The sequence below is a fragment of the Lycorma delicatula genome, chromosome 1, assembly GCF_047948215.1.
Source record: "Lycorma delicatula isolate Av1 chromosome 1, ASM4794821v1, whole genome shotgun sequence".
NCBI classification, from domain to species: Eukaryota; Metazoa; Arthropoda; class Insecta; order Hemiptera; family Fulgoridae; genus Lycorma; species Lycorma delicatula.
In genome coordinates this window covers 361367818-361511996 of record NC_134455.1, presented here as the reverse complement: position 1 = coordinate 361511996, position 144179 = coordinate 361367818, and the positions used below count along the sequence as shown (strand labels likewise).

At 31.4% G+C, this 144179-nt stretch overlaps 1 pseudogene; it reads left to right on the top strand.

Moving 5' to 3' along the window:
• The first annotated feature begins 71321 nt into the window (after positions 1-71321).
• On the top strand, positions 71322-143494 carry LOC142317934 (uncharacterized; annotated as a pseudogene).
• Positions 143495-144179: the final 685 nt, after the last annotated feature.

Sequence of the window (144179 nt, the reverse complement as noted above, 5' to 3'; positions counted from 1 at the left end):
GTTGTAACTAATTCTTTTCCATGATTAATTTGACCATACAATAACATGGCCAAGTTATTTATTTTTTCCTGTTTTTAGCCTCTGGTAATTTACCTTTCAGATAATACTTCAGAGGATGATATTGTATGAGTGTAAATGAATGAAGTACTGTAGTCTTGTAGTTTCTCAGTTCCACCGTTCCTGAGATGTATGGTTAATTGAAAAACTCAACCACCAAAGAACACCGGTATCCACGATTTACTACTCAAATCCGTGTAAAAATAACTGACTTTACTAGGACTCGAACGCTAGAACTCTCGACTTCCAGATCGCCTGATTTAGGAAGACGCGTTCACCACTAGACCAACCCGATGGGTACGGCCCGGTAGGTTACCCGCCTAGTTATATCACTCTTAGTAGAGTTTGTAAATATTTATTGATTTACTTTTCTGACGATTCTGGTTAAAAGTAAAGCAGAATTATATTTATAACTTTTTTTAATAAATTATCAGTAGTTAATTTAATTTCATTTGTAATTAATAATATTCTTGTTATTCAGTTACTGTAATAATTATAAATTAAAAAGAAAAAAAGTAACAAATGATATAGTTAATTAGCTAACAAGTGTATACATAGCAGAAATCGATCCCCATACTCGGTCGGAACGTAGAACCAATTATTTAGGTATGAGGTGTTAATTACAGTGGGTTATAATAGCAAGAAATTCAACAGCAACGCACTTGGTTTTGATAGGTCCAGTACCTCATTAGTCAAGTTTAGTTGGAGCTGGAAATAAATAACATAAAAAATACTATTGAAATATCTCCCTCTATAACAAAGGAAATGAAATGTTAAATTAAAATTTATTTTGCTCAGATGTTTATCTGTGAATAAAGTCTTTCGTTGTGAACACAGGTAAAAAAGTGTTTTATTAGTATATTTTTATCCAAAACCAACCAATCAAGTAGCCACAATAAAACCCACTTAATGTAAAATAAATTTGATACACGTTTACAGTACCTAATGTTTTTAAAAGAAGCTTTTTTTTTTTGCTAAACAACTAAAAAACTTTTCACGTGCGATCACCGTGGCGGAGTAGTAGCGTCTCACCGTTCATCCGGTAGTCCTGGGATCGAATCCCGGATCTTTGGCATGGTTTTTTCATACGCTAAACAATCTCCACTTTCATAGGGAAAAATGACCGACCACTATTTACAAGTTAGATTTTTATTTATTCTTTTTAATTATGTTTTTTTTTTCATTTTTTTTTAATAGAAAATTAATATTTTTTTTTTTTTTTATCATATATAAATAATTAAAAAACTATAATAACAAAATATAATAATAATAATCAAAAACTATAGTAACAAGTTACAATCTATGTTATATTATTGTTTAACACTATTATGATTAATCTTCGATGTTATATATTTCAAAAAATATTTTTAAGGATTGGAACTTCCTATTTTTTCCAGTAAAAATATATATGTTTTTAAAAGGAATTTTTAAAAAATATAGTATAGATTAAAAAACAGGAGTTATATAAATTTTTGGGTGCGTACTATGGGGTTCCTAGTTCTTTGAAAAAAGCTAGGAGCTGAAATAAAACAAAAATTATGTATAATTTATACTTAATTTGTTTTTTACTTCCTTGTACGAAGTAACGAAAGTATTGTGATCGCGAAAAATTTCGGTTTTCAGATTTCAACGAAAAAATCCATTTTTACTATCCCTGAATCCATTTTGACTAGTTTCGGCGTGACGTCTCTACGTAGGTACGTCCGAGGTCTGTAAATAAAGTAATGAGAATAGGTTTCTTTTGGCAGTCAAAGTGGTACGCTGTAGTTACTAGTAAACATATGGTTTGGTCATATGGTATGAACAGCTGATTTATATTAGGTATTAATATTTTTCGTCTATTGTTACCACGTGAGACGTAAACAAACTTTTCGTGAAACGTGTTTTTGTTGTACGTTACAAAAAATGAGTGATACTAATTATGACCAACGTTGTGCAATCAAGTTTTGTGTTAAACTCGGTGAGAATGCTACTGAAACTTTTTAAAAATTGAAACGAGCGTATAGATATGATGCTTTATCACGAGCCCAAGTTTTTGGATGGTATTATCAGACAGCCGGGAATCAGCTGCGGACGATCCGCGCTCTGGAAGACCATTAACTTCAAAAAGTGACGACAATGTTGAGCGAATTAAGCTTTATACAGTAGGACAGGCGATTAACTTTCAGAATGATTGTATAAAAATTGAATTTAAACCATACCACAGTCCATCAAATTTTGACAAACAAATTGGCCATGAAAAAAGTTTGTGCAAAATTGGTTTCAAAAAACCTCAATGTTGAACAGAAAAACAACAAAGTGTAAGTATGCCGCGATCTTCTAGGGCGAATTGATACTGATTTTCTAAAAAATGTTATTACTGGTGATGAATCTTGGTTACTTGAGACCCAGAAACCCAGAAACCCAGAAACAAAACACCAGATCAAGGAATGACACACTTCAAACTCATCACGTCCCAGAAAAGCAAAAATGAGCAAATCAAAAATCAAAACCATGCTAATTTGTTTCTTCGATAGTAATGGCATTGTCCATAAGGAGTTTTTGCTTACAGGATAGACTATAAATCAATATTTTTACCGAGAAATTCTTGAAAGAGTGCGGAAAAGAGTTGCCCGCGTGAGACCAGCCATCAAACACAACTGGATGTTGCACCATCACAATGCACCTTGTCACACTGCACTCTCAATTAATGAATTTTTGAAAAAGAAAAACATTCCTATAGTTCCTCAACCACCTTACTCACTTGACGTGAATCGCTGTGACATTTTCCTGTTCCCGACTTTAAAACCACAACAAAGGACATAATTTTGGAACAGTAGAAAACATTTAAAAAATGCAACCGAAGGATATTCTGGTTTCTGAGTTCCAACACTGCTATGAAGAGCGGTAAATCCGTTTAAAGCCTGGTGTGGCTTCCCAAGGGAACTATTTCAAAGGTGATAGAATCCATTTATAATTGGATTGTAAATAAAAAGATGTTCTCAATGGTGCGAGTGGTAGCGTCTTGGCCTTTCATCTGAAGGTCTCGGGTTCGAATCCCACTCAAGCATGTCATTTCACACATGCTACAAAATCATTTATCTTATCCTTTGAAATAATTACTAACGAAAAGGAGGTTTAACAAGAAAAAAGTAAGAAATTTGAAGTTTAATGAAAACAAACCGTATAAAAATGTGTCAGATTTTAACTACGTTTTAAATAAAACAAAATTTTTAATATTACTCAACAGAAGAATTAAATATTTTAGAAAAATTACAAACACATACAATTAAATAAATTGCAGAAAATATCCTGCGCCACATTGGATTCTGCAGTCTGCCCAACGAACGATGTTTTTCGTGGCTTTCCGTATTTCAACGGGGTTGTTTTGTACTATTTGTACTGAACTAAGAATTCTAATAATTAACTCTTCTCTTGTATTACACTTTTGTTTATATACTATATTTCAAGTGTCCCCGTAGATAGCAGTCTAGAGGGGTTAAGTCAGGCGACCATGGAGGCCGGCTTATAGCGCCATCACGTTCGATCCACTTGTTTAAATAAGTCACATTTAACTGTTATCTACCTGCGAAAGAAAATTACGGAGTTGCCCCATCGTGCTTGAAAATTATCTGCCTTCTTGTTCTCACAGGAATATTTTCCAATAGATCTGGCAAATTATTCAACAAAAAATTTAAATATGAAATACCCAAAACGTTCTCGTTCAAAATAAATGGTGCTAATATTTTTTTGCCTATAACACCGCACCAAACCTTTACTTGGTAGTGTGTTTGTATCCAGTTTCGACGGTAACATATTGATTTTCATGACTCCATATGTGACTGGTTTTTTAATTAAAAATTCCACTTTTAATAAATGTGGCTATATCGGTAAACAAAAGAGAATCCATGTTATTGAAAGATTTACGGTTTTGGAAGTATTCGTCATACCGCTACTTTGTGTTAAACCAGTGAAGTAATTCTTCTTGTACCGGTTAGTATTGCCAGCTTGTAAAATAATTTATTTCAAATTTTCATAAAATTAATTTTTAATTAGCTTTAAGATGTGTAAAATTGTTTTATTTAATTTTTCTTTTCAATTTTGATTCTAAAACATTTAATTCTTTTGTTTTACAATACTCTAAATTTGTAATGTTTAATAGCTAATTAAAATTTGTTAGATTTTGATATGTTTTGTTTTGATAAAATCCGAAATTTTTACGTTGGCATCTAGTTTTTGTAGATTTTATTCATATCATTTTACACTCAAGATCAAATTCTCTCTAACTTTAGTTAAAAACCCACTTAATAAAGTAATTTTAGGCCAAACATCAGATAAGTTGGGGGTTTTCGACCAACTACTAAAATTTAGTTCTGGAACGTATTTTTCTTAAATTTATCAGATCAGATTTCATATAAAACCACTAAATTTACCACTTAATTTGTGTTCCAAGAGTTATAAACTGGCTTAAATTTACCGAAGGCGTAGAAAACAGAGCAATATATTTCACCAGTCGACACTCGCTAATGAAGTGTTTACAAGCCTATGTTTATATATAAATTTTCATTTTTATTTTGCCTTGTTCAATTTAGTAACATTCTTCATGAATTATTCTATATAACAAATAGAATAGATAAGTTATCTCGTACTCGTATCCGATCCTTTCTCTAATTACAAATTAAAATAAAACTATACTAATAAAAAAATAGCTGACAACACAGTTATAGCATTCTCGTCACGCGGTTTTTTTTCTGATACAAGGCTTACACTCACCAATTAATTTAAAATATATATCATTATATTTAAATATAATATTTTTTGTTTATTTACTTCAATGATTCCAACTAAAGCCCGCGCACATACCGCATTTTATTCGCGCGAGTGCTGCGGTACTAGCGGTCACTTTAAATACTTTTTTCCACTTTAAATATTATTCATTTAATAAATTTTACCGCTCACCTGTGACGTTACAACATAGCAGACGACTACAGCAGGTGTTCTTTGGTGGTTGGGTTTCAATTAACCACACATGTCAGGTCGAAATGAACTTGTACAAGACTACACTTCATTCATACATGTCATCCTGTGAAGTAATACGTTAAGGTGGTTCCGGAGGCTTAACACAAAAGAAAGAAAGAACGAAAAAGACGACTACAAAGCCGTACGTCAGTGCTACGCTAGCGCTCCTTGTGGTAAGAGGGGGTACTAATGACGCACAATACCCACTTAGCCACTAGTTTATTTATAGTAGTTTTTGGGGTGCGGGTTCGATTTTGCAAAACTCTTTTTGGAAATATTATAATTTTTTTTATTTTTACCCGTAACAAATGTGCCTAAGAAACATAAGACCTTAATTAGACGAAATCTCGAGATACACAGATCCCGTTGACCTTTTTAAGTTAAAAATTTAATGATATCAATGCACCATATATAGAAATAATATGGTCAAAATCGGTGCAGCAGTTCTGGAAATATAAGATGTAAAACACCAAATTCACACATGCACATGCGAACATTTCCATCCGGTTTTTGTGTTTTTTTGGGGTTAGTTAGGTGTCAAAATGTCAAGATCCGGTGAAAACCGCATATGCCCAAATTGGATCGATTACAATACTTTCGTTTCTACAGCTATAGCTCTGCTATAGCGGTAGGTGGGAAAGTAATACTAATGTTTAAGATTTTATATATAAAAAAAAAAATATATATATATATATATATATATATAAACTTGTCATTGTAAAATATTTGATCGGAAAGGAGGTGTCCTATTGCCTGATATTATTGCCGATCTCTTGTTAAAATCAACGAAGTTATTTAAATGATGATTGGGGCATATAATAACTGACCGGACAAAAGCCCAGACACTGGAGAACTAGTGAAAATACGAGTATTAAAAATGAAAATATTGTATTTGAAATTAAGAATTATTGTATTTTAAATTAAATTTAAATTGCTTTAATAGTTGTAGGGAAGAAATAAATTTACTAAATTTATAGAAAAATATCTTTTTGGATAATAAAAATTCTAACGGTGGGCCTCAATAAAGGATAATAATACTAAATTAGAGAATTTAAGACTTATCAAAGATTCAGAAATCTGAACTTTGGGCTTGTGACTGACGCCTTCAGTGATGACCTAAATTTTGATATGAAACTAAAATTTCCCAAAATTTGAAAAAAATTGAAATTGAAATTGAAATGACGAGTATGATCCAGTATTTATTGAGATATTAAGGTTACAAAATCTGAAAAATTTTGATTAAAATTAAACAAACACAAATTTTAATTAATAGCATTTTGAGGGGGTAAGCTATTAATAAAATAATGCGTATAAATGTATTTAAGCGTAGGAGGATAGAGATCAAATTAATCACTCTCTCTTTCTTCCTTCAGTGCAAAAAATAAAAAACTGACACTAAAAACCGAATTTTTTTTTTGTCTTCAGTCTGGTTTGATGCAGCTCTCCATGATTCCCTATCTAGTGCTAGTCGTTTCATTTCAGTATACCCTCTACATCCTACATCCCTAACAATTTGTTTTACATATTCCAAACGTAGCCTGCCTACACAATTTTTTCCTTCCACCTGTCCTTCCAATATTAAAACGACTATTCCAGGATGCCTTAGTATGTGGCCTATAAGACTGTCTCTTCTTTTAACTATATTTTTCCAAATGCTTCTTTCTTCATCTATTTGCCGCAATACCTCTTCATTTGTCACTTTATCCACCCATCTGATTTTTAACATTCTCCTATAGCACCACAATTCAAAAGCTTCTGATCTTTTCTTCTCAGATACTTCGATCGTCCAAGTTTCACTTCCATATAAAGCGACACTCCAAACTATACTTTCAAAAATCTTTTCCTGACATTTAAATTAATTTTTGATTTAAACAAATTGTATTTCTTACTGAAGGCTCGTTTCGCTTGTGCTATTGGACATTTTATATCGCTCATGCTTCGTCCATCTTTAGTAATTCTACTTCCCAAATAACAAAATTCTTCTACCTCCATAATCTTTTATCCTCTTATTTTCACATTCAGTGGTCCATATTTGTTATTTCTACTACATTTCATTAAAAACCGAAAAAAATGACCAATTCAAAGTAGACCATTCTTAGCATTTTGCACTGCTGTAGTGAAATTATCTCTTTTTGACCAGCTTTTAACTAAGTAATCTAGATCAGTATTAAGTCATAAACACAACAAAAAAAAAAGTTGTATTTTGTAACAACATTCCGTACTCAAGAAGAAGCTTAATAATTTTCAATTATATCATCATTATTATAAGTGTTTATCATACTTACTAACTTTCAGAATAACTGACATACATGTTTCTTTTATTGCATTACCTGCAAAAAAAAAACGTTTATTTGATCTATATAATAATACTGCCTTAAAGTTTTATTATTTTAAATCTGTAAATAAACGCCAATCAAAAACGGCATATGTAGTTACCGGTCAAATATCAGCTCGTTAACATCTCAACAAAGATAAATTAAGTTTTGATAACTTGTATACGTGACGTGATAGAGTATTTTTGAATAAATACATTGATTTAGTATGAAAAATCCTGTATGAAATTTCTATTTTTTTTTTTTTCAGTTCAAAACATTGTGTTGACCAGTGTATTTATTGATTCATGATTTTAATTACGATTTTTCATCTGTAAAAAAAATACCCTGTATTAACCGGTCACCAAATCAGAAATTGAGGTCATTTTTTTAACAAAAATTCGACGTTGCACTTATATTTCTGAATATTTATATATTTTACTGAATTTTAGTTAGAATTACAGATATTTTTTTCATCAGAGGAAGGGAAACATTTTATAGACACCATGTAGTCTCATACCCAATAGTATTGTGGGAATCTCACTACCAGCTACAACCCCTCCCCTACTAAAACATGGAATGTTGGGCCCACCTTACGATATTATCACACCATCCCATCTGTCTCTTCTCCATCTTCGCCACCATTGTTAGCCGCTAGTAGTCTACTCTCATACTACTCTCTAGAGAGTAGTATCTACTCTCTAGTAGTCACTAATGCACGCTAGTTGTTGCTAGTAAATTTTAGTTACACACAGCCTCTAGTAGTCGCTACTAGTAGACCCACTGGGTTGGTCTAGTGGTGAACGCGTCTTCCCAAATCAGCTGATTTGGAAGTCGAGAGTTCCAGCCTTCAAGTCCTAGTAAAGCCAGTTATTTTTACATGGACTTGAATACTAGATCGTGGATACCGGTGATCTTTGGTGGTTGGGTTTCAATTAACCACACATCTCAGGATTGGTCGAACTGAGAATGTACAAGACTACACTTCATTTGCACTCATACAATATCATCTTCATTCATCCTCTGAAGTATTATCTGGACGGTAGTTACCGGAGGCTAAACAGGAAAAGAATGTCCTTACTGGTATCTTTTGACGCTAGCAGACGCTATTCGATTATAGACGCTGTAGTAGCTAGTGGTCGCTAGTTAATGCTTGTAGTCGCTCGTAATCGTAGCAGAATATAAAAGTCACAATTTGCCATTAGTAGTAGTGACAAGGCGTTAGCAGTCGCTTAGAGTAGCGTAGATTCTAATAGTCAATCTTTAGTTGTCGATTGTAGTGGCTAGTAATCGCTGGAAGTTGCTACTGGTCCGCATTAGTCGCGTGTGGTCGATAGTAATCTTTAGTAGTCGCTAGTATTGGCTATACACTATTAGTCGCTTGTAGTCGCTAGAGGATTATAGAAACTGAAATTTTCTAATTTGCTTGCAGTCGCCAGTTCCTGGTAGTCGCAGGTAGAAATAGCTAGACGCTACTAGTCGCAAGTAGTTGCTTGTATTTGCAAATAGACTACAGTCGCTAGTCGCTTGTAGTCATTAGTCAACAGTAGTCACTGGTATTGGTTAGTAGCTAGAAGTCGCAAGGTAGCCGCTTGTAGTCGTTAGTATTCGCTAGCAGAGGCTAGACGCTATTGTTTCAAGTATGCCTTGTAGTCCCTAGTATACTCTATAGTAATCACTAGTTGTCACTAGTATATATAGTCGTAATCGATACTAGCCACTAGTCACTGGTAGTCGCTGGTAAACGACTGTAGGCCATAGTAGTCGGGAGTAGTTTTTAATAGTTAATAATAGTGAATAATCTCTAATAGTGGCTTGAAGTCGCTACACGCCGCGTTTAGTAGCTATTAGACGCTTAGAGAAGGTAGTAAACGTATGAAGTTGGCAGTATTCAGTAGTTGTCGGGAGTAGTCGCTAGTAGAATTTAGTCGCTAGTTGCTTATAGTCACTAGTCAATAGTAGTCGGCATGCAGCTAGTAGTCGCTAGGAAGTCGCATGTAGTCATTAGTATTTACTAGTAATGGCTAGACGTTACGGTTGAAGTCGGTACTAGACGTTAGTAGTCGCAGGTAAACGCATGAATTTTCGGTAGTTGTCGGGAATATTCGCTATTAGCGACTGGTCTGTAATAGTCACGCTAATCGTCAGTAGTAGCTGCGCGTAGTCTCTAGTTGTTTCTTGTAGACAAAAAACAATTCATTGTTTAAGATGCAAGTCTCCAGGAGATTTGAATCATATAATCACTAGTACACTAGCAGTTGCGACGTAATCGCTAGTCGCTACGTATTCACATGTAGTTGTTAGTATTCTCTAGTAGTGGCTAGAGGCTATTACTTGTTAACAGTACCATGTTGTCGTTAGTATACGCTAGTACTCACTCGTTTACTAGTCGCTAGTAAACGATTGTACTCGCTAGTAGTCGGGATTGCTTGAAGTCGATAGTAGCCGCGTCTATTCTTTAGTAAACGCTTGTAGTCGCCAATAATCGACTCTAGCAGTCCCTAAATGTTGCTTATAGTCGCTAGTAGTACTGTAGTCCCTCATAGTCTCTCTCATTGTCGCTTGTTTTCTCTAGTAATCGCTAGTTATCGTATAATCTCCAATTGTCTCTAATTGTCGTTTGTAGTCTCTAGGAAACTACTAGTCACTAGTTATGGCTTGTAATAATTACTAGTTGCTAATAGTCGCTAGTAAAATCTTGAAGTTGCTAGTGGTCGCACCTAGTGTCAAATCTTGACGGATAGCTTCTAGTAGGCAAGGCTACTGGCTTGTAATCGCTAGAATTCGCCTATTGGCAAGATTCCATTAGTCGCTTGTAGTCGCTAGTGAATTGTAGAAGCTGAAAATCGCTAGCAAGTAGTCACATTGATCGCTAGTAATGGATAAACCCTATTAGCCACGTGTATTCGTAAGAGACTACAGTCACTATTAGTCGCTAGTCGCTTGTAATCACTAGTCGATACTAGTAGGCGTTTGGTCAATAGCTATTAGACGATAGGCAGTTGCTTGTTATCATTACTATTTGTAATTATTTATAATGACTAGACACTATTAGTTGTTAGTAGATCTTTCCCTGGGGCCCTTCTGATAATATTATTCCGCTTAATAATTATCGAACTAAATCATGTAAAGAATTGTAACATATTTAAAGCGGTGTATCCGTGCAAATGTAGGAATATAATTATCAATATATAATCTAGATTTTACGGACATACTGCATGCACGTGTTCAGATACCACACCGCATCCTCATTGAATGCCAACTTTCATTATAAGTGTAATTATTCTCAGATACGTTTAACCGTATGATTAAAACACAAATTTTTTTTTTTATAAATCTGATTGAATGAAGATAACAAATTTAATTTTTGCTAAATTGTCTCCAACATACGGGTTTGGACATTTTTATCGTAAAGATATACTAATATAAAAATATAATAAATTGTTCATTTAAAACATCAAAAAAAATTTTAAAACAGAATTACAGAAGAAAAGTTATTTTTAATAGATCTGGCTTTGCTTGGAATTTAACACTTACAAAGTATAATTTCAAAGGGGGAAAACTTATTAAATAAATTATCTCAATTATTTTTATTAACCCGTAAAATAGTTTCACATATTAATTTAATTCATTTTTTTTTTTTAATTGTAAAATTATCCAGTTTAATCGAATAAAATTATTACCTTAAATAATAAACTGCCCTAGAAAAAAAATTATTTTACACCGAGTTAATATAATGTTTTTAGAGTAATAAACTAAGAAGAGATCAAGACTCTTTTCATGCTACGCCGTGAATTAAACAGGAGAAAAGCGTTTTAATTAAAATTTTCCGACCATATAGGAGACTATTTCAAAGTAATATACTTCATAAATTAAGTATTCAATTGATGTCACATAAAACTAAAAGGAAATTTTCAATTAGATTCGTTAAAATAAATTTTATTTAGTTAATATGTTATAATAATAATAATAATTGTTTTAATTAGCGTATTTAAATATTTAATCTATGAATACATTAGAAAAGGTGCTGTTTCGTATACTTTTATAATTATATATTATAAGTTATGATTCTATGTATAAATATATATACGAGTATATAATTTATGTAATGAATATTTGAATAACATCATATAAAAAACCCGCATTTTCGTTGATCATATAGAAATAGCTGAATAGCCTTTACATTAACTCATGACATCCAGTGGTATCGACTTTTACGTTACAGCAGAAAAGTGACTTTGTGGCCATTCTGTATTTATAAAACGTTACGTTATAATTATTAAATAGAGAAATTCCTTTAGCAAAACGATAAAAGTATAAAAATATTAAAATGTTAACTTCAGTTAGGAATGCTATCCGGTTTCATGTGAACAAAACGGATGAAATTTTATAATCCACATTACATCTATTCATTCGATGTTACATATATCCTATTCCAAACTACTAGCGTCATTTATTTTCTCTTACACCATTTATGAGCAAAATCAACAACCAAGATTTGAGTACAAATCAGTAAGAGAGAGATAGTAAGTGCGCATATTAATGAGAGAATATTCGTATTTCAAAACTTTCTCTCTCTTTTAATCAATTAACATGCCTGCGATTCAGTTTCAACTATGAAATCTACATTGTTACAAGTATTAAGTATGGACATATGCAAAATAGATGAATGAAATATTGCATAACATTATTACGCTAATTTTGTTCCAAGATTTCTTCTCTTACATGTATTCAAATTTAATTCATTGACTTATACGATTTAAAATGGTACTGTTACACTAATGAATGTGAAACGAATTAGAATTCTAATCCAAGTATAAAACAGAATTATAATCATATTTTTTCTTACAATTAAGTATAGTTCTTTACTTTTTCTATTTCGTATAGAAATAGAAAGCGCGGTGATGGTAACCCACCCTAAAACTTATTTCCTAAAGAGGAAGGGTGTAACTGACGATGGCAAACCCATTGGTCCTTTTCAGGGCCGGTATTTTAAATGTAATAAAAGAGTTGCCTCTACATTTTTTGTCTGTATGTTAATAAATTTCTTTGTGTTTTTGTTTGTCTGAGTTTTTATATCTATAAATAAATTTTAATTATACTATATAACATCATTTTGTAACTTATCCTTTATCCTTATTTTTCCTTTTTTTTTCTCTGAGCCCCTTCCAAAAAAAAAAAATTCATACTCCAGCGCCTATGCCTAAACCGATCTAAACCAAATTTAATTGGGGAAGATACGCTGATATTTTTTTCGCTTTTCCTTAATCAATTTTCATAATTTAAAAAAATTATTTTGTACAAGAGGTAATCAATTTTGGACACTTAATGATACCATTCCGAGACGCCGCCCGCCTGGAAGACCTAGCTGCGGACGGCTTGCCTACGGCATGCCGAGAGAAACTAGTAATATTTAATGTTTAAAAAAGTATTTAAAGTGGCTACTAGTACCCACACACCCGCTTGAATGAAATACTGTATGCGCACCCGCTTTAGTTATAATTATTGAATTAAATAAACAAAAAATATTACATTAAAATAAATGGTAAATATTTTTAATTTAATTGTGTATGTAAGCCGTGCATCAGAAAAAAAGCCGCGTGACGGAAGGGCTTTTCCGTCACGCGGCTTTTTTAAATCTACTTATAAATTGACTACACTTTTTTACTTTTCCGTCTAGCGCTCTTGCAGTAAAAGGGAAAGTACTGTAATCGGTCCAGTTTGGGCATATGCGGTTTTCACCGGATCTTAACATTTTGACACCTAAGGAACCCAAAAAACCGGATGAAAATTTTCCGGATATTTATATGTACATGTATGTCTCGATTTTGACTAAACTTCGTAGGATTATTTCTATATATGAGGCGTTGATTCAATTAAATTTTCAAGATAAAGGGCAAGGGGTGAGGCTCTGGAGCCTCAGTATCTCGATATTTCCTAATTAAGGTCTTATTTTTTTAAACACATTTGTTAACAAATAAAAATTAATATTTGCAAAAAAAAATATTTTTGCAAAATCGTCTCCCCATCCCCAAAAAAATGCTCTAAATTAATGGTGAAGTGGTTATGGATGCGTCAATAGTACTGGATAAGTGGGTGTACTGCATCAATAGCACCCCTTGTCACCACAAGGAACGCTAGTGTAACACTGACGTGCTAAATTAAGTCGTGGTTGTATGGGTGTGTAAACGCCTTGACAGGAAAATCCTACGACTGTGTTGTCAGCTTTTTTTTTTTTTTTTGCTGTAATAAGTCTTATTTAAATTTACGTATTGTATTTAAGTGTTACTTAACAAGCTATTTCATCTTACAAGAATGAGTTTTATTATTTGTCCGTTACCGTTTTTAATAAATTACCAATCTTTTTAAGTTAAATTAAAATATTTTTTTTCAGATACAGTCGATAAATCAATCGACAGATAAATCTGTCGATAAATTTTTAAGTAATACAAATTTAAAAAAATTCAAAACCTCTGAATTCTATGAATACTTTTCAACTTGTATATAAATACATGTTGAAATAATTGTCATTAACGCATTCAGAACTGTGAAATTATTTTTTTATATTTAGTATTTTTGTGTTTTCTTAACATTATTTCATGTATTGTCATTTTAAATATGAAGATTAATCAGTAATTAAAAAGACAAATGACTGTAGAAAAATTATTACTTTTTCAATGACAATGGAACTAACGCTCCTTTTCTAAATTTAACCCGTATACAACTAATCACTTGTTCTATCTTTTTGTGAGCTTTCTTTATCGAGTAGAAAAAAATTGTTCACCAAGTTTTTTAAACTATTCTTGTATTGCTCATGGTTCCATCCTTGTCTTGCTCATTACTGCTGAATTCAGTGCCACATAAAAACTCTTTATAAGAGCAAAAAAAAAAAACAATTTCATAAAATTCAGAATTTATAATTCCAAAACAACATAAGCACCCCTTTACCGCCTGAAGCATAGTTTTTTTAATTTTCATTCCTACTCAAAATTATGAATCCAAGTTTTTTATTACAAGTTATGAGATCTGAAAAGCGATTATCTTTTGATAAAAACCGTATTTTGAGCTCCATACAATTGTGAATTAAGGTGTCTTTGTGACTGACCGTCTAAAGCATTTGTTCTCAAAGTTGGCGATAACGCCCCCTTGTGTGCGCTGGAGGCCTTCGAGGAGGGGCGGTAGAAGACCCACAGAAAATTTGAAGCGTTCAGGTGGTCTAGGAAGGCGATGGCTGATTAAAAAAAGGCAACAATTATGTTTTCCTGATATTTCAAACTAAAATGAAATACCTACTACACTAGTAAGAAATTAAAGGGAGACCTATATTTTTTTATAAAAAATTATTGTATTCAAACTACTTTAACTTTGCAACCAAAAGGCTTAGATAAATTTTAAAAAAAATTAAGCTTGAATACTCTACTTTTTGACAGTATACTTTAGATTTCAGAGATCATCAAATTAAAAAATAACAGCGAGAAGAAAAGTTTTAAAAATGTGAAAGTTTTTCTTCATGTTTGATTAAGCGCATGGGGAAACGAGATATTTTCAGTAAACTTCATTAAAATTATTTAAAAGCTTAAGACTTTAGCTTTAATTACATTCTTTGTATGTCTCTCTACGATTTTTCCGAACCAAAATATTCCACTTTAAAGAGAAAAGGCCACTTTTGTCTTTAATGCACTATATCTCCCGATCTAAGCAACGTATCGATGCAAATAAATATAGAAATTAAAGGGCTTTTTAAACGCAGTTTTTAAGATTGCACCTAAAAAATAGCGTGTGCAATTATTACATTTAACAGATTGTAAGTTTAAAAATTTTGGGAGGCACTAGAAAATTTTTGATTCTCAATGTGGGAGATGGGCAAAACGGTTTGAGAATCAGTGGTCTAGAGGAACCTATCTTGAAATACTAATTATCATGTATAATAGAATAGACTGGGCCAATTGTCTCACTGAAAATTTCAGATATTTAGCAAATTTTTATTCGTCTGTTCTTGCAAATAAAATTATTAATGTGAATTTCCTAATTGTCAGTCGAAATTTCCACCGTCGTCAGCTACGGTGAACGCTTTTTCTACCCGATTTAAACTGCTTGATCCTCTTTTCACGATAATACACTAAGTTTTCACAATTTTTCACGATTAATATACTTTAACATCCACGTTAATACACGATTCTGTTTTAATATCCACCAATGAATTTCGACCAGTTTTACATATTCAGAGAATAAAAATTTTATCACAGCACTTTGTTCATTCACGGTATACCTTAATAGCGGAGCCAAAATTTTTAAATAAATAAAAAAGGTTATAAAATGGAAAACTTTTTCAAATAACTGATTTTTCAATGTCGTGGTGCCAACTTTAACGTCAAGACAATTTCAGTTTATTTTATTAAATAATTTTTACGCGTTATAATTAGTCTGTTTAATTAATGAATGATTCCTGGTAATTAAAATTAATTTTAGTTACAGTTATATTTAATTTTATAATTATTTGTGTAATCTGTTTTTCCTTTGAGGAAGGTTTTACAATGTTTTCCCTTGATCCATCCAGGCAAATGCTGAGGTAGTTCCTTTTTCTATCAGTGGAGTACCATATCTCCTCATTCCTTATGTGATCTACAGAACGTATTAATAGATACGTTAAAAATAATAAAATTTAATCTATTTGTTTTGAATATAGAACTCAATTACTTCAATATAGAAGTATAAGAACATAAAGTGCAACAAAGGTGATAGATACTAAGCAATTATTTGAAGTTACGATTAAAATAAATACTGTCTTATTAAAGTTGAAGGTTTACTTAGTTATTTACTTTGCTTTGTTTTTCACAAATTAGCCTACTTGTATATATAAAAGGGATTTCAATTTATCCAGACAAAAAGTAAACTCTAAATTACGGCGCCCAACCTTACCTTCAGAAAATTTGATTTACCTAATATTCTTTTAATATTAAATAAAGTGAATTTAACTAATGAAACATTTTCATCGAGTTTATTTATTATTTTAATTAATCTGCATCATTTTCTATAATTTAATTTTACTAATTATACTATTTCATTTAAAATACAATCCTTAATTATAAAAACAAAATTGCCTTCGGTTATAGAGCACGAACTGCAATCATTTTTTATTTTTAATTTATTTTTTATAAACTACTAAATTTTCTGATATTTTCGAATTTAACCCAGTTTAAAAAAGTCACCAATATTCATATGATACTGTATTTTTCAAATTTTTAATTATTTTGGGTTCCCAGTGTGTGTATATATATATATATATATATATATATATATATATATATATTTATACAGTGGGATATATATGTATCCCAGTGGTCCCCATATCTGTATATATATATATATATATACAGAGTGGTCCATTTAAGCTGAAACACATCTTTATCTCAAAAATTACACATTTTAGGAAAAATGTTTCCTATAAAGTATTTTCCATTTCAAGGGGGAAATATGTTCACAACCTACGTTGTCCTTGATAAGGTTAAATAAAGGTAATTCAAAGTCAACTTAATTTTTTTAAATAGGAGCCTATATTTTTTGTCGCTGAATCGAATTCTTTGCTAATGAAACATAGTTTCATTTCAGACTTTTTTTCTAAAATTGATAGTTTTTTAGTTATTCATCTCCAAAAATATAGGCCTATAAATTGGTGTTTTTAGTTTCATTAAATCTGACCCAGCTGACGAGTTACATCCAGCTGATGTTAAATTTTAAATAAAAGGAAATTCAATTTTAAATAAAAAATAATCAATTAAAGGATTACCCCAAATAAAATCCATTTTTGTTTTAATGGATTTTTTAATCAAATAGTATATACCGGCATGGTACGTAACCTACTTGTACTGCACGCGTTGGTCAGTTAAGTTATGTCGGCTTTATGAAAATATTTGGTTTAATGAATTATTGACATTTTATTATTATTTTTTTTTTTAATGCTCTTTATTTAAAATAATTACAAAAACTTACTCTAAATAAATTAGAGCAACAAATGTTCGAAGTAGTGTCCTTCTACTTCTATGCAATTTTTGATAAGATTTAAGAACGACCCATGAACATTTAATAAAGCTTCTCTCTTGATGACAGGCTTTTGTTAAACATACTTCTAGGTAAACCTTTCTTTAAGGTAACCCCATAAAAAAATGTCTACTGGAGTAATGTCGGTGGAACGAGCAGGCCAATGAACTGGACAAGCTCGACCAACCCAACGATCATTGTATTCGCAGTCCAAAATTATTCTGGTGATAATTAATAATGTGCAGGAAAGCCGTCATGATAAAACCACATCTTTCTTCTCTTCTCCAAGGTTAGTTCATCCAGCATCCCAACTCCGTGGGGGATACCAACTCCTTCCTTATGGTGATTCCGGTCGCCACACCACCCCCTCCGTTCCGAGTCCTGAAAGGCTTTACCGAAGGTCGTCTTTAGACTCTCTCTAACTGATTACATCTCACATTCGTCAGCCAGGGCTCAGTCGTGATGCCACCGATGCAAATGCCTCGGCAGACATTTAGTTCAATAAAAATTATTATCTCAGCCAATGCCTTCATTCTAGGCTTCTTTCGTACATCTTCACTTGTCTTTTCCTACGATACCACCCTCTGAACTAGCTAACCTAGTCCGCAGAAGCGCGAACCTCGCGCCTAGTTCAATTTTAATACCAACGCTTGTAACTGTAAATGTCTTAACCATCGACTAAGTAATGAGTCAATAGAATGCTAAATTCATACCGTTTAAATTCAGACCTACATCCCATTGTCCACTAAAAATATCATACCTGAAGACGACCATCGGCAAGATAGTGCCACATCTCACAGCTACATGGACAACCATGCCCTCGGTAGCGCAGTCACCCCCCCCCCCCCTAACAACAACTTCACCAAACGAATTAAACAACTATTGCTCTAAATTAAACCTTTACGTCATTTGCTCCATCACATTCGAAGACTGGCCTCGGCAAGACAGTGCCAACACCTCACGGGTGCATGGACAACCATGCCCTAGGTAGCGCAGTCACCCTCCCGCCCGCTGACAGCCGCTTCACCACTCGACTTCAATAATCACTGCTTTTGAATTAACCGAGGTTCGTTACCGAAATTCCTACCCCTGGCCAATCAATCTGGTGTCTCGGCCGAAACCCTAGCCACCCGGGATCCTACTCCGTTTAAATACCTTCAGCCGATCTACGTAATGCAAGGAAACGAAGAAAGCTAACCACTATCGACCATTCCCTACGAACCTTCCAATTAACTCGGAGATAAGAAAGGAATTCACTCGCTCCAGTTCTCTAACTACTCTGGTACGTTCAGCCTCGTACCGGGGACATGTACCGTACCGGTACGAAAATTAATTGAAGACACTGAAAATACGTTCACTTAGACGAATGTAACTTGAACTTCTCTTTTAGACTATTTTAAAAACTTCGCTAGAGTTTACATGCTCAATTTGTTTTCCTACTTTTTCATTGTTGTTAGCATTAATAGTTTTTTTATTTAAAATGTAATTACCTTCTATTTAAAATTGAACATCAACTGGATGTAACTTGTCAGCTGGGCCGGACTTAATGAAACTAAAAATACCAATTTATAGGCCTAAGCATTTTTGAAGATAAATAACCAAAAGCTATCAATTTTAGGGGAAAAAGGTCTAAAATGAACTTTCTTTTCAAAGAATTCTTCAGTAAAAAATATAGGTTCTTATTTAAAAAAATTAAGTTTACCTTGAAATGATCTTTATTTGACCTTATCAAGGACAATATAGTTTGTAACGTAATTTCCCTTTGAAATGAAAAAACTTTAATAGGAAAGGTTTTTCCTATAATGTGTAGTTTTTGAGATAAAGATGTGTCTCAATTTAAATTGACCACCCGGTATATATATGTAGGTGCCCCACAAAGAAACAGAGAAACTTTCAGGACATGTTTTAGGAATGAAAATAATAAAAATTTCATATATACATTGGTCTGGAAACACTTTGGTTTCGAGTTACGGCTAACGAAAGATTTTGCCAGGGTTTCAGCCCCTCTAATAAAAAGAAGTCCTACTGTAATTTTAGGGACACTAATTAAAAAGTAAAGTTGGTGGTTTCTTATGTAATTTGAGCTGGGAAATAGGATAATACAGATTCAAGAACTATAACTTTAGTAGTGTTTAAGATATTCGACGTAAAACACAAAATTCGGTGTTCCATACAAAACTGATTTTTAAAATTTTTTATTTACTTTTAATTGGCTGTATTTATATTAATTTTCTCTGAATTAAATTCTCTACAAGTTTTGTTACTAAATATTCTACAATTAGCGATTTAATAAAGCTACTGTACTAGAAACCTAAAAATAAAACTTGTTTTTCAAAGACTGCTCTGTGCTAATATGTCAAAAACTGCAATAAATAAATCAAAATACATAAACAGCTATTGCCCTCAAAATGTCATATATATTATATATTCCATCCTCTGTTAGAAATCATTTAAAATATTTTTTCATATACATAAGTTATCCCTAAAATAATACATAGAATTTCGCAAAAATAATAGTTAAAAAATATTATCATACCAAAACTGTGGATGATGGAAAACTTCTGATTACATTTTTTAATTCGTCATAAAAAAGGATACATAAAAAGTCGTCATAAAAGGTTACATTAGGAAAATAACAAAAATGTCACGTGCAAAAACTGTGTTTATAGATGTAAGATTGTGAGAGATCATAGGAAGGAGACGGTAAGTTTCGATGTAGTATCCACCGTAGCCGACTGCACGTTGCATAAAAATTTACTAAAACATGAAAGAAATTATTTTGAACAATACGGAATAATAAACTGTATTTAATAGAATATATTAACTCACTCCGTCAAGTAAATAGCTTACTAACAAAACTAATAAATAACTCGCTAAAACAAATTACTACGTAAATCATTATCATAAAATAAGTACTGAATTATCAAAGAATGTTTGTATTATCAGAAATCCTGACCTCCTAAATTGAAGATGTTTTTTGACGATTCCAGTTTCCCCACTACCCCCTCTATTCATAGCTCTAATGGACTTTGCTGACCTTCAAGCATATCATATCTCTGTCAGGATGCTACCGATTTATATAATCAACAACGTTAACCTCGCCTAGTAACTGGATACGCACTCTTTCGTCTGGTGAGAAAAGAGCAGACTGGTTGGACTGTACCGTGTAGAGGAGATGGTGTACTGTGTACTATATCACGTTGTAATATAACTGACTGCGGTTAGTGTGGTTAATGCAGCTGTGTTGAGGAAGCAACTCTTGGTATAAAATAACGGCATCTTATTCTTACATTAAGCAGTATTTTTCAGTACTATATTTTTAACAGTATTTTTCAATACTACGTTTTAGAAGAAATTTAACAAGCTGTCGGTAGTATATTGGAAGAAATGCTATGATCACTCATTGCAATTCGAAAACAATTACTTCGAGGCTGACAAAGTAGAGGATATGCAGGTGGAGAAAGTAATAATAATAGTAATAACGGGTGATGACAGTGGCAATTACGACGAGGATGTAGGGTGTACAACGAGAACGGCGACACACCTGAAGATGCAAACAATAACATGGATGGAATTCAGCCGTTAAAATAGTTATAAATTTCAAATTCTTACAGTTGTAAATAAATGTTTTATAAGTATATTAATGTAAAGGTTCGTAATGTAAATCATAAAAATTAATATTAACTTATGACTAACCCCAAATAAAAAAAATCCTTTTTTCACCTTTTTTATCTGCTACCTAGCAGATAATAAAGACTTTCACCGTAAAGTTAAGAAAAACTTCAAATTTACTCAATATAAAAATTGTTGCATGTGAAAGAAATTTTCACATGTTAGCATATGATAAGCCCCATCTTCTTACAATTCTAGTAACATTTTGGTCATCCCTTGCCGTAAGAATTGCTCGTATCAAAAATTGTTTCCAATAAAGGTTTTAGGTAATGTTTAGAAAACTAACGACCGCTTTATCCGATTCGATACTGTGCATATTAAGGGAGGTATGATTTTTTTGTCTTCGAAACCCAAATTTTTTCATCCTCTGAACCAATGATTTGTGATATAAAACAAAATTTACTTAGATAAGTGTTAGGTCCTTATCCAAAGAGTAGTAGGAACGAATTGGATATGTTACTGTTACTTAATAAGAAAGTTATAGCGATATTTTGTTTTTTTTAAAAACCCCCCATTTCTAGCCCCATGGTCCGATTTTGCCCATTAACGAACTCGACTGAGATTTTGGGTCGTAATATTTTGTATATCAATTTGAAAGTGATTGCGCAAATTACAGCAGTTATCGTGTCCACAAAAAAGTGAAATATATAGCTAAATATATAAAATTTTGAGCTGACGGTGGGGTTAGGGGTCAGGAGGATGTGAAACGCAAAGATATGTAGAAATTTTCCCGAAGTCGAATCATGGTACTCATTACAATAAGTACCTTTCTTATGAAATCCACCAAAAAATATAAATTATTTCCAATAAATAAATTCAAAATAAACAGAATTTTAAACAAGTTGTCACACATCGGTGATGCCTACTTGTACTTCCTTTCTTTTTCTGTTTAGCCTCCGGAACCACCGTAAGAATTACTACGAGGATGATTGTAGTCTTGCACAGACTCAGGTTGCCCGTTCCTAAGATGTGTGGTTAATTGAAATTCAACCATCAAAGAACACCGGTATCCACGATCTAGTATTCAAATCTGCATAAAAGTTTCCTATTTAGCGTCCGGGAATTACCGTTCAGATATTACTAAATAGGATGAATGAGTGTAAATGAAGTGTAGTTTTGTACCGTCTCAGTTCGACCATTCCTGAGATAAGGGAATGTATTGTGAGATAAGGGAATGTGAGATAAGGGTAGGTTGTGTTTAATTGAAACCCACCACCAAAGAACACTGGTATCCACGATCTACCATTCAAATCCGTACAAAAGAAATTGCCTTTACTAGAACATTAACGCTGTAACTCTCGATTTCCAAATCAGCTGATTTGCGAAGACGCGAAGACTCAGGTTGCCCGTTCCTAAGATGTGTGGTTAATTGAAATTCAACCATCAAAGAACACCGGCATCCACGATCTAGTATTCAAATCTCCATAAAAGTTTCCTATTTAGCGTCCGGGAATTACCGTTCAGATATTACTAAATAGGATGAATGAGTGTAAATGAAGTGTAGTTTTGTACCGTCTCAGTTCGACCATTCCTGAGATAAGGGAATGTATTGTGAGATAAGGGAATGTGAGATAAGGGTAGGTTGTGTTTAATTGAAACCCACCACCAAAGAACACTGGTATCCACGATCTACCATTCAAATCCGTACAAAAGAAATTGCCTTTACTAGAACATTAACGCTGTAACTCTCGATTTCTAAATCAGCTGATTTGCGAAGACGCGTTCACCACTAGACCAACCCGTTGGGCTATAGCTACTTGTATTACAAATGCGTTCGTTCACGTCAGTCAAGGTTACTCAGTATCAGCCGGGCATTTTCAACAGTCAAGCAGCTTCTACAGCGTAGTGGGTAATCCCCCCCCCCCCCACCTGATGCGCAGTAACCAAGCGAGATTAATTTTGTTGGCAAATACCTCGGCAGACCTTTGCACTCACCCACCGGGTTGGTCTAGTGGTGAACGCGTCTTCCCAAATCAGCTGATTTGGAAGCGAGAGTTCCAGCGTTCAAGTCCTAGTAAAGCCAGCTATTTTTACACGGACTTGAATACTAGATCGTGGATACCGGTGTTCTTTGGTGGTTGGGTTTCAATTAACCACACATCTCAGGTATGGTCGAACTGAGAATGTACAAGACTACACTTCATTCACACTCATACATATCATCCTCATACATCCTCTGAAGTATTATCTAAACGGTAGTTACCGGAGGCTAAACAGGAAAAAGAAAGAAAGAAAGTAAGATCTTTGCACTAATAATTTTTACACAGCTTTTTCCTACGTTTTTTCCCTTCTTCGGATATCTTTTTTCTTCTGCTTCGTACACCGTACCTCATTCTAAGTTACTGAAGATGACTACATTATAGAAAAAAAGAAAATAATTGTAAAAATTAATCCCTTAATCGAAGTCAAATTAATATAATGAAATTATAAAGAGCATAAAGGCGGCCAAAGTAACATTCTATCGACATATATAGGTTGTTATCTAAAGTGAACTCTTTCTTACATTAATGAACAAGATCCAGATCTATAATAAAAGTGTCAATTGAAATTTCGGTTAATTTGAAATCAAAATTAAATTTTAGTAATTAAATAGGTTATATTGACTCAATAATATAATATTTAAGTAATGTTACAATTAAAAATGTATGGTATTTAGATATTTTCGATCATATCAAGCAATAAGTAATAAATTTTGTAAAAATCATAAATTATCCTTACCGACTTCATACTCGTTTACTATAACATGTGTTTGTTTATGTATATGGGAGAGTACTTTTTATATTTAAGTAAAATATGATATATATATTTTATTTATTTATATAAATAGTCATATCACAGAGATATGATAGTTCTAGGTTAGTACTTTCCCTTAGTTTACTCTCAATTTACGAGCTTGCATTTCTCCTCTCTTTTCTGATACTTTTTCTCTCCCTTCCGCTCGTTCTTTTTCTTTCCGTCTTGAATTTAATCTACAGAACAAACTCATTCATTATATTACCGACTGAAGGAGTGAAGATAAATTGCTACCACGGCATAGCTAGCACATGTATAGGCATTCGCTCTCACGCAAGGGATTTTTATATTCTTTCTCTGTGGTAACAAGTTATCCCTTCAGAGAGATCCATCTTCCATTTTTCTCATTTTTTTTTTTTTAACTACCAAATTACAATTCGTCTGTATTAAAAGTAAGCTTGCATTATCGAATTCTGCATTATAAAACAAATACCGTTTCACTCAACTGTTTTTTTTTTTTTTTACACGATTAACGTTAATAATACATACAAAGAAGAGTAATGTAGTTTTGTAGAAATAATACCTTATAGCTTATAGTTTCTATTGGAATTTACGGTTTTATATATATATATACATAAACAAATATATAAATTAAACTAACAGCTGCGAAATCGAAGAAAGTTCCTGAGGAAAGGTTCACTTAAATTAATAAATAACGAGTGCTTCAAAACGGACGCAACCCCTTTGTTTGACGACGTGAATTTATTACAAAAATATTAATGTTAATGAAATTTATACAACAATATTCAAATTACCTTTAATAACTTTACAATAGATGTTCAAAATGATTTCCTGCGATCCCGATGCAGGTTCATACACGTTTCATAACATTTGCAGACACTTTTCGTAATGATTGCTTAGTAGTCCTCGAAATCTCACTTTAAATGTCAGCCTTCAATTTGTGAGGAAATGTCAGCCTTCAAGTGTTTGAGGATTGTATTAAAAACTTTTTTTTTTGTCTTCAGTCATTTGACTGGTTTGATGCAGCTCTCCAAGATTCCCTATCTAGTGCTAGTCGTTTAATTTCAGTATACCCTCTACATCCTACATCCCCAACAATTTGTTTTACATACTCCAAACGTGGCCTGCCTACACAATTTTTCCCTTCTACCTGTCCTTCCAATATTAAAGCGACTATTCCAGGATGCCTTAGTATGTGGCCTATAAGTCTGTCTCTTCTATTAACTATATTTTTCCAAATGCTTCTTTCTTCATCTATTTGCCGCAATACCTGTTCATTTGTCACTTTATCCACCCATCTGATTTTTAACATTCTCCTATAGCACCACATTTCAAAAGCTTCTAATCTTTTCTTCTCAGATACTCCGATTGTCCAAGTTTCACTTCCATATAAAGCGACACTCCAAACATACACTTTCAAAAATCTTTTCCTGATATTTAAATTAATAACTAAAAACTACACTTTTTAAATATCCCTAAAGAAAAACGTCTGCTGGTGTAAGATCTGAAGATCTTGGTGGCCACACCCTTATGATATCAAAAGATGGACAAAACACTCCCGTAACATATCCAGTGTTTCATTAGCAGTAAGACACATTTCGTTATCCTGCTAGAACCGACATTCTCGTTTATTGTAAATCTAATATGGCAGTAAACCGTATAAACAACACTGTTTACAGATTTGTAAAAAAAATATTCTACTACACGGCGCCGGGAGATCGCACGCTAAACAACAATTTTACGTGCGTTGTAATGGTCGTTCATGAAACGCCTGAGAATTTTCAGCGCTCCATAATCGGCAGTTTTGGCTGTTAATGTAGCCACTCAAGTGAAACAGTGCCTCGTCGCTGAAAGAAATACGATTCAAAACCGTTGCCATCAACAAGAGAACGAAACCGACGACAATATTGTAAATCTTTTCCGCTGTCTACTCCTTTCAATTCTTGAACGATACCGATGCGATAAGCAAGCAAGTGTAATTTTTTAGCAGCCCTAAAAGCTGAAGTTAGTGAAAGTCCAGCCTGTCAAGACAACTTTCTAAGCGATTTTCCTGGTGAATGAGTCAAACGTTCTTTCAAATCCACCAGAACTTCTACTGTTAACAGTGACGGTTGACCTGTGCTTTTCCGTTAATATACACTCCCGGTCTCACGAAATTTATTAATCAAACGAGTTATTGTCGAATTATTAGGAAATAAAGAATTAGAAAATTTTATCTCAAACTCGTCTTTCACGCGTTCATAAGATTTATACGCGCGATAAGTCTCAATAATAAACACATTTTCGTCCTTGAAAAACGACATAGTTAACGCAATAGAGAGGAATTTATTCTGGTATAGTCTTAGTGCATAAGAAGGACATTTTAACTGTTACAAGCTGCTAATCTTAAACAGAGTGTTCCATCTGACATATAGGAAGAATTAAGATTTACCTATGCGTGACTTCTACCTTCTTAATCTTAGGTTTGCGTCCTTTTTAAACACATAGATAAAAGGATTTAAATGGAAAAAACCATTCAAATTTAGTATACAAAACAAATAATTTATAGGATGGTTATAGAAATAGAATATAACTTCACTATAATTGAAATTAGAAAATTTTAATTTAAGAATATTTTTTTTTGTTTTTCTCGTGTTTCTATGCAGTGTGTTAATGAAGTATGGAACAACTTAAATAATATTTTAATCGTTTAATATAGAAATATGAAATTTTACACATGTTGCTATCTCGAGAAGATATATCTTTCGGCATGAGACCACACACATACACACATACACACACACACACACACACACATACACACCAACCTTCAGGGAGACAATTCAAAAGTTATAAAAAGAATGGAAAGGATTATCACCAATCATTTTAAAGGGTATTGATTGAAAGTGTTAAGACTAGCGGTCATGCTAATGTCTTTTATCAATAGGACTGAACTCTAGTTTTCAATAATTATGTTCCTGTAAATAAATCCTGACGATTACTTTAATCTCTGTTTTGTATGTAACCACTGTTTATTATTATTACTGACATTTATTATTATTGTTGCGGTTGTGATTACTATGATTATTATTTGTTTATTATTGGCATTTATTTTTATTATTGTGAGTTGTTTATTATTGTCTTTCTTTATTCTTTTTGTCATTGTTATTATTGATTTTTCCTATTTTACTTATTTTCTTTAAGTAATAAATTGTCGGTTATTATTAAGAGTATTACTTTGTTTCAGTCGCTTACGATATAATTGACGCGATATCAACATTTAATTTCAATAATGGTATATTGAAAATATATTGAATATGTCGAATATTAAAAATAATGTAGAAAATATTATATAATAATAATTATATATATAATATTAATAATATACTGAATGTATATTGGTTGGTATATTTGGTGTTTTATGGTGTTTACTTCAGCTGACCGTTACCTTTATTTTTCCTATTTAGCCTCCGGGAATCACTGTCAGGTATTATTTCAGAGCATGATATGTATGAGCGTAAGTGAAGTTTAGTCTTGTACAGCCTCAGGTCGACCTTTCCTGAGATGTGTGTTAATTGAAACCCAACCACCAAAGAACACCGATCTCCAAGATCTAGTACTCAAATCCATGTAAAAGTAACAAACTACCTTTACTAGGATTTGAATGTTCAAAATCTCGACTTCGAAATCAGCTGATTTGCGAAGACGCGTTCACCACTAGACCAACCCGGTGGGTTAATTGGCCGTTACCTTAGTTGCTCATACATTTTCTTCTATTAATTATTTCTTCTACGTGATAAATTACTTGACCTCCTTAATAATTTTCGGATCAAGCCGACCACTAATTTCAGCTCAAGATGAAATTGTATAAATCGCTGTAGTAGATTTCTTTCGAGAGTTTTATAAATATAATAAAATATAAAATAAATTGCAGAAATGTTCCAGTTATTAAAACATATTATCATAAAAACTAAATTTTTTTTTATTTCTGGTATAAAAAAAAAATTATGCAAATAATTTTCTTTTGAAATTATTATATTATATTATATAGTTATCTATTGAAAAGATAAGGACTTATAAAAGGATAAAATTTCTTTATCATTATTTCATATTCTGTAGAATATTTCTGTTATTTATTTTTGTAAAAAATATTTAATACGGCTATAATTATTGAATACAAATTTTTTAAACATTTAATTAAACTCCAGATCAAATTTAAATCTGACAAAACTTTTATTTATACTAAAATATTTTTCATTATTGTTTCGTTCATCTTCGATAGCAATATTTCCACTAATAAAGTAGTGAAAATTATACTACGAGTATATTCTTTCTCTTTAATCTAAAATAACCATAAAATTAATCTCTAATCTAAAAGGTATATCGAAGTAACTGAAATAAAACAACCAATTTTTAAAATAAAAGTCTAATTCCATTACACTTTTTTTCGATTTTTACTCCTGCACTCATTCTTATTTATTTGTTATTTAAGCATAAATCCACATAATGGAAGATGTTTTATTATATTATAATTATATTAATGTTTATATTATATAAGTTTGGTCAAATTTATTCGATTTGTTTTTGAGATAAATTTGGGGCTAATTTATGTAAAATCATTTTAATAAACGATGATGAATTCGTACTGCTTATTGTTTGTTCCCTCATTTTTCTATTTTTAGCACTTTCATAGAGATTTCTGCTTCGTCAGAACTCTGTTATAAAACGATTTTTAATTAAAAACACACTAAAAAAATAAAATTCGAGAGTTATTTTTACCATTTCAGTCATTTTTACTTCCTTGTACGAAGTAAAGGAAGTATTGTGATCGCGTAAAATTTCGATTTCTAGATTTCAACGGAAATATACATTTTAACCATCCCTGAATCAATTTTGAATAGTTTCGGCGTGATGTGTTTACGTACGTATGTATCTCGCATAACTGAAAAATGATTAGCAGTAGGATGTTGAAATTTTGGATTTAGAATTGTTGTAACATCTAGTTGTCACCACCTCTTTTGATTGCAATCGACTGAACCAAAAGTATCCAAAAAAGCCCAAAATCCAACCAAAAAAAAATAAATTTTTGATTGTTTCTTAAATGAAGTAATAATCCTTCATTGAGAGCTTTTTAACGATTTAGTGGTATTTGTTTTGATTGGTTTCAGAGTTGTAGCCAAATAAAACGTTAATTAATGAAATATTTAGATCTTACGGGAAGGCATATCGGTTCGAATCAGACTTCATCTCTTTTTTTAACTATTTTTTAATTTAAATATATTGATTTATTAAAAATTACTAACCTCTCATAAAAAAATGTACGATGAATAATAATAAAAAAAATAAAAAATAAAAAATATATATATTTTATTACAAGTTTTTAATGAAATAAAAATTTATATATTATTCATTTTAAAAAAAATGTGTAAATGTAATTTGATAGGCGTACAAGGAAGTCATGTGTTGTCCACATCAGATTTTTTAATTCATAATTTATATATGTTCTCTCGTTATGACGAAGCAATCATCTGTACAAAAGCACTTGACATAGAGTAAATGAATGAGAATTTATTTTTTAAATAATTATATTCATCTCCTAGGCTGCAATTTTCTACCCTGTACGTATTTATGATGAAAAATTTTTATTCGTTTGTATAATGTGTGCATTAATAAAACCTGATTAACCCTTTATGACCCTATATATATTAATAAATATGAAGAGCCCTTTATGACTGCAGATTACGTGATCCAGTACAATCCTTCATAATCGTATAAAATGTAGTAGTGCAAATTTTGATGTAAAACGCGTAAATAGATATAAAAAAAAAATTATAATAATTTGTTTCGTATATTTATAGTCTCTTAAATTTTGTAACAATTCAACGGTTTTTCTTTTTTCGGTGTCATGTCATTAATATGTCCTTATATGGAGATACCCTAGTAACATTACGTTTACAGTATGTTAAAAAAAGAGGAGTTGATAATTGTGCGAAAGATGTAACACACACTTTTTCAAAAATATGAAATACATAAGAGACAGCATTATGTAAGAATATTAGTGGGAGAGTTGATTAAGCTCTTTCCACCGATCTTGTAAATGATAAATTATATTCAAAATAGTAGGAGGTATCCAGAGTATTTCAAATCCCGACGGGCAGACACGTAACTCGTGACTATGAGCCCCCGGGAAGGGGTAAAATTGCAAAATTCAATTTTTTCCACATATCACAAGAAGTATACGTCGGATGGACAAAAGGTTTAAAACAAATTAGATTTGGCTTTTCAAGCTCTGCAATATTTTCCTTTAAGACTTTTTTGTGAAATCAATAGTTTTTGTACAAAATTAGAAAAACTCATAAAACATGGTAGATTTTTGCCTTTAATTTCCAAAAAAAAATGCATTTGTTTTCAAAATATTTTCACTGTAAATGTCTGCTAATTTGTGTGAAAGTCGTATTGTGGTTTCCTGATTCCAAATCCTGAAAGGCAAACAAGTAGGTGGAGACCAAAGGCCCCCGGGCAATTGTAAGTTGGTAAAAATCGGTTTTTTCCGTATATCTCGAGAAATCAACCCCATGGACCACAGGTCTGACCGAAAACACACGACAACAAATCCGAAATTACCATTAGTCTGCAAACCATAAAGCTTATGGTATCCAAAAATACCTAGTCCAACAATAAATAAACAATTTCATCATTTTTATAAAACAAAAAAATATTCTCTAATTAAAAAATTTCTCTAAAACAGACGTTAATTAGATTTTAAAATGAAATATGAAATTTAAAAATAATCCCGATCGGATCTGATAATCCTTCATAAGGGCGCTTCATCAGATTACGAAATGAGTAATGCTCGTCAGTTACGGTCGGTACAAGGGAATAAATAACATACCCAACCAGACCAAAACTGGAATTATTGGTTTTTAATTAGGAGTCGGCTCCCCAAAGTCCAGGAGATGAAAACGTCTATATAAAAAAAAGTCTGTCCAGATTACTATTTGCTGACTGTGCTACATTTTTTTGCACAAAATAAACAATAGTCTTGGAATAAATCGGCTCTTAATATATATCGCAGAATGAAAAATAACAAGCATAAGATTTTCTGATGATTTGGTAATTCTAGCCGATGGCATACACTTGATTCAAAAATTGTTAACAGACCTGGAATAAGGAATGAAAATAAATATAGGAGAGAATAAATTAATGGAAGTAAATAAAAAGAATTTAAGTGAAGAAAAAATAGAAAAGTAATTACTTTATTATTAAATTACGTTACTTAGTCGAGAGTTCTAGCGTTCAAGTCCTAGTAAAGGCAGTTACTTTAAAATGGATTTGAATACTGGATCGTGAATACCGGTGTTCTTAGGTAGTTGGGTTTCAATTAAGCACACATCTTAGGAACGGTCGAACTGAGAATGTACAAGACTACACATCATTTACACTCATACATATCATCCTCATTCATCCAAAGGGAAGAATTATCTAAACGATAGTTACCGGAGGCTAAACAGGAAAAAGAAAAGAGATTAAGTGGATTACAATAGCAAAGGTAGCCTTTTTTAGAAAGAACAATGTACTCTGCAGAAACATTGAACTGAATCTGATGAAGAGATTGGTGAAATGCAATGATCAGAGCATATTTTTTTATGGCAGTGAAATACGGAGAAAAGAAAAAGATAAGATCAAAGTTTTTATGAAGTGGATCTGAAGAAAGATGGGGAAGAAAAAATGGGTGGACAGGGTAAATACTGTACAGTTATTAAAAAGAATGGTCGAACTGAGACTGTACAAGACTGCACTTCATTTACCCTCAAACATATCATCGTCATTCATCCGCCGAAGTAATACCTTAACGGTAATTCTTGGAGGCTAATCAGGGAAAATAAAAAAAATATTTCGTTACTTAAATTATTTTATACTTACTTTTTTCGGATAAAAAATTTAATATCAATTTCTCCTGTAGATGAAATACTTTTTTTCATTTCTTATAAAAGTTATTGATATCATAATCAAATAGAAAAAGAAACAAAATTTGTTGTAAACGTTTTTTCATCCAAGGCGACACATATTTCTCGAGATTTACGGAGAAATCGGATTTTTTGAAAATTTGTCTCTGCCTAGGTGGTTCTTGTTTTCCATTTATGTATCTGCCTGTCGGGTTTGAGATACTCTCCGTATCCCCCTCACCATTTTCAATATAATTTATACATTTACATGACTGGTGGGAAAATGGTACCCGACTCTTAGTCTAAATGTTATAATAAATAAATGTAGTAAATATTTACTAGCCGAATTAACAGATCAGTAATAATTCAGATGAACTTATAAAAGAGATCCAGGAATATAGTAAATCGAATCAGAAATACCCTAGTCCAATTTACAGCATGAATAATTTACGGCATCCCTGTTAAATCCTAGAGTAAAACTTGAAGGAATCAATATTCACCGCCGATCCATGAGGCTAAATTCTCCGGGATTACAACTTTAATAGAATCAATAGGCGGACTGAAGTGTCTATCACGAATAGATTTTCTCATAATTAGATACGCCAATACTTAGTTCACCGGTATACTGATGATATGTATTGATCTCCGAATTCGATTTACTCTAATTGTTCTTATTAGAATATTCATTATATGATATAAAAACTTCATCGTTTTAATTCATTGCTTTTTGCCTTCAAAAAATTCCAATTTCAAAAAAAAAAATTTTTTTGAATATTTTCTCTGTAAATATATTCTAATTTGTGTGAAAGTCGTATTGTGGTTCACATGGTTTTCGGTCGTTTAAGGTCAAAAAAAAGGATTTAGTACTTTTTTTGTAACTACACTCTCCTATGTTTCATGGCGCAGGGGTTACTAACCTTTTGGTTCCGATTTTATAATTATAACAAAATTAATATAATTTAATTAATATAATTTCGTTTTATATACAGATTTAAGTCACTCACCTCCATCTTTCCCACAAAAAAGGAAGGAGCGCGTGGATTTGTTTGTTGTGTGTGCTCACATTATACGAATTTGAATACAAGATCGTGGGTACCGGTGTTCTTAGGTAGTTGGGTTTCAATTAACCACACATCTCAGAAATGGTCGACCTGAGACTACAAGACTACAATTCATTTACATTTATACATATCATCCTCATTCATCCTCAGAAGTAATACCTTACGGTAGTTCCGGAAGCTAAACAGAAAAAGAAAAAGAAAGAATGTATATGTGCTTACATTTTTATTTTAGCTACTATGGGCGCAGAGCTGACTAATCGTGCGTAGGGTGGTTGACCCGGCGTGAATGAATTCCTGCAGCGTACGAATGATTCATTCGTTCGAACAATTTATATACTTCTTGACACGAACAATTTATCTAAAATTGCATTTGTGTTTTGGGGATAAAAAAGGAGAACATTGGAGTTAGAGATGTGTTAAAAAATCACAATTCAAGAAACAGCTAAAACTTTTCAGCATTTTGAAGCTTTCATTGTAAAATTTTTTGTTACTAGTACGCTAAATTCATGAACGTTATTTAGATACAATTGACAAAAACATTTAACAAATGTATAATAAAATATAAACCACGTAACAATTTCCCGGCGGGCCGGAGGCCCGCCTTTTTCTAGTATAATATTAAAATATATTTTTATGGTTATATTTCATTTTGTTAAAAAAAAAATTACATCGATGCATGCCCTGTATGAGTTTAAAACCCGTGCAATCTCATTGGTGGCATCCTTACTGAGACCAGACTACAGGATGTCTTGAGACTTGTTGAAGACGACCTCCGGTGAATTCCCTAAGGCCTAGGTACGGAGGGGGTGGTGTGGCGACTGATCCGTCACATGGCGGGGGTATCTTCCCTTTCGAGGTCAAGATGCTCAGAAACTTTAGAATTTTCAAGTCTGCTGTAAATATTTCTGTGAAGTACTGGTTATTTAAATACGTAATATATTTTACACTAAAATATCGTACCATATTAAGCGCCATGTAACTTGACGGATGAGTTTGTTGTGTTACTGTATCATCAAAATAAATTTAGAAAAAAATTAATTACACCATTAGTTTTGCCAATTTTTTCTACGTAAAATATATAAACACTTAAAGTAGCCTGTATTTTGTTTATTATTGACGTCCAAATAGGTTTTCTAGAAACGGTTTTCTAGAAATTTTTTGGAACATTAAAATTTAGACATAAAGATAAAAGAATAATGAACGGCTATAAAAATTTGATTTGTTAACATGTTTTTCATCTAACCTTTATTTATTGCTCTTCCAAGTACCAGTATGATTAGCTGAATTTTAAAACACTCATGACGTTTTCTGAACAACAACGGATGACTTGCTTTTTACGTTAAATTTGATATTGTCGCGTGTTCGCGGTTCGATAAGGATATTAAGAGACAGCTCAAAGTAAAATTCAAATTAAATACAACATGAATTTATTAACAATTAAATTATAAACACCAAAATACAATTCCCATTTTCTAAAAATTATATAATAACTAATAAAAACAAATATTTAATTAACAGTAAGATAATAATAGATATATTTAAAGTTCATACAATTCACTTTATCCAATATTATTAACTAAATAACTACCCTACATGTTTTGCATGAATAGAAATGCTATCACATTCACTCCTAGTTCCAAACAACTCGGGTCGAACAGCTTCTTTTTTTCAATCACTGTCCAAAATGGAAAACTCGTGAAGCACTCTACACTCGTTTGATACCAAACATTTACTCTGATCGGATTACCGCACACTCAACTGAACTCAATCTTGTAACTTTCTCCGCCGGTCCCCGGCAATATTTATATCTCTTGACCTGCAGTACTAGTACCCGACCCGTCCTTTTGATTGTTAAAGCGTAATAATATTCACTGTCTTCCCTTCTATTATTTATTCCCCTAGAATAAGGAATGAAAGTGTACGAAATGAAAATAATTATAGGAGAAACTAAACTAATGGAAGTAAATAAGAAAGATGATTTACGTGAAGGTAGAACTGAAAAGTAAAAAATTAAAGATATTTGGGAACTATGGTGACAAGGACTGGAAGAGGGTAAAGGGAATAAGAGGAAGGTTAGCGATGGCAAAGGAAGATTTCACCAAGAAGAGGGAATTACTGCGTAGTAAAAGTTTTGTTGTATGGAAGTGAAGCATGGATGATGAGGAATAGGGAGAGGGAGTGGATCGAGGCTTTTGAGATTTAGATATGGAAAAGAATGAAGAGAGTAAGATGGACAGATAAAATGAGGAAATGAAGTAAAGAACTGGATTAAATAAGAAAGAATACTTATATGGGAAGTACACAAAAGAAAAGAGAACTGATTAGGAATGTGGTTAGATGAGGTGGAATCTTGATAACTGCATCAGAAGAGTCAACAGAAGGAGAAAGCAAACGAGGAAGAAGGATGAGGAGGAGGGACTGATGAAGATTAGAAACTACAAGGGGACGAATGAAAATTTTTAGACAGGGCTGGATGAGAGATCAGTGGCTTAAGAACCAACCTGCCTGGAGTGCCTAGAGTCCTGCCTGGAGTGTCAGGCAGCACTTCTGATGATGATAATAATTTATCTCAAAACCGGTGTGAAAATGTACACTATGATTTCAAGGACGATTTGAGGGGATGAACATCACGAGGAGGAGAGCAAAGACATTTCAAGGGGATTATATTAAATGCAAATAAAGAACTACGATAAAAACGGTTGTTGAAACAAATTGGAAAAGAAGATTACGTTTCAAAAATTCTTTGAAGAAATGTTAACTGAAATCTAAAATTGGTTGCCCATTTTTATTGTTAAGCAATCATCATCAATGAACACTAACGGAAAAGTATGTATTAAAAAATATGTAAAATAAGGAATCAAAACCAAAAAATTATGAAAAATATTAACTGACAAATAAACGTAATAATTAACCAATGAATAAACTATAAAACAAGTATTTTAGTTTTTATATTAGAATAGGGACCAAGGGAAGCAATTTTAGGCCTCAGATTAATAGTAGAAGGAAGATTAAAGAAATACAAACCGACATACTTGGCGTTTATAGACCTAGAAAAGGCATTCGATAACGTAGACTGGAATAAAATGGAAGAACATAAGAAAGAAGCCGTAATAAGAAAGGTGGTCCGACAAGGATCCCTATCTCCGTTACTTTTTAATCTTTACATGGAACTAGCAGTTAATGATGTTAAAGGACAATTTAGATTCGGAGTAATAGTACAAGGTGAAAAGATAAAGATGCTACGATTTGCTGATGATATAGTAATTCTAGCCGAAAGTAAAAAGGATTTAGAAGAAACAATGAACGGCATAGATGAAGTCCTACGCAAGAACTATCGCATGAAAATAAACAAGAACAAAACAAAAGTAATAAAATTTAGTAGAAATAACAAAGATGGACCACTGAATGTGAAAGTAGGAGGAGAAAAGATTATAGAGGTAGAAGAATTTTTTATTTGGGAAGTAGAATTACTAAAGATGGACGAAGCAGGAGCGATATAAAATGCCGAATAGCACAAGCGAAACGAGCCTTCAGTAAGAAATATAATTTGTTTACATCAAAAATTAATTTAAATATCAGGAAAAGATTTTTGAAAGTGTATGTTTGGAGTGTCGCTTTATATGGAAGTGAAACTTGGGACGATCGGAGTATCTGAGAAGAAAAGATTAGAAGCTTTTGAAATGCGGTGCTATAGGAGAATGTTACAAATCATATGAGTGGATAAAGTGACAAATAAAGAGGTATTGCGGCAAATAGATGAAGAAAGAAGCATTTAGAAAAATATAGTTAAAAGAAGAGACAGACTTATAGGCCACATACTAAGGCATCCTGAAATAGTCGCTTTAATATTGGAAGGACAGGTAGAAGGAAAAAAATTGTATAGGCAGGCCACGTTTGGAATATGTAAAACAAATTGTTAGGGATGTAGGATGTAGAGGGTATACTGAAATGAAACGACTAGCACTAGATAGGGAATCTTGGAGAGCTGCATCAAACCAGTCAAATGACTGAAGATAAAAAAAATATTAAAAAAATAAAGATAAATGAAAAAGCAAAAATAAAAATTACAAAAAAATAACTGTTATCAATATATGTAATCTCATTAGAAAGCAAAAATTTAGATTAAAAATATTTAAACATTTTAATTTCCTATTTAATCTTCCCACCACAAGTTAGTGGACGCTGCTTTTATAGGTAGGGTAGAAAAAATTTATCTCAAGAAAGTAAAGTACAATAGGAATCTTAAACTGATAAAGAAATATTTTCTCCTCATAAAAAAAAAAATGATTTTCATCTTAATTTCAAATAAGCTAGTGGATATCGGTTCCATGTCCTATATCATTGTTCAACGATGATGTTTTTGCTTCAGTGTCAATGAAATAAATTTCCCTTCTATTTATTGGTTTCATTTTTGTAAAATCATCTATCCTAATAAATTAATTTTGTTACCGGTTATCAGAGAAAGCTGGCCTGTAACCGATTTCTCCGGTCTTCTATAATTATTTATAATGAGCTAAATGCTGTTGTTTTTTTCCGTTGCTGCCAGCTTCGGATCAGTAAGTATAACTATTCATTTTTTCTGTATTTTTTTTTCTTTTCTCTAATGTTGTCTTATTTAAACTAAGAAGGTCTTTTTTTCTTTCTTCTGACCTTTTGTTTTCTTTGGATGTTCTTTGTGATTTTTCTTCGTTGAAACCTTTAATTTTTTAATTTTCTTGTCAAATAATAAATCTTGTTTAATATCTATTTTTTTCTAGATCTTTTCTAATTTGTCCTTCCCAATTTTTATCTAGGCAGTTTTCTTATTTTTAAAAACGCTGTGTATTTTTTAGTTAATATTTCTTCGTCCATTCTCTGAAGGTGGTCATAAAAATTAATTCTTTTCCTCATTTCATCCGCTTTGAATAAAAGTAGTAAAGTTCACAGATTGATCCTTACTCCATATTTTCGCTCTTCTTTAATGACTGGACGTATTTTTCTTAGAATTCTTCATTTTTTTCTAAATCTTTTGCTGCACCTTTACATCAAATTAAAAGTAATGTTTCTCGGTCTCAAATACCTTCTGGTTTTACTACTGCGTTATAGTGTCTTATTCAAGCGGTTTTAGATAAATATTTTTTGTTATATAAACATATTTAACTTACTAGTAAATTACTCAACAGCAAATAAAAGTTTTGCGAATAATACATATAATTAAATAACACGAGAACTTGTTAATTGCTTTAAAAGTAAAGTAGAGCTTTAAAAAAATCCAGTATGTCATACTGAATAGGAAGTAAATTTATTTTATGTAACATATTTAATACATTATTTGTATTTAGTTAATTTGAAATTTTAGAATAATATCAGATTTTTAATCGAAGGCCTTATTTAGATTAATAAATGAATAGATATTTTATTCTGACTGGTTTATAATACATTATTTAAATCACGTAAAAAATGAGTAGATTGCTACACGCTGGATAAAAGTATCTGATAAACACGTACATGTAGGACTTTCCATGAAAGTCCTACCACTGTGTGTTGTTTCAGATGTCCAGCTTACACATACATACACGTACACAGCTTAATTTAAAATATTTATAATTTCATTTAAATACAGTATTCTTAGTTTATTTAATTCAATGATTCTAACTAAAGCACGCACACATATTGTATTTAATTCGCATTAGTGTTGCGGTACTAGCGGCAACGGACGGCGCTAACTAAACTAATGTAATTTCACTAGTTACATAGAACAAATTTCGCTTGTACGGTTGTCAGACTTGTAAAGCCCCAAGGCTTAAGGCACCAGGTATCAAGTCAACCGAGCGATCGAGTTCAAAACCCGGCCAGACCGAGTTATTTTTTTTACAATCTTTTTTCTTTAGTTATTTAATTCTACCACTCATCTGTGACGTCACAAATAGCAGCATTTAAAAATCTCGAAATACTTAGGGTGACTTTACTCTACAGTCTCACCCCATTGACCTTACCAATGCCCCATATATTAAAGTAAACTGACCGAGTTTGGTCAAAATCGGTCCGGTAATTCTAGAGATATAAGGTGATTTAGAGGCCTTTCAAGATCCTATGAAAACCGATATGCCCAAATTGTACCTATCACAATACTTCCTTTATTATTATTTTAATTTAAATTTAATTATTAGTATTTTAATTATTTAAGTATTATTTTAATTATTAGTATTTTAATTTAATTTAGAGGTATAGTTCTGCTATAACGCTAGCTAGACGGGAAAGCAAAAAGGAACTGTCCCAGCATTCAGCTGTATAGATCAAATGAAATCGTGGTAAAACCTATTTCAGAGCAACATTAAAAAATTAATTATAAAATAAAACACAATTAATAAATACGCACAATTAATTATAAAATAAAAAATGTGATAAAAATCCATGCTAATTACTTAAAATATAAAAACTTATTAAGTAATACTATGGTATATAAACAAAGATAATAAATATCAAAAATAATTCACATTTAAAAGGCTATAATTGATATATAATATATATACATAGTAATAGTATATATCAGTCAACTACCCGTTGGCATAAATTGATTATAAAATCTCTTCGGTAGCAAATACCTGCATCAGTAAAATAATATTAATATTACCAAAAGGCAAATCTAAAAAGAAGGATTATCTCCTGTCACAAAGCTAAATCCATTCCCTTTAACCATTCATGCCCTGCCTATATAAATACTGTTCAAACCAGACAGTCCCTCCAGAAAGGTACACAAAGAGCAATCATTAACTAACAATATGTTCCATATTTGAGTTTCGGCTCTGCAAACACATGACTGATCACACGTCATTTTCCACTTAAATTTCTAGCAACTGTACTGCCCTCTCCGGTACGGAAACAATTCAAAACAGTCTATTCCTATCAAAGAAGGTGCATTCCATCTACTTTGTACGTCGGGTCAGGACTAAAAAAGTATTCCGTCCATCAAATATATCCCAGGATGTCGTTCAGCTGGTTTTAAGCAAAAAATCCGTTTCAACCAAATGGAAAGCTGACTTTAGGGTGGGTTTCTTCACCTGACTAGCCCTTCTCGGAGAGAGATATTTCACAGGATAAGAAAAAAGATGCGGAGAATATCTTCTTATGTTTTACTTTCTAAGCGGTGCCTCTTTGAGCCGAATTTCAGAGGAGGTTTCAGTGCTGTGTAACAGCACTGGGAGCTATAGGAGAGGTGTCGCCATGAAGATGCCACTAATTATTCTCATGACCATATTCAGTTGGACGCCAACCTCTCTAACATGAGCAGTATTTAGCCACACGGGAGCGCAGCTTCGACGCAGGAATAAACCGAGGACAAAGGTGTGTACACAGGACTTTAGTGTCGGCTCTTCAAGTCGATCAAACGAGATACTGTACAATATTAGTCCTGGTTCTTATCTTCGTCGCAGTTTTTTGAAGGCGGTCTCTGAATGTTAGAGAACGATCTATAATAACTCCCAGCTACTGCAGGTGTTCGTTATGTTTAACACATACACCGTCAAATCAGATATTACGTTTGTAACTGGCTAGTCGAATTCTCAAGTGAAAGCAGGCAATTTTCGTCTTTGTCGGGATGGGTTTGGGGTTCCAGGTCTAAAATAGTTTTTAAGGACATCAAGATGTCGGTGAATACGAGTTCAGTTTGTCGGAAGTCCTTGTGTTGAAAGCAATATTATCGGCATAGATAAACTTCCTGCAGTGGGTAATGAAGATGTCAACCGTATACATGTTGAATAAAATGGGTGCGAGAACAGATCCCTCAGGAAGACCATCATTAAAGTAACTAAAACAAGCTTTCCTTACGACCCAGGTAGACCTTGATTCTGTGCTTCTGCACAGAAGGACGGTGGCAGATAGACGGTGACTTCAGTCACCAGAAGAACGAGTGCAGCGGTCACCAGGATGATGTGCAGGACCAGTTGACTGATCTTCTCGAAACGACAGCTATTAGCGTCGGTGGCGAGGTCAGTGGTGTTATACGCGGTGCCAGCCTGGAAGAGAGCACTACAGAAGAAGGTAGGCAGGTGTAGGCTTGTCGGATTGCAGCGGCCGCTTGCAATTGGTGTGTCTAGGGCTTATCGGACAGTCTCGATAAAAGCTGGAAAGCGGGTCCGGTGTTGGGAGGACTGGTTGAGTGGAGGAAAAAAAAAAAAAGCTATACCTTAATTAACTTGTTGCTTAGCATAGAATTTAAAAGTCTTAGAAGGAAGGAACACAAGGTGTATGATTGTAGATTTTAATGAAGAGAGTGCTAAAATTTTCTAATTAGTTTTTTTTTTTTTAAATTCATCTACAGAGTAATATTGTTTCTGCAAAAGAGATATTTTAATTGTATTACAAAAAGATTGGTGAAAAGATTTTTTTAATGGTTCTTTAATCTATTAAAAATCATAAAGGAAGCGTATAAGGCCTTTTCTTATAAACCGAAGTATTGCGTTGAGTTACATGAAAACCCACACATCTCAGGACCGGTCGAACTGAGAATGTACAAGATTAACACTTCATTTACACTCATACATATCATCCTCATTCATCCTCTGAAGAATTATCTTAACGGTAGTTACCGGAGGCTAAACAGGAAAAAGAAGAGTTACATGAAAACAGTTTTGTTATCTGGTTTTTGAATATTATTACTTTTAAAGAATAAATTACTTTTACTTTTTTTAATTGCATATTTCTAAATAATTATATATTCATGTATAATTTAATTTCATAAATATCAATCTACATAATTTATACTTATGGGCAATAACAATGATTTAATATCCCATTATTATCTTGAAAACTAGTTATGACTTTTTGAGGAAGTTCAAAAAGATTACATTATTACATTTCATACGATAATGAATAGGAATAATAAATATTTCTTAACGATGACAAACTTAGTATTTTATTAAGTCGCTTCAAAGCAAAACAGTGAAATTTTGTTGCCAAATAAATCAATTTTATTTCGCCAATAGAATCTACCATTGAATAAAACACTCAAAACGTTTGCTTTATGGGTCGTCAGAAATGCCATCATCATTTCATAACCAATGTTACATCTACCTGAGAAGTACAAATCAGCGGGTTGATTCATATTTGAAGTTAAGCAATTAACCAAATCTACAAGTAACACCGATTAGAATGTGGAATATATCTCAAACAGCTGTGTTAAAAATTAAATTTATTTAATTTCCCAAAATTCAATTGAAACAGTCTTATTGAGACTGAAACATTGATGTACTGAAACAGTCTTATTAAGACCATCTAAGCTGCTAGCGTTTCTAACGGTCATAATAGGAAATGCTGTAAATCATATTCACATACATGCAAATATCATAATAACGTTATCGACTACTTGTGATCGTGGTAGGAGATAAACTGTTACATTGTACACTAGTTCGCTTTTCCCTTCTCTAATTCAGTGGAATTCAAATAGACTGCTGTAAATGTTAATGTGAATTGTAAACATTCATTACCAATCAACTCGATTTCGATTGAATCGGCTTGTATTCGAGCTCCATTTCTACTAAATTCGAAATGAATATTTATTATTAATATTTGCGGATCTCCATGTCGGTAGGTGATAGTAACTCAGCCTTTTATTTGGAGGTTCCAAATTTGAATCCCGGTCAGGCATGGAATTTTTCACATACTAAAAATTCGTTTTCATTCATCAGTAACTGTGATCGGGCGTCAACCGGTTATTGCTGCATAAATAAGTAAAGTAAATTTATTTATAGGAAAGATTATATTAAAATAAACCGTGATATGTTCACCTTTGTATTATTTTCTTCACTCAAAAAAAGACGATTCTTATTTTTATGATATAAAATTAATATCACACGGCTCTTTAATTATTTAGAATAACGTAAGTTTAAAATTAAATATTGTGTAAGCACGAGTGCAAGAAGCTTTAAATTCTTACTACAGACGATGGGAAATCTGATAGAGAAATTCACCGGAGAATAACACCGGACAAAAGAGCGATTGAATAGGTGAGTGTTCAGCTAGGCTACATTAAAGAGAAGGATATTTTCCTGCTCTAAAGATGGAATATTTAAGAATCTACTGGGATTTTAAGTATACAGCATATTAAGAATGAAACAATAAAGAGAAAATTGGGAGTTGACGATCCATTGTTCATGTAGTGGAAATGAACCAATTAATGTATATATAACCGTGTTAGAATGATGGAGAAGGCAAGGTGGCCGAAGACAATTTTGTACTACTGCAAGGAAAGATGTTGAAAAAGAGATAATTCAAAAGGCAATTGATAAAAGGGTATGATGGAGGTAATGCTGGATACGGAATTAGAGGATGTCATTTGGGACGATAAGCAACTCTGGTAATCTGGATGCGGGATGCGGATAATAAGAGACCATTAGGCACTCGATGAAAGTAAAGAAATTTTTGAAGTTATACTTCTTTTGGCGCGTAGCAAAAACTGATCAGAGTATATTTTGATCAAGTTACGGAAGTTGCGCGCGCCGATGTAACACACCATGAAGATTTTGCGCATGCCCAAGTGGATCAGTTTGCATGCACATATATGTAGTGTCTAATTCGGTCAGTCGTTTAATTCAAATAATTGATAAGCACATGTTGTAAACATAACAGATATTGAGTCGTAATAAATATATTTATATACACGGATTTCTGAAGATGGTTATTTTAAACTGTGAATATTGTTGTTCATATTCATAAAACTTTATTTATATTGCAGCATGTATTTTTTTTTTTTGTTAATATCAAGATTTGAGGTTATATTTATGTAAGTATTATTTTTTTATGAGTAAAATTATATTTTTTAATGGCACAAAATAGCACACATCAGATAAATTCTTGATTTTGCATAAATAATTTTAAAATTACCAAAAACAAAATCTTTTATAAATTACACTATTACAAAATAAAACTAATTGTATCATATTTTTCATATCATAAGACACTGATAAACCTCGTGCCTATTCAATCGTCATCCGAAGAATTAAAGGAACTAAACTAATAGAAATATATTCGATGAACCTTGTTTTATATGACAACGAATTCTCCAATACTTTTTAAACTGTATAAAATAAATATTATTTATATGTTATTTATTCAAACTTTTATTCATAGTATTTAATGTCGTCTATCGATCGTTTGAATCAGTTCAAATTTGTTAGAATGCGTAAAAAGTTCTTTTTTTATTCACGGCAAAGAAGTATAACTTCTTATGTGCGTACATAAGTACACACGAGCTCTTTTTTATTCCTTCTGTGTATCCAAAAAAAAAGGATCAACCATTAAAATGATCGGTAGGGTCATGGTATACAATAATCACAGTATATAGCATAGACAGTAAATGACATCTGTTGCCTTTCATCTACTGAACTAAAGTCGCATTAGAATATACCTAACAAACAAAAGGAGCCCAGTTTATATCTCTTGAACCCCAAATCTTACACCCAGATAATATAAAATATGCTTTTTCACTAGATCAAAAACAAAAGATTTTGATCTACCTTGCAACGTAAGTATAAAACACTCACAAATATAATAAAAATAATTTGCAAGAAGTAAAGTGAAAAAGTGATATTTTGAAAGTAAAATGTACTTTTAATAAACTGGCAAAAAATAACAATTCTAGCTACCGAGGGCTTCGCCCTCAGCAGACTACTTAAGAAGAAAATTATTAATAAGTTCTAATGACAACGTGAACCAAAAATGTGTAAGCTTCCTAAGATACATTAAATTATGTAAAAAAAATATGTATATATTCTATTCTTTCGGGTAAAATTTTGAGATACGGGAACAACGGCAACCATATCTTCTTTTTTTCTTAACCGATTGTTACCAAAATTAAATGGTATCAATGCCCCATGTATAGAAGTTATCGTGCCAAATTTCATCCAGTTCGGTCTTACCAGTCTGGAGATATCAAGCAAAAAATTCAAAATGAAATAATAAATATGTACCTTCATCAAGTTTCGAATATTTGCAATGCTAAATTTGTGTTTTTTTGTGTAGAGATGTTATGAAACGTGAAGATCAGAAAAATTCCCGATGTACAAAATTTCACCCGAATAAAATTCTTTCCTTTAAATAGAATACCACGTTGACTGCGGTATTTTTTTAATACATGCATTTTTTAACGCATACAGACTTACGTTAAAAGTCCCCATTTGTCCAATATTAGCGTTTCCACTGGTGTGTTACAGGATATTCGTAACTAGTAAAATTTCACATCTTCTAAAGTTACCTGTCAGTCATTGATAGAATTATTAGTGAATTTTATATTCAAATGTGAAGTACCGGTCACCCAGGTTTGGTACGAAATTAATCATAAGTACTCAGTATGACCTAAAAAAATAAGAAAGAGAGACGAAAAATATACCTGCCACACAGTGGGAAAATAGTATGTCTCACTTTAAATAGTCATGCAAAACAAGGTAACCGAAACCTCAAACAACGTGATACTGTAAAATAAGACTCAACCACACCATCAAAAGCTGTCTCTCTACTGGGAGCAAAAACACAAACAAAGACATCATTCCAGAATGCCCACCACTAACTTGCAGAGTTATCAACTACGACGGAATGAGAATATGAAATCAACGGTACTGTAATATAATATAGTATGACGTGTGAAATTTTTATAATGATTGCTATTTAAATTAAACCAAAATGATTAATAAAAATTATAATTTGAAAATCTTGTACAGAATAAATCTGGAATCCTAAAACAATAATAAAGACTAGATTGACAAGGTACAAAAACTATTTAACTCTGTGGATTTCAAAAATCAACATGACGAACTGATTGAACATCCTTGAAAAATTCGGCATGGATTCCAAAACAATTAATATAATTAATCAGACTTTTACAAACACTAGATCTACATTATAGTCCTGAGTTTGTCGTAAGAGTTGAAATCTCAGAGATGGAGTCAGTTTTTGAGGTTGATTTTTTTTTTTTAGTAGTTAAGTACGAGGATATCACTCAGGGCCAAGTTGTTTTCGTTCGTGAGGATAAAATTTAAAGTCAGGGAAAAGGTTATTAAGTTTGACTTTATTTAGATTAAAGTTTTATGAAAGTAGCTGTTCGGTTTAGTGTTTTGAGTAGCTGCCGTATATTTTTGTTAGGGAGTGTTTTATGAGCAAAAATTTAAATAAATTCGTGCAAAGTTGGCCTGAGCTCCGAAGGGGCGAGAAAGACACCATTCTCATGCAAGAGCACCCTTTGCTGACAGAACTCTCAGAAGAATTCGAAGCTAATACAGGAGTAAAACAAAGAGATTGTTAATCACAAACTCTTTTGAATTAGTCCTACAAAGAAAGTAAATGAAGAAATGTGAAAAGAAAATGAAAAAATTGCAACACATCACCGAATGAAATTGGATTCAAACTTAAAATTAATTGTCCAGGCTTTGCTGATGACAATTCAGTTTCTCAAAGAATCTTCAAACAGCAGCAGAACAAGCTAACCGCCTAAAAGAAATCACAGAGAATGTGGGACTAAATTGGATATATACTCGAAGTAGATGTTGAGTAGCCTTCACACTTCCACGATGCGCACAGTGACTTTCCCTTTCTGTATACGAACGAAACCCCTCCGACCACTAATTACCCCAAACTCCTCCCATCGTTACAGAACAAGTCGAAATATATCTTTTTTTCATCTGGAAATTACAAAATAAAAATAAAATAATCATAGTTTGTTACTACTTTCCAACACAATTATTTAAATTCCAAATTTGCCTATTAAAAAAAAAGATTTTCAAAGGGTAGACAAGTTAATTTTTTTCAAGTTTGAAAATACTTGAAAACATTTTTCGTAAATTATCTTTTCTGAGTTTACATAGTTAAAAAAATGAAAAAAATTAAAAATTAAAAAAGGAATATCTTATTGAAGTCACATTAGTTAAAAAAAAAAATTGGCTTGTATTTTAAATAAACTAAAGGAAACTGTAGCTTCTCTCAACAGTGTCGGAGTGGCGTTGGTAGTGTCACTGCTGGTAGTGTGTTCTTTATCTAAAAAGGGTTCAAATCACGGTCAGGTATTACATTTTTTTTTCACTATACAATAATTTTAATATAAATTCTAATCCACAGGTTTCATAGTTTACTTGATGATCAACCCAAAAAAAAAAATTGTATATACTCGTAAATAAAAATCACATGTTAAATTTATAGACTAGCTGCTCAGCCCGGCTTTGCCGTGGTTCACAGCCAGGCATCGCTTCGCTCTGCTCTTTGGGGCGTAAAAGGAGATACAATTTTTAAAAACTGATTTATTTATTGTAATGGTGTAAAAATACATACATACTTTAACTTCGGTTATAAAATTCGCTAATATTTTACAAAATAATCGTAGCTGTTTTCCACTCTATCCATGAGGTATAGCCAAATGTACGTTTTTTTTTTTATAGTCTTGAAAATTTTTTCAAGACACTATTCATTTTTGCGTGCCTCACATTAACTGGATATTACGAAAAATTACTGTTTTTACGATTTTTCTTGTTTTTACGGTACATTAATTATTAATTTCTATTCCATAATTTTAACGTTAGCCCTCGTACTGCTATCAAATACGCTGCTTGAATTTTTAAAATTAGTCGTGCCGTTCCGGAGATATAAGTAAATTTCGGGAAAATAACGGATAATCGAATAACCAGGTGACCGAATGATCCAGGGTACATCTTTTTTATGCAAACGTTAGCACTCAGCACGGTAAAAAATAAACCGTTTGAATTTTTAAAATTGGTCATGCCGTCTCGTAGATATAATTGAATTTCGGAATAAGATAATGTCCAGATAACCGGACAACTGGATAATCGAGAGTATGAAATAAAAAGATAAAACCACCCTTGCAATAAATAGAAAGCTTTTGCTGAAATAGATTTTTTTGTATACCTATGGGGTCCTTAATCTTGCATTTCAAAGAAATCAACTCCATATATATATATATATATATATATATATAGATTAGTGATCATTATTTTTTTACAATAAAGACTATGTAGGAGCAAGTATGACTTTATCTACATGGAACTCTATGGACAATTCTATCTTCAACTCTATGCAAAAAAAATGAAATCAAAACACATTCTGGCAAGCTTAAATTTTTATTCGATCATTTTCCTACTATATTAAGTTTCTTTTATATTTCAATATAAGACATTATTTTGTACATACAACTATATGCCTAAACATATTTATGTTGAACTAATGTTTTTTGCAAACCATTTATATATTAGATATCAACGAAAGAGATGTGATTAACATCTGAAAAATAAATTATGATTATTTTTTTAAAATAAAAATAAACGATGAAAAATAGTATTCTTAATAGTGTATCGTATCTTACTGAATTCTTCCTGTAGAATTCGTTGTAGGATAAAACAATATATCTCGTATTAAAATAGGATCCCTACATAAAAAAAGGAATCGACCAAGTAACCCACTATGTTAATAGATTTATTTTCAATCTATAACTTTGACCATACTTGACCGGTCTTATTTATTATTTAACAAGTATACACCTGACCACCACGAGACATGTACTAATGAATCGGGATTTTCCGGTAGTGATCGGTACATTCCGGTGCTTGTTATCTGAGAACATTATTACTTATTGTTGTATGGAATGATATCACTCGACTACTGATGTTTTATGTGCTAAGCTAAGGGGAACGGACGGACACACACACACATACACACACACACATACACACACACACACACACACACACACAGACAGACACACATAAAGATGCCCTTTAGTAGGGAAGGATTATGTTTTATTCTTATCGTATCATTGTAAAGATTAAATTTTCAAGCGATAATTTCTTTTCTTACAGTTCATTAAATAAACACAACTAATTTAAAATCCTTCGAGTAAAGTTGCTGGAAGGATATTGAATTAGTTGTCATTTTTCAATCAATAAAAATTATAGTAGTAGATGGAATCTTACTCTACGCTGTATTTAAAATAATAGTAGGAATAATAGATTTATATAATGTAGAGAGATGGTGTCGAAGTATCCAGATTTTTAAAAAAAATGTATATAGACTATTTTAAAAGTCAGTTATAAATATGTTCGCATTTTTTACATATTCGAGCTCAGACTATTGAGAGAGTTTTTTTATTAGCGTACTATTGTAAAAAATTAATTCTTTTTAAGTTCTTGTATTATGATAGATTTGGAAAAGGACCGATTGTAATTGATTTCGAGTTATAAAATTTTACTTCTCATTAATTTTTATCTAATTTCCTGCTCAATTTCACACCGATAAAGATTATAGAAATTACCGTTTATTTTGAAATAATTTTAATTTCTACCATTTTTGAACAGTTGTTGTGTCGTTGGTTGTGTAAGCCGGATGCATTAGGTAATGTCGGATAACCAATTATTAATAACCATTTCCTTTATTTACTTTTTAATTTACATTAAATTAGTTAAACATTATATTAAATTATGACATTTAGACTAATTACACATTTTATAGAATATTAAACACTCTAGCTAACACAGAAATACATTTTCATATTAATTCGTTCACATTATAAATGAAAGTAAAATTCATACTGTTAATAATTCTAACAATAGTTAATACCAGCTGGTTAATTAACAAATATGAAGGAAGAATAAGATGACAGGAGATGTTTACATTATGCAAGAGGATAAAGAAAACAAATGAATGTGATCAATTGGTTACTCTTCAGAGAGCGACCTTCGCGCATTTATCAAGCCCGAATTCCACTCCAATGTCGGTACTATATTCTTGGACGATTTGGATCATGCCATCGAGTTCTTCCGGACTTTTTGCGAATAGCTTCAAGTCATCCTTGTAAAATAAGCGCGAAATGGGTTCCTTCTCTTTGTGTATTTTATATCCCAATAGAGTAGTTCGCAGACGATACGTGAGGGTATTAGCAGTAAGCAAAAAAGTAAAGGTGAGAATGAGTCATCATGAAATATATTCCTCCGCATGAAGATCGTTCTCGTAGAGCGGGCCTGATTGTTTAATAATAACCAAGTTCTCCATTGTCTCATATTTTCTTGGCATAATCTGATGATATTCGAATCGATCTTCAACACCTCCATAACTCTCAGGATCTAGACGTGAGGTACACTGTCAAAGGCTTTTTTATAGTCAATCCAAGTCACCGCAAAGTTCTTTCTCTTCCTTCTAATATCATTTCTTATGGTTTATCAAGAAGGAGCAGTCCCTTGCATCCATGTGAACCTCTCTGGCACCCTTTTTGCTCCTCTGGGAGCATCTTGTTCCTGTCTTGGTGCGTGTATGAGACTATCAAGGTGAATAACTTGTATGTACATCACTGGCAGACATGTTATGGGCCGATAGTTCTTCGGGAACATCAGGAGGGGAATCATCTGTTCCCCTCCCTTCTTTTGGTATCATGTACGTTATGGCTTCAGTCATCCATTGTGGGGTCCGACTAGTTCCCCTCAGTATCTTCGTGAAGGTTTGACCTATCTTGACATGCAAGGGATGTAATCTTTTCAACCAGAACTTTTGTACCCCTTCATATCCTGGAGCTGACCAGTTTCTCATTTTCTTCAACGCTTCTCGTACCTCGTTACGAGGTACGAGAGGCGTTGATATATCACTTGCGTTTTCCATATTTTAAAAATTGCGGGTACGGTTTTCTTTATCTTTGGCGTTGTGATGAATTTCTCTTTCCCATATGTCAGCGCAAAATTTCATTATTTCTTCTTCAGTTATATTGACGGCGCTTACTGTGTTTATTGTTCTTCCCACTGTTTTTCCAATAGAACTGCTTTGGTTTCTCTTAGAAAATCATATTATCCTTCCAGAACCATATTCTCTCTTTGAATGGTCGTATTCTTTGCGTTTTCACTACAATTTGTTGCTTAAAGGTATCTTTAATCGCGGCACAGTCTTTCTCATTAGCGATCTTATACTTATCTTTCAGTCTCTGGATTCGCTCCCTCACTCTTTAATTTGTATGCGTTCCACCCTTTATTTCATCGTCAAACAGCTGCGACAATTCGCTTCCCAGTTGCATGATTGTACTGTTGATGCGTCTGCCCAAATAGATTCCTGTTCCAGTTGCGTAGTTCTTTTTCTTTCCATTTCTGATCTCTTCTCCTTTTTCTTCCAATGCCTTCGCTTTTCATTCTTTCAATCTCTTCCAATTGGATATTACTAATCACTCGGGTGGCTGAATATATGAGATCATTGATCCCTGTTATTGTTTCATTAATCCATTTCTTCAGTGTTTTTCACGATATCTTGCATTATGAGGTTGATTCTGCTTAGTTTCTGTTGTGTGTGGGGATTCTCTTTTATCTTGATCGATGGGAAAATTTCATGTAACTCCATGCTTGTGACTTCATCATACTCCTGTGATAGTTCTTCATTGCCAGTTCTTCATTGCCAGCATTTCATCATTCCTTCGATATTCCCCCTATCATTATTTCCTGTAACATCAGCAGCCATTTAGTTTGTGCCTTGACACTGATTCGCCTGACTCTGAATCCTACGTTCACCGCCAAGTTAGCACTCATTTTGGGTTCGTATCACCGTCCTCACATCTTGTTGAATCAATCTCCTTTCCACGTAACTAATTTTTTTCACTCTTCTCAATCTATCGTCTCTGATAACTCAGTTTCTTACTATCGATGTTGCATCTTGGATCTGGGTTGCGCGCTCTCCATAGGTCGTAAATTTCTCTTTCGTTGCCTCTTGATTGCATCCGACAGTAGTTAAAACACCACATGACTTCTCTGATCTCCGGTTTCGACTAGCTCGTGCCTCTTGGCCGGCGCAGAGTACGGTGTAATTATTTACGCAGTCACCTAATCTGCTTAGGTTTTCGTTATATGATTCATCTCCATGTCTTGCGGTGCCGATCTGCAGAGGGACGCCGCTCGGTCCATCATTCCTTGCGTCGAGGGAAACATCACACGGTTCAAAAGGGTCATCGCTCGAATGACCTTACCGCCCCGGCAATTATCATAATTTTTATTCTGCAATAATAAAAATAAAAAGGAGTTTTTCTGGATAAGCTCCAGCTGGCCTGTGAGTCTCTGATACCATGCTTGTGAAGGCAGCAGCCCCTAAAATAGGAAACAGACTCTGGCCAAAATGCCGACCGATACGGGTACAGACGCGTCTCGGTTTGGATGCCTGTTCTGGTCCTGACCCCGAAGGGGAAGATCCCGTCATGTGACGATTCCGGTCGCTACGCCACCCCTCCGTACCTAGCCCTGATGAGCTTTTTTTTTTGGCCCGCAGGTGGTATTTTATTTCCCACCTACTCGGCATTCGAGTTTTTCTCTCGAGCAATTGCCTATCTGCCACTTGAGAACGCACCCGATGTGGGACAGACAACCTCACACGGATTAATATTATTATTTCACGGACTTGTGAAGCCACTTAGATCGGTTGTGGGTAGTCACTGTTCGGCGCACAACCAGCATGTTATATTAGTATTGACCTCAAATATCTCTTTTCTGAGGAGTAGATCACACCTCACACACACACACACACACACACACACACACACACACACACACACACACACACACACACACACACACACACACACACACACACACACACACACACACACACACATATATATATATATATATATACGCGCGCGCGCACACACACACACACACATACATACACATTACCATGATATAAGCATAATAAAACACACAAAAACAGGAAGGAAAAATGCATTCTTCAATCTAATCCTCTCCTCAGGACATGAACTGTCCTATTAAATGCTATGTTTTAATGTCCTCTAATCTTAAGTTCTCTGGCACTTTTCTTCAATTCTTGTTCCTGGTCCTTAGGGATTGCTCCAAGGGCCCTGACAACTATCGGCACTATATTTGTCCTCATGTCCCACATCCTGCAGGCCTCATTCATGAGATCTTGATATTTTTATTTTTTATCAGCCATTTTTTGTGGGATATTTGCATCATTTGGCACGTCTATCAGCACCACATTTCACTCTGGATGATCCTTCATTATTATAGCGTGTCTATTAACATTCACCTGTCAATCTGGGTATACTGGCATATCATATGTGTTTTTTACTACCTGTTGCGACATATGTTGGTATCATTTGTTTTTCAACGTTATATGGAATTCTGCGCATATGGCCCAGTGAACATAATCACATATTCTGTTACGCTTTTGCATCTGAATTTCACCAGCTGCGGGTGCCCTGATATCAGATGATCTACTATTTTGGAGTAGGTCCTGCAGATTTTACATTTGTTATCCTCTCTTGTTATCATAATGTACTTCTCATATAATATTACGATTATATTATGAGATAATTTCTTGTCTTCAGTCCCTGATCCTGTGCCACCACAATCAGGACTTTGATTTCAGCCTTCAGTTATCCTCTACAAATCCATGATACTGTGCGACCCTTATTGACCCTGGTGCCTCCATTCAAAGTCCTATTTTTTTAAGTGACGTTTAAAGTAAAGTATATTTCTAATATATATACTGCTGCATCTGGCGTTTCTTATTCCAGAAAGATATTGAAAATTAAATATTTCTATGACGTCGGTCAATGTGAAATACATAGGTAAGAAGCAGTTATGTACTTCAGTGTTTTGTTTGATTCCAAACTGCTGTTCAATGAACATATTTGTTGAACAGCATCCAAAGCAAGGAGAAACCTTGGACTGCTTTTATGGGTCTGTCACTTGTTTCAAGATGTTTGGTCGATTGTTCATCTGTATAAGACAAGGCCAGTGCTTAAATAATGTGCACCAATATGGAGTTAAAATAACAACTACTTTTTAATTTAATTAAAGTTGTTGGGAGACATCTTTTTCATTTTTTCTTTTTCTTAGCAATAAATAAATATATATTCCAGTTGTTAAAAAAATATACCATCTCTTAAATAAACCTGCAAAGTTAAACATAGAAGAATTAGATTTAGAAACAATTTATTTTTTGGTATGAGAAAACCACACTCCCAATCTTCCATGAGAGGTTATTCAAAATCTCTAAATGAAAAGGCACATTGTGACATCATTTTAAAAAGCATTGAAACAAACATTTTGATGTAAAAAAACTTCAGACTACGGTAATCTAACCAAAATTAAATTAATTTTATATTTTTCATAACTAGATTCAAAAGCAGCCAACAGTACTTCCCAACTAATGTTTTCACACCAGTAAAATAGAATAATTTGGGATTAAAGGATTTGCTAAATTTACTTTATTTAATATCATTATTAAGGATCACTACTGACATATTAACTGATGTATCATTTAAAATGATATGTCATAGAGCTAAACTTTCCATTTAAAAGTTTTGAGTTGCTCTCCTTCTGGATATTTAGGGCATGATGTTTCATACAAAAAAATAGATTTTTAAGGTAGAAGCATTAGCTAAATTTCATTTTTTTATGTTTAACTATTGAAAATATAGATATTTAAAGGATCCCATAGTTATAGCCTGGTATAATCTTTCTTTTAAAAACTGGAGTCTTAATATTATTACTTACTTTTCATCAAACAGTTGAGATCAATTTCAAATTCATCCCATTTACACTTTTTCTTTCTCTTTCCTGTTTAGCCTCTGGTAACTACCGTTTAGATAATTCTTCAGAGGATGAATGAGGATATGTATGAGTGTAAATGAAGTGTATTCTTGTACATTCTCAGTTCGACCATTCCTGAGATGTGTGGTTAATTGAAACCCAACTACCAAAGAACACCGGTATCCACGATCCAGCATTCAAAGGCTTTACTAGGACTTGAACGCTGTAACTCTCGACTTCCAAATCAGCTGATTTGGGAAGACGCGTTAACCACTAGACCAACCCGATGGGTTATATCCCATTTACACTACTTATGAAACTCATCACACTTCCATCTTTTAGGAATTAACTATAAAAAAATCCACTAACACCCGTATTACCATATATTTATGTTTACCTCTCTGATCTGTATAATATTATTGACCTCAGCAGTGGAGTAGAAGCATATGTGTCTTTCACCAGGAGGTTCTGGTTTTGAACCCTTAGTTGGAGTTCTTATCATCTAAAATGGAATAGTGTACTGTAATCAGGTGTAGGCCTGTTATTATTTAAGAGAAAAATATTTTTAATGCAATGCCATCTTTTTAAGAATACCAGCCACCACCACTGACAGTAATGTAATGTGGAGATTACGATTTATAACATGGTCTTCTAAAAAAAGTTTACTTTGAAGAATTAGCAATTCTTACATATAATTCATAGGTTAAAAAATACACATTTTTTTCATTACAAAGAAACGTTTCAAGTATATGAATTTCAATCGATGTCTCCCCAAACACGTTTACGATAATATAAAATATTCACTGAACACAAAAATCCAAGGTTACCTGTAAAATAGAGGATACACTGGTTTTATGAAGTAGCTGATAAGCAGAAGAAGCTGGCCATACTGGCTGGAAAACATTTCAGAGTTAAAGTATTGTTTGGTGCTAGTAGATAAAACAGCTTCAGTAAAACTGCACGGCAAGGATGAAGGGTAAACAGTGGAAAATAAAAGGAGGGTTATCAGAGAAAAACAGTTATATTTTCTATTCCCACTACTACTTCTTTCATCTTTACTATGACTAACACATCACCTGACCTAACCAAACATAACATCTATCACATGTGAGAAAAAGAGATAAAAAAAAAAATACTGAATAATATGAAACACTGACATATAATAGCTCTTCTTTGCTCTGTTTCACAAAACATCCTACCCAAACAAACCTCATCATTTATTTCATTTCATTTAACTTCATTTTTCTCCTTTTTTTCTTCTATTATCATGTTTGTGCATTGTGGTTTTCTTTGTAATTTTCTTCTTTTATTTTCTTTCTTACTTATAAGCTTTTACACAACATGAAAAGTAATAATAGAAAACAATGTGTTCATGTATTAGAACTTGATATAAATCAGTGTATGTGTGTGTGAGTTTGTAGAGGGCTTATATATATATATATATATATATATATATATATGAATTACAGGTTTTTAATTTTTTGAAAACATTATTAAAATGTACCTTAAAACTAATATTACTGAAAATACTTACAAAAGTTTTATTACAGTCATGTTTCTTTATTAAACTTCATCACAAATCAGAAAAATATTTAATCAATTTTTTATTTATGAAATGAATTTACTGAAGCATATAATGGAGAAATTTAATAAAATTCTGCATTAAAAACACAAATGAGATATTTTTTTTATTTTATTTAATTGAAGAATGTGACCCAGAAAAAATAATAATGTAACTGAAAATTCATTTTTATTTTCTCATCTTGACTTCTCTCCAGAATTGGTGCTTGGAGCATTGAACTAGAAAAAAGATTGTATCAAGTCATATTAATAATAGGGCTATGTTATCAAGGCAGATGGGATGAATTTATGATGAGATACTAGTGCTGGGTTTTACAAAGAGAAGACTTCTTGATACATAAAAGAAAAATGTAATTTTTTCGGTTAAATAAAATCAGTTTCTATATATTTATTTTTGTCTCTTCTGAAATGCTAATTACTACAAAGAAATACGTAAAATGTGATTATGTAAATTATTTCACAACTTACCCAATACCCAGATCATAAGTTAAAATGTTTCTGTTATATTTAAGTATCTTAAAAAATTCTTAAGGGAGATAGAGAAAACTTTATTTGATTTTAAGTAATGATTTATGTTCATTTATTTATGTTTCAGTGGCAAAATTTCTCTTTTAATTTGTAGACCACTTTTAAAATGTCAAAAAATAAATTTAAAAAAAAAATATATATATATATATATATAATGAAGAAATATACCTGTTTGTTTAAAACTGATTAAACTGTTTTTAAACTTAATTCACCAAATTAATCACTTGAGAAAATATTATTACCATCCATTTCTGCCCCAAGCCTTCTCCCTCACCCCTTATAATTCTCAATCTTTACCTCATCTCTTAACTTCAACCTTCCTTCTTCTGCCTCCTCTTTTCCTTTCTCCTTCTGACCATCCAATACAGTTGTCAGAATTCCACTTCCTATAACCACATATCCTAATCAGATCCTTTTTTTTTTTTTTGTATATTCCAGCATACATACTATTTATTCTTTAATCCTTATTATTACTTCCTCATTCCTCACTTTAACCGTCCACCTTTCCTTCTCTACATCCAAATCTCAAAAACATCAACCCGGTCTTCCTTCTTCCTTATTGTCCATGCTTCACTTCTGTACATTTCATTTGGTTCACTCTTTCTTAACTCTAAGTATAGATTTTTACTACATATTAATTTCCTCTTCTTACTGAAGGCTTCCTTTGCCATCACCATCCTTAATTTTATTTCCATTGCGCCCTTGTAGTTCTCTGTCACTGAAGTCCCCAAACATCTGTAATTGTTTACTTTTTCTAATATTCCTGCACATGTCCTTATGATTTAACCCTCTTTGTTTTTTCCCTCCATTGTTTTAGTTTTCCCTATATTAATTTTCATTCCGTACTCTTTCATTCCTTCTTTCAGCACTATTAACAATTTTTGAAGGGTGTACCTGTTCAGTTTGAATTACCATATCATAGGAAACTTTATGCATCTTATTTTTTGTCCTCCTATACTTATTTCTTCTTTCTTTCTTATCACATCTTCTATGTATATATTACATCTTCTATGTATACAGTCATATTCTTACTTATTTTTACTGCTGTTGTTTGTCTCATATATAATTCATTAATTAATCTTCTTTCTCTTTATTCTATGATTTTCTCTTTAAGAATTTCTATCATTTTCTCCCATTTGATTCTATAGAATACTTTCTCTAAATCGATGAAACATAGACTTATTCCTTTCTTTAAATATTTCTCATCAACAATATTTAGAACCCCAGTGTGCACATCCGGTTCTCTTTCCTGTGCTCCTCTCCTGCACTCTCTTCTATTATCTATACCAACTTTCAGTTTATGACTCTTAACAACATTTTAGTAGCATGCTTAAACTTATTGTTTTGTGTTCTGTACTATTTCTATTCTATTGGTATCATTATCATTTCACATAGTCTTCATTATGGTGCATAATATTCATTCCCCAATATGGTATATCTTATTACACAGTTCAACCACTTCTTCCTCATATAAACATTTAAAATTTTACCGGAAGCTTTTCTAATCCAGACAATTATTATATTCTTCATTTCTTTAACTGATTTCTCTACTTCACATTTTAATATTAATGGTCCACTATCCTCTTTAGCTACCTTTCATTCCTGTTTTATTTTCTCAGGGACACTGTCATATAAAGATTCTCCATGTGTTCCTCCTACCTTTCTCTACAAGTAGCATTTTACCATCCTTATTCTCAATCTCTTTTGTATCACCATTTCCTCTCCATTTACCACATGTAATGCTGTTTATGTTTTGATACATCATATCATACTGCCCTTTCTTTTCTAGATCCTCAATATCATTACATTCTTCCTTCAACCATCCCTCTCTAGTTTTTTGTGTTTCCCTTCTAAACTCATTGTTTAATTTGCAATACATAGCTCTTTCATTTCCTTTTGTCTTTTTCTTATACCACCTTCTTTCTTCCATTTTCTTTAGCATTTCTGTTATTACCCATGGTTTCTTGTCTCTATTTCTCTCATAATAGTCTACTTCTTCCTCTGCTGTTACTATTATGGTAGTTTTTATTCTCATCCATGCCTCCTTACTGTTCTCATTTTCCATTCTGCTTTCTTTACTATCTTTCTTTCTCTACCTTTTTTAAAGCTTACTTCCATCACAGATAGCGCATTCTGCAAAATTACAAAATTAAAAGTATTACATAGCTAATAAATAAACATATTTATATAATTTATCAAATTAATCACTTTAACAGACGTATTAGTAAAACACATAATACAATAAGTTTTTGAAAATTATGGTGAAAAAAACAATTACACCAAATAATGAGAGAAGTATATAAATATTTTTAAAAGATATTTTATAGAATTAGATTAAAAAAATATACAATCCATTTTTATTGATCTACGAGAGTAAGTCAATTATTATCTGCAATGTAGTTACAAATTTTATTGCAATACAAATAGGAAACGTACATGTACATCATTTTTCAACATAGTCCCCTTGCATTTCAACGCACTTGGTCCATCGTTGCACAAGCTTCCTGATACCCTCATAAAAGAAGGTTTTCGGTTGAGCTGCGAGCCAGAAATTCACCTCTTCTTTTACTGTTTTGTACAAGGTAAATCGATGGCCTCTTCATGCCTCTTTGAGTGGACCAAACTAGTGATAATCAGAAGGGGCAACATCAGGGCTAAATGGAGGATGAGCCAGTACATCAAAGTTCAGTTTCTGGAGCGTTTCAATAGTGTAGGCAGAAGTATGTGGACGGGAATTGTCGTGCAACAACACAACACCTTTTGACAGCAGTCCTTGGCGATTGCTTTGAATTGCAGGCTTCACCTTGGCAGTAAGCATCTCACTGTAATGCGCACTGTTTATTGTCGTGCCCCTTTCCTCATAATGTTCCAGTACTGGGCCTTGTGAGTCCCAAAAAAACCATAAGCGTCAGTTTTTCTGCGAATGATTGGGTCGAACTTTTTTTGCAGTGCTAATTTGGATGTTTCCATTCCATACTCTGCCGTTTACTATACAGCTCGTAATGATGGATCCATGTTTCATCACCAGTGATGATTCTGTCTAAGATGTCCCGTTCGTTACCATAACAATCCAAATGTTTCTGGCAGTGTCCAAGCGCGTTTGTTTATGCAACTGTATGAGTTGTTTTGGGACCCATCTTGCACAGACTTTATGAAACCCAAGTCTGTTGTGGATGATTTTGTAGCAGAACCATGACTAAGATGCGGACGTTGTGCCACTTTATCAATAGGTACTCGTCTGTCTAAGTAAACCATGTCACATGCACGCTCAATGTTTTCCTCATTTGTGGCGGTAAACGGTCGTCCGGCTATTTTATCGTGCGTAACAATTGTGCGACCATTTTTTAATTTTTCAATCCATTCGTAGACACTCCGTAGCGGCAACACACTGTTCCCGTACTCTACCAAAAGTTTTCGATAAATTTCGGCCCCTGATACACCTTCCGACCACAAAAAACGGATCACTGAACGTTGCTCTTCTTTGGTGCAAACAAAAAGCGGAGCAGCCATAGTTAACGGCAGGGCAGCGATAATGGAACTAACCTAGTAGCATCAAACCTGCACAGACATAACAACAATTAAACCACGCATGCGTCATCTTAATGTTGGTAGTACTGTCGTGACAGTACTACCAACATAAATAAAAATATAACTAAATTGCGGATAATAATTAACTTACCCTCGTACATTAATATATTTTCTGGCTCCTACATCTCCCTTATGGCCATGCCAACCTCTAATAAGATTACCAATCTAAACAGTAAATCAGAATGATCTATACTAGATATTTAAAAAAGGTGTAAAGAACAGTAATGAAATATCGTGTACCACACCTGATCTAACAGGATGGAGAATCGTAAGAATATTAAACCTGCTGAATATAGGATAGTTAAGAACATGTTAAACTATTATAATTTCTAAAACTGTAATTATTTGACTTAAACTTTAAACTATGCCCATCAAAATTACATCTTTTCAAGAAACAATGGCAACTTTTTTAAATTTTCTATTGTTTGAAACAAAAGTGTTATATAGCTAATATATATTCATATTTATATAATTTATTAAATTAATCACTTTAAGGACGTATTAGTAAACAAATTTCTATTGTTTTAAATTTTCTATTGTTTGAACTTGATTATTGCAATGTACCTCATTTAACACTCAGGTGAACCTCTCTGAAGGACACAGTTCATCAAGTCTATTGTGGATAAATTAAATCACATCTCCTTAGGTCATTATTTGTAACATGGAGGCCAATACAAAATTTCGGGTGTCAGCCTGTTGTTGCTGTACAAACAGGTAAAAGATAAAATAATTAGAAAAAGTGATGTATTAAATCATAAATTAAGAATGAAAGCTGTGTATTTTCATAGATGAAAGCCCACTGAGTTTGTAATCCCTACTCTGTTCAAATATGTTGTTACAAATTAGAATACTGTTGTAGTATTGTGGTATTAAACACTAGTTACATTCTACTCCATTTATTGTAGGAGAGAGGCATTCTCAAAGGTGACTCATTCACTCTGTTATGGTTTTGCCTAGCAGATAGTGATGAAATCAGAATAAGCCTGATTAATGGAAATTTACATAAATAATAAAGATCGAAACTATTAAAAAAAATAAAAAAACAAGATACTTTCTTTTGATTATATACAGAAACCAGGACTAAACCACAAATGGAACCATTACCAAATACTAATTTTACTTATCACTGTCATACATATTTTGAGTCATAAAATAAGTAAAGCTTACCTCTATGAATTTCTTCCATCCTCATTGTTTGATTATCATCCTACATATAGAGAATATGATACTGGTACATTCTATAAGCGATTTAACTTTATAACTCTGAAGTACAATCCTAATTCTTAGTGCTCCCTCAGAAAGTTAGAATGAGTTTTTAAAATAGAAAAATGGACTGTCAGACCATTGTTTGGTGTCTATGAATAATATTTTTTAAATTAATATATAGAAAATTAAACATTTTAACTTATGCTAGCATTTATATTTATTTATATGCAATCTTTGCTAAAGAGGATAGTCACTTATTCTTAATAAATAGTAATACCCATCTCTATCTAACCCTGTAACAAAACTGTTTTCATATAACTCAACACAATACTTGTGTTGAGTTATAATAAGAAAGAGCCTTATTTATGCTCTGTTGGCATTTTTAGTAAATTACCAAACAATTTAAAAACCATCCCACCAATTAATTTAAAACGAGATTAAAAGTTTTTTTATAGAAACAATATTACTCTGCCAATGAATATTAAGATATATTAATAAAAATTAAAAAGAAATCCTGAAATTTCTGCCTCTTTCTCATTTTCTGTTTAGAAAAATTTTCTGTTCATTTCTGTCTCATTCTTATTCATCCACCTTCACCTTACGGTGGTTCAGAGAATGAATGAGAATGATACGTATGAATGTAAATGAAGTGTAGTCTTGTACAGTCTCAGGTTGTACATTCCTGAAATGTGTGGTTAATTGAAACCTAACCACCAAAGAACACTGGTATCCACAATACAGTATTCAAATTCATATAAAAGTAACTGCCTTTACTAGGATTTGAATCTTAGAACTCTCGACTTCAAAAATCATCTGATTTGCGATGATGAGTTCACCACTAGACCAAGCTGGTGGGTTGAAATTTGTGCCTGCTGTTCAACATGTTCACAAATATGTACTCAAATAATTTTCATTAACACTTTCTGAACTAAGAATTACTTTGAAGTTTCTTCATGCATTTACGTTAACATTATTTCAAGTGTTAATATCTTTAATAATTAATATGAGCTTAATCACATTTAAAGTACATTTATTTTACAATTTATAATGTGTCTTGTGCAACTCGTATGACCAAGCTTTTACCATGATTCCCTTGATTCTTCTAAGCAAATACCAAGACAGTTCTTTTTGTTTATTTGTTAAGTAATATATTTACACATTCCTGACATGATCTGTAAAATAAATTATTATCTACCAATCAAATTAAAAATGTATTTATTTTATTCATTAATCTTCATGATTCTTAGGGAATCAGACTTTTAAATCATTTATGCAATCTGTGCTCAAAATTAATAGATTTGTCCCACTTGTCTAGGCAAATTCAAACATCATGTTACTTGAGAAAGATATATATTTTGGAGAGGCCTAGTAAAAAGAAAAAGTTCTTCGGGAATTATACATCCTCGAGTCAATTTCTGTCAGTAAGTTCCTAATTTTGGGTAACTCCAAAAAAAGGGATATATATTCTAAAATAGAGCTAAATAATAACAATTAAAGATGAGAGAATGATTATAAATAATTATTATCAGCATCATTTGTTACACGTTGTTATACTTTTTCATACATGGAGTTTATAGACAATTTAAATACATACTAAAAATTTTTTATCTGCATTTAAATATTTAATGCAATGAACTGCATTGGTAAATATTGTGGTAAAAACAAAGCAATAATCATAAATCATAAATATGTAATTACTGATCAAAACATCATAAATAACAGACTGATAGCAAGCTCAATGTAAACTTATCAATTACACATGATAAGTTCTTTTCACATCCACTGATTCAGTACCAGCTATTTAAATAATTCCTTAGATAATATACGAGTATTACCTCTGTAATAAGTTAAAATGGATAGTTGTCATAATAAGCTGAATTAAAATCAATTACAGCTATATATCTGCATGTAGTATTTTGTTCTTATTTATAGAAATATATATAGTTATATAGTTAGATATATAGAAATATATAGATATCTATAGTTGACTATAGACATCTTTCTGTATCTGGAAGAAATAATTAAATGCTATCTGAATGGGAAAACAGGAATAAAGATCGGTCGGGCGGAAGAAGAATAGAATTATATGTTTTGCTGATGACATGGCGGTAATAGCCCAAGTAAACTAAATGAAGCTTGACAAGTAAACTAAATGAAGTCAGGGTATAAAATCAACAAAAAGAAGACAAAATGTATGGTATTAGGTGCAAAAGAGGAAAGGATTGAGATTAAGATAAGAAGTAAAGTTTTAGGTGAAGAAATTTCAGTACTTAGGAGCTTTATAACTAATGACCTGACTTGCACAGTAGAAATTAAAACAAAAATATCAAGAAGTAAGTAGGCATTTAATAACAACGGATGATTACCATGTGGAAAGTTAAACTTAGCTTTAAGGAAGAGATTAATGGAATGTTTTATTTAGAGTGTGATGACCTATGAGCTGAAACGTTGACAATGAGAAAGGAAGACAGAAAATGAATTGAGGGTTTTGAGATGTGGGTGTAGTGCAGATGTCAAGATGGCAAGACCATGTAACAAATAAAGAAGTATTAAGGAAAATTAGTGAGAAAAGAAAATACTAAATATGATTGAATATAGGAAAAGGAACTGGCTAGTACCTTATATGAGAAGAAGGTGTTTATTAGTGTATGCTATAGAAGGCTCAGTGAATGGAAGGAAAGGAAGAGGAAGGAAGAGATTTCAAATTATGAATGATATTAAGGAAAAGGGAAAATATACTGAAACAAAGAGGTTAGCAAAGAATAGAACAAGGTGGAGAGCAGCAGCCGTGACAGGACTTGTTCTAATGCTACAACACTGTGAACAATTAATGAACAATTAAGTCAAGAAAGATGTGCCAGCCAATTTAAAAAATTCATTATTTTCAAAATTTGCCTGTTCATTTGTGTGTATTTATTTTTATGATTGCAAATGTAATATTTTTCTAAGTATTAAATATTTTTTAAATAATTTTAAATAATTTTTTTTGTTTTCTATGTTTGTTATTTAATGTTTAGGTATAATGAGGTGATCAGTAACATTTGAAAAATTCTTTCTATCTATATTTGTTGTGAAATATTTTTAAAACCTCTTTTTAAAAACGTTTTAGTTTTACTAATGTTACAATAATACATATTTACATTGGTTACAATAATTTTACATATGCCACCATTATTAAATTTATCCTGAGATGTAATTTTAATATAATTCAAATATTTTTTGGTAAAACATTTATCAATGCAAAAAATATGCTATACTCTTTACTATTACAGAATTAAATATTTTATTTTTAACTTATTTTAATAATATTATATATATTTCTCAAGCTTTTTTTTTTTCATTTTAAACACTTTGTACTGTTATTTTAATTAATTTATTTTTTCAATTTCTTTCTCTTCCACATTCCCTTCCCAGGTTTTCCTTTTCTTTCTTCTGTCCTGGTGTATTTCTTCCATTTGTTTTTCCTGGAAACCTTTGATTTTTGTAATTTTTTTCTCAGTGGTAAAAATTATTTGATGCCTTCTTGTGTTATTTTCAGTTCTTCTATGTCTCTTTCAGTGTTTCTACTCCAGTCCTTATTGATGTTTAAATTTTTAAAATGTGTAAATAGCCTGTTAGGGTACATTAATTATATATGACCATCTTCTGTTTCACAAGTTTATGTTTCTAAGTTTTATTTTGTTTCTTTTTTTTAATGCATATTTTTAATAATATTCTCTATAAAAATATCCTTATATCCATTATGATTAGTTATAAATTTGATTTATTTTATTCCATTGTATATTTATGTTCTATTTTTAAGTATTTGTCGTAGGTGAATTGAAAAACCAGTTTTATTGTAAAGACTGCCATCATTTTGCAATGTGCCTGGCAAATTAGAAAATTATCTAGCAATTTCAAAACAGACTGATATTTTTTCAGAATTACTGTAATGAGCCTATACAACTTTAGGCTAATCAGAAAATGTGCAATTGATTGCTCATTAAAGAAAATAGATTTAATAGATGTCCAGTATAAGCATTATTGCTTATAATTATAAATATAATCTAACCAAATCTTATCTATGGTCGCTTTGCTTGCAAACCATGACTAGTGAGCAAAGGTTATAATTTCTCTGCAAATACCTCTAAATACCAACTGTTTTTTGATTTAATAATAATAACATTATTATTGTTTAAATTTTGTTTTAATTTTATTATATCCTGCATTTTAACATGAGGAGTCGGAGGAAAAATTAATGAATGTTATAAAATGTTAAATCCTAAATTACTAAATAGGACTTTACATTGCTACCTAGTAAATTATTGCTGTACAATTCCTGTAGTTTATTTAGAAACATGAAATTTAAGGAATGTCTTGCGTTATAGCCTGTTTCATGAACAGCAATAAGTAAAAGAATCAAGGAATGTCCATGAGTCAATGGAATAAACCGGAAATGTCTGTCATTAAACTCTTGTACATATTGATCAGTCTGTCCTTGTTCTTGGATAAGTTGTAAGCTTCATTTACAGCTAAGTTTATAATTTGCCATTATTGTTTATTCTTTATAATTTTGTGTCAGTGTGGGTTTTTTTTAATTATTACAATTATGTTTGTTGAGAATTCTGATTCAGACAGTGAAAAAGTATTTTTGTTTGTTGAGAAATAAACTAATAAGAAAAGAACCATAACAAGTTGGATATCAGATGTAATGAAGAAAATAAGGTTACATTTACTCACTACAGAGTAAAGTAAAATCAGTGAAATGGCTAACACATAATTTTGCTTTGTTTAAGTTTTTGTTTTTATTTTAAAAGTTTTAACATTTAATTATTTAATTTTTATCTTTGTTTTAATTTTGACTTGTTTAATTTTAATTAATAGATCTTTGTAATTTTAAACAATTTTTTGCAAGTTTTTGATGATTTTGTAATATATAAAAAATACATAACCTGATGATATGAATCAAATTTGCAAAAGTGCTTCTGTTATGTAATGAAATAAGGTAAGTCATCCTATTTCAGTTTGTCTGTACTTAGGTTGATCTATTTAAATATATATATATATATATATATATATATATATAAAGGGGGCTAAACATCAGGCACTCAAAGAAGCACTGACATTGATATACATAATGAATCGTGTAAAATCTTTTTAAAGTTTAGATAGACATAGCCATTGCAGTAGATATGACTCCAACAAAATTTACTTGCCACAAGACCTAGACTTAATTAAAATGTAAATTATGTTTAAAAACTATAATGATAACAAAAATATAAACATATAACACAAATCTTGTAGAAGAAGTTTTAATGAAAAATGTAATATATCATTCAAATATTCACGTCTAAATTAATGTTAATAATAATCTTCAGTAACAACAACAATCAAGACATTGTTGTTATAACAACAATCAACAACAAGTCTTAAATAACTGGACATTCATATTTTATTATCTTTAGAAATGAATAACATTAAATTTTAATTAATTTCAGAACAATATAACACAAAAATGTTTGTTATACAATAGTATCATAATTGAATTAAATCAATTAAAAAACAAAATAAATAAAAATTGTGAAATTATTCAGGTTACATCACAACCCACTGTAAAGAAATAAACTTTTTAACATTAATTTCTGAAAGGTTGACATATTGTAACATTCCTTGTTTTCCACCTGACCACTAATATAAAAAATTAACTATTAATTGTTAGATAATTTTACTAATAATTAAAGAATTGATGACATTCTAAAAAGGATTGAAAAAGGGTATAATATACTTTATTTGGAAGAATCAAAGTAATTATTTTACACATGTAAAGGATAATGCTGCTAACTTTGATTAAGAAGAGTATGAATTCATAGTTAAAATAAGACCACTGATAATAAAGTTATTATTATCTTACAATAACAATGAAAACTACTGTTATCATAAATTTGTAAAGAATGTCCCTTTTAAACTTTTGACAGGGTGCACTCTTGTACAAATCTGTTTAATGTAATGAAACAGGATACTGAATATATTTATATTAGTAAAACAAGTGACAAGTATGAGATACTCAAACTGACAAACAGTGAATGTAAAAATTAAAAATATTTAGGGATTTATTTTTATGTATAACATGCTAAGCAGAAATCTGGTGATTATGAAAGTCACCAAATTTTGGCAAACATGCAATATGAGTTCATGTTATAACACGAGTTAACAATACAATTGTTATAATACAATGTTACATTGTAACATCATTGTAATCATTGCAATAACATTGTAATGATTACATTTTTTCAATCTATTAATTCTGTGAATCATTAAACATAAATTGCAACTGTTTTATAATGTTATTGTTCATAAATCTGTGCTGTAACTTTGTAAAATATACCTTTTATTTGTGGGTATGTTATCTACAATGAACATTTGAACTGATTTATATGAAATAATTAACACTGACGTGAAATTACATAGCAAGTGTGGAAGAAGTTCAGTAGTTATGTAAAAACTGTCAAAATGATAAATGCAAATACATAAATTTACCTTTTATAAAACATGTAGTTTCCTAGCAAAGTCATTTTGTTTCAATGTAAATGTTATTTCCTCAGTAAGTAGAAGATCGATTATCTCTTTAGTCGAGTAAGGTAGACTAATGTAACATACAGACTTCAGTAATCTTGTGCTTGAGGTGTAACGGTGCAGAAAGCATGTTATAAGCTGCTTTGTACAAAATGAATCTGTCTGGATTTAAAACTTTATGAGCTTAAAGAATGCATTATTTTTTGTTTTATTGTTTTTACTAGTCATTTTTTTTACACATCCAGTCAGAATTTTTTTATAGCTCCATTGTTATGAGGTGATCGAAAGATTTTGAAACATTTACTGTTAAGCTCTTCACAGACCACTAAACTATACCTATATCTGAAGAAAATTATTTAAAAGGAATTGAAAATGCTGTTAGCAATTCAAAAAATTATTTATTCATTGACTTGTAAAGATCTATCTACCTTTAAATATTAATATGGGTAAGGATAAAACTGAATTGTCTTTCTTAGGTAGACAAAACATTTCTAATGGAATGGATAGAATTCATATGATAATATGAATTATATAATGATAATGATATTTCTGCTCACCATAAAACAAAATTTCTAGATGCTTTATTAGATGGAAAATTCTTTTGGGATAATGAAATTGTATTTGATAGCAACAAAATCAAACTGTTGTGCTTTGAAGCTTTTTAATACTCTAAGCTCATCATCAATTTTCAATATTTATTATACTTATAGTTCTTGCCTTGTATAATATATTATCTCTGGGCTCGATCACAAAGTCAGAATGAGTTTCTAGGATACAGTAATGGGTTATCAAATCAGTATCATAACTATGAATCGTCTAGATTAATATTTAGAAAATTCAAAATGTTAATTTATTCTTCTCTTTATATTTGTGAATGTTCAACCTTTGTTAGAAATAATAGTCAACTATTCTTAAAAAAAAATAACATACATCAGAATTGTTTTTATGCAACTCAGTAAATACCTCACTTAGGCTTTCATTGCTATTTTCAATTGTTGAATCTTTAAAAAAAATCTTCCCATGAATTTATTTAAAATACAATTAAAATAATTTCTTCAACATCATCATTCATTATCATCAACATCATCATCACCATTACTATTATATTCTGTTCTACCTATCAGCAGGTCCCTTTTGCCACCTATATATTAGTATAAACCATTTGTTTCATTTTTTTGTGTACTTCCTACATAAGTGCTCTTTCTTCTTTAATAATTTTCATTAATTACTCATGCCTCACTTTATCCATCCATCTTACTTTACAATTCCATATCAAAAGTATCAACCTAGTTCCTTTCCTTCTTCCTTATCTTCCAAGCTTCATACCCATACAAAATACCCAGTTTGACTCATTTGATTAACCCCTACCTTGACTCCAGACTTTTACTAAATAGTTATTTTGTGGTCTTACTGAAGGTTTCCTTTGAAATTGTCGTCTTTAGTTTTATTTTCATTGCATTCTTCCAGTCCTCTGTCACCATAATACCCTAAAATAAGTAGTAATTTTTTTAATTTTATCCTTACCACTAATTGACTTTATTGTTTATTTCCATTATAGTTTCGCCTACATTTATTTTCATTACTCTTATATGCTCTCTAATAATATTTCCTTTTATTACTTCCTCCAAAGCTGTTAATCTTTGAAGCGCATGCATACCATCAGCTAGTATCATTATGTCATCAGTAAATATTATGCATCTTATTTTTAATCTCTTATACTCATTCTTTCTTCTCTTTCTTCTAATATATTCTGTATCATATCTTCAATGTAAATGTTGAACAACATCGGAGAGACAGCATCCTTCCTAATACTGGACCTAGACTACCCAATCAGTCAGTCATAATTATTATTATTATTATTCATGGACTTGCAAAATGACTAAGTCAATAGAAGATGGTCTCTTTCCCCTAAGCATGCAATCACAGTGTTTAAGGGAGTGACCGCTAATTCATCCCTCCTGCGAGAGTTTAATCACCTGTTTATTCATGGAAACATGTACATCATTTATTCTTTTTAACTAATTGTCGTAATTATGTAAATTAATGCGGCTCAGATCAAAGTTCAATGTCCTCTTGTTGTATTGATAACCTAATTCATCACACCATAGAGGTTCCAGATTTATCAATAAAGTACAATATACAACATTATTAGGTATTCATTTTCAAATTTATCAGTTTGTTGATTATATTAGTATACTAAGTGTAGATATTTTATAATGATTTTGGCTTAATGTTCATATTAATTTTAAATTTCATTATATGTTTAAATTCACTTTTTTAGATTACATTATTACCTGAATGGCAATGTATCCTTGGGAAAGAATAAGATCAAAAAGAAGAACTAGATATGACAACTAGTTAAAAAGAAAAAAACTATATACATGCTTCCAAGATCTAACATACTGCCCACCAAAAATCATACAATTTTTTTAACTGTTTATTAATATAATAAATAATAATTGAACACATGCACAATTAATAATTAAGCACAAATATACAATAATTCTTGAGTAACAATTATTCTTTTAGTAAAGTTTTTCAATAAGCAAATCCTAAATTGGATGAATGCTCAGAACTAATAATTCTCACAAGAGATCAATACTGATTCATTGAGAATGTAATTGTCAAGCCTTGAATAGAGAGTAACCGTCTGAATATGTGAGGAATAAGTAACCCTGAATAGCATAATTGTTGATTGCATAAGTGCATGGAGTAGACCAGCCTCAAATAATCATAGTAGTTGATTGAATAGATGTATAGCAGAATAAGTGTTGAATAAACATAAATTTGAGTTTCAACAAGAACATGATAAGTTACCTCAAATGTAAACATAACCTTGATATTGAGCAGCATAAAATAGTCTTCTATACATATGTTTATAAATTATTTTATGTATAACAGGATTTACTGTATAAGTAAGTCTCTAATAGAGACAGTAAATTGCAAATACATTGTCTGGACTGATTTCTTATTTATGCAAACTACAGTAAAGTTGGCAAAACTTCCTAATAACAAAATCACTTGGGAGAAACCAGAAGATACAATACATAATAGATAATTGTGTAATGCTTTTCTTGTAGAGGTTAAAATAATAATAGAGGTTGTGTAATGCTTATCTATCATGGATAAATGAACTCAGATAAGAATTATATGTTAGATAGATACCATAGAAGTACAAAAACAGATTGTTAATAATTAATTCTTCAAAATTAGTAAAGTATAGTTTGCTTGATGGTTTACAAATTATTCCATTTGTAATTTCTACATTTATGACATGTACTAGGTTTTCTGATCTCATAAATCAAGCCATATTTTCATTGTGAGGGAGCAATGTTTTTGTCTACTATTAAAACTAAATCTCCTTTACATAAGTTTTGCTTAGTAGTTTGCCATTTGTTATGTTGTTGAAACTGATGTAAGTAATCCTTAGATCAAATATTCCATATAGATTGTGTAAATTTTTTAATTAATTGCCAATGGCCTAAACAATTAACAAAAGTTTCAGTGATGTCAGGATTAGGAATTGTAGTCAGAGGAGAGCCAATTAGGAACTGTCCGATAGTCAGTGGTTGTGGATCCCTTGAATTAGAGGATACAGTATGTAGTGGGAGTGAGTTGAAGATAGCTTCAATCGGTGTGAGTACAGTAAATAGTTTCTTAAAATTAAGAACAGTTTGTCCTATTTCATGATGAAGATAATATTTATTGCTGTTTATACCACTTTATCATAATCTCCCGAAGTGTGGGGATGAAGGCAGAATAAATGCCTATCTATTACTTGCAAAACAATGAAGGTCTGAATATTGTGTTTGAATTCCTTTGATTAATTTCAAAAATAATTCACATAAAATATTATTTGCCGCCTTAAAGTTTGTTCCATTTTCAGAAAAGATTTGTTTTGTAATGTCCCTACATGGTATAAATTGTGTTAGTACAATGATGAAAGCCTCCGAAGTTAAATTTGAAACTAAATGTATAGTCTTAGTTGAGAGGCATATAAATAGACATAATAATTCTTTGAAGTGGTGTTTTTTTAATCCTTGCTACCTATGATGAATTACCAATGGGCCACTATAGCTGACAGTACAACGAGAGTAAAGTTTAGAAGGAGTGACTCTTCACAGCTAACAATTGACCCAGTTGTTGGTTTAATCTTTTAATTCTAACGCAAAAACATTTTAAACACGTTTGAATAATGAATCAAATAATAACCCTTCCATTGATTATTCAACATCTTTCACATAAAGAATTGTAAATTAATTGATTACCTCCATGTAGGAGATATGAATGTTCACTTTCGATTATTAATCTTATTAAGTATTGTATTAGGATATAAAATGAATTGATATTTATTGTTACACTGTAAACTGGAATTCTGAAGGCTACACAAAACATGCCATTTTGTGTTTATAAATGGATCAAGAGAGAACAATTAACTTGTTTATTAATTTGATGATCATTTTGATCATCACTGATTTCTTACCTAAAATATCCCAATTATGAAAGTCGTATATTAAGGATAACATTTAATTCTTAAGTATTTAATGTGCCAATCATTCTTTCAGAGGAGTTTGTTTTAACACTATGAATAAATATAAAGCAAAACTAAAGGTTCAGATTAATTTAGAAAGTGACAAAACATTTTCAGCAATGTTTTTAGATAATGTAGTAGTAAACAAGAGTTGAATATCTTTGTGTTTTCAGAACCACAATCAGATGGTAGAATAAATTCATTAGATAAGAAGTTAAATTATTGTGTGTTGACATAACCAAGGAGGTCCAAATCACCATACATTAAGTTTTTGAAGCCTTTCAGGAAAATAACTTCGAGACAGAATATCAGCAGGACTGTCAGATGAATTAATGTGATGTCATTTGGCATTAAAATTAAACTGTTATATTTCTGAAACTCAGTTGTTGATAAATGCCTTCTACCTTGAGGATTCACCGTGAATCCAATGAAGTGTTATCATAGAATTTGTGTATAAATGAATCTCATTTATGTAAATATTTAACAATGTAATTTATTGATTAGCTAAGCAGGTTAGTAGCAAACAAACACACAATTCAAATCTTGGGGTAAAATCTGATTGAATGGTGATATTCTAGATTTTGAACAGAGAAGGTTGGATAAAAACCCTTTACTGATGTAATGTACCAACAGAGCCATATATTTGAAAAGAAGTGATAGTAATATTTTTCTTAATTGCTCTATAAATAGTAATACTCTTAACTGAGCTTAAGTGAGTGTATAAATCTATTCATTGTGATGATAAACTATCAGTTAAGATATCAATCCAATGACATTTAATTTGCCACAATTATCGTATAAAGTGTTTACATAAGAATACTGTTGGTCCAACCTAACCCAAAGGATCATAAATACAATATATAGAACTTTTCTCTTAGTAGATACATTACCTTTCTGTTTGATAAATTGAAATTAAAGTAATATCTGTCTGAGCTAATATTCCATTATATAACTAATGTGTTTATGTTCTCATCTTTATTTAATAAAATATCACAGTTATCATTTGATGGGATTATATTTGGAACATTAGTGTACCATTTGTGTAATGGAAATCCATATTGATTTAACAGTTATTTCTGACTTTAATTACATTTAAATTTTCACATCTTGTTATAAGGTCATCAACAAAGAGGTCAGATCATTTAATATAGTTTTAGAGGCAAATGGATATTGAACTTTGTTATCCTTTGCAATCTGAATAAGACATCTAGTAGCTAGGAACGATGCACTATTTTGAATCATAAGTCGCAATTTTCAACGCATAGTGTTTTAATTCTTTGCCAGTGTAATCTCGCCATAAGATATTTGTAGATTACTAATCTAATATAATTTAATAAAAATTAAAAATTTGTCTATACATTTTCTCTATGTCAGCTGACTAATATAACTACGTAACCTGAATCTTAGAATTATCAAAAACAGATTTTCATGGACAATAGGGTCACCGTATAAGGATATCAAGTATTGGAGACAAGTAGTTTGAGAGTTAGCTGATCCATCAATAACAACTCGCAATTTAATTGTTAAACTCGATTTCTTGCGTACCGGATGATGTAGTAAGTAAAGTACATTTGGTTCTGTAACTACCTGATCATGTAAGTTGAGTTCAAAGATGTTACCTTAGTTTTAAATACTTGAGTATGAAGTCAGAGTACTTCCTTTTGAAAGAACGGTCTCGATTAAGCTTGTTTTCAAAATTTAAAAATCTTTGGTTTGCAACCTTTAGAGAATCACCAAGGTTTGCCTTAGGTTTATATGGGAGTGTAATAATGAACCTTCTATGTTCATTTCAACAAGTATTTTTTTTAAATTAGTTTCAAAAATGTGATTTTTATATGAAAACTTATTAGTTGTATTACGCTCTTCAACTTCCCAGAACCTTTCAGTAAGAGAATGAACTTAAACCTAATAATATAATATAGAACTAATATGAACATTCAGACAAATCATTGTAAAATATCTACACTTAAATACTAATCTAAGCAATAAGCTAATAATACGAAAATAAACAGAAAAGAAAAACAATTTAGAACATTTTTCGGTAAGCGGGTACCACGTTTTTCTTTTTATCTTCCAAATCAATGGGTATTTGCAGCGAAATTATAAATATAATCTAACCAAACTTAACCAACGCTCGCTTCGTTCATTAACCTTCGCTTGATAGTCAAGGTTAGCGAGTGAAACGAGCATAGGTTAAGTTTGGTTAGATTATATTAATAATTTATATTTACAATTATAAGCAGTAATACTTATATTGGACCTCTCTCAGGTACATTTGAAAGACCCATGTTTAAATAAAATCGACGTGTAAATAAAAAAAAAAAAAATATGGAATACTAATCCAAGATTGATTGTTAATATGAAATATTGGTCCTTTTCGGTAAAAATGTTATTTGGCTTTAGATTTATTTGGTTATTGGTTATTTAGTTATTGGTTAAATGTAAAAATGAGCGATTTTATTGTTATTTTTGAGAGAAAAAAAGTTGTACCCGCTTATCGAAAAAGTTCCATATGTTATATTCTCATATTATCCAAATAAATAACCTTCTCTCTAGAACAGCAGCAAATTGTAAAATCTTAAAAAAATTATTATAAATTTTTACACCGACCCAAAGCCAATAATTAAAAAAGAATTAAGATGAACAAATCATCGAAGCGAATGAATGAAATAAAACCATTAGAAAATTTAAAAAAAAAATTATATTAGGAACAAATGATTTACGGACAATTAATTTAATTATCTTACCAAAGAATGAGAGAGAAAACTATTTTTATAAATTTTTATTGAAAGGTTTTGATACATTTTCAAAATATGTTTTCATACAGTTGATAAAATGAAAAAATAGTGTCGATGTATTTGAAAAAAATATTTAAAAGACACAGTTAATCATTTTCCTCTAAATTTATTACATACTGATAACAGACTAAACTTTAAAAATGACTTTAATGTATTATTGAAGAAATATAACAAAATTACACCGCAATGAGAAAATTTTACAGAACGTTAAGTAACAAATGAAACGGGTAATTTGCGATAAATAAAATTTTTAGATGGATCGATGATATTAAAAAAAAATATTAAAGATTATCTTTATATATATATATATATATATATATATATATATATATATATATATATATTTCTTGTGTGCGTGTATGTCACTGAACTCCTTCTAAACGGCTGGACCGATTTTGATGAAATTTTTTGTGTGGGTTCAAGGGGATTCGAGATTGGTTTAGATTTACAATTTGATCCGATAGAAAATGTTTTTTTCTTTTAATTTATTTATTTATATGTTGTTGTTGATCTTGGGATGATTAAGGTTTACAGTTGAATCCGGTAGGCAGTGCTGCGATCGCGTTTTAGAAATTTTTTTAATTTTTGGCATATCAGTCAGACCCGGTGGTTGGTGCTGCGATCGGATTGTAGGAAAATTTTATTTTGTTACTTTTTTGCTATCAGTTACTTGCGTCGTAGCTTAGTGTTGTTATTACATTAAAATTCGTATTTTTAACGGACTACTGTGTTTAGAGAGTAGTTTGAATTAAATCCGATAGGTAGTGCTTTTCTGACAATTGGATTTATTTACATTCTGACTTTTACAAAGTGAAAGGTTACATTTTATGAAGTTCTGTAATGTTTTGTAAGTTTCTGAATGTTCAGTATTAATTGTAATGATTTTGCAACCACAACCCCTTTTTGTTTTTACAAAATTATTTTCCACCGAATTCTGTGATTAGATAGTGGTGTGAATTAAATCCGATAGGTAGTGCTGTTGTTTTGCCATTTGGATTTATTTACATTCTGACTTTTTTAAAGTAAAAGGTTAAATTTTGTGAAGTTCCTAATTTTCAGTTTTTTTAAGGTTTTATGAAAATTTCAATTGTGTTATTTTAATTTGTAAGTATACTCAAATCTATCAATAGCGAAACATTGTCGAGTCTGCTACAATTGCGCGCTTATTGAGAATATTATATCATATTATTATTTATTGAAATAACGTTTTAAAGTGTAATTAAAAAATGTACATTGTGCAAATTTGTAAGGTGCAGTATTGAGGTTAGTATTTTACATGATTTTCATGAATTTTAATGATGTATACAAGTGTGTTCAATAACAATCAACTTAACCTACAAATTTAAATTGTCAGTTCTCATTTGATTCTGTACAAATTATGAAGTATTGAACGGCTCTTTTAAAATAAAAATGTAAGTTTGTAAATAAATTATAACATTTATAAAATAAAAATATAAGTTACTTATAATAATTATAGTTTAAAGTATATTTAAAAAATTGAAGTTATAATTTTTGTAGCTGATTAATTTTGTAAAAAATTTTCTAAAATTGTTTTTAATTTACAATTATGTAAAATTTGGTAAAATGATGTTGAAGATGTTGAAATAAAGAATGAGAAATTAAATAAAGAATAAGAAAAATTTGTACTAAAATTTTACTAATTGCTTTTTTTTCAGTGCTTTAAGTTTTTTTATTAATGGATTAATTAAGCTATCACATGGTTATGAAAATTCAAAATTATTAAATAAAAAAAAAATTAGGCAGTACTTTTTTTAGAATAAGTGAAAATTAGCAGTTATGTGGATGAAAATTTATTAATAACAATAATTATTAATTTTATGACGTTTCGTATTTTTAATTCAATTTTCATCAGACATCTCAATATTTAGTGAAAATAAATATTAATTAATCAATAAATCCATTACAACTATACAACAATCACAAACTGATAATAGTCATATTAATGAGATTTCGTCCACATTCCTGCTAATTTTAACTTAAATAAGTTACTTATATTTATACGTTGTGCATTTATTACAGAACAATGCCACGTCAGGACAACGCCTGTCGGGTCCGCTAGTATTAATATAAAATACAGAATTATAAAAATTAAAATATTGAATTTAATAAGAAGAATGGAAAAAAAATTAAAAACAGTTTTTAAATATGAACTACCAGAAATTGTTTCAAATTCGGAATTCAAAATCATTGAGAGCGAAAGAAAGAAACAAATATAATAATAATTGGAAACTAAATAAATGTTTATCATTGTAAATATTAATAACACTAACCCCGTAACAACATATCAAAAAAAAAAAAAAATAATAGGAAGTTTACATTATCATCAATGTATTCCTTAACTTATTTTTATATATAAATGAAACACAGGAAGGTGTTCATGTAGAGATTAAATTTTTATAGCGCTAGACGGGAAAGTAAAATTCAAAGAACGTAATCCGCCAATAAGGTGAATGCGGCAAAACAATTTTAGGATTTAACATTTATCCAAGCATTTACTTACTAAGTATCATAGAAAAAAAGTTACCGACTAAGTAATTTAAAAAATAAATTTTTGCAAGAGAAGCACGCTAGAGAAGATAAGAAGGGATAGTGTAAGAAGCAGTATGATTAGAAAGGAACTGAAACTGGAAAGCCTTGTCCAATCAATTGGAAAAATCAAAGCTCAAGTGGTTTGGACGTATTGAAAGGACGGATAAGGAAAGATTACCAAAAAGGATTCTGCATGGAAAGGAAAAGGTAGAAGACCTAGGAGTAGACCAACAATGAAATGAATGAATACTGTGATGAAGGAAGTGCACAAGAGCGGGGATTTGATGCTGGAATTAATGGAAGAGAGATGGTTCATAGATCGAGACGGGCGGAAAAATTTTGTAGAAGGCCCAACCCGAGGAAACTTTGATTAAAAAGAACTGAAGATTATGATGATGATGATGAAACAGAAATGAATACAACCCTTCAAAAAGTTCTACTACTAGTTGTAATAATTGTAACAATGAAATTCTAACTACGAATTAAAATATGCATTTAAAACCTTCACATTTTATTAAGAAGTCAATAATCAACAACATAAGAATCCATTATTAATCAATCTGGTGTTTCTTGAACATAATGAATAAAATTAGTAAGAAACCACAAAAATTAAGCATTAAAAGAATTACTGATTATATTTAGCAATCAATTAAAAAAAAAATGATTGTCGAAATAAACTCGTTTTTATGAATTTTTAATTAAGCTCTCCATGCAGGAATAAGCTTCGAGAGAAGGTTATTATTTACCGTTTGCGAATAGTACACACTAGGCTCATTCATGGGTATCTGATGACTCAAACAGATGCACCCTCTTTGTGTTCGCTGCCACTGCCAACTAACTGTGCACAACATCCTTGTGTATTATCTCTATTATGCGGCTTGCGTCGGAGATTTAAATTAGGAATAACATCCGAAATATTTTAGGAAACAATATGACGATGTTATGAAGCTGTGCATCTGTATTCTGATATTTGATTATTACTATAATGAGTTTAAGTATATTTATGCCATATGGCGTATGGCAGATGATAATTTTGTTGTTATAGGTTAGTCCTTTAATATGAAATTTCATTCTGGTTTTATTTTGCCTTTAGCATACGGCATAGGCGTTTTACATTTGTTTAATTTTGAAGTTAATTTTTAAATGTAACTCATAATTAGTCATTAGTCGTTTCAACAGTAATGCTCTGTCCAGTCACTGGTAACGACACTTCGCTGTGGTCACAGAAAAAAAACTTAAAAATAAACATAAGAAAAATGAACAAAAAAATAAAAAGTATATAATGAGTTAGGAATGGGCAATGTTACATCGTATCTATCATTACGATAAACTGAATGAAACCAAACTTTTCTTTTTCCTGTTTAGCCTCCGGTAATTACCTTTCAGATAATACTTCAGAGGATGAATGAGGATGATATGTATTAGTGTAAATGAAGTGTAGTCTTGTAAAGTCTCAGTTCGACCATTCCTGAGATCTGTATTTAATTGAAACCCAACCACTAAAGAACACCGGTATCCACGATCTAGTATTCAAATCCGTGTATAAATAACTGACTTTAGTAGGACTTGAACGCTGGAACTCTTGACTACCAAATCAGCTTTTGGAAAGACGCCTTCACCACTAGACCAACCCGGTGACTTTATTTAATTTTATCTACGTTAAAGTTAACTACAGAGTGACTGAAAAACAGACCCTCACAAGAACAACATATACACTGAGGTATACATGTCTGATATTTAATAAATTGCAAAAAATTCTTATCTTTCAGCTCCTTACTCCTCTGATATTGTCGGACAATATTCTCCCTAAGTCTGAGTTGATTTCGTTTATTTGTTTTTTGTTGCCAATCATTTAATCGCTCTTTGGTTTGTTATTCTTCTGATCGTAATTTGTGTACACGTTCTTTAATTTTCAAATTTTCTCTTTCTTTATATTCATCATCCTTTCTTAATCTTTTTATTCTTCCCTTGTTCTTAACATTTTCTTCCTCTTCATATTCATCTTCTTGTCGTTTTTTTGAGATAAATTTTTCCATGTTTTCTTTTTTTTCCTGTATAATTTTTTATTTTTTATTATTCCCCAAATAATCCAATAACAAAAACTGAATATTTTATACCGTAAGGTCGAAATTAATATTTGTAACCAATAGGAGTTCACTAAACTTTTATTAACTTTTATTTATATGACACACTAGAAAGATGAAATTTTTGTTAATGAGCAACTCACGAAGATACTAATAACACTGATCTAGTAATACAAGTAAAATTATTATTTTTTTTATATCCTAAAATTTCAAGTAAGATTGTTGGATTAATTATTGTATAAATATTCGATGTTAATAAAAATAAATATTTTACAATTGTGTAATTGCCCACTTTATTAAAGAATTGGAGGATTATATCTCACTTTTTAATGAAATGCGTTTAAATGAACTGCAGCAAAAAATGTGTATATATAGGCGTACAAAGAAGTCATGTGACGTCCATCTCAGATTTATTTAACAGAAACATCAATTGCAGAATGTTATTCAAAAATTATTACAAATCTCGTAGCCTTGCGAAACTGCGGTTATATCGAAATGGTGCTACATGATGGACTCCCCATTCGACTGTGGTGTTGTTACATAAATTTTTCGATGACCATGTAATTTGTCATCGTAGACTGCCATGATCCTGGTAATTTTTACCGCGGACTAGGATGCCTCCACGGTACCTGATTTTAAAATATCAGGATCTCTCGTAATCAGATTTTTATTTAAGTAATCCATTTGAAAAGCTGATAACACAGTTGTAGTACTTTCCCGTTACACGGCTGTTTTCTTATGCAAGACTAACACACACAACTTAATTTAAAATATTTAGTATTTTATTTAATTATAATATTTTTTGTTTATTTAATTCAATGGTTCTAACTAAAGCTTGCGCGCTTACCGTATTTCATTCGCGCGGGTGGGGCGGCACTAGCGGACACTTTAAATACTTTTTTACATTAAATATTATTTATTTATTTAATTTTACCGCTCATCTTTAACATCACAGCATAGCGGATGACTACAACAGGTGTACGTCAGTGCACACTAGCGCTCCTTCTGGCTAGAGGGGATAACTCTTGAGTTAGTATACCCACTTAGCCGCTAGTTTATTTAGATAATTTTGTGGGGTGTGGGCATCGATTTTTCAGAAAATCTTTTTTGCAAATAATTTATTTTTTTAATTATTAACAAATGTGTTTAAGAAAATAAGACCTTTATTAAGCGAAATCTCAAGATATTTAGGGTGATCTTGCTGTACAGCCTAACCTCCTTGACCTTTTAAGTCGAAAATTTAATAGCATCAAAGGCCCATATGTATCAGGAATCTGACCAAGTTTGGACAAAATCGGTTCAGTAGTTCTGGAGTTATAAGGTGTGTAAGACCGAACACGCGCGCGCTTACATACGAACATACGGAAAATTTCCATTTTTGGGGGTTCCTTAGGTGTCAAAATGTCAAGATCCGGTGACAACCCCATATGCCCAAATTGGACCGATTATAATACTTTTTTTCTGAAGCAATTACTCTACTATAGCGCTAGATAAAAAAGTAAAAATACTGTTTTCAAGAAAGATCCCCCTTCCTTTGTATAGATTGAAAGAAAAGATCGAAGACAACAACACTAATATCAGTGCAACAACAAAGAAGTTACACAGAACATCAAAAAACGGGGCGCCTGTATCACCATTCAAAATGGGCATTTTGAACATTTATTGTAACATGAAAGTAGTAAAAATACAAAATATAATCTGGTTAGTTTCATATATCTTATAATTAAATCACTCTTGACATCAAATAAATATAACTGGTTTATTCGTGAGTTACGGGACTTTATGAATACTCTGTATGTGCAAACATGTATAAAAATTCTCTCAATCACTCTCTCTCTCTCTCTCTCCCGATCGGCGTGCGCGTGTGTGTGGTATGTGCGTGCGCTCGCTCGAGCGTGTGTGAAGTTTAATCTATAATTAGTATCCGAGAGTAATAATTAATCAGTACTATTTTCATAAATACGAATTGTCATAACAAAATATTATTTATTCTTTCGAATCGAAATAAAAAGGGAAACTGACCGCAAAAAAACTATTTCAAAAGCGAAAATATTATAAGATTTAAAGCGAGGGTGATGTAATAATTTTGAAGGAGAAAAGGTAGCGGACTAATACTATCTAGGCCTCTGCCGACGGAAATTGAAGTTTTGGATGAAGGTAGAAATATTTCACGTAAAGATGATACCGACCGCTTTCAAATATTACATTATAATTTCCGACTCTCCTTTAAGCACTGCACTCCTCTTCCTTCTACACTTTAAATCCTATCCTGCAACTTATTCCTTTACTACATCTCCTTTCGAATTCATATGTTAGCAAAACATTTGCCTCTATTGATGTCAGCCGTAATGAACCTAGTTGTACATTTTATAGAATACTATTTGGATATAATTATCTAAAAGACTTGAAAATTCTACGATAACTTTATTAAAACATTATTCCCCGGATGGATTGTTATAATTTAACTTTAAATATGGATAAAACGATCGCATTATACTTTTCAGAATTTCCATGAATGATTTTGATAGTACTCATATTTTTAATACCCATTTATTGAATGAAAATTCATTTGGAATGATCATTTTATATTGATTTGTAGTGTGTTTTCCTTTGATATCTCGGTACTATTTCGACATCCGACACGAATTTAATTTGTTTTTTTTTTAATAAAAACAAAACTTATAGTCAGATAATACAAAATAAAACTTTTTTTCAGACATTAAACAAAAACAAATTCATTAATATGTTGAAGCATTACTTCAAAAAGATTTTCTTCATTTCTGTATCTATGTCTCCATAAAAATTCACATCAATAGGGATCCATTAATTCTTTGGATGATCCATTTTCTTTTTTATTTCGTTCTTTGGCAATCATCCACAAATACTCAATATTTTGTGTGTGCCCCTGTCTCATACTCGACGAAATTCTCAGAACGGTTTACGGTGGGGTGTTGTAAGTTGTCTTCCAAATGAGAAATATCGACATAAGATTTACATTTATCAGATATAATCATTGAATCTTTTTCGATACAAGCTTTAATTATAATCAGTAAAGAGTCTTTCATACAAACCGGAACAGCTTACGTAAAACACTATTTTGTCTTTCTACAGATTCCAACATAAATCGACCGGTTTGGAAGAATTCTTCCTCTATTGTATTTTCGTTTTTAGAAAGAAGACTTGTCGATCTCCACTGTCATGCTGGGACCGACAATTTTTATCGGATTTTTCAATAACATCTGCACAAACTTCACGCAACTAGTTCTTCCATTCAGTGATACTTTCAGTTTGCATGTTCAATTCTTTGAGACGAAATTTAGTTGTTGCATATTTGTTAACCCAACAATAAATAAAAAACCAACTTTATCAAGATTTAAATTACAGCCTTCTAACCATGTATATTTTCTTACATGTATATTTTGCCGACATGATCGTTTATCGCACAACCAACGAATAAGTTGGCACTATAATTTTATTTCATTTCATGCTTCTTTTTACAATATCTTAGTGTGCAATATTTTTCTTTCGTGAAAAAATTGCACTGCTTTTTCAGGAGTATTAACATAATCATGGTACCGATTACAATATTTAGGTTGCTTCATAAGAAATCTACCTAAAACGGTAAATTTAACTGTTACTCCATATTTTCCCTTTTAATTTAAAAAATCCTTTCTCAATGTTCATTTACACCGTAAGAAGAACTTGTGCACAAATTTTCATCAAATTATCCTCAGTAGTTTTATTAGAGGTTGATTATAAGCTAGTTACGATATGTTTTTTTATATATGAATATCTTTATATATATATATATATATACATTTCTTCTGTCCGTGTGTATGTGATTGAACTCCTAAACGGTTGGACTGATTTTGATTAAATTTTGAGTGTGTGATTAAGTTGATTCGAGAATGGATTAGATTCACAATTTGATCCGATAGAAAATATTTTTTTAAATTTATTTATTTATGTATGTGTTTTTGTTGATCTTGGGATGGTTAAGGTTCACAATTGGATCCGGTAGGCAGCGCTGCGATCGCGTTTAGAATTGCGAGATTATTGAGAATATTATATTGTATTATATAATTATTTATTAAAATAACGTTTTAAAGTGTAATTAAAAAATATACATTGTGCAAATTTGTAAGGTACAGTATTGAAGTGAGTATTTTACATGATTTTTCATGAATTTTAATGATGTATACACAATCAACTTATAATTATATACAATTATAATAATTATAATTGCATTACAATTACAATAATTATAGCTTAAAGTATATCTAAAAAATTGAAGTTATTATTTTTGTAGCTGATTGACTTTATAAAAAATTTTCTAAAATTGTTTTTAATTAACAATTAAATTTAATTGAAAGTATAGTATAAAGATGCTTTGATTGAAAGTATATTTCCAGATTTACAAGCTAATTACACTAATCTTGCGTAGCTACGTGAGCGAGCTATTTTGGCCGCAAAAAATATAGACGTCGACGAAATTAATTTAAAAATATATCAGTCATTGCCTGGCAATGAAATATGTTTCAAATCGATCGACACTGTTGTCGATCATGAGGAAGTTGTCAACTATCCTGTTGAATTCACTAGATTTACCTGGAATGCCACTACGTAACTTGCGATTGAAGATTGGTTCATCAATCATTTTGCTTCGAAATTTGAATGCACAAAGAGCTATGTAATAATGGCACGCGATTGGTCATAAAAAAAATCATGGGCAATGCTCTTGAAGCTACCATTTTAAACGGTAAGTTTCAAGGTGAAGTTGTTCTTCTACTATGGATTCCAATGAGTTCAGACTCTCCATTCCATTCAAAATTTTGCAATTTCCAATTCGCTTGGCATTCGTAATGACTATAAATAAGTCACAAGGCTAAACAATGTCAATTTGTAGGTTGGATCTAGAAAATCCGTGCTTTTCGCATGGCCTATATGCTGCGTGTTCTTATATGTTGCGTGTTCAGGGGTTGGCAGACGATCCAGTTTGTTCGTTTATACCCCTCAGGGATTAACTAAAAATATTGTTCATCAAATCGCATTGATAAAAAAATATATATTCCTGTTAATATTAAGATTAAAAATATATTTAAAGATTTATTTTTTGTAAATTAAAAAAATATACCTGTCATAAAAATGATTTGAGTTTTTTCTTTCTTGCTATTATTTAAGACAGTTTTAAGTTTGTACTCAACACATTTAAGTTTATAGTGTAAAGATACACTCACACGCAATTGATAGGTCGAGTTGTTATATACGCGTGGTGGCGTCAGATATTTAAAAAATTATTTCTTATATATGTTAAGACTTAATAAATTACGCAGAGAAAGAGAAAGGGAGAAAAGTATATAAGGGTGAGAGAACTGCGGGAGGAAAGGGAAAGCGAAAGGAAAGAAGGAAATGGGGGAAGGGAAGGTGAAAATGGAGGAAGTGAAAGGAAATATGGTAAAAATTAAAATGGGAAAACGGAAATGGGGAAAAGAGGGAAAAGAGAAAGGTTAAATTTTGTGAAGTTCCGTAATATTCATTTTGTTAATGTTTAATCAAACTTTTAATTGTGTTCATTTAATATATATATATATATATACTCAAATCTAGCAATAGCGAAGCATTGTCAGGTCTGCAGGTGTTTTAATAAATTACCGAACCATTTTACTTTCCCGTCTAGCGCTACAGCAGAACTGTAGCTTTAGAAAGGAAAGTACTGTAATCCGGTCCAATTTGGGGATATGCGGTTTTCACCAGTTCTTGGCACCTAAGGAACCAAAACACCGATGGAAATTTTCCGGATGTTCGTATGTAAGCTTGTGTGTTTGGTGATGCACTCATATCTCCAGAACTACTCGATCGATTATGACCAAACTTTGTCAGATTACTTCTATACATCGGGCATTGATACCATTAAATTTTCAATTTAAAAGGTCAAGATGGTGAAACTGGGATGAGGCTGTACAGCTAGGTCACCCTCAGTATGTCGAGATTTCCCCTAATTAAGGTATTATTTTTCTTTGGCACATTTGTTAACAATTAAAAAACAATAATATTTGAAAAATCGCACCCGCGCCCTAAAAATAATCTAAATAAACTAGCGGCTAGGTGGGTATACTGCCTCAAAAGCATCCCCTCTCACCACAAGAAGCGCTAGTGTAGCACTGATGTACAGCTGTTGTAGTCGACTGCTATGTTATGACGTCACAGGTGAGCGGTAGAATTTTTTTTTTGGGGGGTTTTTTTTTTGTTTAACCTCCGAGTCCACAGTTAAGCATTACTTCAGAGGATGAGATGAATGATTTGTAGCGTGTGTGAAAATGCCATGCCTGACCGGGATTCGAACCCGGGACCTCTGGGTGAAAGGCCGAGACGCTACCACTCGCGCCACAGAGGCCGGCAAGAGCGCCTCTGTGGCGCTTAATTTAATTTAATTCTACCGCCACAGAGAGCGGTAGAATTAATTAAATCAATAATATTTAATGTTGTAAAAAAGTATTTAAAGTGCCCGCTAGTACCGCCACACCCGCGCGAATGAAATACGGTAAGCGCTCGCGGTTTAGTTAGAATCATTTAATTAAATAAACAAAAAATATTATATTTGAATAAAATGAAAAAGGCCACGTGACGGGAAACTCTTACAACTGTGTTATCAACGTTTTTAAATTTTAGCGAAAATTTATTTAAAATACAATTAAATTATTTTTTTCTAAATAAACAGCATTACTCTGTCAATGAGTTATTAAAATTCTGAATTTTTGATATCTCCTTTTCATGTGTTGAAATAATTTTCATTAATGCTTTCTGAATTGTGAATTATTTTGTAGTTAATTTTTATATTCAGTATCTTCATATATTTACCTAATATTATTTTACGTGTTTCTATTTTAAATAATTAATACAGTCACATCATTATTTTATTTTATAATGTTTACTTAGTAATAATCTAATCAAACGTTTTACCATAGTTTCCCTCGATTCATCCAGACAATTGCTGGAGCAGTTTCTTTTTTTTGGGTGAGGAATAGTACACCAACCCGTTCCTGATGTGTGATATATAATTCACCTATATTATTATGTACCGATTTGTCTTGTAGATCATCGATCTTAAATGTTTATCCGATTTTTAAAGTCTGTAATCGTTCTGAACTTCTTTTATAGCCTTTATTCTTATTTAATATTAGCGTATATTTTATTTCAAAACGTGCCGTGAAATGTCTACTCACAAAATCAGAAACGTTTATTTATTTTTTTCTATTAATGTAATGTTATAAAAGTAATGAAGATAAAAATTAATCTTCTTATATTGTTAAATAACTTTTTTCTGAAATATTTTTTGACATTTCTTCATTTTTTCCGATTACATACAAAAGACGGTTGATAAAAAGCACTTCTTTCATTTACGATTACATTATCTTTATAAAAAATTAAATAAATATTTCTTGCGAAGAAAAGAGCAGTAGAAAAATCCTATGTAATTTGTTATAGCAGGATTCTCTACAACTATAATCACGAAAGGGGCTTCGAGATACTACAAAGGATTTTCTTCTCTTTCAGACTTAGTCGGATGTTATTCATAGAATTATCTGATAACTTTCATATCTTACATATGAAAATTAATTTTTACTTTTTATAAAATTAATATTTTCTCGAGCCAGTGCGACTTATTTATTTATTTATTTTACTTTTTATTTTCTTAGAAACATATTTACATTTTATTTTTAATTAAATGTACGTAATAATTTTATTAATTATAATCATAAGTCCGATCGATGCTACACATTATAGTCTGACTCGATATTCACTATCTTACTTTTATAATTTATAACATTCTCTATTTTATTCTTAAAATAATTTGCTTTATAAAATAACTATCCTTTTCGAGATTTATATGCAGAAGTGCAGTCACCTTTAAATAACTTTGCGGCCGATAAACAGAAAAAAAAATTAAATAAACGCTTTAACCTCGAAATCGATTTCGTTTTCGATATGAAACCATTTTTACTTTTTATTTCGATTTTCATATTTCAACAGAAATATTCATTTTTCCCATCCCTGAATCCATTTTGACTAGTTTCGGCGTGACATTAATACGTATGTATCTCGCATAATTGAAAAAGATTAGCCGTAGAATGTTGAAATTTTGGATTTAGGACTGTTGTAACATCTAGCTGTGTACATCCCCTTTCGATTGCAATAGACTGTGCCAAAAGTCTCCAAAAAAGCCCAAAATCTAAAAATTTTGATTTTGGACTTTTTCTTAACTACAGTAATAAACCCCCATTGAGAACTTTTCAACGATATATCGTAAGTGGTACTTTTCAATGGTTCCAGAGTTAAAGCCAAATAAAATTTTTATAAATGAAATATTTGGATCATACAAAGGGAAGATTTTGGAACGAGTTATTTTTAATTAACAATTTGAAAGTGATTGACGCAAAATTAAGGCAGTTATCGTGTCCACAAGAAAGTAAAATATAGATATATATATATATAAATGTACGAGTACATATAAACGTTTGAGCTGACGGTGGTTTTGGGATCTGGGGGATGTGAAACGCGAAGATATGTCGAAATTTTTCGGAAGTCGAATCATGGTACCCACTGCAATAGGTAACTTTCTTATGAAATCTACCTAATACATGCCAAATATACACATATGTACATACGTCTTATACATTTCCCGAGATTTCTATAAATTTTTTGCTTTTTGTTCTTGAAACTTTGATAACTATAAAACCTCAATTCACAAAATGTTGACCGATTGCTATACTTTTGCTTTGAAGCTATATTGCTGAAGCAGTAATAAAGAAAACCGGGAAACTAAAAATCAAAACTACAAAATATGTGATATTTTAAAATTTAACTGTATGATAAGCACAGTTCCCTCTAATCTGCGCGGGCCGCGGCCGCACACTGATTTTAGAGGTATTGCAATAAATTTATTCCCTAAGCATCTCCAATCTATTGTAAATATGCAAGGTATACACAATGACACGTTTAGTTCAGACTACGGAGTAGCATACATCGTGACTTTCTTACGGGAGTTTATAACTACTATTCACAATAAAAATATTCTATTTAATTATCAGCAGTTCATCACACAAAACGTTGTAATATTTACAAGTGTAATGGAGTCAGTGTTATGCTCAGGAAGAAAAATGGGGTAGCAACAATTCTCAAAAGAGAAATATCACATCTAACTGAACACTGTGTAGCACATAAGAAAATTTAAGATTAGATGATGCGTGAAAAAATGTATCTGTTATGCGGGATATGGAAAATTTGATTAGAACTGTTTACACTATATTTCACCGATGTAGCATCAAAAAAAAAAGTTTTGAAGAATTAGCTCAAGTGTCAGAGAATAATGTTATATCATTTAAATCATTAAATGAGGTTAAATCGTTATCCAGATAATTCGCAGTTAGTGCTTCAGTAAAAAAATTACGATACAGTACATTAATTGAGTGTTGTAAAAGCCAGAGAGCAGAATGCATTTACCCCAATTGTAAATATTGTGAAAAAATTCTGACTATTTCACAATATCGGCTAGCAATATTTGCTGTAAAAGATGTATTGGACCAGCTTATTTTCTTGTCTTCTACAAAAAAATTAATTTAACAATTGATTATTGATGCTCATCAATAATTAAAAATTAAAATTAACAGATAAAAAACCAAATATTTGCGACATGTAATCTTTTGGAGTGACACAATAAGAGAAATATTATCGGAAAGTTAAAATGTTATTGAACTATTTTATTATTATTATTTATTTGAAAATTATTATTCGATTTAGTAAACATGTATGTTTGCACTTAGAGAGAAGATTTCCAGATGAAGAATTAAAAGAAAATTCAGGAAACAATTTTGATTTCGAAAAACAAAATATAATACATTTTTTTTAAATAAATATTTAAAGTTTACGGCAAATAAATACGTTGATACAGATAAAACATGAAATTAATATTCAGAATTGAAATTTACAATTCTAGAGAAAACTAAACTAGGATTTTTTCAAAATTTATCGATACATTAACCTTTGCCCAAACTACCCCTAAATTTTTTAACCTTTTCTTTCTATAAAAAGCCGTAATAAGAAAGGGAGTCCGACAAGGATGTTCCCTATCCCCGTTACTTTTTAATCTTTACATGGAACTAGCAGTTAATGATGTTAAAGAACAATTTAGATTCGGAGTAACAGTACAAGGTGAAAAGATGAAGATGCTACGATTTGCTGAAGATATAGTAATTCTAGCCGAGAGTAAAAAGGATTTAGAAGAAACAATGAACGGCATAGATGAAGTCCTACGCAAGAACTATCGCACGAAAATAAACAAGAACAAAACAAAAGTAATGAAATGTATTAGAAATAACAAAGATGGACCACTGAATGTGCAAATAGGAGGAGAAAAGATTATGGAGGTAGAAGAATTTTGTTATTTGGGAAGTAGAATTACTAAAGATGGACGAAGCAGGAGCGATATAAAATGCCGAATAGCACAAGCGAAACGAGCCTTCAGTAAGAAATATAATTTGTTTACATCAAAAATTAATTTAAATGTCAGGAAAAGATTTTTGAAAGTATATGTTTGGAGTGACGCTTTATATGGAAGTGAAACTTGGACGATCGGAGTATCTGAGAAGAAAAGGTTAGAAGCTTTTGAAATGCGGTGCTATAGGGGAATGTTAAAAATCAGATGGGTGGATAAAGTGACAAATGAAGAGGTATTGCGGCAAATAGATGAAGAAAGAAGCGTTTGGAAAAATATAGTTAAAAGAAGAGACAGACTTATAGGCCACATACTAAGGCATCCTGGAATAGTCGCTTTAATATTGGAAGGAAGGTAGAAGGGAAAAATTGTGAAGGCAGGCCACGTTTGGAATATGTAAAACAAATTGTTAGGGATGCAGGATGTAGAAGGTATACTGAAATGAAACGACTAGCACTAGATAGGGAATCTTGGAGAGCTGCATCAAACCAGTCAAATGACTAAAGACAAAAAAAAAATTCTTTCTATATAATATTATGGAAACTTCTTAAGCATCCAACTTAGACTTTGAGCATGGCTCTTCTGTTATGAATTTCATAAAAAAAAAAAATACCGAAACAGACTCGAAAATGAACACTTGGGTGACCTTTGAGAATTAATTTACATTTAATCGATGGCGAAGAAGTAAATACAAACGAAGTTTACAAAGAATGTATTTGTATGAAAGATGAAAACAGAAAGTTTAAACATTTTTTAAAAATGTTTTATCTAAAATAAAACAAGTTACCTAATTGTTTACGTATAAATATGTATACAAATTTGAATGTTTTGTATAAATGACACAATAACATGTGTATAATAGCCAAAAAAAATTTTGCACAAATTGATTTCTGAATAATTTTTTTTGACCAGAATTGCTTTTTGAGCGCACAATTCTTATCATCAAACTTTGATGATAAGCAAGCATATAATCTTATAAGAAATGAAAACTAGAATTTTAAAAATTCGGCTGAGAGGTTCAGGAGTTATAAGCGTATAAAAACATAAATAGAAACAAAGGTCTAGTTGACCTAACTTTTAATAACGAAAATACTAATACAATAAAATCTATCCAGAAGTAGAAGTAATAAAAAATGATAAAATGGCAAGGCCAGGCAAAACGATACTCTACACAATTCTACAGAAAGGTTGTGTTCAAAAATTCGTTCATTCACGTTGCTTTTTGTTCTCAGTATTTATTTTTGAACAAGTTGATTTCATATCACCTTGGTTTATATTATGATTATTCTATTTATCTGAAGTCAACACTTGAGATCAAAGGGAACCAGGAGTTCAAAAATCGTATTTTTTTAACTTTTGGTTTTTTCATTTTATTATATTTCAAAATCTTGCGATTAATTTGACACTGTTGTACGATGTTTCTTTCTATTTTTAAGAAATTTTATAAATTTGTGATGCAAATAGATTTTTCTCCAGTGTTCGTAACAGTGATGAACCAGATAGTCACAGGTTGTGTCCTGAAGGAATAAAGAGTTGGTGTAAATATAATAAACAATTGGTAGATCCTCAACAACCACCTTATAAACACAGGAGAAGTATACCTAGGGCAATTTTGAAAGTAATAAAACGCGTTTTTCAAGCTTTATCTAACCGTAATTTATTGAATAAGTGCATTCATGGAACTACAAAAAATGTAAATGAATCCTTCAATAATGTAGTGCGGTCAGTGCTTCCAAAAAATATATTTATAAAAAGAAAAAATCTTGAATTTGGCGTTTATGAGGCTGTGGCTACATTCAACAAAGGAAACATTGGCTGTGATGTTATTCATAGACTTGAATTTTAATCTGGATATTACATGGTAAAGGCCATGAAAGAATTTGACACAATACGAATTCGACGAGCTGAAAAGTCAATTTCATATTACGAGAGAAAAGAAGGTTACCAAGAGAAAGTTGGAGGAAAAGCAGGAAGAAGAATATGGAACTGGCCTGTTTTGAGGTTGGATAAAGTTGTATTTTACTTACGTTGTATTTTATTTTTGCAATTTTATGAGTTCTATGATTTTAGCACAAAAGGAACATTTTCTCGGAAATCAAAAGACCAATCAAACTCAAATTTTCAGGCATGTATTTACATATCCATATACACATTTTAACATCAGATATTTGTTGAAAACAGTTTCTGTGTGTTTATATGCAGCTAAATTTACTAAAATTTGATACATGTAGTACTAGAATACAAAATAATTTTTATTTATTTTTTAAATCAAAATTTAAAAAAATCCTCCTGTTAAGATATGTATCAAAGATAGAGTAAACAGCACAAAATATTTCATAATGATCACACCAATACAAGCTGAGAAAATGTTCCTTATGTTAGTATGGGGAAGATAGGTCGGAAATAGAACTCCTGACTCCCCTTAAACAGTTAAATAAAATTACGTTTACATTCCCACGAATGAATTTTTCTTCCTTGTACCTTGAGATACAAGGAAGCATTTTGATCGCAAAAATTTCGGATTTCAACTGAAATACCCAATTAGACCAACCATAAATCCATTTTGACTAGTTTCAGCGTGACCTCTGTAAGTATGTATGTATTCATCTCGCATAACTCAAAAACTGTTAACCGTAGAATGTTGAAATTTTGGATTTAGAACTATTATAACATCTAGTTGTGCACCTCTCATTTTGATTGCAATCGACTGGACCAAAAGTGTCCAAAAAAGCCTTTCTTAACTTTCAAAAGCTTTTTCATACGACATATCAGTGGTATTTATTTTCATCGATTCCAAAGTTATAGCCAAATAAAATTTTAAGTAATGAAATATTTGGATCTTACAAAGTGAAGGCACATCGGTTCGAATGGGACTTCATTTCCTTTCTTTTTTTAATTTTTTTTTAATTTAAATATATTGATTTATTAATTTACTAACCTCCGATTGTAAAAACATTACAATAAATAATAATTCAATAATAACAATAAAAAAAACTGAGAAGTTATTAGTGAAATAAAATTTTATGTACTTTTAAAAATGCGTTTATGTAATTTAATAGGCGTAAAAGGAAGTCATGTGGTGACCACATCAAATTCTTTTATAAAAAACTAAAATACATTAGAGATAAATTTTGAAAAACTAACATATTAAAGAAATAAAATATTATTCATCGTATACTTAAACCGTTTAAAGAAATAATGTATTCATAACTGTACCACCGGTAAATTAATGAACGAAGTAGCTGTACCATTTCGTTCTCAATGAAGTGGTAAGGTGATCAATACTTAATTTGAAAGCTAGTCGTTAAAAAAATTTAAATAATTTTTAAAAAAATTGTTATTACCAATTACCTTCTGATGCTGATCAACAAATTTAATGACAGAATCGCTTTTTAAATTTAAAATCTAAGTCGACTTACTGTATTGTTCAGATCTGAGATTAACTTTCGTAACATAGGCTAAACTTCATAATGAGAATAGCTTTCAGCAATTCTCTTTTCTTTTCTTTTTTTATTTAATCTTGTTTATAAAATAAAAAAAATTAACTTTTAATTGGCATTTAATGTAACATTCAATCTTCTTAATTTAACGTATTGGAACCCTCTGCGAAACTTTAGTATTACGTTGTTTACTGCTAAAATTTTTTACTAAAAGGTAAATATTAATTAACTATTTTAATTAACAGAAAACACTAATTAAATTTTTTGTTGGAGGATTTTACCTCATTATATCACTCAGCTTCTACGAGAAAATAACCTGGGCTTCTGTATATATATATATATATATATATATATATATATATATATATGTCCTTCTCTCGTTCTCTGTCAGTCAACCTCTCGCTATATATATATATACAAGCACACACACATGGGGTATTAATAAATTATGGCAGCAACCTTAACTATTTTTTATTCAATAAACTTATAAAACGAAATTTAACAAATAAATATTCCTACCTCGAAACGATTTAATTTTCGATATGAGACCTCCACACCACCATTATACGGGGCAACTTAAAAAATCTTAAATAAGAGATTATTATTATGATGTATCATATTAATGTGCATTAATATGCACATAAATCCAAAATCTTGGCGTAAAAAAAATTACGGGCTACTTCAACCTTAACCAAAATTGCGGGTTGCCATACTACTTCGTTAACGCGCGCGCGCGCGCGCGCACACACACACACACACACACACACACACACACACACATCGAGAGAGAGAGAGAGCGAGATATACACGCATACATGCAAACACAGACATACATTCACACAGACGCGCACAAGCAAATACGCATTGCATACACATACCCACACACACACACACACACACACACACACACACACACACACACACACACACACACACACACACACTTATATATATATATATCTGTGTGTGTGTGTGTGTGTGCTTATTTATTTACAGGTTGTATCAAAATCATTCATCTCATCCTCCGAAGCATGCCTAACGGTGCACCCAGAGGTTAAACAAAAAAAAGAAAAAAACAGGTTGTATCAAAAACATTTATTTGATTTCAAAAACCGTTATGTCTGAATATGAAATTCTACGTAAAATTTTTACAAATGGTCAATATGAACCCTCTCCGGAAGCAAAACATACGCACACATACATGATAGTTAAACTACTTCCATACTCGAGCGATCATGCTCGAATTGTAGTGTTACTGCAGCCACTGTGTTATTTAAGCGCTGTTTTTATCATGCGGTTTACAGTTCTTCCACAGTTGCTGGAAGAGGTGGGATATAATCTTTCATAAACTCCCGCAAGAAAAAACACAGACAGTGGGATTGGGTGACTTTGGTGGCCAGAGATGAAAAACCAATTAAAGCTAGCCTCTTCAGACCGGTTCATCGTTGTGGAAGAACACTGTTAAAATATGCTCGATCTTGCGCGGTGATACCCCATCCTGCTTGAAAATGAATTAATTCGAATGTGCCTGTAAGTGAGGGAAAAGCCAGTTATGTAACATATCCAGAAAGGAGACTCCCGTAACGCCGTTTTTCATAAAAAAATTACGAACTGTAACTATTTTCTCGGGAGGCCGGACAAAGAGATTTTGAATGTTTACCTCATCCTCGACCGTTGTAAGGGACGGATCTGATCTCCATATCTTTACGTTGTGGTGGTTCACCTTTTCTCTTAGATGAAACGTGAACATCAAGCGTGAAAAAACAGTGTCATCATCTTGCTTGTGAATGAGTTCACAAAACTCCACACGTCGTTGTTTATTACCTCTGTGAAGGGATTGTGTCGAATGAATCCTGTATGATTTGAATAACAAAGGTCATCGTAGACACGCTAGATAGTTCTTTTGAAGAACGGCTGGCACGAGAAGTGGGACTTTCCTAGGCTTCATACAAAGGTCTGTCGGATGCGATCAACGTCTTCGTCTCACACGACGAACGTTGGACACACACACACTGGGACGAACTCTGGATTTCAATTTACACAATCATTCTGTTTCTTGAAACTGTTAGTGCTAACCTCGAAGACTCTGAGCGGTAGGAGGTGCACTATCCTACTAACAGTTTGACGAAACGCTGCATACTTTTCACGGATTCACAGATCTTCAAGCGGAGATCGCAGGATCCTTTCTGTTACAGGATTGCCATCTTGAAGCAGACTGAAGAAAGTACTAGTGATAAGGGGGGCACCTACCGACAACCAAGTGAAACTAAAGTCCCCTCTCTTACAAGCTCTTCATTACCGGTGAACGAAAGATTTTAACTCCGCAAATTGGAATCAAACAATTTTAGAATCGGATAAATCTATTTTATAGACACCCTTCTTGATAAAGAATTGCAAATTTTTACAAAAAAAAATACAGATCACCGGACCTTACTCCCTTAGATTATAATTTTTTTTATGAGGATAGATGAAATGTGAGGTTTACAAGAAAAACGTAGACACACCTTATGACTTGATCGCCGCATTCTTAATACTACTGCCCTCATCAAGGAAAGCGAAGATATCATTAGGATGGCGACAGAAATTGGAAGGAAAAGAGTTGAAAAGTTCATCGATGTCAATAGTGGAATTTTCGAACATGTATTGTATTATTAATACAGTATAAACCACAGTGAGTATTTTTTCTCAAAATTAAATTCTTTACAAGTTATGAAAATAAAATTTACACATTTATTAGTCATTTAACAAAGTTATTGTACTTCAAACCTAAAAAAATAAAAACCATGTTTTTCGTCAATGTATTTTTGTTTCACGCTGAATATTCAGAAAAAATTACGGGAAATACAGTTCTAGGACCTGTTTTATTTGATCTTTCAGGTCAAAAAACATAACAAAATAAAAATTGTACTCCCTTATAGAACGCAAAAATAATTTCAGTATGACCTCAATTTACCGAAGTATTGAAATCCGGGAATCTTTCCATAACCGTAACTCGATAATAAAGCGTTTTAGATATATGTTTGAATGAACATTTTTTCCTTATTTCAAGCTCTAAAATCAGTTCCCAAGTTATTTCCCTTTCATGAATCATTCTTTATAAGTGTACAAGTATTCTAGAATATATCTGCCATAGTTTATCAACGTATTATGCAAGATGCACGTCTCTTTCTTAATGCGTTTTCTCATTCAGGATGTATTGTGTGTATTTTACGAAAATAGTTTTTGAGAAACACAATCTAAAACACTACCAAATAACATACATATTTTTGAATATCCGAAAGTCCAGTTTCATTGTTCTGTAAAATTTTTTTATTTCTGACTAGTATTAACCAATTATAAGTGAATTTAAACAGTCTTTCCGACTAAACGATGTTCATACATGATCAATAATTATAAAAAAGTAATTTTTAAAATATTTTAAACGACCTCTAAATGTTTCAAAACACCTTTTAATTTTTTTTCTATGATATTCCACATTTAGATAAGGAATTTAATAATAAAATATAAAAAAGTTAATAAAATCATATTGTAATAAAATTATTGAAATGAAATATAGATCATTAACTCTACTACTACTATTAATTAGTCATTCCTTATCGACCATAAACAAGTAGTTGAAATTTCACGACAATATACATATTAAATTTAGGTCCTTATTTCAAGATGTAGAATTCAAAGTACCTCAGAGAAATGACCATGGTTCCTTGTAATTCTTATTATGTATTAATGAACACCTCAAAATCTTAAACCATTCATTGTAATCCTCTTTGTAGATACAACTGTGTTCCAAATTTTCTCTTTTGTCTCCTTTAACTTTCCAATCTTCAGCTCATCTATTAACCAAATCCTTGTTCGTCCTCGATTCCTTTCTCCTTCTACTGTCCCTTCTGATGCAGTTTTCAAAATTACACTTCCTCTAACCACATGTCCTAACCAGTTTTTTCTTCTTTTGAGTACTTCTTGCATAAGTGCTCTTTCTTATCTTTAATCCTGTTCATTATTTCCTGAAGTGAAAGGAATTGAAAATTCTTCTTTAACAATTCATAAAATTATTCATGAAGCGGATTGTAAGCATCTAACTGTAAATATGAATAAAAATCATTCAACTGAACTTTTCAGATATGGTGATACCGAGTATAAAATTCAGATAAATGATAAGGATAATATTTGTGCTGGCCAAAAGAAATTTCTGAGAGTTTTATTAGATGATAAGTTCTCTTGAAATAATGAAATGATTTTGTTAGCAACAAAAATCAAACTGTACTCTTTTGGTTTGAAGCTCATAGGAAAAGGCTAAGCTTTCCATCATCTCTTTGAGCTTAATCAAAAAGTTAGAACGAGTTTATAGAATACAGAAACGGATTATCAAATCATTGTTTGGTGCTCTTAAGTATGGAATCATCTAGAATGATATTTAGAAAATTAAAATTGTTTATTTATTCTTCTATTTATAGTTTTAAATGTTGAACCTTTCTAAAACATAACTGACAATTATTCTTTTATGATTACATTGCTATTTTCTGTAAATTATTGAACCTTTTAAAAAGTGCTTCCCACCAGTTTATTTAAAATATAATTGAAAGATTTTCTTTTAAGAAAAAATATTATTTCTTTATCATGATCAGCAAGGTCTGGTGTTCTACCTGTCATTAGATCCCTTGCACTACCATTATCTTCATCCATCCCTGTTCTCTTTTATCTCCTTTTACTTTCCAGTCTTCATCTCATCTATTAACTTCATCCTTGTTCTTCCTCACTTCCTTCTTCCTTTTACTGACCAGTTCTGATGCAGTTTTCAAAATTACACTTCCTCTAACCACATGTCCTAACCGGTTTCATTTTCTTTTGAGTAATTCTTGCATAAATGCTCTTTCGTTTCTTTAATCCTGTTCATTATTTCCTGATTTCTCAATGTATTCATCTATCTTACTTAATCAATCTTAATAAATCAAATTGATTTTGTTTTTAAGGTAGTCAAACTGTACTGTTTTGCTTTGAAGCATCTTCAGAGCAAACACTAACTTGTCATTTTTGTTAAATTCTTATTATGCTCACATATGTTTCCATCTGAAGTATAATGTCATCTCTTATGTCATTTTTCCTCTTTGTCATTTCTTGGCTCCCTCTAAAAGTCCGAACGACATTTCAAGATACAAAAAAGATGGGCATTGTTTGGTGCCCATTTATGTGAATTATGTGACCGATGTTTAGAAAATTAAAAATGTTAACTTTAAAGTGTTAATGTAAATACAAGGAAAACTTGTGTTTAATTTATTAACATGCAATTTTTGGTTAAAAGAATAATTACTTATTCTTAAAAAATAACAATATCTACCTCTATCAAACAAGACAATGTTTCAGCTTATGAGATTGGGCCTTAAAATGCAACTTTGCCATTAGCAATCCATTTAAAAAATTTCTCCACCAATTTCTTTAAAATACTTTTAAAGGAATAATATTACTCTAGATGAATGTTTGAATAATACTAATTAAAAAGAAAAAACTGAATTCCCTGCCCCATTTAAGATATAGGTAAACATAAGCTCAAAATAATTTTCAATAACGCCTGCTGAATTGAGAATTATTTTGTAGCTGTGTTTTATATTTAGTATCTTCTTGTATCTACCTTACATTATTGCATGTGATCATATTTTAAACAATATGGGCATTAATTTTATCTTATTGTTCATAGTTTTATATTTATAATTTATCTTATCTAATCTATATAATGCATTAATATGTAAAGATTAGAATAAAAGAGTTATTTATTTAGCTACCCACTAAGTTGGTCTAGTGGTAAAAATCATTGTCATAAATCAACTGATTTACCTAGTCAAAGGTTCTGAAGTTCAAATTCTAGTAAAGGTAAGTCACTTTTAGACAGATTTGAATACTAGACAGTAGATACCAATAAATATACTTTGGTGGTTGGGGTTAATTTGAAACCCAAAAGCCACATATCTCAGGAATGGTTGGTCTGAGTCTGTATAAGACTACACACCTTACTTACATGTCATACATACCATCATGATCTCATCATCTATGATATCATTATCTATGTGATCTCCTTGAGCCATGGAGTTGCCTATTGTTCAGAAGTTGCACAGATTGCAAAATACCTATTAGTATTAGGAAATAATTTATTTAGCAGATAAACAATATATTACAAACATTAATTTTAAAAAATGAAATACGGTATAGTAGAATTAATTATATATTTGTAATCAAAGATTCCACTATTTTTTTATGGTTTTGGTTTTCAATAGAAATGAATTTTTTTTTGTTCAATTTTACTAGGTCTTCATTTAATTTAATTGTATTAATCTCTTCAAAATTAAATTTTCTATAACATCTATCTTTAAGTTTAATTAGTTATTGATAATTTTCAAAGTAAATTTACATTAAACTAATAAGTTTGATGTATAAAACAAGCTTTCCAACTTTGTATTAGGTTTTACAAACTTTCTATAAAACTATTTAAGATACAGCTCTGGGATACATTTTTTTCTCAATTTTTCATGTAAGATTGCATCAAAACCACTATTTTTTATTTTTTTTATTTGTGTCCATAGAGTTTAAGTATACCATTATTTGAAATTTTGAGCAGAAATCTAAGTGAAATCTTTTGATAGTCATTAACTCAAAAACAAAGCGTTCTCACACCTATGTTTACAAGAACTTTTCTTTGAGAGTAACCTCTCATCAAAACAATGAAAAAGGTTCATACAGTATCAACAGTGTTGGTTAGGAACAATTTGGGTTTTTGGAAAGTTTTCAGACTACTGCTGTTACAAAATAAGATTGCATTTTAAGTCTCTTATTAGTTTCTCTGTTTGTAAATGATATTGTTTGTGTCTAGGTGAATAAATTTCTATTAACAGAGTGGACATTATTAAATTATTGGCTTACACTGATAACATCATTCTCTTAACTTGAGAAAATGTTCAATATAAGAAGTCATTAACAATTTACAGTAACACTGAAGCAAATGAAATTTGCTGAACTGAAGCTTGAATTTCATCAGAAATTGAAAATTTCTGATGAAATTCAAAACTACTATCTTCAAAATTAAAGGGAATGCATCAAGAAATGGAAATAGTGATTTACAAGAAAACAGATTAGTGTTAGCAGAAATTACTAATATTTGGGTGTAAATTTTATGTCTGCGATATTTTTAAGTGAACATTTCTACAATAAATCCTCAAAAGCTAAACAAGCAATTAATACTTTTAATCATGTAATTTTAAATTCTAATATTCAATGGTAATTTAAAATTCAAAATCCATTTTATTTATTTTCAGTTTATTCACAATCATCCATACTATTCTTTGCACTTTATGTTTCTTTACACTTTATGGCAACATTTGCATGTTGCCTTTTAAATGGCTACCCTTCAACAATTGAGCAAACATTTTCTATTTTCTAGTTTTTTAATCTTTCCAGGTTTTATTTACTTATTTCTTTATGCTTTTAATTATCTTACTATACTATAACTATTTACTTATTATTACTAATTATACTATTCTCTTACTATACTATTTTTATTTCTTCTACCAGAAGCAATCATATACTTATAGTCATGTTATCACCTGACTATCTCTATATCATTCAAATGTGATTTTAATTACATTTCCAATCTTTCTGGTGCAATCATATTGCCAATTTAACATTTAGTTTTATCTCCTGATGATTTCCATATGTATAGTATTTTATGGTTTTTAAACCAGCATTTCTTCTGATCATTTTATGTACCATAAAAGCCTTCTACGTACCTCAATAAGCCTTCATCTCTCATTTCTTGTGCCCTGTCCATACTTTTCTACATATTATTTGCTCCTCTGTTTTTTTTTCCATACCATAGTGTTCTAATTCCCATTATTATCTAACAATAATCTTTACCTTCGTCTAACATAAACAATCGAGAGACCTGCAAGCATACTGGCAGGCTATGTTGGCCAGAGACTTTAATGCTTGGTCCACTGCTTGGGAGTCAGCAAGGACCGACACAAGTGGTAGGATCATGAATGAAACTACCGTGGCATTAGACTTGGTGTGCTCCAACACTGGTGATACATACAAAAAGCTGCATATTTGGTTAATACACTGAGTAAGCTATGAGATGAAGTGCTACCAAAAAGATATACAGGCAATGACACCCTCCTGTATACTGGTGGACACAAGAAATCTGCGAAAAAAGAAAAGAATGCCACAGATATAGAAGGCTGGTCACGCGCGCTCGCCTTGACTCACTCAGAGCAATTTAAAGAGAGCAGGAGGCAACTTGATGTCATAATCAGAAAATCAAAGAAATCCTGCTGGTAACATCTCCTTGCAGAGGCGGACTCAGACCGTTGAAGGAAACCCTACAAATTGCTCGTAAAAAAGGTCCTGAAACCAAGAGAACCTACTGCAAAAGATGGAGAGATCAGCCGCATTATTGAGAGTCTGTTTCCTCATGGAGAACTTGTTGGAGCGACCGAATGAGGCAATGAGGGACCTCCACCGCTGTTCACTGAAGGGGAACTGGCTGCTGCAGCAGAGCACATGCCAGCACATAACTCACCCGGGCTGGATCTACTACCTAATATGGTAGGTATTGACAGCCTGGGACGCATCAGATGCATTCTTGGATGTTCTGAATGCATGCCTGAAAGAGGAGATATTCCCGGAGAGGTGGAAGAGGCAGAGGATGGTGCTTGTGCACAAGATAAGGAAGGACCCGGAACCCCCCACTTCACTTGCCATGATAGACCACTCGCTATATTCTATTTTTTTAATACATCTAAGAAAATCTGAGCAACAATCCTTGAAAAATTTCAGGTCCAGACAGTTTACTTATTAAACATGCTTAAAATAGATTTTTAATAAATAAATAAACCTTTTATTCTGATTACTATGTAATAAAAATTCTATAGACCACATCAGAAATAGGTAGGTATACTACTTCACAAATAAAAAAAACCACCTCAGCATTTGACTGGTTGGATTAAGGGAAATCATTGTTTAACCTGATCAGAGCAGCATCACAAAACACACAATTATAAAACAAACATTAATGTAAATTCATGAAGATACTAAACATAAAAATAACTAAAATATAGATCCCAACTTGGAAGATGTCAATGAAAATTACCTGAGCTAATACTTAAGTAAAAATAGGATACAGAAAATTCAGAGTTTTAAAAGATTTTATTGATGTAGTTTAAAAAGTCAATCAATGTAGTAAATATTGTTTATGCAAAAGAAAATCGTTTAATTGTATTTTAAATAAATTGGCCTAAAATATTGTAAATTAAGCACTTTCTTGTGGAGGAAGAACACAATTGAAGGCACAAGTCAGCTGGGAAATATTCTGTTACTGAAAGGTTTGTTAAATAAATCTTTAAGAGGAACAATAAAGCATCTAAGACTTTTTTTTTAAATACTGGCTGAAATCTTCTCAATTACCACTAAATCTTTCTCTTAATAAAAGTCTTCCAGGGTATCAAAGGGCATGAAAGTATTGATTCATCATCAAAGCCATTCAAGATGAATGCATTATTAAATATGATCTATATTATTATTTGAAATAATGAAAAAAATAATCTTTAAATTACACTTCTATGTGAATAGGATATGAAATAACCAAACTTGAGTCTTGTATTTTTGGTGAAATTATCTGACCTGTTTTATTTACAAATCTTCTTTCATTTAAACAGTACATTAAAGATGCAGTGGATGAAATAATGACTTGGACATTAGATCACCAATTACAAACTAAAAATTTGAACCTAACATTCCAAAAGCACTTTTTACGATATTTATTAGTACAGTTTATTACAGTATTTATAATGAAGCCATTTTTTTCACCCAAAATATACCAAAAAAAAAAAAAATGGCATTGTTAATTCAAAAATATCTATGAATAATTTTTTAATAATCTAACTACTACCAACATTTTGTTTAAGATATTTGATAATTATTTTTTTTTAAATTAAGTAGTCATTTCATTTCAAGAAATGCACTAATAAATTATTTAAAAACTTTTGTAATTAAATATCTCTATTTAAGTAAGTTAAAAAAAAATATATATATATTTTTATACAAATTATCAACTTTCTATGCAAAGATATGCCACTATATTATAAGGCAAAATATTTATTTGCTTGTTTTTCAAGGGTATCTCAAAAACTGTTTAACTGATTTAAAAAAAAACCTACATTGTTCTAAAGTTTACAACCGCCTGGGTGTCATACGCTATGTAGTAATTACAATGCTATTTGGTTGAACCTCTTCAGCCTTGTCTCTTTTGGTATTATGATTAATAATGTGTACATAAAAATCAATAATAATAATGTATACGTAAAAGTCAGATAATGTGTAAACCATTTATTACACGTCTGCCAAAATTTGGAATGATGCCAAAGTTGGAGTTGAATGTATAGAACTAGAAACATACCAGAAGTAGGATTGGAAAGATTTAAGTCACCTACACCCCTGATTTACAACTGTCAAAAATTGAAATATTATGATATTTAAATTTAATTGCTTTCTCAAAATGTGTCCTACTTTCAAAAAAAATTACAATACCTTATGAATGATGGAATTAGCCTTGTTGTCTTTAATGAGCTCAAATATTGTGATATTCCAATGATCTCTGTTTAAAATAAGAAAAAAAATTAAAATAACAATGGTGTCCAAGGTATTGAGGCTTTCTTGCTCATCATCAGACTCTATCCTCTCTAGCCCTCCTAAATTAAAAATTCTAATTTGAAATTTAAACTTTTGTAATGACACACTTAACCAATATTTATTGGCATTTGTATGAAATTTTTCATACACTAAAACAATTCTCTATTTCCATATCCCACACACACGCTTCAAGCTTATTTGGTGAAGTAAAAAATAAGTACTGCAGCATCAACAGCACCACTTGCTGAGGGTGATCCCAAAGATAACTGAAAGAAAACATTTTGAAATATATTTTTAAAAGCATTTACTTATATATTGTGGTTTGGTGTGTTATTATAAAAGTGTAATTTTCAAATTAATATCACCAACTATTGTGGACAAGAACATAGCAAAAAATTGAAGCGCTGTTATATTCCAACATTTCTTTTAATGTGTTCTATCTTCAAAGAAAATTAGAAGTTATGTAGGAGAAGAGAAGATTCATACATTATTGCCTACAACCACCAAAGACAACCATCAGACTCTATCCTCTCTAGCCCTCCTAAATTAAAAATTCTAATTTGAAATTTAAACTTTTGTAATGACACACTTAACCAATATTTATTGGCATTTGTATGAAATTTTTCATGCACTAAAACAATTCTCTATTTCCATATCCCACACACACACGCTTCAAGCTTATTTGGTGAAGTAAAAAATAAGTACTGCAGCATCAACAGCACCACTTGCTGAGGGTGATTCCAAAGATAACTGAAAGAAAACATTTTGAAATATATTTTTAAAACCATTTACTTATATATTGTGGTTTGGTGTGTTATTATAAAAGTGTAATTTTCAAATTAATATCACCAACTATTAAATTAAATTACTTGGTAATATTAGTTGGTGATATTAAATTAATATCACCAACTATTGTGGACAAGAACATAGCAAAAAATTGAAGCGCTGTTATATTCCAACATTTCTTTTAATGTGTTCTATCTTCAAAGAAAATTAAAGTTATGTAGGAGAAGAGAAGATTCATACATTATTGCCTACAACCACCTCATGCTCCCTACCAAATAATATACAAAACTGCACTGTTAGATGATGCCTACCTTGTCAGTTAACGAAAGTTTAATTAATATTGGAATTATTCTTTTAAAAATATATTTCACTCACCGAAAAAATTAAACAGCACATTTTCCTCCTTACAATACATTCAGTCTTCCTTACTCACTCTCTAGCTCTGTTTAATTCAAACTGAAAGAAAGCTTAAGGTAATTAATCCCTAGTTTAGTTTTTACCTTACCAACCATAAGCAGGTAGTTAAAATTTCATCTTTTGATAAGAATACAAATGTAAAATGAGGGTTTCACCTCAAGATATAAAACATAGATTTTTTTAGAGGAATGTTCACAGTTCATTGCTTTTCTTATTGTTTATTAATGACCTGCCTGCCTTAAATTCTTGAATCATTTATTGTTGCACTTGTTACAGACAGCAATACTGTGTCAATGGCTGATAATTATTTAAAAAGATTTAAATTTCTGAAATAGCAATTTAAAATATTATTTGGATGGCTTGCAACCATCTAATTTTAATTATCTATAAAGCTGTTGGATTGTGCATCTGAGGTAGACATAACATTTACCAATCGTATGGACAGAATATCCATTAGTGATAATGATAGATTTGGGTGTTTTATTAAAACAAATTGAAATTTTGTGAATTCTCTTGGAATGAACAAATTGATTTCTATATTTCTTTGAATTGCATTAATAAAACTCTAAGTTTGTCATCATTATTAAATACTTGTTATTCCTTACATAAGTATAATATAATTTCTCGAGCCACCCTCAAAAAATCTGAACAAGTTTTTGGCATTTTAATGATTTGTACATGATAATATGTGCTCAAATAATTTTCATTAACAATTTCCGAATTGTAAATCAATTTGTGTTTTTTTTTTTAAATTCATTATCTTTGTACATTTACTAGTATTATTTCATGTTTTAAACTTTAAATAATTAAGATGGACTTTAATGGCATTTATTTATTAGTTATAATTAATTATGTATTTTATGATGCTGTTCTGATCATGGTTTCTGTTGGACTACCTAAGCAAATGCTGGGGCAAAATCTTTTTTACATGAAGTAGAATATCTATCGATTCCTGATGTGGTCTATTTAATGTATTATTATGTACCAATCGAAATGAAACAAATGTGTTTGAATATTCAAAGTATCTTGTTTCTTTAAAGTCTGTAAAAATTTATTATACTGAAATGTTAAGCTGTGTTAACTGCCTGGGTAATCTTTAAGTACTTTGGAACTCTCTGTTAACAAAAATAAACTTTATGATATTCAAAGTTTGTTTGAATCTTCCATCGTTTTTTCAAGCTCTCATAAAAATTTCAATGACGTCAAATAAATCTAAGATTCCTTGCTGCCCAAGACCCTCAATTAATTAAATGTGAATTTAATTATTTTCCCCCTTAAAATTACAAAACTTTTGATGTTTTAGGATAGGATATTGATGTGCTCTTCAATAAATCTAATTTTGAGCAAGTAAAAGCCTCAATTATGTTGATCATGTTTCACCACCCCATACAGTAACTTTTCATTACAGAAATCTGGTGAGCCTTAAAATTATTATAAAATGAATAATTTAAAAAATTAATGGCTAAAATCAAAATGTATAAAGTTAATCTTTTATATACATACTCTCATCGATATAATTTTTCCATGTCTTAGTATCTTTTTTTAAATCCTGATGAAAAATAGAACATTACTATCCCATTTTTACTATTCCATCAGTCTCATTTTTTGTTGACTGTGAATTTATTAAAACGTACCCAGGAAGATCATTAAAAACCGTGATTGTTGTTTGTATATTCTATCTTTTTAATGCAAAATACTAATATACAAGGGGCAAATGGAATTAATGCACATTGTAATGTATCAGAGGACAAAGCAAAGCTGCTGCCATCTTGTAGTTTTATTTCCCTACTGCAAACGTTCAAAAAATCATCAATCCACTCACTTCATGTTCTGTCAACTATCATTATTATGGAGTTAAGTATGCCTGCTATGTCAACACATCTTAAACAACACGCAGTGACCGAATTTTTAACAGCGAAAATTAAAGAACACTAGATGCATTTATCATCACCTAAAAACCGTTATGGTAATAAATCTGTTGATCAAAGTACTATGAGCAGGTGGAAAATAAAATTCATATATCTGCTGGTAAATGAATATTGAGAATAAATTTCTCGATAGAATTAGATGAATCAATTCAAAATGACCGTCCATCACACAACCCCAAATTGCCTCCCAAATATGCATTTCAAAAGAAAGAGTAGGACAAGTTATTGCACAACTAGGCTAGCATAAAATCTGTTTACATAAAACTCGCATATAAAAAGTAAATACAGCAAAAGGAAAGTTGTGAACAGATTCCATCCACTCCATACTCACCAGATTTGGTGTCCTGCAATTTTCACTTCTTTCTGTAATTAAAGAGGGATATTAAGGGTATTCATTTCATCCCAGATAATGAATTGAAGGACACAGTGAGACAGTGGATCAAGGAAAGACCTCCAGCATTCATCATTTATGTAATGAGAAAACTGGTTAACCATTGAAAGAAATGGGTTGCTGTAAACAGTGACTACATAGAAAAAAAAAGTAAAATGTAATTTTATTTGTTTCATTTGATTATCTCTTTTCATTTGCAAATTATAAGCAACTGTGAATTACATTTCTGCCATCTGCCATTCCTTGTATCTCATCAAATGAGCCCTCCTGTGGTTAATAAAAACAGTTATAAAATTGAACTTTGCAACTATCCTGTCTTACTTTTTTTTCTGGAACAATATTTACATCTTCAGTAAATGATGGTAGTATGTGACCACCACCAGATAAAACCGGATTTCCATCCTAATTATTTATGCATAAATGTAATATACTTAAGTGATGTAAATAACAGAATTATTAAATTATAGATAAATTAAAATATGAATTATTACAGCCACTATAAGCCATTAATTGTATTGTGATACAGTTTATAATTAAGTTTTATATAACTTTTAGAAACCAATATTTCCCAGCATTTAGAAGTATTCTAAACTGTATAAATAGCAAAAAGTTTCAGACTTTCAGTTCTTTACGATTTCAGTAAAGTAATCAATTTAATTCATTCCACATGTTTTAATAATGGAAAAAAGTATACCTGTTAAGTTTTTGAACTGTATATATTAGTTATCAGAAGAGCTACAGCTACTTACAGCTTGTTAAAGTCATACCTTACCAACTAAAACCAGCCAGTTGAAATTTCATCTTTTGATAATAATAAACATTTAAAAGGTTACTTACTCACTTCAGGATATAGTAGAGTAGATTGCCTCAGGGAATTTTTTTTTTGTTATTTCTTTTATACTTGATGAATTAATTCACCACTGAATCTATAAGTTTGTATGTGGGAATATGCAGATTGAAATCTGCAGCCCATGAAAAATACCACGCCTGTTGCCTGGGACCTCCAGATGAAAGCCTAAGACACTACCACTCCTCCAAGGAACAGTTATTGATGATTTTATTTTTTATCAAAGATCTGCTTCAAAATCTTGAACCCATTCATGTTACCCTCTTTGCAAATGACACAAGAGTGTCTATACTTGAAGATAACAGTTATTTGAAAAGGATTGATAATTCTGAGGTACAAAAAGTTGTACATTAGATAGATTGTAACCATCACCATCATCTGGTGTTCTGCCTGGTGGTAGGTCCCTTATGTCAATTGTCTCCATCTACTTCTGTTCCAAGCCTAATTCTTTATTCCCTTGTAGTTCCTAATTTTACCCCTCCTCTGTTAACTTCGTCATTCTATTTCCTCGCTACCTTTCTTCTTCTACTGATTTTCCTACTGCAGTTGTCAAGACTCCACTTCTTCTAACCAGATTTCCTAACCAGTTTCCTTATTTTTTGTGTACTTCTGACATGTGCTCTTTCTTCTTTAATCCTGTTCATTACTTACTTCCTCATTCCTCACTTTATCTGTTCATTTTATTTTCTTTATCCTTCTCTATATCCACATCTCAAAAACCTCAATCCAATCCCTTTTTCACTTCACTAGCATCCACGCTTCACTCCCAAATAACAAGACACTATGCATCGAATTTGACTAGTCTTACTTAACTCTGAGACTTTTACTACATAGTAATTCTTTCTTCTTACTGAATATTACCTCACTTTCTTTCCTTTTATTTCCACTGTGGTCTTTCAGTCCTCCGCCAGCATAGTTATCAAATGTGTGAATTTTTTCTTTTTCCATTCTTCCTACACTTTTTCTTAACAATATTTTTTCTTAACTCTTGTTGTTTACTTCCATTACTTTGTTTTTTGTATATTTATTTTCATTCCTTTCTCCAAGGTTGATAATCTGTGAAGCAAGTATTTACTACCTTCTAGAATTACCACAAGTCACAACAATTTGAATCAGACTTATTTCCTTTTTTTTAATTATTGATTTATTAATAATTATTAATCTCTCATTGTAAAAAAAAATGTACGATGAAATAATAATTTTAAAAAAATATGAAAAAATATCAAAAGTTTTTAATGAAATAAAATTTTATGTACTTTTCATTTAAAAAAAATTTGTATATGTAATTTAATAGGCATACAAGGAAATCCTATGTTGTCCACATCAGATTTTTTCTCTTTATCATAACCAATTCTAATTGGATTGAAATAATCTAATTTTAAATATGGATACCACCAATGTATTATGCTTCTCAGGTACACGTAACATTGCTGATCACATAGGTAGAATTATTATTAATGAGAATGATACCTATTTCTGTTAGTCTTAAAGAGAAATGTTTTATAAAAGAAAAAATTTCCTTCAATAATCAAGTTGATTTAGTTTACAAAAAAATCAAACTGTACTTTCACTTAGAAAAGCCTTAATAAAATATTAAACTTGACATCATTATTAATTACTTATTATGGTTGCAAATATTCCCAACTGAAGTCTGATATCACAGCTAGATGCTTCCTCAAAAAGTCAGAATGAGTTCTCAAGATTATAAAAAGGGTCATCAGATCATTATTTGGTGCCCAAAATGAGTATGAATTACATAGATGATGTTTAGAAAATTAAAAATATTAACTTATCCTTATGCTTATATTTATTAAGTACAATCTTTGCAAAAAAAGATTAATCACTTAAGAAATGACAATATTCATCTCTTGATAGAGATGAATATTCAGATAAAAAAACAGTTTTTTTACAACTCAATACAATATTTTGGCTTATGAGAAAGAGCCTTGTTATGCTTATAGAACCATCTTTAATAAATTACTGAACCATTTAAAAAATCTTTGCTCCAATTTAATTAAAATATAATTAAATTTTTTTTTCACACACAATATTACTGGGTTGATAAATTTTTAAATAATAGTAATAAAAAATTGTTAAAAACTCCTGAATTTTCTGCATAACATTAAGCATATCCATAAATTCATGCACAAGTAATTTTCATAGCTTTTCTGAATTATGACCATCTTTATGCTCTATTTACCTCAACATTATTTCATGTGTTTATATTTTCAATAATTAATATCATCTGACCTATTTCTTATTTTATAATAATTTATACATTCTGTGATGCTGCTATGATTAAGTTTTTGTTCATTTCTCTTTCCACTTCTGAATACTTTAATCCACTCTTCTTTTGCTAGTTTGCACTTTCTGTTTATTTCTTAATTGTCGATAGTTCCTTTTACTTTCTTTACCACTAGCATTCTTATATTTTCTACGTGAATCCATCAGCTGCAATATATCGTCTGAAACCCAAGGTTTTCTACCAGTTCTCTTTTTTCTGCCTAAGTTTGCTTCTGCTGATTTAAGAATTTCCTTTTTAACATTCTCCCATTCTTCTTCTACATTTTCTACCTTATCTTTTTTACTCAGACCTCTTGCGATGTCCTCCACAAAAATCTTCTTTACCTACTCTTCCTCCAGCTTCTCTAAATTCCACCGATTCATCTGGCACCTTTTCTTCAGGTTTTTAAACCCCAATCTGCATTTCATTATCACTAAATTATGGTCTCTATCAATGTCTGCTCCAGGGTAAGTTTTGCTGTCGACGAGTTGATTTCTAAATTTTTGCTTAACAGTGATATAATCTATCTGATACCTTGCAGTATCGCCTGGCTTTTTCCATGTGTATATTCTTCTATTATGAATTTTAAACTGGGTTTTGGCAATTACTGAATTATACTTTGTGCAAAACTCTATAAGTTGTTCCCCTCTTTCATTCCTTTTGCCCAGCCCGTATTCACCCACTATATTTCCTTCCTTGCCTTTTCCAATGCTTGCATTCCAATCTCCAACTATTATTAAATATTCATCTCCTTTTATGTGTTTAATTGCTTCATCAATTTCTTTGTATACACACTCTACCTTATCATCATCATGGGCGCTTGTAGGCATAAAGACGTTAGCAATAGTTGTCGGTTTAGGTTTTGATTTTATCCTTATTACAATGATTCTATCGCTATGCATTTTGAAATACTCTACTCTCTTCCCTATCTTCTTGTTCATTAAGAAACCTACTCCTGCCTGCTCATTATTTGAAGCTGACTTAATTATTCTTAAATCACCTGACCAAAAGTCGTTTTCCTCTTCCCATGGTACCTCACTACTAATTCCCACTACATCTACATTTATCCTATCCATTTCCCTCTTTAAATTTTCTAACCTACCAATGTTTTTTAAACTTCTAACATTCCACACTCCGATTCGTAGAATTTTATTTTTTAATTTTCTGGTGACCCTTTCCTTAGTAGTTCCCACTCGGAGATCTGAACGGGGGACTAATTTACCTCCGGAACATTTTACCAAGGAAGGCGTCTCCATCATTGCTATATGAAAATGCAGAGAGCTACATTTTCTTGGAAAAAAAGCAGCTGTAGTTTTCCATTGCTTTCAGCTGTACAGAACTCAGAGGACTGAGTGATGTTGATATGGCCGTTTAAGTCGTCCTGACTTACGCCCTTAACAACTACTGAAAGAGCTGCTGCCCTCTTTCAGGAATCATTTCTTAGACTGGCTCTCAACAGATACCTCTGCAATATGGTTGCACCTTCAGTCCAGTTACTCTGTATTACTGAGCACTCAAGCTCCCTTACCAACGGCAAGGTCTCATGATTCATAGAAGGAGACCTCTTTTAAAATGTGTTGATAATAAAAAGATTCCATTTCTCATTTTTGCAGTTGCAGTAAAGCATTATACTTCCACATTTCTTATCGATGAAAAATTGACTAGCTCTATTATGAAGTATATTTCCTTTTAATTGATTAAAGTTCATTAATAAAGTTACTATTGATTAAATAGTTAAGATGTTTCATTATTACCTTACCTTACTGGATCAAACAAATAGTTAAAATTACTTCTTTTGATAAGGATACATTCATAAAATGTAAGTCCTCACTTCAATAAACTCACCCCTCTGCTCTTGTTGTTTATTATTACCTTTTAGGATTATTTCAGTCAGTCTGTTATCCAAGTCTTCTGATGGAACTCTTTGGGCCTTGTGGTCCTCCCAGTACATTTTCATACTTTCCGATCTTTGCCCCTTTTTTGTGTTGAAAATGTTCATGTTGTGAATGTTTTTGTTGTTGATTTTCTTGCGTAATTTTATCTTACCTATGATGTGTAAGGTCGATTTCCTTCAGATCATCTCTTATTTTTCTGATCCATCTGCATCCTGTCTTGGTGTTTTTCGAGTCGAGATTGTACTTACTAGCCATTTCAGAAGTCATGAATCTTGCATCTTATGATATGACCAAAGAAGCCTACTCTCCTCTTATGGACGATATCAGTGATGGGTTCTCTAACTCTTTGTACTCAACTTTATCGGGCACAATCCACCACGGCCCGTGTTTCTGGTATTTTTTATCGATGCAGGTTCTTTCGATTTTCTGGATTCTGTCTAACTTGATTGGTTCGTTCAGGTCGTATCTGTTTTTATAACTGCGTTACAGTGTTTTATTTTTGTGTTTATTGTAAGTGTACCAGGTTAATTTTTGAGCTTTAGCTAGTTTGTTTCTTCTTATTTGGATCGAGTATTTTTCATTTAAGTCGTTTGTTATTATTTCTCCAAGGATATTTAATTAGGGTTATTATTTTGATTTTATTATCATTTATGTATACATCCTTTAATCGTGTTGGTTTTTGGGGCATAATTCCTGTCTTTTGGAATGATATTTTGAGGCCAGTTTTATTAACAGCGTTTTGAAGTTCTAATATTTAGGATTTAGCTTCGTCGATGTCATTTGCTAGCGGTGCTGGTGAAACCGACACAGTTTGTTTTTTTTTTTTTTTTTTGCTTATTTTTACTTCCTTGTATGAAATAAAGGAAGTATTGTGATCGTGAAAATTTCGGTTTTCAGATTTCAATGGAAATATCCATTTTGATCATTGATGAATCCATTTTGACTAGTTTCAACATGATGACTGTATGTACATACCTCGCATAATTCAAAAACGATTTGCTGTAGGATGATGAAATTTTGGATTGCAATCGACTGGATCAAAAGTGTCCAATCCAAAAAGTATGGATTTTGGACTTTTTCTTAACCGCAGCAATACATCATAAATGTTACTTATCTTCATTGGTTCCAGAGTTATAGCCTAATGAAATATTTGGATCTTACAAGGTGATGGCACATCGATTCGAATCTGACTTCATCTCATTTTTTCTACTTTTTTTAAATTTAAATATGTTGATTTATTAATAATGATTAACCAGTTATTGTAAAAAAATAAAAAATAATTATTCAATAACTAGCCGCTCAGCCAGGCTTCGCCGGACGTCCCAGCCAGGCCTCGCTTCCAATTGCGACACTTGAATGAGCGGAATAATGATAGTTGGCATCATAATGATAGGCGCATTCTTTCAATTCAATGCCTGATGCCCGCCTAGATTGAGCAGATCGTGATCGTGTCAATCGTAGTCGCTTCTCGCGTTCTGCCATTGTTCCTGTTAATCGGGCTTTAGCTGCGCGAGTTCGGACGCCTTCTAATCGCATTTCCCGTAGCTCAGTTGTATCAGTCGAACGGAATTGGGCTGTGTGTGTTCGGTCGCTTTCCAATCTTGATTGTCTTTCCTCTTCAGTCTCTGCCGCACGAACAATTTTCATCATACGTGCTCTTTTTGTATATCTCCCAATAGAAGAATGTCTTTTAGGCATGGTATGATGTTTTGAAAAATGATCACAGAATTTAAAAGATTTAAATACTTTACACTCTTTAAATTAGTAACACACACACATGATAAACAAAAGCAGCTATTTAATGATGTTATATATTTTAGTCTTGGTAGCAATATGAAAATTAAATCAGTGCTTGAAGAGAAACGCGAAGCGTTCATTAAAACTGTTAAACAATTTCCAAAAACAAGAGTGTTATGAAAGTGGGAAGCAGAAAAACAGATTTGCCTGAAAGACCCAACAAAGTTATAACAAGAAAATGGTTACCACAGCAATCTATTTTAAATAGAATAAGCATATAAACTGCTTTTATAACATTTTTCATTAGTCCTAGCTTGATATTTTTGAGAGGGCAAAAATATTTTCTTGGGTTCTCCTAAGTACTCGTGAATAATATTTTTCCCATTCGCATTTAGGTTGTCTCGTTTCTTCCACTCTTTGGTATCATAATTCTTATCCCTAGCTTGACTGTCCCATTCGCAAAGAAAACATTGTACTTTTTCTTTCCCCTACCTCCCGGAACCAGACCCCTAATTAAGCATGAACACAGTTCCGGGAGGTGTCTTTGCCTCTATTCGCCAGGCCCGGCTATGCCGTTACCGGCCTCCATCACCCAGCAACCGGGACTCGGTCCTTTGTGCTTCGCCTCTAACGGGGACACCCCCGGAGGGACAGCCCCGCCAGGACACTCAGTCTTTTAGCTCAGAGGCTCGAGAGTCCCCCCCCCCCCCCCACTTCATCGCCATGGTCCACCCGTGCAAGCACGGGCGAACGGAGCTGTCCCTCAACCCCTCGCTTCCCGATATTTCAGTTGCAGTATTCCCGAAAAACAAAAAAACATCGTCCCAACGATGGTCCCCACCTCGAGATTCCCAGTTACGGCAGTACAGTAGCGGCGTTCCTCGTCCCACCGCGGGCATGGAATATCACGTGTTCCGGCGTGTCTTAACTCCCGACAGTAGGGGCAGAAGAGGTCATCAGCTCTTCTTCGTCCACACAGGTATGAACGAAAGACCCATAGCCGGTCAGGAATTGTGTCAGCCAGAATCCGAGTCCGCCAAACTTCCTCTCAGCCCACGGCTCAATGTGCGCGATCAAACGGTGCGTCCACCTCCCTTTCGTAGATGCATCCCACATGGCTTCCTTATCCCTGAAGACAGTTGTGTTGACATTGTCCTTAGACACACCCTGATAAATTTGCCCATGAGCCGCCACCAGTTGCTGTAATGGCGGCATCCCAGTCACCACTAGCACCGCCTCAGTCGGGACAGAGGCGTATGCCGACACCACCTTAAAGCCATCTGGCGCTGTACTCCCCCCAACAGTCTTCTGTTACGCCATAGCCCTCTTTCACACTGGCGCGCTATAAAGAATTGAGTTCGCCACATGTGCGGACAGCCTCCTCTTCGAGGTACGAGGCCCTCCAACGTTCGATAGTTACTTAACCAAGTTCTTGACAGTCTGTCCAGCTTTCTCACACACCGCCTGGACGTGACGAGTGGATTACCGCCTTTGGTCCATCCACACTCCAAGATATTTGGCGGCCTCTCGTGACTGAACCATCGCTCTCCCCATCGAAATCGGGAAAGGCATCATCGCCGCCTTCCCACCATTGAGACAAATAGAGATTTATCGCAGGACAGATGGAGTCCTACCCCGGCCATCCACTCACCGACCATCGCGATAGCGGCATTCGCGGCACGTGTCTCCTCCTCTTCGGTCTTTGCCACCACAACCAGGGCTAAATCATCAGCGATGGCGATAGGGGTGACAACCCGCGGGTTGTCACGCCTATCAAAATTTATCAATTTTGCATTTTGCATTTATCAGAAAAGTCGGACCACTGCCCCAAGGTACATTTTCGTAAGCTTTTAACCTTTTCACACAAAAAGCTAGGGAAAGGGTTGAATAACGAATGCAATGATGTTATTTAGGACCTAAAAATAAAGGTCCTAAATGAGGAAAAGGTTGGTAAAATGCTGTGTGAGGAAAATGAAGTAAGAAAAGAATGAAAGGAATACATGAAGGATCTGTAAACGAGAGAAACCTGAGAAACTAAACATGTAAAGGAATGGGAGGTAGTTGAAAAGGATAAAAGACCATCCTTTTACAACCAAAGGATTTTATTATTTGTAAAACTTATCAAAAGAATAGGCTTTCTTATTTAATTAAAATACTTCAGTTTAATTATTTATATGCAGTTACTTGACTGGCTGATACTAACTTTCACAGATTTTAAAAAAATGTATGCAAACAATATACTTGCACAGTCAAATAACAGTATGATAAGAAAATACATATGTTACCAGATAAAAAAGAAAGCAAAGGCCGTCAGTAATGTTAAAAGAAAAAAATGATTAACACATTGTTACAAAAAGTTTAAAATTTAAAAAATTGCTTCTTATTTGTAAACTAATTTATTAGAATTAATAAAAATTGATCACTTACTGCTTCTGCTTTTTTGTATCTGGATTTCTTCAGAACAGATTTTAATATAATATATCAAAATATAATTTTTAAATTATAGATATTTACTATTTCAGTACTTAAAATAAAATGTAGCATTTATATTTATCTGAAAATTTACATTGAAGAAACACAAATCTCTGTCAAATGGATACAAAAAAAAAATTACCGTACCTAAATTATAAGTAAATCTAAATTTTTTAAAGCACATAAAAATGGTAAAAAAGATTGACCTAAACACGTAAAGAACATAAACTCATAACATACTAAAAAATGAAGAAATATTCAGTTTATTGCATATCAAAATGTTTAAAATTAGTCCTACAATGAATTTAAGTAACTGATACTTCTAAGTGATGCACAAAAGTCAACATCAACAAAATGTGAAAATACAGAACTGATGTCTTATTTATCATATTAAAAATATTTCTCAAAGTATGAATTTCATTATAATTACATCTTGAATGAAAATGTTAATACATACCTGGTAGTAAGAGGTCAAAAATTAATTTCATTCATGTTTACGTTAAAGTTTGCTCTAAATTTGGTAAAACATTCACAGACATTTAAAATATTTCAGCAAGCATGTGGAGAAAGACTATATGAGCAGAGCAAACTATAGTGCTATGAATTATTCAATCATTTTAATCTTAACAATCCACAAGTGTCAAACGAGCACATTTTCAATTTTATCAAAGTACAATCAGAAAGTATTTATTTTAATGTGAAATCGTTCTAGCTAATCCAATCTCTATATGTTATCATACGAACTATCTTAGATTACAAAAAAATTTGTATTTTTGATTTCAATTATTTACCGAAAAAGCAACAGAACAACCCACAGGTGTTCCAGACACGATCGAAGATAGTACGATCTACAAGTTTGAACTTGTTGAATTTTGCTTTGCACATATGTCATTGTAAAGTTGACTTGGTTTAATTCCTACTTTTAGACATTAACTGACATGTAATTTTTTTTTATTAGATAGTATTTTTCAGTGTGTTTTAAAGTTTTGTGCTTGTATTACACAGCATATTTCTGTTCCCAGATTTACAAAATGGCGAAATGTAAGAGTCTAACTGATGAAGATCTGTGATGTGTATTAAAAGATACTGTCAATGCGAACTACGTATTTTAAGAAACTGATAGTGAAAATGAGGATTTTGTTTTAGATAGTGTGTCTAATAATGAAGATGAGTTTATAGAAACAGCATCTGAGGTCAATGATGAGCAATTAAACAGTGGTAACAAGAAAGATGAAACTGGAAAACATAATTCAGCTGAATATGTGAGTATAGATGGAACTACGTGGAGAGCAGAACCAGAACAATCAAGAAGTAGAACTCTGCAACATAATATATAATCAGAGGTGGTGTGCATAAGGGGGGGCTTCTTCATGACAAACGCTTCAAGATCCTGTTGATAGTTTCAATTTATTTTTCAACCAATACCTTTTGAACTCCTTGTAAAATATGCTAATTTCGATGCAGAGAGAATATTGAAGAATAAGTGGAAGCAATAGATATAATTGAGTTACAAGCATTCTTGCATTTACTGCTACTGTGCGCAGTAGTATTATATTCTATCATCTGTATATTTTGCCCAGTTAAATATCTTTATCTTTATTTCTTGCAAATTGCAAAAGTTGATGGAAATTTTTATTGATTCATCAAATGCAATTTCTTTTACAATTTTATTTATTTTTAAATAATATTTTTATTTGAATTTTGTTACTTTAATCTTATTAGCCTATTGAATGAAGAATAATTGGAATTTTACTACAATTTATTTTTTCTTCGATAGTGTTTACAAAAATAAACCATTATAAAAATAAAAATGAATTCTTGAAAAAAAATGTCGGCTACCCACTGACATCTCAGTTTGAGTAAGTTTACAAGCATTTTTGTATCAAAATTGTATTAGGTTACTGGTATTGGTTAAATTATCATTGAACTACCACCTATCATTAAAAAAAAAAAAAAACATTTTAAAAATATTGATAACATCAACTTCAACACCAAAGGGGCTGAATATAAAAAAATGTAAAGTGCAAAGAAGACAAGAAATCCCCTTGGAACACTTGATTGGTAAGTCAAAATGGTTTTGCTTTTAACAGGTTTTTTCATGAATTTGAAAGGTTATAACTTTTTTGTTAGTACAATACACAAGAAACTTTTTTTATTTGCCATAAACATCTACAAAAACACTGTACATTGTGGCAAATTTGAGATTTTTATCACTAACCCCATCAGAGTTAGTTGAAGCCAAAATCTGATTTTAAAAACAAATTAGTTTTCAAAAATTCATAAAAATTTAGTGATAAGTATATTAATGTTATTTATGGTAAAACTACTAACATATACCTATGTACAAAAAAATAATTCAAACTAAGTATCCTATCCCTGCCTCTTGAAAAAATTACCAAAGTGAAATTTCACCTTTTCATGTTCAACTTTATTGGTAATCTTCTCATAGAAAGAATATAGATAGGTAAATAAACCATTGGACCAATCTTTTACCTTCCAGGATCAATAGTTTTTTAGTTATGATTTTTTCTGAAAACCCTTACAATCACAAAAACAGGTGTGCGCACAGTAACAAAAATGGCCACTACAGGTAAACTGCTTAAATAAAACATTAAAAATATACTTTTACGGTCCTGAAACATGTAGGAAATAATTGGATAAGTTTCAATTTTTTTTGAATTGGTCAAGCATCCAGCTTATGTTTTTTTTGAGCCACTTCAAATGGATTGACCCACATTTAACATTACTTACTGTCCATTGAAAATTAAATAAATGAAAAATTAGGCAATGATTTAATAAAAGATTTTGCCAAAATATAAGCCAGAAAAATACAATTTCTTTAAATATTGTTTTTGATTTTGGTGAAAATTGTTGTTTGATACATTCATCTTGATAACAAGAATTATTTAACATTTTTGTAAATACTGATTGTTATCACTTTTGTGCAATTTCTGTTTTCTGTAAATAAATAATTTTATTAGAATAATAAAATTATAATTAAAAAATAATCTGGTAAGTGTTACAATTTTGATTCTTTTCATTTATATTTATTTTGAGAGGTTTATTCTAGTTTTTCAGGGCAACCCCATGAATTGAAGGGGGAGTGGCAAAGAACTGACCAATCATTTACGTGAAAACACTTCTCTGGCGTACAGCCAGTTTCGCAGGGCCACCCTTAGCATTCATGGGACCCACGAAATATGCATAACATTTCACTCGCTTGTTTATATTCACAACAAATCCACTCCTTATATGGCTATTTTATCACCAGCCCTATCAGAGTTATTTGAAGCCAAAATTTGAATTTTTAAAAAAAAAATTAGTTTTCAAAAATTCATAAAAATATATGGGTAAGTATATCACCATTAATATTATTTATGGTAAAACTACTAACATATACCTACACATAAAAAATAATTATGTGTAAAACTGTATATTTAAAACTGTATATATGTGTTAAACTGTATATGCGGTCCCTGCCTCTTGGAAAATTACCAAAAGTGAAATTTCACCGTTTTTCATGTTCAACTTTATTGGTAATTTTCTTATAGAAAGAAGAGAGATAAGTAAATAAACCACGGAACCAATCTTTTACCTTGAGAAAGTATGAATAAATTACTTTTTGTTTCATCCTTCTAGGACCAATCATTTTTAGTTATGATGTTTTCGGTAAGCCCTTAAAATCACAAAAATAAGAGTGTGCACCGTAACAAAAATGACTGCTATAGATAAACAGCTTAAATAAAAAATAAAAAATTTTGAATGTCCTGAAATATGTAGGAAACAAGTGGGTAAGTTTTAATTTTTTTTAATTTGTCAAGCAACCACCCTTGGGTAACTTCATGTGGATTGACCCAATAACAGTTAAATGAACAAGAAATACATACAAATAAAGCTCCAGTTATTCATAAATGTTACTAGTAACAGAAAATTAGATCCTTTATTTTCCTAAGCACAGAAATGTCATCATCAGTGCCTGGACATGATATTTATATAGTAAATAAATAAATATTAAAAATTAACTATTAAGGTAAAAAGTAAAGCTCAGCAATATAACAAGCATAAGTGTAAAACGCCTATGGCGTATGCTAAAAGTGAAATAAAATCACAATGAAATATTACATAAAACAATAAAATTAATAGCTGTCATATGTGAAATGGTGTAAATAACTGAAACAAACTGTAGTAAAAATCAAATATCTGAATATAAATGGACAGCCTTAAGAAATCATAAGACATTTTATAACATCGTCTCATTGTTTCCTAAGATATTTCAAAAGTTAGGCCCTAGTTTAAACTTCTGATGCAATGTTGAATAAAAGATACAATCCACAGGTTGTGGTATACAGTTAGTTGGCGGTCGCAGCAAACACAAATGGGTGCATCAGTCAGAGTCATGAGATATCAGAGTGCCTAGTGTGCCCTATTCGCAAACAACAAATACTAACCTTCTTTTGACGGTTATTCTTGCATGAGGAGCTCCACGGTGACATAGTGTTCATAACTGGAAGAAGATTATTGTTGATAGTAGCATTTTATTCAATTTGCCACTCGTCACAGACCGCCCTCTTCAGAAAACAGACAGTCATCCGAAATAACATAATTAGTGAAAAGAGGCTGCAAACAAAACTCTTGCCACACTATCAGTGCACTACTCATTGCCTAAAATTCCCAGTATGACTACAGATCCAGGAGAAGCTCATACTGGATCTGTAACGTTGAGTCATTTTAGATAACTGTCAGACTTACCAATTAAAAATTTACTTACTACTAATTATTTAATCTGGTCTTTGATAACTATTTCAGACTATATATTACAACCAGCAATATGTCATGTCACTAATCGTCTGCAAGGCGCTCATGTAATTTGAACAGATAAGTACACATCAGAATGCTGAGCTAAGTATATTTAAGGCCTTGTGAATAGCATACAGCTCCACAAAGAAACACTGGCAATGGTGAAAGGTCAAACATGTATGTTCTATTGCCAACCACAAAAGCTAATATCCAGTACAGCAACTGCTATTTTTTCTGAAAAATAATAATAGCAGCTAAGAATAACATCCACAAAAAATGATGAGAAGCACTATTTCGATAATTGTAATTACTAGATGCTCAGTTGCACAAATACTTAAAAATACTATTAATAAATAAGGACATAAACACTGTTTTACATAAAATATTCATTATCACGTTGTAAAGTCAAATTTGATTGGATATTTCTATTTTCAAGTTCTGAAGATAAAAAAATTGAGATTCTCTGACACAATTTGAATTTAAAGACATACCTGTCATATATTTATATTGGTACCTGGAACAAAATCAATTTTAACATGGAGGTTAAAGGCTGAATTTTTTGTTCTAACTATATCAGGATTCACCCTAATGAAAATATTATAAAATTTTTGTCGTTATATAACCATATTTGTGTTCTTATGATACTGACAAGAACCAAAGCAGTAATTAACCAGAGTAGAGTGCCAAGGGGATAATAACATGGACAACAAGAACAGTAAGAACTGGAGGTAACTCTATATTTAGAACTAAGAAAAGGTGCTGAGATCTGATGTCTAGCAGAGCAGTGGATGATCTCAGCTGTTCCTGCTATCGATGAAGATGCTAGTTAGAGAATACCACATCAAAGGTAGGATGATTTGGTTGCACCTTAATGCCAGCTACACAGGAGTATATAAATTGTTTCAAGACTTGAATAAGACTAATTTCAAATTGCTCAATCTATTGATACTAAAAGAATTTTCTCTTTATTATTGCAGGAATATTTGACCCATTAGGGTCTTACTGGTCCTATCGTTTTCCCTCATAAATGTTTTATGCATTCGTTATGGCAATTTAAATTAATTGGGATGATTACCTATAACAATGTTGTCGGAATGGCGCTGAGATTAACTATCCAAACACACAAACCGTAACGCTTCCATAAAGGGTTACGGCTGTTGTATCTACATTTGAACTTTATTTCTAATCGAACAATTTCATATAATTTACTTTGTTCGAAATCAAAGCTTGCTCCTTTAAACAAATATCACTATTAAGCTTTTTGAATTATCTGGTTGTTTATTACACTCGTGTTTATTAATGAAGCTTATAAATGCTCTGAATATACATACTGATAAAAAACATTTGTATTTAGATTCAACAATAGCATTGTCCTGGATTCTTGGATATCCTTCGCTTGGAAGGTATTTATTAGTAATAGAATTACTGAAATTCAAAGAGATACCTCAAATGCTAAATGGCAATATATTAAGTCTTTTGAAAATCCAGCCCACATATTCTACGGGTTGTAATCCAAGTAAATTAACTGATATGTTACTTTGGTGGCATGGTCCTCCTTGGCTCTTAAACCATTGTTGAAGTAGAATGCTGTATTGCAAAGCGTAGTCTTAAAATTGCTTGATTTTGTATCTTTCTTCTCATTCAAAATAGATTTTTTTTTAAAGAGTGTTTGAATACATCAATTAATTTACAGAAATATAACAATGTTGTTACATATCATAATCCTTGAATGTTTTCCTCGATTTTGAATTTTTAATATATATATATATATATATATATATATATATATATAAGGGTGTCCTATATAAAACGCAACCCATCAATCACTCATCCATGAAATTTCAAAAGTAAAGCTTACTTCCCTACTCGTTACTGAAATGGACTCCAACATCTGAACATCGCGGCGACGCAGTAGAACACTACCGATAGTAACAACAATGCAATCATAACGTTCAGTGTATTGCTAGAGACAAGATGGTGTTTTCGCTAGATGAACGTGTTTTCATCGTTGAGTCGTACTTCAGTACGAAATCAGTGGTTGCAGTGCAAGATTTGTTTCTCCATAAGTACCCAGATAAACCGGCTCCTAACAAAACATCAGTATTACGGTTAGTTGCAAAATTTAGAGAGACCGGTTCTGTTAATAACAAGGAACACAAAAGATCTGCGTCAGTGTTGAATACAGATACAGTCACTGAAATCAAAGACCGATTACTCGCCTCGCCAAATAAATGGATCAGACGTTTGTCTGCTGAAATTAATTTGTCTAAATCGACTGTTCATCGGGCGACCAAACAATTACAATTACGACCTTATCGCATTCAAACGGTTCATCAACTTCTTGAGCCCGACAAAGAAAAACGGTTACAATATTGTCAACGGTTCCGTCGATTTCTGCGTGAGGGAATCGTTATTTTTCACAGATGAAGCACGGTTTCATTTGGATGGCTACGTAAACAGCCAAAACAGTAGAATTTGGAGTGCTGAAAATCCCCACGTTTATCACGACAAACAATTACACCCGCAGAAGTTGGGCGTGTGGTGCGCGATATCGAGGAAGAAAACAATCGGTCCTATTTTTTTCGAGTACACCATTAATGCAGAACGATATCAGTATATTTTATTTCAGTTCATTTCACTCTTGGAAGAGGATGACAGACACTGCTGGCTACAACATGACGGTGCGACATCGCACTACGCAGGTTCAACTTCTGATTTCATCGAGGAATTCTTTGGTAATCGTGTTATCGGTTGAGGCTTGTGGCCACCAAGATCTCCAGATTTGACTACGGCGGATTTTTTTCTTTGGGGTTACCTCAAAGAAAAAGCCTACAGCAACAAACCACGAACACTTGAACAATTGAAAGTCAATATTGAACAAGCTGTATTAAATATCCAGCCACAAACTTTGAAAAAAGTTGTAAGAAACGCTGTAAAAAGAATTGAAGCTTGTATTCAAGAAGATGGCGGCCACTTCCAACATTTACTCTAAATGTAAAGTAATGGATGGTAATAATAAAAATTGCATTTACATTTACACATGCCTTTTTATTATTTCAATACCTACCAATATAAGGTTGGGTTGCGTTTTATATGGAACACTCTGTATATATATATATATATATATATATATATATTTTAATTTATTCTAAAAAATGAAAAGGAAAATGAAAATGGTATTTATGTTAAGTAAGAAATGTAGAAACTTTTATTAAATTGTTTGCCCGATACAAAACAGCCAATACCTGTCCAATCTTACAAATTTATTATTATTATTATCATCAGATAATTTCTGAATAAATCGTATATCTACATGGAAAATAAATAATAAATAGTTCACGCGTCTCTGAAATAACATAACAATAACAATCATTTATTTATATACTGGCCTCTAAAATGAATAACCATTTATAAATGTTTCAACATTAATTCATCAATTTGTCACTGACTAAGGGTATATGTGTTAGGTACATCAATTTTTATTATAAAAAATGTAATTTATATAATTTATTTTAAATAAATGATATTGAAAACCGGGGGAAAAACTATAATTCCGTTTTCTTACCTATTTTCTTGTAACAGAAAATACTTCACAATAATGAATAATATATTATTTAAATTTCTGTTCACTGTACAACAATATTATGGTAGAAATTCCATTATGATGTAACCAGTACGAGTAACACCTTTTGTATATGAGTACATTAAATTGTTTTCGCCTAAGGAAAAAAATAACATAATATGAGGAACTGTAGAGTTAATAGAATAAAATACAAAGAAATTCCGAGATTTTATGATTCGATTAAACTTCTTTTTAAAACATTTAAATTTATCGGTCTGCTTCCATTAAAGGAAACAACATCTGAATTCGGTTATTTTACTTGCGATTGGAGAAGTAAACAATTTGTTTACACGTATTCATTAACAATTGTTCTTAGTTTTTCTTGTTTGTTTCTTTTTCAAACGTTTTCGGACAAAAACCATAACTTACGAAATAGGATTTTACCCTTCATAATTTTCAGGTTTATCGATACATTACTTAAACAAATAATCCTTTTTGTGGTCTATAAAGATATTCATAAAATTTTTATCAACTTTGATAAATATGATAAAAATTTGTTAAAAAGTTTCGAATCGAAAAATATATATCCTTATTTAGGAAAACGTTATTATAAATACATTTTCCTTGCGTTCGGTCTATCGATAATTTCTTTCTGTATTAAAGATCGTTTAATTCAACTAATCACCGGCGGGTTAAAAGAATTTTTTTTGTGTATTTTTTGGCTCCTACTTGATTTAATCTCAGTAATTCCAGAGCACGTGAACTTTGTGTTCGTTACTGCCGTTATTTTTTCAGTCTATAATCGGTTAAAAGTTCTAAACAAGTTAATTAAGCGATTTGTAAAAAACATCAAGAATCAATCGTTTAAAAATGATACGCCTACAAAATACATTGAAAAAATTCGACTTTTACACTATGATTTACACATGTGTTACGAAGCACTTAACAACATATACGGTCCTTATTTGTTTTACAAAAATATTATTATTGTAATTAACCTATCTGTACAAAGTTATTTATCGTGTGTATTGGTAAATGAAAATGTCATATTTCTTACATCGTCCTGGGTAGCATATTATGGACTATGTTATTTTTTTTTCATTATATTAGTGGATAGACCACATAAATTGGTAAGCATTCTTTTATTCAATTGTACAAAACAAATTTATTATTCTATTAAAACTGTGTATTCCGTGATTTTGTCGCTTTCATTCTTTGTTCTTAATTTTCTGTTATTTAAAGAAATATTTTATAATAATGGCTATATTTTGCAACTTCTGGAAACTCATAAAATCTGCATGTGACTGTGGAATAAATCTTCACCTCAGTATGGTAATGGAGAAAGAAAAGAGGCTTATAAAGATTGATTAATTTTTTTTTTTTAATTAATAAATTTACATTTTTTAAATTTTCTACAATTGGAAAGCATTTTAAAAAGCCACAGTAATGTGCAATGGTATATCTGGCTAATAAAAAAAGAAAAGGAAACTACTTCATTCCTAATTTTTCTAATTTCACAAGATAATTTTTAAAGCCGAATTGATTTAAAAAGATTTTTTCAAATAGATTACCTTTCCAAGTTTAAGTTTCAATCCTGATAAAATGAAGATTAGTAAATTTCTAAATAAACGTTAATATGTTTTGTAAATTATTTATTATTTATTCCTATATAAATTACATATTAATTTTGTGAGTTGTAGCCCACATTTTTTTTCGTATTTTAAATTTGTTCCGAAGGTAAATATTTTTATTTTTAATTTCTTCAAAAAAAAAAAGTTTTTTTTTGTTTTTTGTTTAGGAAAAGTAAAACTTAATAAGATAATTTAATTTTAAATCTTTTCTTTTCATTTGTATTCCTAATTCATTTTACCAGTTTTTATCGTTAATATTTCTATTTTGTTATAAAAATATTTCTTTGACTTATTATACAAAATCTATTATTTTGGTTATTCAAGCAAATATTATCGTAGCTAATATCATAGTACAAATCAAAAGATACTAGAACGGGTTAAATTGTATTTAACATTTGCATTTTATTTCTGTTTAAGGTGCGAGAAATGATGAAAGATTTACTGAAAGTGAACACAGCATTTATGGATGATGACTTATTTAATGAGGTACTGATATATCGAGGGTGTTTAGGTAAAGTGACTTAATCCTCATCGTTTTAAATTTGGCGGTTTTTTCATTCATCCTCACAAATGCCATATGAAATTCATTTCTAGTAAAGTAATTTAAGCCACGTCGATCTCATTTAAAAAATAAATACAAAAAATACATTTGGTTATCGACCGATCTAAATAATCTATCCACATAAAATGATTTTAATCCACAAGCAATTTTGCGTATCCCACATTTAGTCAGCTGATATTAGGTTAACCATTTTATAGTCGGTTAAGTCACTTTACCAAGGTTTCACGAGGTAATCGTATGTGAGTTTTACAGTTGTATGTTTTTATTTTAAGAACTGTATGCCGCAAATATTTATTAAAAAATGGATAAGAAACGCATTATAATTTCTAGAACTCACGAGTTACTAAGGTTAAGCATGCGTCAAAAAAGACAAATCTGTTCGGTATCGAAGGTACGAGAATAAATTATCATCAGATGGCACTAACAGTGATGGCTATAATAAAAATATCGTTGAAAAGATGTACTGTAGGAATTTATTCCAAAAGGATCAGGCAACTAGTAATGAAAGTCAATTTCTGTGTCTATCATTTGATATGCAGAAGGTCTTAAACGCCCCACATTGTGATAACCATGGAAATTTACTACAGTCGAAATTACTCTATTTATAATCGAACTTTTTATGAAAGTTGGACTTGAAACTGATTGTTACCTCTGGGACGAGTGCGATGGGCGTAGAGGTTCAAATGAGATCGGTTCGATTTTGTCCATGTATTTAAGTAAACTAGATGTAGAAAGTAATTTTAAAAATGTAGCTCTGTATTGTGACATTTGCCCGGGGAAAAACAGAAATCTAAAAGTAATTTCAATGCTTTATACATTTCTACAATCATCTAATTCTATACAACAGATTTCAATTAATTATGTTCCCCGGACACACAACACGCCTGCGGACTCAGTCCGTACATGTATTTAGTCAAAATTACAAGAATGTGATTTGAGAACCGTCTGAACGGCTCACAATCATCCGGTTCACCATAATAAACTCTGATTCTTATAAAGTGAGAACAGTGACAAACAATTAAGACTGGAAGTTTGTCCAAGAGATATTATTTCCTAATTCAACAAATAAATACAAAGACGGGACTAAAATTACATTTAGAAATATTACAAAAGTTACTTTTTTAAAAATGAAAATGTTTTAAAAATTAAAACATCTTTTAGCGATAGAGCACAGTAACATACAATAAAGATTCGGGCACCAAGATATCGCCCTAAATCCTTAGGCCCCAAACGTTTGTACACCGAGAGGCTTCCTATTCCTGTTGTTAAGCAACAAGATTTGTCTGTGCTTTTTAATAAAGGAATTAATCATCACCATTACTACCGGAAGTATCAGAAGTTATTGCATTAGCAAGTTACACCAGATGTATCGATGGAAACCGATGAAGAAGATGATAGTGTTTCTAGTGATGAGTGATACAAAAACAATGATATATTAAACTATTTTTTATTACAGCTATCTAAGTAGGCTTATAAATGTTGTGTTTATGAACTGTATTTTATAAATAATATGTTTATTTTTTGTTCATTCCCCAAGGAATGAAATAATTTTCAGTAATCCACACTGACAATTATTCGTTCAGGTAAAGTAGCTTAACCCACATATTTCCAAATTTTACTTTTTTTTAATTTTACTGACAATATATATGGTAAAAATGGAATAGTTTAAGTACAACAACGATACTAATAGAATAATACTACATATTCTTCTTTGCAGTAAGTAACTCTGTAAATTAAAAAAAAAAAAAATTGCTCTCCGGAAAAATTTTATTTTTGTGGGTTAAGTCATTTTACCTGAACACAATCGGTATACACATAGTTGTAATAATACTACTGAAGAGAAGAGAGAAAAAAGAGTGAAAGGGTGTGTGTATGTCATATCGATGAAGAACAGAGTTAGCAAGTACATACTACCTAATTTTAATTATATATTAAATTACTCCATTTTAAATTTTGTTGCAGATATATTTATTGATCGATCAACTTCATACTCGACCGTTTAATGTTTGCGGTAGCTTTGGCTTTGTCATAAATAATGATATTATAATCAAGGTAATAAATTAATCGTTAATTACAAAACATGTAACTAATCAACCATTAAAAATATCTACGAATTAACATTTAAAATGGGACTGATTTTACCATATTATTTTTAATGTTAATAATTTAGTTTTTTATTAAACTAAACAATTGTTAAATTTATTTAACGTTAAACTTAAATATTTAGGTTCGTGGATGTACAGCGTGTGCATATGCATTAAATAAGATATATGTATTTAATACGTTTCAAAATCAAAGGTGTAAATTGAGCTTAAATATATTTAAATAAATGAATTTGTATTAATCTGACTTTTTTTTAAAAAACTGAATTGTGAGGGTAAGACATCTATAATAAATTTTCCAACACATTTTATAATTAATCGAATTCAGATATTTTTATTTAAAATTTGTTTAGATTTTACCTTAATTTTAACAGTTTTACTTAATTATTACTACTCACTTTTTTAACCTTAAATAAAGTTTTACCGTAACTCCAACTTTGAATTTGGGGTAGAAATTTGCGGACCCGATTTGTCTTTAATTAAGCGATTAACTTATTCCTTTAATATAGTTAAATAATTTAAAATTTTCTTCAACAATTCAGTATTTGAAGTGTTTTCCATTTTACTCAGAGTTATGAAAAATAATGTAAAATATAACTTCTCAGACTTGTATTACTATATATAGAAAGATATTTTCTCGATATAATAATGTACTTATGTGGTAACACTATTAACATAATAACAGTAGCAGCCTTATTTTATTAGTGATAAACATCCATGTGTAATTTTTACATATTTCATAGATTTATATTTTGTGGTTGTATGAAAATATGCAAACCTTCATGTTTCATACAAAAATCTTATTATGGAATAATCTGGGAAAAAAATAAATATTTGTCGTAATTTTTTTTTTGATTTGCAGGTACTGAATGATGTTGTGAATTACACGGTAATCCTTTGGCAGTTAGATCCTGATAATTAAGGATAAAAATTATATAAAATAGCCTTTTCTATTCAGTGAAAAAAGTTTGTTTATTAAATAATAAAGAGATTCTATAGATGAAGAGTTACATTTCCACATCTGATATTTAATAAAAATTCAAAAGCACTTATTTTTTATTTATTTATAAATCTAGTACTTGTGGGGTTTATATTAATAAATTTTATGTAAGTTAAGTTAATAATTTGGGTTAATTAAAATAAATTATTTTCTTTATAAAAAAAAATCTCTTAAATTTTGTAAAGCTTATCCAGAACCTAAGATATGTATACAAATTAAAGTATTGTAGTTAGTACATATAAGCATTATTTTTTTTTTTGTCTTCAGTCATTTGACGGGTTTGATGCAGCTCTCCATCAAACAAATCATGGAAGTTTCACTTCCATATAAAGCGACACTCCAAACACATACTTTCAAAAATCTTTTCCTGACATTTAAATTAATTTTTGATGTAAACAAATTATATTTCTTACTGAAGGCTCGTTTCGCTTGTTCTATTCGGCATTTTATATCGCTCCTGCTTCGTCCATCTTTAGTAATTCTACTTCCCAAAAAACAAAATTCTTCTACCTCCATAATCGTTTCTCCTCCTATTTTCACATTCAGTGGTCCATCTTTGTTATTTCTACTACATTTCATTACTTTTGTTTTCTTCTTGTTTATTGGCATGCGATAGTTCTTGCGTAGGACTTCATCTATGTCGTTAATTGTTTCTTCTAAATCCTTTTTACTCTCGGCTAGAATTACTATATCATCAGCAAATCGTAGCATCTTTATTTTTTCACCTTGTACTGTTACACCGAATCTAAATTGTTCTTTAACATCATTATACGCTAGTTCCATGTAAAGATTAAAAAGTAACGGAGATAGGGAACATCCTTGTCAGACTCCCTTTCTTATTACGGCTTTTTTCTTATGTTCTTCAATTATTATTGTTGCTGTTTGGTTCCTGTACATGTTAGCAATTGTTATTCTATCTCTGTATTTGAACCCTAATTTTTTTTAAATGCTGAACATTTTATTCCAGTCTACGTTATCGAATGCCTTTTCTAGGTCTATAAACGCCAATTATGTCGGTATGTTTTTCTTTAATCTTCCTTCTACTATTAATCTGAGGCCTAAAATTTCTTCCCTTGTCCCTATACTTTTCCTGAAACCAAATTGGTCTTCTGCTAACACTTCCTCCACTCTTCTCTCAATTCTTCTGTATAGAATTCTAGTTAAGATGTGTGACTACTTTTTAATGTGTGACTAGTTAGCTAATTATTTTATATTCTTCACATTTATCTGCCCCTGCTTTCTTTGGTATCATGACTATAACACTTTTTTTGAAGTCTGACGGAAATTCCCCTTTTTCATAAATATTACACACCAGTTTGTATAATCTATCAATCGCTTCCTCACCTGCACTGCGCAGTAATTCTACAGGTATTCCTTCTATTCCAGGAGCCTTTCTGCCATTTAAATCTTTTAATGTTCTCTTAAATTCAGATCTCAGTATTGTTTCTCCCATTTCATCCTCCTCAACTTCCTCTTCTTCCTCTATAACACCATTTTCTAATTCATTTCCTCCGTATAACTCTTCAATATATTCCACCCATCTATCGACTTTACCTTTCGTGTTACATATTGGTGTACCATGTTTGTTTAACACATTATTAGATTTTAATTTATGTACCCCAAAATTTTCCTTAACTTTCCTGTATGCTCCGTCTATTTACCAATGTTCATTTCTGGCATTATGTTCTGGCTATTTTCAAGCATTATTACTGGTATGTATTCCTGCAACAGCAATTATTTTAAGAATTGTTAATTACAGTTGAAGCCTTTATTATGTAAATTATTTTATTCAACTTTAAACTCACTTTGTTAGAATGCGCATCTAACATTTTTTATAAGTTTTTTTTTCTATTCGATTTAATCGGAACGTATATTCAATGTATTGATATAGAAATTATATCTATATAAAAATTAATTTGTAAAATTTAGAAAAGTTTAAAAAATTGTTTGTACAAGTAAATATAAACAACATGATGAAGTAAGTCCAATTAATGACCAATACTCTGTTAATACAGATATAAAAAAATCAATAAAACTGTTACTACAATTGAAGTTTATTTTAAAAAATTAAGAAATAAGTTGTTAATAATGAACATAAATTTTATAATTTTATTGAATTAAAATAATTTAAATAATTTAATTTAATTAATTTAATTGAATTATTTTAAGTTTAGTTTAAGATATTGAGATTTCGTTGTCATTTTTTTTTTAATTAGGTATGATGCACTCCAGAATTGTATTAACGAAGAGTTATTTATGAAATAAAAAAGTTTTCCAAATACGTCTTATGTTAATCAATCTCCATCGGAACCTAAATTATAAAACATGAGAATTCGAAAATTTATTTAAAGTTATAAGATTAATTCTAAGGATATAGTGTTATTTGTTAATTTATCTTGTTGAACAATTAAATTAATTTTTTTTTTAATTGATTTCTGTTCTGAAAAAAGTAGATTCAGAATGTATTACATACTACGAAAAAGTAAAATATTTGTAAAACAAAAATTATTAATTAGGAAAATCAAAAAGGCTTACTTTTTGAAAAAGGTTCACTTGAAATAATATCGCGACAAGAAATAAATTGCAAAAAAGAGCGTTAGATGTTCGAATTAAAAGTTAACTAGTGAGCTTTATGTTTTTTCTTATTTACATGTATATAGAGATTCTGATATTTATAAGTTTCTGTCTTGTGAACAGTAGCAGTTAAAAAAATTTAAGTAATACGCTAGATATTTGGGTGTACTACGTATCTCTCTTCTTCGAACATCACTACTAAATCTGATCTTTCTTAGAGAAAGTATTTACTTAAATTTACTTTAATGTGTTAGCAATAAATTTTAATTTTATTATTTTAACGTAATTTTTTGTTGTAATCTATTCTGGAATTACAGATACTGAATGATGTTGTGAATAGCACCGTAATACTTTTGCAATTAGATGTTGGTAACTAAGGATAGCATGCAAGTAAATAAAATTGTAGCCAGTTCTATACGCTTAAATATTTTTTTAAATAAGTATAGTAAATGAAAAATTGTATTTACACATCGTGAATTAATTATAGAAATCTTTATGCATTCGTTTCTTTTTATTTATAAATCGATTGTAATCCTAAGGTTTATATTCTTACACTTTGATGTACATTAATTGAATGTACACTATTTAAATTAAAGTAACTTCTTTTTTTTGTAAAAACATGAGTAGTTATAAATATTGTCAAAATCTTCATGCATTTAACGGTGTATTTAAAGTAAAACAATGTCGCTTATCTAAATAAACATTTAACAGTACCTATCATTGACCTTTATAATTATTTTTTTTTTTGTCTTCAATCATTTGGCTGGTTTGATACAGCTCTCCAAGATTCCCTATCTAGTGCTAGTCGTTTCATTTCAGTATACCCTCTACATCCTACATCCCTAACAATTTGTTTTACATATTCCAAACGTAGCCTGCCTACACAATTTTTCCCTTCTATCTGTCCTTCCAATATTAAAGCGACTATTCCAGGATGCCTTAGTATGTCTGTCTCTTCTTTTAACTATATTTTTCCAAATGCTTCTTTCTTCATCTATTTGTCGCAAAACCTCTTCATATGTCGCTTTATCCATCCATCTGATTTTTAACATTCTCCTGTAGCACCCCATTTCAAAAGCTTCTAATCTTTTCTTCTCAGATACTCCGATCGTCCAAGTTTCACTTCCATATAAAGCGACACTCCAAACATATACTTTCAAAAATCTTTTCCTGAGATTTAAATTAATTTTTGATGTAAACAAATTATATTTCTTACTGAAGGCTCGTTTCGCTTGTGCTATTCGGCATTTTATATCGCTCCTCCTTCGTCCATCTTTAGTAATTCTACTTCCCAAATAACAAAATTCATCTACTTCCATAATCTTTTCTACTCCTATTTTCACATTCAGTGGTCCATCTTTGTTATTTCTACAACATTTCATTACATTTGTTTTGTTCTTGTTTATTTTCATGCGATAGTTCTTGCGTAGGACTTCATCTATGCCGTTCATTGTTTCTTCTAAATCCTTTTTACTCTCGGCTAGAATTACTATATCATCAGCAAATCGTAGCATCTTCATCTTTTCACCTTGTACTGTAACTCCGTATCTAAATTGTTCTTTAACATCATTAACTGCTAGTTCCATGTAAAGATTAAAAAGTAACGGAGATAGGGAACATCCTTGTCGGACTCCCTTTCTTATTACGGCTTCTTTCTTTGTTCTTCAATTATTACTGTTGCTGTTTGGTCCCTGTATATGTTAGCAATTGTTCTTCTATCTCTATATTTGAACACTAATTTTTTTAAAATGCTGAACATTTTATTCCAGTCTACGTTATCGAATGCCTTTTCTAGGTCTATAAACGCCAAGTATGTTGGTTTGTTTTTCTTTAATCTTCCTTCTACTATTAATCTGAGGCCTAAAATTGCTTCCATTGTCCCTATACCTTTCCTGAAACCAAATTGGTCTTCTCCTAACACTTCTTCCACTCTCCTCTCAATTCTTCTGTATAGAATTCTAGTTAAGATTTTTGATGCATGACTAGTTAAACTAATTGTTCTGTATTCTTCACATTTATCTGCCCCTGCTTTCTTTGGTATCATGACTATAACAGTTTTTTTGAAGTCTGACGGAAATTCCCCTTTTTCATAAATATTACACACCAGTTTGTATAATCTATCAATCGCTTCCTCACCTGCACTGCGCAGTAATTCTACAGGTATTCCGTCTATTCCAGGAGCCTTTCTGCCATTCAAATCTTTTAATGCTCTCTTAAATTCAGATCTCAGTATTGTTTCTCCCATTTCATCCTCCTCAACTTCCTCTTCTTCCTCTATAACACCATTTTCTAATTCATTTCCTCCGTATAACTCTTCAATATATTCCACCCATCTATCGACTTTACCTTTTGTATTACATATTGGTGTACCATTTTTGTTTAACACATTATTAGATTTTAATTTATGTACCCCAAAATTTTCCTTAACTTTCCTGTATGCTCCGTCTATTTTACCAATGTTCATTTCTCTTTCCACTTCTGAACACTTTTCTTTAATCCACTGTTCTTTCGCCAGTTTGCACTTCCTGTTTATAGCATTTCTTAATTGCCGATAGTTCCTTTTACTTTCTTCATCACTAGTATTCTTATATTTTCTACGTAATTTATAATTATTTGAACTAATAACTAATTTTAACGCTGGTGACTTTATCTTAGATAATATTGTCGAAAATAAGCATCCATTTTGGATATCAGCATTTTATATTAGTTTATACATTAATTTTGTTTCACGTCACTCAAGTAGTTATGTGGTGTAAGTGAGATGTGTTGTATCCGTAACCTGGACACACTGGTTCGAATCAAATTTCATATACATATATTTTTTTAAATTTAAATACGAGGTTTGTTTAAAAAAAAGAAAACCTCACGTTTTTAATTACGTGCCAGTGGAGATATTTAGTGACATGCGGTTGGTAGCAGTGTGTTCTGCATAACCTCCTCTGTAACCACATGTTCTTGGATTGTGATATCTCATTTAGTTTTCTTGTTATTGTTATATGAGTGCAACATGTTTAAGTGTTAGTAGCGATTTTTTTAATGTGTGATTTTTTGATGATTGAACTTTTGTCTCAATGTCGTAGCTGTAAACCCAGCTTTCGTCTCACGTTATGATCCTTTGCATGAATATTTCATTGTCATCGGCTTGTTCAAGGAGTTGACAGCAATTGTCCACTCTATGTTCTTTCTGCTTTTTATTCATCAAATACAGAACAAACTTTGCTGCCTATGCATATTCAATTTTTCAGTCAAAATGTCACAGCATGATCCAATCGAGATGCTAACTCTTTCTGCAAGTTCTCTGACAATCAATCAGCGATTTGCTCGCCTCAGATCGTTGATTTTCTGAACGTGTCATCAGTTGAAGTCGAAGGCCTTCTTGATCGAGGGTCATCTTCAATTGGCTGACAACCACTTTTAAATTGTGAAAACCATTTGCAGCATTGAATATGACCCAGAGCATCATCTCTGTAAGATTGTTTCAAAACTTGAAAAGTTTCTGTGAAAGTTTTCCCCTTAACACAAAACTTTATGTTGTATTGTTGCTCCTGAAAAACACACATTACAAAAATCACTACTACCACTTAAACGTGTTGCACTGAAATAACAATAACACAGAAACTAAATGAGATATCAACAATCCAAGAACATGTGGTTAGAGAGAAGGTTATGAGGAACTCAATGCTTCCAACTGCATGTCACTAAATATCTCCGTTGGCACGTAATTAAAGACGTTTGGTCTTTTTTTGAACAAACCTCTTATATAGATTTATTAATAATTATTAACCTAGTGAAATAAATATTAATAACCTATTGATTTTAATTATTGAATTAAAATGAAAAGTACATAAAATTTTATTTCACTAATAACTTCTGATTATTTTTTGTTGTTGTTATTGAATTATTATTTATTGTTAAAATTTTTTTACAATCAGAGTTTAAAAATTATTAATAAATCAATATATTTAAATTAAAAAAAAAAAAAATTTTTTTAAATGTATATGGACTATTCGAACCTATGTATAACTTCCCTTTATAAGTTCTAAATATTTCATTAATTAAAATTTCTTTTGGCTATAACTCTGAAACCAATGAAAATAAGTACCACTTATCATATATTGTTGAAAAGCTCTCAATGAGGACTTATTACTGCAGTTAAGAAAAAGTCCAAAACCAAAATTTTTTTTATTTTGGCTTTTTTGGACACATTGATCTAGTCGATTGCAATCTAAAGGGGTGTGCACAACTAGATGTTACAACAGTCCTAAATCCAAAATTTCAACATTCTATGGATAATTGTTTTTGAGTTGTGCGAGATACATACATTTTGGTGTGACGTCTGTACATACATACGTATGTACAGACGTCACACCAAAACTAGTCAAAATGGATTCAGGGATGGTCAAAATGGATATTTCCATTGAAATCTGAAAACAAAATTTTTTGTGATCACAGTACTTTTTTTATTTTCTACAAGGAAGAAAAACAGATCACATAAAGAAATTAAAAACTTCATCATACCCCATAACGTAACATTAGCATTAATTCATTTACACCCCAGTAATAGAAAACTTTATTCTTAAAATCAGATAAAACAAATGAAGTACCATAAGAATACATCTCAAAAATAATACAGTACTAGACATTATTACAAAACAATATTATATTCTCAAACAAATGTGCATGTAATCTAACGGCTTTCCTATGGGTTATATTTCCAGTAGTATAGCTGAAATATCTGCAACATGTAGAATGATAAACTGTGTTACTTACCAAAATTAAACAAGATCACATATTATATTTACAATGAATAAACTTATTGTACCAAGGCATTATAAGGCAGTTATTACCACAGATAAGCAAATTATACCGATTAAATTTTACACCTGAATATGAACACATTAAAAAAACGAATTTTCTTGAGCTCACTATTACAAACAACAAACAAAAATACACTTAAAAAATATACAGAAAACCAGCAATGGAAGTTGGTCACCTTCATAACATTTTAAACCACTCAACCTCACATAAATTATGAGCATTTATATTATCTACAGAGTTAACTTAACTATGTCACCTGAAGACCTCATAGAAGTACTCGATAAAACACCTAGCCCACTCAAATGGATGTAACAGCACACTCAGTGATAAAGTCTTATAAAAATAAATAGAAATTAACATAAAAATAAACAAAACAAAAAATACATTACATTAAAAATATAAGTTAAAGAATTAAAGAAAATAGTTTATGAGTATAAACAAATCAGAGTATGATATGGCCTTTGGAATAACAACTAAAACAAAATTCATACAGAAAAAAATCACTAAATGAACACAATATTCCTGATATATAAACTGAACTGCTGTCACTACACAATGATCAAATGTAAGCAGCTTCAAATAAAGATTCAATGAACAATTGAAAACCCTCCATAACAAAATCTACATTAATCTTGATATTGTACTTACAAATAAACACCAACATATTTGAAAGCTATTTAATAAACAATATAAAAACACATAACAACATATGTTAAATGTACAGACATGATTCATATCCAGTACATTTTATGATCACATTTTTATTACATACGAGGTGTGATAAAAAAATACGATGAATGAATTTTTATAACGGCAACTGCCGACGCTACATCCATATGCTGTAATTTGTCCAATAGCGTGATCAACTGGGACAGGCAGGTACAAGTTGTAACACGTTTGAGCTTGCCAGTCAGCTATCAGAGCCGCTAGAGTGAGGTTGTGTTTATCGTGTCTGTCGCGCAAAATGGATTTTGAAAATTGTGTGTCAATTTGCACGGATTTGAAGGGTCGTCTTCATGCAAATCCGGACTTCATGGCCAAAATTGTAACTGGAGATGAAATTTGGCTCTATGGCTATGACCCTGAGACCAAAATGCAGAGTTCCCAATGGAAAACCAGCTCATCTCGCCCTAAAAAGGCACGTCAGTCAAAATTCAACATCAAGGTCATGCTCGTTGTTTTTTTCGATAGTGAGGGCATAGTGCGATCAGAGTTCGTTCCAAGGCGAACAACTGTAAACTCTGAACTTTTTAAGGGTGTACTGCAACGTTTGCGAAACGACGTACGAAAAAGATGACCAAAAAAATGGACCATTGTCTTCCTTCTTCACCACGACAACGCGCCGTGTCACACCTCGCTTCTCATTCGCGAGTTTTTGGCCGAAAAAAGTGTTCCTGTCTGTCCACATCCGCCATACTCACCGGATATAGCACCATGCGACTTTTGGCTCTTACCAAAAATTAAAACTGTGCTTAAAGGAATACGTTTTGACACCATTGCTGACATTGAGAGGGCCACGACCGAGCAGCTGAAAGCCCTTCCGAAAGACACCTTTCAGAAATGCCTCCAGTCATGGAGTCAACGTTGGGATAAGTGCATTGCTAGCCAAGGACAGTACTTTGAAGAAGATTTCATCGAATTCTATGTAACCTTATTACTTTTTTAATAAAAAATTATTCACCGTATTTTTTGATCACACCTTGTATTTACCAAATTAGAAATACACCAACATCAACTGTCACCTTAGTGAAAACAACATTACTAAATGTGGTTTGCAAGGTCTACTAAAACAGTTTTGAAATAAGTTATTGAAAAATATTTAACATTTAATTTGGTTTGTATGGTAACTTTTAAATAGACTAAAGGAATCTGATTTTCTGAATAAATTATCTAAATTGTTTATTGTTATTTTATTTGTATGGTTGTTCAGATAATATTTGTAGTTTAGTTAACTTATATTGTGTTTCTTATTTAAGGATCGATGTGGGACAATTTGTAGGAAATCTGAACCTAGCTGCTTTATGAACCGCTGTAACAAATCTACTGTTGAAATACGAATTTCTGAATCGGACTTAAGTGCAGAGAAACCACAAATTGAAAAAAAAGTGTACTCTGGAAGATATAATCAGCCAACTGCTGAATCAAAACCGTGAATTTCAAGGGGTGCTAAGGAAGCAACGAGTTTGGAGAAGACGTAGTCCAACTGCAGAAACTAGTGACGAAGAAGATGAACCTCAAACTACACGAACTACCGCCACAACGAATTGATCTGCATGTATTATGAAAGTATTATCATGGTTAGGAATAAGTGTGCTTTTACACAACGTCCGCATTATCTACCACAATCCAGCACACTTTGGTCTAATGAAAGAACTAGTCTTACTGGAGATGGTATATTGTCTATACATTGATTAGTAGTGTTCATGTAACTACATGATACTATATTTTCATAAAATCTCTCATAAATTTTAGATTTATTATTCTCTTATTAAGTTTTTAATGCATGTAAAATGAAGTATCAGGTGCAAAAGAGATTAAATTGAATTTAGAAATAGGATTATAATCCATTTTTATACAGCAAAATCAGTATAATCTTAGGTGTAATACTACTGGCTGGCCTTAGCCAGTATTTAGTTATAGGTGACTATAGTTAGTATTGTTAGGTGAATTATAGAATCATAATTTTGGAATCATGATTATAGAATGATAATATTTTTATGTAGCTCATCAAACAGCAAGATATGAATATCAAAAATTAAAAACACAACTGCCAAAAAAAGCATTGGTGATGAATATTGCTATTAAATGTAGGATAATTGAAGAGCGTGGGTGACAATCTTGTATATATTTTTTTTAAATTTGTTAAACCTATTTTTTATATAGCCTATCATACTCTCGCTAGTGTAAGGATTCCAATGTGTGGTCATAACATCTAAATTGATTCAGCCATTGAGCTGCTACAGTGGAACAAACAAACATACATACATACATACATCTTAAATGTATTACACTCCTTTTTGGGCAGTCGTGTAAGTAAAAGAAAGGGATTAGTAGTAATATTTAGCAATAAAATTGTGGCGCAAAGTGGACCAATGGTGGTGTGCCGGGCAACTGCACATGGCTCTTACTACAACTCTCTCCTGCTAGAAGCAATCCAGTGTCAAATAATTTACAAATTATTTAATTTAATTTCTATGCATAGATTATTTTTATTTGTATTTGTATTTACTTATTATTTATTAATTTTATTAACAAAAGAAAGGGATTATTAGTTTATATTTAGCAATAAAATTGTGGCGCGTAGCAGACCAATGGCGGTGCACCAGGTGGCTGCACACAGCTCCCTCCATGACTCTCTCCTACTTGAAGCAGTACATTGACAATTGATTTACTGATTATTTTATTTAATTTCTAAGCGTACATTAATTTGAATTATATTTCATACTTGTATTTTTATTTATTTATTAATTTTATTAATAAAAGAAAGGAACTATTAGTTAATATTTAGCAATAAAAATTTCATCCTCACATGATTGAACATACTGCCTATCAAAAATCATATGATTTTTTTTTTTCTTAAATGCTTATAAGCAATAAGTAAGAAGAATCAACACCAACAAATAAGAGAAAGAAGAAAGAACTTGCTTACATGATTGAACATATTGCCTGTCAAAAATCATAATTTATTTTTCCTAATTGTTCACAAACAATAAATAGCAGTAATAATAATTATAAAATAGATTAATAAATTTTATTACCATTATTCATTCATTCAGTATCTTAAATCTTAAAACACAACTATTTTTGATAAATAAATTGAGGAAAAAATTTGTACTATCGATTATCAATTTAGAATCGTATATTTGATTTTTTTTGTGGCCTTCTAGTTAAATTTAAACTTTAATGTTTAATATTCTTTTTCAGATCTCTTAGAAGTTGCTGGTCAGATCAGGAAAGTTTGAGTCGGCAGGATTTGTCAGGTGAGTATGATAATTTGCAACATGTGTGGGAAGGTGTTCATTTGCTAGATGAGCAGAAAATGAGCTTGAAGCGTTCACAGTCATTTTCCAGTCAGAACAGTTCACCAGATGAGTCAGTAGTTGGGTGCAGCTTATTAAGACTTTCACCTACTTCTCCAGCTGTATGACTTCATCAACAACATCAACATCTTGCTGTTGCAAGTCCTACAAGCAAAAAATCTGGATCATTACCACATAGCTTTCCTCTTAGTCATACTCCTGAATGGCGATCAACTCCAGAAAGACCTATCACCATTGCTTCAGACAAACCTCAAGAACTTAATTTAGATGATATGGAACAGTACATGGACAGAGAGAAGAATAGTTGTTTAACTTGGAAACATAAGTTTCCTTTACCCACCCCTGTAGATTACACGACTGAAGAAGAGACTACTATTGAATATAGTGTAAGTATGCAACATCTTAATGTTCACCCAGAGTATAAGATTTATAGACCCAGTGTTACAAAAGCTACATTAAAACATGTAATATCAAGTGTAAGCAGTAAATTGGCCAGTTTGAGGGTCAGCTCTGAAATGTTAGATGAGACAGAGATGGAAAAAAGAGGTCGTTTAATGCAAGCTTTAGCAAAGTTAAGGCATCGAAAGGATGAAGAAAGCAATCTTCCAGTTTATAAACAAGGTAGTTCTGGACTTGGGGCTCGAATTGCTCATGGGTCAGATTATGCAGATCCAAGGGTGTTATTTCCATCGATAACATCATCAAAAAAAGCTGCTTCTTGGCATTAGGCCGTACTCAGTTCTTTCACTAGTCTCAAATTTAACTTCATCAAATGATGGAGATAAAACATCAGGTTACGGTGGAAGTGTAGCATCTAATTCAACACAGAATCAACAGAAGGTTGATTCAAGAAGGAAACAGAAGAACACATTATTGAAAGCGATGGTTCGGCAGATAGTTTTTATGAACGTTCATTTGAAGCAATTGAAAACACCATAGATAGTGAAACATATAGAGATAGTGCGGTATTTAGTGATCCTGAAGAAAGTATTGAAATCATTTATAAACCAAATATTAAAAGACATAAAATACCTTCAGCTATTCCAGTTAAACTAAGCAATTTACGAACTGTTTAGATTACTAATAAACAGCAACCCCCTCCACCACCACTGACACAAACAATTAAAAGTATATCTAAACAAGAACCTGATGAAGGGGATTCTAGCTCAGTTGCTTCAACAATTATTGAAAACACATGTGCAACTACTTCTCGAGGCTGGGTTAAGCATGTGATTGGAAAACTACAGGGTGATTCTACTTCACAAACATAAAGTACAAGGCTTAAAATCTTCATAATATAATAGTCAGTGTTTTATTACACTCACATAAATTTTGTAAGAATTAAAATTACAGTTTTATGAAATCTTAATCATTGGTACATAGTACTATTTATCTAAAATTTTTGAAATGATTTTAAGTTTTTAAATTTTTGTTAATATAATGTAAGAGTAATAAAATATTTTGTACAATAATTGACAAAACATTTTTGGATAGCATTTTACAGCCTCTGCATAGTATTATTCCAATGTGCACATAGAAGGAATTTTTTTAATTTGTGTACGTACTGTTCAAGTTATATGCTATTTAGCATCAGCTATACCCACTTAATTTTACTGGAATGGTTTTTCTTTAATATTTTGAGAATTTATTCTTTCTAATAAAAATAAAAGAAAATGAGGTTATTGTAAGTTTTTTTGTAATTTATTATTTTTATAACCTGTTCAAATAGGAAACCGTTTTAGGACCTTTACATCTTATAAATATCAGGTACTTATTTAAAAGATGAGTGCCAAATCAGCCTTTTTATGAGCTAGAAACAGTTCTTTCATTATGATTTATATTTACTGTAATTCTTCATTGCATTATTTTAGATTTACATATGCTTGTAATTAGTATTATATGTTACAGTTATTATTCCCAACATAATTTCTTGAGGATCTTACTTCCAATAAAATT